At 44.4% G+C, this 144179-nt stretch overlaps 1 protein-coding gene across 3 annotated transcripts; it reads right to left on the reverse strand.

Annotated features, from left to right (window-relative positions):
* Positions 1-10087: 10087 nt before the first annotated feature.
* On the reverse strand, positions 10088-106486 carry BCL11A (BAF chromatin remodeling complex subunit BCL11A). 3 transcript variants are annotated; one of them, XM_045549666.1, is made up of 5 exons: positions 106054-106486; positions 98839-99168; positions 25617-25718; positions 20169-20311; positions 10088-10606 (listed from the first exon to the last, which is right to left on the reverse strand). In XM_045549666.1, the coding sequence occupies exons 1-5, from the start codon at positions 106106-106108 to the stop codon at positions 10505-10507; spliced, it is 732 nt and encodes a 243-aa protein (XP_045405622.1). In that variant the 5' UTR covers positions 106109-106486; the 3' UTR covers positions 10088-10504. The 3 variants fall into 3 exon arrangements, with proteins under 3 accessions (XP_045405622.1, XP_045405621.1, XP_045405620.1); XM_045549665.1 differs by having other exon boundaries at positions 18569-20311; XM_045549664.1 differs by lacking the exon at positions 10088-10606 and having other exon boundaries at positions 18260-20311.
* Positions 106487-144179: the final 37693 nt, after the last annotated feature.

Below are 144179 nucleotides of genomic sequence, written 5' to 3' on the forward strand. Positions count from 1 at the left end.
CATTTTTAAAGTAATTATAATGATAGCAGAAGGAGCACTTTCAACCCACCCTCCATCCTTTCCATGGTCACTGGGCAAGTTGGCCACCCTGTTCTTCTGTCACACCATCAAGAATGCTGGTAGAATAACCAGTGCTTTTTAGAACCGGAGTTAATTTTTAAATGTGCTTTCTATTTATCTGTGCCACCTAATGCCCGTGCACCCACACCTGCCATCTTGTTTCTATTGTCTTCAAGACTTCCTATGTCCCTCTGACCTCCGGCCACTGCTCTTCAGAAATACACAAGAAGTGAAAAGCTCTCTCATCCCCAAAGGCTCAGAGTCTGGCGGTTTAATTACCTCTCCATTTGTGACACGGAGGCCCCTTGGGTCAGAATTCAATGTGATTTCCAGTAGGAGAGGGGATAGGTTTACTTGGCTTCAACCCACCCCACATCTGTTCTGTAGACACAAGGACTCCTCAGGCCAGAGAGGATATGCCAACCTTCCCTAGCTGGGCTTTCTATGAATACCTTAAGCTTTTTACTTTAACCCTTGGAAAAGAAAGGGGGGACTCCAGAGTGAATACAGTTTCTAAGCATAAGACTCTAGAAACTAGAGGATGATGACTACCAATGCCAAGGCCAATAGTGTCATAGAGATCATCATAGTCGTTACATAGTCATGAAGCATGTGTTTCCATCTTGACGTGCATACACGAGCGGCACAACAGGACATGAATATGCATATGCTATAAATAGGTGTATACATAAGTAATTACATGTGTAACTGTGCATATAGACACACTTTCTGTACATATACCATAATTCTGACTCATGGGGAAATTGGAAAGGGGTATGATATGCAAACAGGCCCTTGGAATGCACACTTGCGTTTCCCAACCCAAGTGGAGCATATATGACTTTTAGTGATTATGCTTGTGCTGAGGCACGGACCTTCCTGTGCTGACATGGAAGAAGGCGTGCGTCGCTGGCGAAGGGAGCTTTGTCTTCTGCTCACAGACGCCATCTCACAGAGGCCTCTCTTTCCTCCCTGTCCCCTAAATATCCTGCCTTATGACACTGGGCAGTCATAGACCAGTCCTGCTTCCAGGAGAAACAGGACAGTAGGCATGGGAATGGGAAGGATGGAAGGACATCAGATGATATGACTTATTACTGCAATACAAAAATACAAGGTCTCTATTTTTTAAATGCAAGCTCCCAGAGAGTGAAGCCCTCCAGGGGTGGAGAACTTGCCGCCTTGGGGCCACTTGTGGCCTTCTGGTTACTTGGGTGTGGCCTTTTGACCGAATCCAAATTTTACAAAACAAATCCTTTTATTAAAAGGGGTGCAGCAGAGAAAGATGAAGCTTTTCTTGCCTCCTTTGGTGCTTAATAAAGAAAAATCTTGAAATCAGAAAGCTGCAGGTTCCCTACCCTTGCTTGAAATGACAGTAAAATAATATTATTACAGGACATGACCTGTATCAACAAGCATATTGTAATACAATATAACTTTTACAAATAGGAGAATCAAAAATGTCTCATATCTTCCCCCCAAAAGAGAAAGTCCTTGGCACTCCCTGACCTACAAAACTCTTTTGTAGCTTTCTGTTCTCTTTCAGGTTGGGTTTATCGTTTTGTTTTGAGACATGATGGTAAAATGCTAAATGCTGATGAGACATGATGTTTTCCTTTGTACTGTAAAAATAGTCAATCTCCAGGAACTAACTGACCTGTTTGGCCCTCAAGGTCTTTAGGCTCTTCCTTGTGTGGGCTTTTAACAACAGTCAACCCATAAGGAAGACCTTTTTATTGGCTTCTATAGAGAGTCTGGAATGGATCTCCACCAGCACAAATGGGGAATTTAGGTATCTTGGAACAATGGTATTGCCGTCTATTTGACTGTGGTGAGGACGACTACCTAGTTTGACCCAAGCGCTATGCTTGTAGCAGAGTCCTTCCTCTACGAGATGGCCGGCACCTTTAAGGATTAGCCTTCCTCTGAGTTCCCTTTCAATCCATTCCATGCCCTGTTATGCTCTTCCTAAAATTTGTCTATGGACATGATTTTGAGAAACTATTTACTGACTATAAGATTTTAAAATATTTTATTGACCATAGGACAACATACAAGCCCCTTAGCTTATCATCAAAGGCCCTCCATAATACGGCCCCAAACTGGTTTCCAACCTTATCTTCCATTATTTTTATAGACAAACCTCATCCTGCCAAATTGGTCTATTCCGTGCCCTCCAGGCACCATGGTACTGCTTTGAACTGGTTTGCCCTCAACCTTTTTCTTTTTCTTCTTCTTTTTTTTTTTTTTTTTTGTCTTTTAGAGACAGGGTCTCATCCTGTCACCAAGGCTGGAGTGTGATGGCCCAATCATAGCCCACTGCAGGCTTGAACTCCTGGGCTCAAGCAATCCTCTTGCCTCAGCCTCCAGAGTACAGGCATGAACCACCATGACTGGCTAATTTTTTGTAGAAATAGGGTCTTGTTATGTTCCCCAGGCTGGTCTTGAACTCCTGGCCTCAAGCGATCCTCCTGCCTCAGCCTCCCAAAGTGTTGGGATTACAGGCGTGAGCCACCATACCCAGCCCTTTTTTCTTTATCATCTAAATACTACCCTGTATTTGATGACTAAAAGCCCAACATCTCTGTGGAGTTCAGAGAAATCATTTTCCTCCACATTCCTCTGGTTTGTGTCAGTCCTTTATGAATTAATCATATTGCATTCTTCCATTGTTACTTGCTTTCATGCTTATAATCTTATCCCCCAAGTAGGACTTACTATAATCCCTTTGAGGACAGGGCTTGGGTCTTATAATTCTCCACAGTGCCTAGAACACCACCTTGCACAATGTAGGGTGAGGGAAAAATTTTGCTTATGCTGATGCTCTGAGAGAGGTTATAATGTTGCAGAGGGGATAAATAAAGATTTCTTTGTTATGTCCTGTTTAGAATAAATTAGCGACCAATAATCAGTTGCGGGTCCTCTCAGAAGGTTAAAATATTACACATGGATTTATCCGCTGTATGGGTCTGTTATGTTTGATCACATGACAAACAAAGACTGTGTTCCTATTACTACCCTCTTTTCTAAATTATCTGGTGTTACTATTTACAAGAAAGACTGAGCCAGGCCACTCGCGGTGGCTCATGCCTGTAATCCTACCTCTTTGGGAGGCTGAGGCAGGAGGATTGCTTAAGGTCAGGAATTCAAGACCAGCCTGAGCAAGAGTGAGACCCCTTTGCTTTGAACTGCTTTAAACTGGTTTGCTCTTGCCTTTTTCTTTTCTTTTTTTTTTTTTTAATTTATTTTTTGTTTTTTAGAGACAGGATCTCATCCTGTCACCAAGGCTCTCTACAAAAAATAGAAAAATTAGCTGGGTGCAATGCTGCATGCCTGTAGTCCCAACTACTTGGGAAGCTGAGGCAGGAGGATCGCCCGAGCTCAGGACTGTGAGGGTGCAATGAGCTGTGATTGCATCACTGCACTCTATTCTGGGCAACAGGATAGAGTCTCGAAAAAAAAAAAAGACTGAGCCAATACATGAGGAAACATCAATGTATAGTCATCCCCACCATTTGAGAAACAACGTTTAAGTGTACATCCTACTAATGAAGTATAAAGAATAACATTTCCATTCATTCCAGAGCACTGAGGCCCCTTACCTGGGACTGCTGTCTACACTGACAAAGTGAATTATATATTAGCATTTTAAAAGGCCCACTGTTCTCACCACATCAGCTTAACTGAGACCAGTTATTTAGTAGGATTCTAATTAATTTAATTCTCCACTGGTGGCAATTTGTGATGCGCAATGACTGTGCCTTTTACCTCTTTGCATCCCTTCCCCAGCACTTAATTCAGTAGGTTGCGTATAGCAGGGACCTAATAAATATTTGTTGATTGAACAAATGAATGAGCCTTACTGCAGATGGGGAAGATTCATGAGTGGATTCCTCAGATACGCCTCCCAAAACCAAACTGGTCCTCCCAGCACTGAGGATGGGCAGAAATGCAAGCACCACTGGAAATAATGATGCCAGCCTCGCTGGAGAGTCAACAGGACTAGAACCCTCGAAGCAAAGCCACTCTCACAGGCTTCCCAATCAGTTTAATTAGCACTGCTGTTAATTTTTCAGTATAGTACACTTAGCCTTGGTGTTCCAAATGGTGACAAAATTCCAGAATGAGATAGATACCAGAGTCAATATGTGGAGGTCAGGAGTGAGGGTTCTGGAGTCATGTCGTAGTAGTGGCACTAGTTGGAGAACCTTGAACATGTCATTTAGTCTCTCTAAGCTTCAGTAGAATGAGAATAGTAATAGTATCTATCCCACAAGATGGTTATGAAAAAGGAATAAGAACATGCATGGGAAACACTTATCACTGTGCCTAGAATGTAGTAAATTCTCAATAAACATTAGCTGATACTATTATTTCTACTTTAACCTGTATTTTCCTCTTTATCAAGCTTTGAGCAGTCTGCCAGCCCAGGATGAGAAGGCTTAGGTTCTCAGTCAGAGATCATATTTTGAACACATCTGGGCCTCAATCTCCAGGCAGCTGAACGAGTGTGGTCCTTTGCCACCCTGCATGAGCTGCCAAGGTGTCCTTCAGTGCTACCCTCCAGCAGGGCATGGGGTAGAGCGGGACCTGCAACCTCAAGGTCTAACCGAAGTGATAAAATGCACCCTGAACACTGCACATGCAACTGTTTAAAAAATGTGATCGTGATGACAGCTTTAGTTTCCAAACAAAAATCATGGACACTTTTTTCTGTTACATACACTTATAAAGAAAATGGCTCTACTAGCCAAAAGCAAAGGAAAGCCCACGCTTAAGATGGACCACAACCCCACTTCTCCACGGTCGTCAAGACTGGATGTCAACACCCCCAATCCCAAGAAGAGCCCAGAACAATTGAACATCTCACACTGTGGTGACGGTTGTGCGCTGCTGGGAGGCAGTAGGTAGGAAGCAGAGTGTCCCTCCTCTTCAGAGGGAGGAATGGGCCTTGAATGGGTCACGTACCAAGCGAGGGGACGTCAGGTGGGTCAGTATGGCAATGACAAAGCCAGGATCACAGCCTGGAGCTGCAGGCTCAGAGACCAGCCCCGGTCACCAGTCAGGACCAAAAAGCACAGGACCCCCACCCCCCACACACCAGCCTGTGTCAGAGGGAAAAGAAAATGTGCTCTCCGAAAAGCTGAAAAATAAAGAGTTCCACCAGTAAGGCATGGTGGCCACAGGCAAATCCATACAAAGGGGACCGCTTTAAAGGGAAATCTCTTCTCTTCCTGAGTTATGAGCTTTGGGTGAGTTTCTGAAGAGGAATATTTGCATTGGGGTTTTCCCCCTTTCTCTGGTGAAGGAAGCAACAGGTAAAATCAGTCATTCAGAAATAAGGGTGTGAGCAACTCTCTGCAAATCTCAGAGCCGAAAGGAGGATCATCGGTGAGCACCTATGGCAGCTCTGGGTTGGCTTTCTACGCATGGGAAGAGAGGGACAAATCAGCAGGGAGAGAGGAGCAGGAGGTTCAGAATGGGCAGCAGGAGCCGCCTGTTTGCATTACCATCTAAGGAAATGCAGGGAACTATCACTGGGGGGAAAATCAGGCAAATTACTTCCTCTCAGACCATCCTCAACAGAGATACTTGATTTGCTGCTGCTCAGTGAGGCTTCCCGCTGTCTCACTCCTATTTCAGTGAGGGCTTCGCCTGTGCGGGCTCCAAACAGCTGCTGCACACAGAACGGCAGCCCTGTCGGGCCGAGACATTCAAAGTCAACCCATGTCCACTCGAAGAAGTAAATGCAAATCAAAGGGTGAGTGGCAAGACAAGAAATGGCAGCAGAAGAGCTGAACGCAGCAGATCTCGTACAGGGTGAGGCAGGATTTGTACATCTCTAAACAGAGCCAGGGACCCTGATCCAAAGGGAAAATGAATATGGTTTCATCTGGCACAGAAAAGGAACGTGATGCATAAATAGCATATTAAGTGGAATCATCCTCACAACCCAGAGTTGTATACCATTTCTATCAACTCTCCCTTTGATTCATTGCTATTTCACCACCTTTGAACTCAAAATTAAATATTCCCAGTAACAAGATTCAGGTCATGCTATTGGCTATTTGGATTCCCTAACAGGATGTGATGTGGCCTCGAAATTCAAATTAAGTGGGTGTTTCTCTTAAATCTTGTCTAGAGAATGGAACAGATTGTAAGATCTATTTAAGTCATTTGAGATGAATTTGGTTTGATGAATAGCTCTTTTTTATGCCCTTTTAACTTTAAAAGCCATTTCTCAGCAATCTTGGTCCCTAGGTTTATTTCTACTATTGGAAGGGGTGAATTAAAGATAATCCATCCAGGTTGTGACCTAAATGTTCTCTGTCTTAGGAATACTATTTTAGAAACCCATATTCCATAGGGGACAGGCTTACACGTTCCCTATGAGGACTGGCACCACCAAAACAAGCTTTTGATTTCATTCTTAAATCCTTCTGAAATGCACAATTTTCTGCCATTCCTGTTTCTGAATTTAGTGGGTCACAAGGGAGAGATTTGTCACCTGAATTCCTTTGCACGGGAACTGGGAGACTTGGGTTTCAATTCTGACTTAACCATTAACTGTGCGGTTTCAAGCTTGGCTCTGACTTTTTTTCCCCCACATTGTGATCTTAGGTGTTTCACTTAATCTTGGGGTCTCTGTTGTTCCTGAATGAATGCTATGGTTCCTTTCAGCTTTAGTCTATGCTTTTTCTACCTAATTTATAGAATCACGGGGAAAACTGATTCTATCATGTATATAAAAGTGCTCTATAAGCCTTATGTATTTCCTGGGAGCATTTTTAAAAATATAAAGCAAGGGGAAAGGTAATGTGATTAGGAATAAGGTATCTTAACTTATACTAAGAAAGGAAAACAATTATTGCTTCTGGATTTTGCTGAAAGTGAGAAGTTCTTTGGCTTAATGTAACTCCAGGGGATGCAAAATGGAGAGTGCTGTCTCTATCAGGGAGTCAGAGGAAAGAAATATGATGTTATTGTTTCCCTGCTGGTTAAGAACTTAGGCAGGATGAATTCTTGAAGAAGGAAGAGGTGCTTGCAACATTGGTTGTTTCTGAACTTCCACCAGACTCAAAATTCCTCAAATCTGTTTCCCACACACTCTACCCAAAATGGAGCCAAAGCTATGCAGCTTTGTAAGGAGAGAACCAACAGCCTACAAAACACTTTAATTCTAATCCTTTCTATCACTACTTCCAGGGACACAGATTGGTAAATTAAAATTTTTTATAGGAATAAACATTAACACTAAGGTTAAAAAAAACCTATATTAATATTAATAATTGTCTTCTTCAACATTAACCTCACTATCTAGCTCTCAAAAAAAAAATATCATGTCAATGCATACAAAACCTAAAAGATACATTCCTGACCATTTGAAGGGCTAGGCTCTAATTAAAATGCTCTTGAAAGCTCCAAACAAAAATGTCCAAGAAATATTCTGCCAAGGTTTGGGGAACTCAGTTAGACCTCAGTAGAATCTAAGTTTGCTCCCCTTTCTTATGAGTGTTCTTTAAACCATCACTGGATTTTGATCCAATTATTTCTCAGCAGCGCCAAAATTCAGCAGACTAGGTGCTAGGTGCTGCAGAAGTTCAGAGTCTCTCTGTTGTCATGGACACCAAAGTCTTACAGAACTTTTTGTATAGTGTGACAATCTGGACAGACTACAGAATTAATGCTCATAGACCAAGCTTGGGAAGTTAAAATCAATGCCCTGGTTTTTGGTCCCCACTCTTCAAGTAGCCACGACCGTGTCTTCAAATCCATGCTCAGTGCATGTTAGCAACCAATTAATCTCTGCAACTTGAAGTTCCACTCTGTAGAGATGGCACAATGAGGACCCCAGTCAGATTTGTCACTCCCTTCCCCTGCTTCCACCATTCACAGGTAACCATGACCTTGATGTATCGCACAATGTCTTTCCAAATCATCAATCCTATGTGGAGTTTCCAAAGTTCTAGCCCTAGCATAATACCATTTCATAATAAATTCCATAAATGAATTTTTATTTTTTTGTCAACTAAAAAAGGTATGGGGGAAGACATGGGTCTTTTGTTTGTTTGGTTGGTTGGTTGGTTTGGTTTGGTTTGGTTTTAGTGAGGTATTTTTCTTCTCCAAAGGGAGGAGAGAAAAAAGATATCCTTTATCCACTTCCGTTCTCCTCTTTCCCCGCAAAAAACCACTTCTGGAGATACCCATTTATTTACAAACTGACTCTGAGAAGTAAGAAGTGCCGGGTGGAAACACAGACCAGGAACGAAAGTGTCATGATCCCCAAGTGCAATTACCTAAGCTGAAGTTGTCTCAAAGCCCAGGGCAGTTTGTTCTGTGTCCGTTCTAGCCTCCCTTTGGAAGTGGCATCGCTCTTTCTAAGCATCGGTAAGGAGCTTAGCACATTTAGGGAGGATGCTGTCCCAGAATCCCTAACAGTCTTAGGTTTCAACAACACAGAAGGAGAGCATGGGGCAGGGAGAGGGTTTCTCCATGAAATTACTTCTTGTCTGGAAGTCCCACCTCACGCAGAGCTGAGAAGAACTCTCGAAAGCCTTTCAAGGCCACCTGTGCCATCAGGGTTATTTATTACAGAAAGGCCACAGGAGAAAGGAGATGGCAAGGTGGGACCCTTGCTCCAAGCTCCCTTCTGCAGTGCACACAGCTGCTGGTGGAAGAGGCCACTCTGCATGCCTTTACCAAAGGACAGCCTGGGCCTGTGCATGTAAGCCACATGCATGTGTCTGTGAACATTTATGGCTTGTGTGCTAACACAGGGAGAGACATTCCCTTTGATCAGTTGGACAGACTTCAGGGGAATTAGCTCTGGACTAGAAACCAGAAAACCTGGCTTCTCTGCTTTCCCTCTTACTGATGTGCCTTCCAGCAAACCCTGAACCTTCGTGAGTGCCTCAGTCCCCCATCCATAAAGTGGAAGTCGTGAGATCTGTCCCGACCAGGATCAGATGAAATAATACACACGAAAGCACTGCATAGTGTATAACGTAGTACACTACTGTGGGGAATCATTAGTTATGATGAATAAGCAGAAAAGCAGGCCGATGCCAATTATTTTGCTATCTTTTCACTAGGAGAGGTAATCTAGCCAGAGGGTGAGTGGGTAAGATTTTCCCCACTTAGGTTCACAGCCAACATGTAAATCTATAACACACAGGTGTCTGAGCTCTATTATTTATAAACCTACTTTAATATGCTATATTGTTTCTAATTCTCTTCTGAATCTCCAGGCAATAGAAAACGTCAAATTGAGAAAAGTTCTTTGCAAATTAACTGGGCTGGAGGGAATTGTTATCACCTGTTTGTGGACCTAACTTATTTGTGGCACTCATTTCTAAGGAATGAGGCACTACTATGATTACAATGTTCTATTCTGATGTGAACTTCTTTCCTCCTATAATTTTCCCCCTATAAAATCTGCCCCAAATTTCCTGATGTAAGTACTAGAGAAGTTTTGTATTTTTTTGTTTGTTTGTCTACGTTAAGATCTATTTGCTAAAGGTTTGGGAACCTAAAATTAGAATATTTAATAAGCAACTACTGACATTTATCACCTTCTTTAGGATTTACCACTCACCCAGTGACGTTATCTTTCTTGAGCTAAATTAAAAGACAAATTCAAATCCTACATGGTAGCCACCAAAAGCATATATTTGACAAACAGGATTCAGCATGCCATATTATGCATTATTTAATGGTATGCAAATTATAAGCCAGACAGTTAGGAAAACCACACTTCAGCATTAATAAACAGCAACACTACTACTACATTAATTATGATATTGCTATGATTTATTCCCAAGTTTTGCATTTTGATTCTCCTTGAAAATTTATGTCATCCGATAAGCAGTAACCTATTTCCCCTCCTACATCTCCTACCCATTCCTCAAATCTGTTCCTCCTACCCACCCAATGAGTGTTTGCAGGAAACGGGTACAGGAAATACAAAGTCATAAGCAGCTGCCTTGTCCTACAAGCATTAAAAATTAAAAAACAAGCAAACACCACCTAAAGCTCCAACATTTATTGTGTCAATGTTAAGCACACTTTTTAAAAGACAACATAGAATGTATAGAAACAAGGGGTCGGGGACTCATGCTCATTTCCACAATACGGGTAATTAGGTTGGCTGGTTTCAAAAGGGCCAGGACATCACTGGGGACAGCGATGGTCCACAGGCCCTCTATATGGGACTGAATCACTGTTCCAATATGGGTCTGTTTTTTTGTTTTTACTTTTTATTAAAAAATATAAATAAAATGGCACTGCAGGCCCAGGCTGGAAGGACTCTGCAGGACTCTGCAGGACTCTGTCTTCGCACAACGGCTTCTTGGAGGCTACTGTCAGAAAACATCACAAACTAGCAGGATGACAGACCACGCTGACGTCGGCTGGGCGGCACGCGTCCACCCCGCCCCTGGGGGCTTCAAATTTTCTCAGAACTTAAGGGCTCTCGAGCTTCCATCCGAAAACTGCCACACATCTTGAGCTCTCTGGGTACTACGCCGAATGGGGGTGTGTGAAGAACCTAGAAAGAGGTTGGAGACAGAGGAGGGGAAAAAAAAAAGTACAGGTGTGACTTGGCCCAGTGATTTTTCTGTTCTCTAACTAGCTTTTAAAAATTATAACTTAAATCAACCACAAGTTGAGCCACTGGCATCTTAAGCATGATTTCAAACTTTTCTCCCCTCCCCAGATATCTCTGACCTCTGAGTGGCTTTCCCACTCCTCCCTCCCGCCCCCCAAAGGACCCAGACTGCCCCCCACCCAGTCATAGGATAGTCCTAATAAACTCGGGACACACCTGGAAGGAAACACTTTCCCTTATGACTGAGAAAACTTAGTAAGAAACAGTCCTTTGGTTGAGGAGAGCGGGGAAGGGAGGAGGGAAGAGGGACATCTTCTCAAAATAATAATGAAATTATAAAGAAACAAAAAATCAAAATTGATGTAAAAGCAGCACAACGAAAACATGAAATGTCATCAAGTTCAACGTCAAAGCAGCCAACGATTTACAAGAGGCGAACAAATCTCTGAAGATAAAACCAGAACCCAAAATAGTTGCTCTCAAATTGCACCAAAAACTGCCTGTAGTTTCTTTCAAACATGCAGTTTTCTTTTTCCTTTTTTTTTTTTTTTTTTGGAAGGGGGAAGGCAGTAGTGAAGGGAAGAAGGGAATGGTTATTTTCCTCCGAGTTCCTCCCTTGCTGTGGACATTGACTTGAAGCAGCAGAACTGGGAGTCCGGATGTGCCGAGGAAGAGGGCCACCACTGTGGCATTCCAGCCTCGTTGCCATGGCGACCCGAAGCAGGGGCCGGGGGGCCTCCTCTCCCCTGACTTGGCGCCGCAGGAGGCCCGGGGTCTGGAGCTCAGCTGCTCTCAGGCATCCCCTCTGAGCAGAGCAGCGCAGACCTGGGCTGAGGGGCCTGCTGTGTCCAGGTGGCCTCTGGGGAATCCCATTCCCAGTCCAGCGCTAAGTCACTGTTGTTGAGGCCCCTTTAGCTGAGACCCCAATCAAACCCCTTTGTCCGACCTGCTACCAATATTTAAAGCCCTAACAGACAAGGTATAGCATGGGCATGTACCGCATTCACGGTTATTTAAAAGCACAGTCCCCTACGGGTTTGGGGGTTCTTGCTTTAGAGGATATTTTGGGGAGATTGCTTAATTTGCCCTTTCTGCTTCTCTATGAAAAACCTGAGACATGTGCTCCCTTTAAAGAGTTTTTGCCACTTTACAGAAAGGAAAAACAGTATTTGGATCAACCATTGAGCTGTGTTCAACCAAGCTTAGGTTCTGTAGTACAGTGACTCGTGTGAACTGTATTGGTCGCCTTTCCCATTTGGAAGGGAGGAATTAATTGTATCCCATGACTGTAGGTGACACTGGGAAATAGAGAGAGAGAGAGAAACAGGCCCGTTCCCCTGAAGGCCGAGGCTCTGGCCATGTGTGGGAGCAAATGGGACAACGAGATGCCCGCAAGCCAAGGTGCACACACAACACCCCACGCCCTCAGCGCGTAGCCACAGCAGCCCTGGACCAAATGCGCACAATCCCAATTCCGTCTGTGCCCTCATGCCCACTTCTCTAAAACTGGGAAAGTTGCAGAGCCTTAGGAGACACTTAGGAGAATTTGCTAAGTGGCTTATGCCTTTTAAAAGTTAGCAGTCTTAAAAAACATTTTTTTCACGCAGGTTGAAAGAACACTGCCAATCCCATCCTCATAACGGCAAAATCCCACAATTTTTTTTTTTAAATGGGAAATTGTCTGAAAAAAGAGAATGGGATGGGTACATTCCTGAACACACCAGGCCCAGGGACAATGGCGTAACAGAATCATGACGAAGAACACACAGTTACAACACAGTCATAGGAAATCATGTTTGTGTGTGTATGGAGGGAGAAAAGAGGTTTAAAAAAAGAAAACACTGTATTTTCCTCCCTCACTGTCTGTGTGTAAAGCGCTACAGCAGGAGAGGATGGGCCTGAGGCTTCTCAACTCCTTTTCAGAAAGGCCCAAAATAATCCCAGCACCTTTCAGCAAACTTTTAGTGTCTGTGAATAAACCAGTTCATTCCCTTATTTCTCCAGTTGAAATTATATCTACTCCAACCCCCCCACCACCACTTCCTTTCAAATTCTCACTTCGAGCATTATGAATATATACAATATGTACTTATTGCATATACAAAAATGGTATTTAAATAAACAGTTCTATATTCACAGAATGCCCTGGGAAAAACTCAACTACTTCACACTTCCTGCCATGGCTGGTACAAATGAAGACCTGTGTTCACCTTACTTCTTAGCAACCTTTAAAATGTGTTGGTTTCAGCCCTTTTGTAGGTCCTAATCAAAGCATGGATAAGCAAATGGTCTCAGGAAGAGAAGGCTGTATATATACTGGAAGAGTTTCTGGGTTAAAATCTGTGAGAGATAGTATTGGCTGTATTCCTGTTTATTAAGTTTTCTCAAAATGAAGATAAAAAGGAACATTTTGAGCATCAGGAGTACAGGTACATAGAGAACAGTCCATCAGCATGTCAAAAGTGTTACAAAACTTGGGAATTTTGGGAGATATTAATGTTCTTAGTATTTCCTCATTTAAAAAATGTATCATGAATTCATCTTACTATTGGAGATGTTTTTTGTTATTTTATATTAAGATTTAAAATTTTAGAGTTCCTGATACAAAATGTCATTTATAAGTTATATTTATGTTGGCTATATTTATGTTGTTCTATTGTTCACTCAACTTCAGAAATCATATTTTATCAGAAGGATTCAATAAGTCAGGAGACTAAGTAACCTGAAGAACCTGTCTCCCAACAAATTTATTTAACTTTGGGACCATGTAAATCAAACATAATCTGTGATTTATCACCAGATGTTTGCACTCCTCCCCGTTCCCCATTTGATTTAAGAAATTTAAACAGACAAGTATGCAGTATCCACCATTAATTCTGTCTGTCAGGATGCAAAACCTAATTACACTAAGAGCATCATATACTGAGAAATTAAAATGACTACTGTATATAAAACCTACACAGCTGCCCTCATAGCTCCTAATAAAAGGGTAATAGGGACACACAGAGGTTTTATGGACATTTAATACGGTGGTACAGCACTCACCACGTCTGAAACTGGCATAGCATTAAGGAATATTTCTATCTGCCTTGAGCAGCGTTTTGGATTCAGTTTTGGAGTAACCTAATCTGAAACACATACAGTATCTCTGTTCTCAGCTCACTGACAAACATCAAGTTCTCCAAGGCACCCCACCCCCACCCCACCCCAGCTCCTGTGCAATGTTCTCCAAAATCCTCTCTCAGTGGATTCCTCTCTGCCCCACTCTCTGCTTCCCATCCAAACTGGCTTTTAAAAAAATATATCTACTTTCTCTATACTTTAGAAAGATAAAAAGCTATTCTTGCCTGAGATAAAAGGCATTACATGAAAAGGCCACCTCACAGGCACCAGGGCATAAGAACTGAGCAACAAAAAATGCTACAAGAAGACAACAGAACAGCTTTTGTTTTGGTTTTAACAAAAATAAGAACAATGTCATGTCCATTCATCTACACTGGGAACAGGGAGACAGTCTCACAGAGGTATGTGTTTTAATAAAGCAAATAGATGCTGCAACATGCAGTATTTGGGAAACTGACAACACGAATTTCTAAGGAGAGGTTTTTAAAATAGACCTAACTTGCTTTTCAAAGATGTTTTCTAAATCTGTTGATTGGTCAAAAGATAATTGAAGGGTATTCCCACCTTCATTTGCTGTCAGCAACACCTAAAACACTCTGTAGCATCTAGGGTACCTGAGATCTCAAAATCACAAGGCAAACCATCATACATCTTAGGAAATCAGTAGCTGATTTCAAAGATTTGGCCATGTCTGGATAAACCCCTGTTGCCACTTTCTTTTCTTTCTCTCCCTTTTAATTTTTTTAACATAATGCCTTTGTTTCTAGATTTTTAGATTGAGATGTGGGGTTATTTTTGTTATGTGGAAAGATTCTTACGTGAAAATTAAACAGCTGACTTTTAAAAAACAAAAGCCCTTTTTTATATTACATTCTAAGATAGGGGAAGAATGGGAGAATAGAAAAGAACTTTTAGACAACAAGAACAGCAAAAAATCCAAAGGAAATAAAAGTTTAAGATGCTATTACCAGCAAGTTTTTCACTTATATGTGAATGGATTTCTGCAAAGAGATGAAGCAAAAGTTTTTAACATCAGACTGAAAACACCTTCCATTTCTTGAAAATTATTCTAGAACTGTAAAGCCTAAAAACTATTTCCATAGTTTGAGATATGTCTATTTTAATATAGTAAGTACTGTATGTTCCTTTAGAATATAATACACACATCAAAATGCCCATAGAAATAATCCTGAAAAAGACTGACTGGCCTTCTCTTAAAACCTGTTATTTTCTTGAAAGTAATTTACAGAGTGTGTCAAATGAGGACACAAGAAGCTTACATTGTGTACTTTAATTTTTTTTATTTTTTTCAATAAAGGGACAAAATGGGTGTATGAACAGGTTAATGCAGACAACTGCCAAAAAAACACAGACAGTGGTTTTTCCAATAGAACTTAACAAAGACCAGAAACAAATACAATAAAAAGCCAGGTTGTAATGACCTTTGGTCATCCAAATAAAAAAAAATAAAAACAAAGAAAAATAAAAGATCAAATTAAGTGCCTCTGTTTTGAACAGGGCACATAAGCAATAATAAATAGTGACTCCCATAGTAAAAGATAAAATTTCAAGTTACGACAAACAGCTTTCATTACAGGAATAGAAAAGGCCAATAACAAAATATTCTGCATTGCCATTTACAAAAAAGTATTGACTAAAGCGGGCTTTCTCTTTAATATGCTTTGCATATGAAATTCTTTCCAATCTAAATATAAAGCACCATTTAGTTTTTGGCAATGAAAAAAACTGCAAAACATTGGTTTTTTTTTTCCTTTTTTTTTTGTTTCTTTCTTTTACTGCATATGAAGGTAAGATGCTGGAATGTAGGGTGATAGAAGGAAAGGGACAAAAAGCACACTACATAACAAACCAACGTTATTAGTTGCAGTACTGCATACAGTATGGCAGCAGGAAAAAGGAACAAAAAAGGATATGTACAACCCCTATGACAGCCATCCATGTGACATTCTAGCAGGCTCCCCCAAACCGCCATTATATGGCTTCTCATCTGTAATGTCACACTTTTTTGTTTCTCTCTTTTTTTTTTTTTGAAGCATACAAATAATTTGCACTATATTATCCTGCCAAATTAAAAAAATATACTGTGGCAGCCTGTCTTTTTTTTTTCCACTACCAAAAAAGGTACATTGATACCTTTTAAGAGAACAAGCAACAGTTAAAAATACAAGCTTCAATATAAATACTATAGTGCCTAACACTAGATGAACATTTAATTCAAATACCATTCTAGAAATACAGAAAAAAGACCATAAATGTGTTTTAGCATAGGAATCAACATGAGTGTGCATTTTCCTATATTTAAGTACTATATAATCTTAAACCTTTCCCCAATGTATGTTTTTTTTACAACCTGAAGAGCGGTGTGTATCCAAGGCATAGAATTTCCACTACCATTTTTAAATGGATAACAAGTCTTGTAACACCACCAAGACAATGGAACCCTAAAATGCAGTTCCCCCCTAAACATAATGAAGTGTTTTTTAAAAAAATTTTTTTCTTAACATTTATATTTAAAAAAGTTTTGTACAAAAAATCCTTGCACTGTAGAAGCGAAAGCAATCATTCATTTCTATGTTAAGTGTATTCTGTTTCCATTCACAGCGCTTGCAATGTTGCGTCCAAGTAAGTAAGCTCAATAGTCAAGTAAATGGCTGGCAAAGTTTTTTTTTTTTAGTTTTTTTTTTTTAAAAATGCTCATCAATGAGATTGTGTTCAATTTTTTTTTCAGCATTCTTGCAACTTTTCCCTTAAGTATAGACCTGTAAACTGGGAAAATTGTACAGTGCACTTAATTGTCCTATCTGAGCAGGTTTATTTTATACTCAACCTCTGTATCTCTGATTAGAGAAAAGATACAGATATCACAGGCAGAGTCAAGTGCTATTTGAACACCAACTGGGGCAGATGCCAGCTTAATAAAAAAGAAAAAATTAAAAAAATAAAATAAAAACAATGAATCCTCTTCCATGTCAACACAAATAGCACACAGTGTATGGAAAAGAAATGAAGTACAACTTTTAGGGAGCACAGACATATATACTGCTACTCTTAAATTTTTTCTCTTCTTTTTTTAAGAATGTCACATTTAAACGCAAGTCTTAAAAATTCATAGTTAATCATCATTGTATCAATATTAGCTTATACACCTGTTCTAGTTTAAAATGGCAAATAGTACCACGTTGTGCTAATAAATCACTTATTTTTTTTTCCTCTGTTCCCCTCTGTCAAACCTTATTGTCAGCCTCTTGTTTTTAATATAGTATGCAAGGTCTTAAAGTTTATCATTTGATTGTCCATTTGACAACCAAGTGGATCTGGATCTATTTCTTTTGGTGCCAGAATTTTTTTAAAAGACATTATTTAAAACAAGTATCTTCATAAAATGAACTCCTCACTAATGTATTTAATCATGTTCCAGGGTTTTTGCACATTACACATTCAATTTAATCATTGTTTAAAAAAAATAAAACTTTGGGCAAAACAGCCCATTTCTTTTAAGCTCTTACCAGGAGCAAACTAGCTTTTATACTGGTATATATCAGTTTTGTTCACAAAATTAAACTAAAGGAAAAATGATGATTAACTAGGACATAATGGGTCATATTTTTAGGTAGCCATTGTTGTGAGAAATACAATATAGAATTATATGCTACGTCCTAAGGTTTATTACCTCACCCAATGCTGAAATAAGCTACAAGTTTATAACAAGTAGAAAGAACCAGCAATGTGGTTTTAATAGATCCAAGGCACTCATATTTTAAAACCAAATGATAGAATAAACTTGTTCTGTTTTTCTGTTAATTTGTCAATTCAAGGCCTTTTTTTCCTCTCCAATTGATACATTTAACCCTTTAGAGACAGACACTTAGCTCATAGATTTTTTTTTTCAGTGCTATCTATTCTGTCTATAGAGGGTTAATCCAAAGACTGTTTTTCCTCCTCACGTTATAAAATAAAACTGTACATGATATGTATTACAGAATGTATGCAGCATGGTCTTTTTCTCTCTCTCTCTCTTTTTCTCTCAGAACGGAACTGGAAACAGCAACATGTTTGCTCAGCAACGAATTAGGGACAATTTAAAATAGCCATAACATACCATACATGCTGTCTAAGTTTAAAAAAAAAAAACATACACAACATGTAAATTATTGCACAAGAGAAAGGCTCAAAGTTTGCGTAAAATGCAATAGTATTGCCCCATACAGATCATGCATTCAAACGGTGAGAACATAAAGGAAAAAAAGAAAAAGAAAAAAAGAAAAAGAAAACCAAAAAAAAATAAAAACAGGTGTGCTGGTGACAAGCACTCTCATATTCTTAGCTTCCATTACTTCTGTTTGTTTGTTTGTTTGTTTGTTTGTTTAAATCACATGGGACTAGAAAAAAATCCTACAGGGAGTGGGGCTGGAGGGCCATGGGGAAGGGGGGTGGTGAAAAGGGGGTGTCAGGTGGGAGTGAGGGGGGTATTAATATACCTCTATTCAGTTTTTATATCATTATTCAACACTCGATCACTGTGCCATTTTTTCATGTGTTTCTCCAGGGTACTGTACACGCTAAAAGGCATCTTACAAATTTCACATTTGTAAACGTCCTTCCCCACCTGGCCATGCGTTTTCATGTGCCTGGTGAGCTTGCTACTCTGGGCACAGGCATAGTTGCACAGCTCGCATTTATAAGGCCTTTCGCCCGTGTGGCTTCTCCTGTGGACAGTGAGATTGCTACAGTTCTTGAAGACTTTCCCACAGTACTCACAAGTGTCGCTGCGTCTGCCCTCTTTTGAGCTGGGCCTGCCCGGGCCCGGACCACTAATATGGGGCGTGCTCCCTCCACTTCCCGTGCCGCTGCGCCCCGAGATCCCTCCGTCCAGCTCCCCGGGCGGCGTGGAGAAGCGCAAGCTCCCGTTCTCAGAGGAGTGCTCCGACGAGGAGGCAAAAGGCGATTGTCTGGAGTCTCCGAAGCTAAGGAAGGGATCTTTGAGCTGCCTGGAGGCCGCGTAGCCGGCGAGCCACTGAGAGTACACGTTCTCCGTGTTGGGCATGGCGGCCGGGGGCAGGTCGAACTCCTTCTCCAGCTTGATGCGCTTAGAGAAGGGGCTCAGCGAGCTGGGGCTGCCCAGCAGCAGCTTTTTGGACAGGCCCCCTGAGGCCGACTCGCCCGGGGAGCAGCCGCGGCCGTTAACAGTGCCATCATCTATGCGGTCCGACTCACCGGCCACCGAGTCTTCGTCGCAAGTGTCCCTGTGGCCCTCGGCCTCAGCCAGGTGGCTGCGCTTATGCTTCTCGCCCAGGACCTGGTGGAAGGCCTCGCTGAAGTGCTGCATGGAGCTGAGCACCATGCCCTGCATGACGTCGGGCAGGGCGCGGCCCTCGTCGCCCACGCCCACCACCGCGCCCCGCGAGCTGTTCTCGTGGTGGCGCGCCGCCTCCAGGCTCAGCCCGAAGCCGTAGTCCACCCTCTCGCTCTCCGTCAGCTCCTCCTCCTCCTCTTCCTCCTCTTCTTCCTCTTCCTCGTCGTCCTCCTCTTCCTCCTCGTCCCCGTTCTCCGGGATCAGGTTGGGGTCGTTCTCGCTCTTGAACTTGGCCACCACGGACTTGAGCGCGCTGCTGGCGCTGCCCACCAGGTCGCTGGTGCCAGGTTCCGGGGAGCTGGCGGTGGAGAGCCCGTCGTCGGACTTGACCGTCATGGGGGACGATTTGTGCATGTGTGTCTTCATGTGGCGCTTCAGCTTGCTGGCCTGGGTGCACGCGTGGTCGCACAGGTTGCACTTGTAGGGCTTCTCGCCCGTGTGGCTGCGCCGGTGCACCACCAGGTTGCTCTGAAATTTGAACGTCTTGCCGCAGAACTCGCATGACTTGGACTTGACCGGGGGCTGGGAGGGAGGAGGGGCGGACTGCAGAGGAGGGAGGGGGGGCGTCGCCAGGAAGGGCGGCTTGCTACCTGGCTGGAATGGTTGCAGTAACCTTTGCATAGGGCTGGGCCGGCCTGGGGACAGCGGTGGGCTAGACGTGTTCCCTGCCAGCTCTCTAAGTCTCCTAGAGAAATCCATGGCGGGAGGCTCCATAGCCATTGGATTCAACCGCAGCACCCTGTCAAAGGCACTCGGGTGATGGGTGGCCAGGGCCATCTCTTCCGCCCCCAGGCGCTCTATGCGGTGGGGGTCCAAGTGATGTCTCGGTGGTGGACTAAACAGGGGGGGAGTGGGTGGAAAGCGCCCTTCTGCCAGGCCGGAAGCCTCTCTCGATACTGATCCTGGTATTCTTAGCAGGTTAAAGGGGTTATTGTCTGCAATATGAATCCCATGGAGAGGTGGCTGGGAAGGACATTCTGCACCTAGTCCTGAAGGGATACCAACCCGCGGGGTCAGGGGACTTCCGTGTTCGCTTTCTAAGTAGATTCTTAATCCATGAGTGTTCTGTGCGTGTTGCAAGAGAAACCATGCACTGGTGAATGGCTGTTTGCAAGTTGTACATGTGTAGCTGCTGGGCTCATCTTTACCTGCAAAATAATACAACACCGACATCAATGTTTAATCACCGAGGCGGGCATCAGCAATTGCTTATTAATGTCCCACCTCCAGCTTTCCCTGCCCCCACCCCTTAACCCCAACGGGGGCCTAAGCCCTCACTGACTACCCTTGTGTCTAAATGGTGCCTAGCACATCTGAAAGTTGGTGCCCAAGAAATATTTGTCAAGTCAGTCTCTCTGCTGTTAAACTCAGTTCTAAGAATTTTATATCCAATTCCCAAAGCAGAAAAATCGTGACCAAGTCAAGCTTGAGGATGAGGAGCCCTGCATTCTAGGAAACCCAGCAAATGTCTTTTAAACTTTCCAATCTCATCAGCTATAGTTTGGGGCAAGCCATCTCATCTCTGGGGGCCACCACTTCCTTCTGTGTTAAGTGAGGGACTTGGACAAGGTGACCCAAGGGAAACTTTTCTGCTTCCTAAATCCTATCATTCTAGTCCCTACCGGGTGGCAGGTGAACTCTACCAATAGGTAAGCATTTCATAGAGATATCCAAAAAGAGGAGAAGGATAACTCACTACAACTCTCTATGACTTTTAGAGATGCTGTTAATCTTAGCCTTAAACACACTAATTGTCGGTATTGTTAAAATGAAAAGGTACTCATAAAATACTTCCATGGAAAAGAGACCAGCAACATTTTCACATCCCAGCCTGTGTGAGGGTCAGTGAGTCACAATTTTGATTCTACAACACCCCTCAGGGACACCCATTTTTATTTCAAGGAATGTTGTAAAAATCTCAAAAGAACAACTTAATTCAGATTTAACTGACTTTGGGAGTTGTCCCCCAGTCAAACAAATGCACGTCTAGGGAAGTTAGGAGGAGTGGCTGGTGCCGACTTAAGCAGACACAGCATCCTAGTTTAAGGAACAGTTAAAGCAGCCAGCACCGTGACAGGCAGCAGGCTGAGAAATGCTACACTATCCTCCTCCTCATTATTTTGAGAGGCTAACAACGTGAACCAAATTATACAACATCCTGCGCCCTCGGCTGAGACTCAGCTCCAGTTGAGAAAGAAACAGAAAGATACAGTTCAGCTAGTCAACTCTTTGGCCAGTAGCCAAGCCGTCTGGAGAGGGGCCCTGCTTAAGTCACATTATTTCTCTCTTGCTGAAAAGAACCCAAGAGTGGTAAATGCCACTTTGGCAAAGAGCGACCAGCTTGACTTCACAAAATCTTTCATTTTTGGAGATAGCTAAATTAAAAAATATATAGATTATATGTATATGTATACATATCAAAGGAATAACAAACCAACAGTTTACCAGTCAACTGCAGCATTAAAAAGGGCACAAGTGATGGTGGCCAAAGGACAACGATGAGAAAAATAGACAATTTCCCAGGGATTCCAAAAAAGACAGGGCTTAAAACTTTTCTCCTTCTTTTAAAAGAGGGGCTTACAAGAATTCCTTAAGCCCACAGCTAGTATTTGCCAGTAACTTTTTAAAAAGGACAAAATTCACCATGGAGCTAAAGAGTGGGAACAAGGAATTAATCAATTATATGATTCCTCCATTTAGCAAGTCAGAAAGAAAAGCTGGCAGGGTCTTCTCAGGAGCCCCCAAACACTCGTATTCCAAAACAAGCCAGCCTCGCTCAAGCACTTGTCTAAATAATGGACTCCTGCCCTGACCTTGTAATTTACTTTACAATGCATTTATAATCTCACTCAATATATCCCACTCCTGGGTAAATCTCTTTAACAAGATTAGATGGTAAGATACCAAAATTAGGTTTCAAACATTTGTCTAATGTGAAGGGGGGGAAAAAAGCCAGAAAGATTTTGAAAGAAAACGCTGACATTAGTATCACATTATCTGCCTATTTTTGTTTGCCTCCTCTCTTCAAAGGGAAATAAAAAGCTTCATTCAGAGTATTTTCATAAATTTTTTGTTGTTGTTGAACAATGATTTGGGTCCCAAATAGGCTGGAAAGAAGCGATCTGGTTCCAACCACGACCTTCTGTGGCTTTCTCCTTTGCCTCTCTAGGATTCTGGGCTATCATCATACCCATTTAGTCCGACAATCTGAATTGGGTAAGTAAAAAGGAAATTTGTCATATGAGGCAAGTCCTTAACACTTTCATCCCTCCAAATGCCTTAAAATCATATTTTACCTTATCATGTTTTACTGAAGCCCAGGCCTGGACTTATTATTAGTAATGCTGGTTTGGCATGCACCATGAATGTGCCCATTGATAAATGCCGAAATCTGTGGCACATGGCACTACATCAAGGATCTCATTTGTATCCTTTTGAAAAGGCTTAAATGAGGAAAGTCCATTTTATTTTTGCTGCCCTTAGCTACCTAAATTTTTTTTCAGAGCCAGTATGTGATCATGCTACAATATGTGATCATGCTACAGTATGTTAACACTGTGATGTTATCCTCCCCTCGTGCTCATACGTCAGGTCAGAGAAAATGGCATTTTATCTTATAATGAGCATACAACATACAGTTTTCACTATCACATTTTAGTATTCCCATCAACTAGATATTCTAGATCATGAGGGCAGCTAGTGTAATCATAATGTCAATGAGAAGGGCTGTTACGATTGAGACTAAAGATTACATGGAAAGAGCTGCTTTGAAACTGGTAATTATTACCAGTCCACTAATAGCAAATGATGCATTACAATTTCACCATATAATCTGTATTTCACTCAGCTCATGCCGGTGTACCATATTATATTACAGTGCTCACAGATTCTAAATTCCTAAACTGCAGTCATCAATAAATGTGTTACTCGCCATAATTTGTGAAATTACTTTGTTCATAACATCTTGGATGGTTTAGAAAGACCAGAATTGATTTCCTGCGTGGCAAAATTAGGGCTACGTTGATTTATTGACTTGTAAAATATAATAATATTCTTCATTTACTCTGATGAAAATCAACTTCTCAATTTGAGAGCCTCATTGGGCATTCACAAGGATTGTTTTGATTTAGAGCAATAAACTGAGACCTGGCCCCTAAGCAGAGGAACTCGAGGTATCAAAAGGGTTAAAATTAGCTATTAGCCCACCTACTGGCTTTTATTTTATTTTATTTCATTTCATTTCATTTCATTTTATGGGAAGGAATGACCCTCATTTCTAGTGTGTCACCCATGCTGAAAAGCCATGTGATCTAAGCCTCAAGATTTAGAAGAACAAGGAGGTCTGAGGCTGGGATCCCTGGCTCTGTGTTTTCTAAGCTTGTGACTCTGGGACGGTTTATTTGTCTGAGCTGTAGGATTCCTATCTGTAAAATGAGCATAAAAACAGAGACTTTAAAGAATTGCTGTGAGGTTCAAATGACATAAGTATAAAAAAGCCCTCTGGAAGCTATCACGTCCACCATGAACGTGAGTTTTCATTACTACCAGGCGTGATTAATTACCGAGGGTAATGACTAGTGACACTACATCCCCAGCACGGCTTCCAGAGGAAGGTCCGACTCCAGGCCTTACCCCAGAGGCTGAAAGGAGGCTCTGGTGAGGGAGGCAGGAGTGACTGGTCCACCAACAGGGAGGCCACAGGTAAGTGCTAAGTGCTCTGAAAGCGAGGGCAGCTGGTTAATGCAGCTGAGTGGGGTGGGTGTCAGCTTTGTTCTAGAGCTCTCTGGAACCCCACAGCCCATTTCCACATACCTTGTTCTGGTCACTCCTAAACTGGTCCTGCCGGCATGGGCACCAGCAAACTACGTACCCTCCCTTTGTGGGAAGGGGGGAGAGGACAGGGGATCCATATCAGGCTCCGACTTTCCTACATGTCAAATCAAACTCCCTGCCCTCGGGAAGACCAAGAGAGAGCTAATCTGTTTCCCAGGCCAGCACACCTTGGCCTCTCAACTCTATCCTCCTCTCTCTACTGCCCACTCCCTCCTTTCCCTTCCCTCCAAGGGTGGCTCTGTTCCCACAGCCAAGTGCAGGCCCCAGGCACCCCCAGCAAAATGAGGAGAACTCTCCCCACCCAGCCAGCATGTAGGGACTTGAAACCCTGAGTCCAATCCCCTAAACTCTCTGCAATCTGTGACCTAACCCAGGCTTAGGCCCAGCTTGGGGGAGTGGGGGGGGGCAGGTGAGGTGCTTTTAACCCCTGCACCACCCAGCCCTCAGGACCCAAGGGCTTGTGAAATTCACACAATAATTCTTTGTTACCTAGGATTACCTATGAGTTCAGAAAAATAAACAACTAGCTTTGAATCTGGTCTCAGGGTGCATGCCCTGCTCTTCAGATACCATTCACAAGATGGGTAAGTCTAGTTTCCCTCCCGTCTAACAAACAGTCCCCTTTAGAGCCTTAACTCTTGCATCTTGACCCTTTCCATGACCCTTTCCCTTTTCTTTTTTCCTTTCCACAGCAGGTTCTTTTTCCTTTATTTTCAAAATAAAAATTAGATGTCACACGTCTTTTCTTCTTGAGCCTGCTTTTTTGTGTTTAGGGTGGAACCACCTCTCTCCCCCGGCCCCCAGGCCCGCCCCCTGCGACATTTTAGCCATGCATGATTCATATCATGTGTTCCTACACAGAGAAGCAAACTGTATTACTTTCTAGAACAGCACCTTTCAGAAAACATTTGCATAAACATACAAAGCTAAATTTCATTAAAAGGTCCCTACTCTAAAAGCTGGCTTGAACAAGTAAATCTATGATTGTGGTGGTGGTGGTATGGTGGTGGTCACAGTGCAACACTTTAACTTTTTAACGACAGTGTTGTGCAGTTTTCTCTAAAACTAGGAGAAAAATAAGTAGAAATGATGTGTGTGAGTATATATGCACACATATAATGTACATGTATCTATAAAATATACCATGTTCAAATACACATGTAAATGCATATAAAATATGCATCAGAATAACACTGGAGTAAATCTGACTCCTTTTAGATCTGGCCTCGGCTAGAGATGCATGCCATGGACTAAACCCAAAGTCCTAAATGAGACCATGGGAGTCAATGTCCAGCAGTAAAATGGGCTCTGAAGGCACAGACGTATCCAGTCACCAGCCAAGGAGCCAGACAAGACCCTGGGGAGAAGACTCCCCCTCCCCAGGGAGGAGCTGCTGTCAGCTCCCTGCCTTCGGTGAAGAAAGAAAGAAAAAGGGGAGGAAAGATGTCCCCTGGGGCTCAGTGGAGTGGGGGAGCGGGTGCCAAGTGAGTAATGGAATAATATATATGCCAATCTATTTTGGAAGTAGCTCCCTTTAGTACTTAAAAAGTAAGGGTAATTTCCAGAAACTCTCATCTCTATCCACATGGACATTTGTAGAAGAAATAATGCTCAACTTACAAATACCCTGCGGGGCGTATTCTGCACTCATCCCGGGCGTGGGGATTAGAGCTCCATGTGCAGAACGAGGGGAGGAGAGGCCCCTCCAATGCAGAAGTTTATCTGTGAAAGAAACCCAAAATCAAACACTAAAGCATCATAAACCACAGGATATCACATTTCAATTCCATTAAAATAGATTAACATCATTACAACAGCCTTGCAGATAGTTAACAGGCCCAACGCCTGAAACAAAAGAACAGTGGTGACTTACATCCCACAGTTTTTTTTGGTTTGTTTTTAATTTTGGTCTTTTTTGACAAAAGGGATGGGGATTGTTTTAGGTATGGAGCAGTTTGTTTGGTTCATTTGCTTGCTTATTTGTTGTTATTAATATTTGATTATTATCTTATGAGAGGTGTATAAGCAGTGAGGGAAGAATCAATAATATTATGGACAGGCTAGAAAAATGGGGGCGGGGTTATCTGCAAGGCTGGTTTACATGCATACATTGACTTGACTTTATAGACACACCCCAGCAAAAAACAATATGCTGATAGGAAATAAGTGGATTTGTGAATCATTTTTTATGGGACAGAGTCCCACCCTCCCTTTTCCATCCCATTGCCCCCCACCCTGCCTTCCCCATCCCACTGACCCCCTCTTTCCATGCTACATTCGTGACAGGACCTTCAATGATAGGGAGACCTTGGGCATTTCGGAACTTGGCTGGGCCACACTCTTGAATTCTGTCAATGGAGTACCCTATATAGGCATGACTTCTCACAATACAAAGCAGAGAAGGATAAAAATTAGACTTGTGGGGCTAAAATAACTTCAGTCAAGTCTCCACCTTGAGAGTGAGAAATCATAGCATTAAATGACAAGGAAAGAACCAGCATTCCAATAGCAGCACCCAGCAACGGTGGCCAACCTTCACCATTCTACTGCACTTTGTTGCACTGGAGTGAAGAAGACTAACTTCTCACACTAATAAACAGGAATCTAGCAGTCAATTAAGCATTTCTAGCACTGAAATGTGTGGGGAAAGGAAATATTTGGTTTGTGCCACCTGGGGGTTTTTTGGTTTATGTGGTAAGTTCCTAGATGTTCCAAGTCCACCTTCAGCTAACTAACCACGTAGCTGTCCACCTTGAGGCAGAGCAAAGGATAGATGGAGCAGGAGGTGCTCCGTGTAGTCAGAGGTTTGGAGTTTGTGATGATAGGGGAAGACAAGGAGAGAAGAAAAACAGACTTTGATGTGAGTAAACAGTATGTTTCCCGTTAGCTTAATATTAAGAGCACTTAGAAGTGTTGTTATACTCTAGGATAGCAGGTCTCAAGTGTAAAATATGTCCTGTTCTCCTTATATAGACCACATTGCCAAGTGCAGCCAGGGCAGATGGGACAAGGTTTCCTTGCACGGAGCCCGGTGGATAACAATGGTGTGTTGCTGGAGAAAGCTCTTATGCAGATGGCATAAATCTGTTGTTACCAGGCCTGGAGGGGAGGCCCTGGTGGAGGCACGACCTAGCCTGAGACCATCTATGGAGGCATTTCCTCCTCTCTGACCCCAAACAAAATAAACACCACAAAATGAACCAACAGAAGCAGGAAGATCAGACTTAACAAGCAAGTGTGTCTACATTTGACTGTTTATGTTAAGTGAATTGAGAGTATGGGGTAAAATTAACTACAGATTTAGTCCTAGTACTTTTCAACAAGAAATGTGAGAATCCATTTTTGCACTTGTTCTTGCCTCAGCTGTTTCCTAAGTTTGTTTGTTGCCAAAACTAAAATCCTTTTTTTAGGAAACTCACACAACCCAGGTATCTCTGTGACCCTGGCATAAAAGCAACAACATACTTGAATCCTTGCATGAGGGTGAGTCTAATTTCAAATCCCCTGCCACTTACTCTGGGAAGAGACCCTGAAGTGTTTCAATTAAGTCTCCAGCAAGGTAACAGGAGGACTGTCAACCTGACCTAGGTTTAGCCCCTGGAATACAGCTCTGGTTGGCAAAGTTTATCTACCAACCTGCTAGCCCTAACCAAGCTGAGCTGCAGGAGCAGCAGCTAGACCAGTTCTCTAGGGTGGCAGTGCCCAATCCCAGCTAGCGCAGGAGCCTGCTGGGGGCCTAGCCCTGTGGTGGGAGGTGGGCGGAGGGTGAGTGAGGCTTCATCTGTATTTACAGCTGCTCCCCATCGCTTGCATCTCTGCATAAGCCCCGCCTCCTGTCAGATCAGCAGTGACAATGGATTCTCATAGGAGCTGGAACCCTACTGTGGACTTCATAGCATCTAGATTGCACACTCCATATAAGAATCTAATGCCTGATGATCTGGGGTGGAGCTGGGGCAGTGGTGCTGGTGCTAGTGCTGGGGAGTTGCTGCAAGTGCAGATTGTCCTTGGCAGAGAGGTTTAACTGCATAATGAATGTGGTGCAGTTGGGTCATGCCGGGACCATTTCCTCTCCCCCATCCGTGGAAGGATTGTCTTCCAAGAAGCAGACGGCTGCTCTGTGGTGCTAGGCCACATGGCAAGGAGAGGTCTCAACAGCAAGCTGGCATTGTGGTTTTTGTTTTTGTTTTTTAAGTTGTAAAAAACCTTAGCAATCATCAAGTCTATGGCTTCATTTATACAGATGGAAAAACTGGGGCCTTGAGAAATTAAGTGACTTTCCCATAACTATACTGATGGTGAACCACAAAACGAAGATTAGAATTAGTCTCCTGACTCCTGGTCCAGTGGTCCTTCCTGGGGCATCTACCTTCTCCCCTCTGCTCCTTCTGCCTTGGTCTTCACTGCCCAAGAAATACCGATAAAGAGGGTTCTCTTTCTACTGACCCATTAGCAGCACTTAACAACCTCTTGTGGGAGAGTCCAGCCCAGCAGTGTTGAGTTGGGGTTTCAAACGGTCCAATTGATCTGACTTGGTTTCACAATTGGAAAACAAGGCCTGCTCTGCTACCTGAGCCTCACCCCCACTATTTTTACCCTCTACCTCTGCTTCCCCTGCAGTATTAACCATTTCTATCAGCCTGCCAAGCTATTTACTTTAGAAAAAAGCATTGTCTTTGTGAGAGAGATTCAGATTTGCATTTATCCTCCTCCAGGAAGAGGGTCAAAGCAAAGCCAATTGGGGACCCCAGCTGATTCTGCTGTTGCTTCCACTAAACACGTCCACAATATTCTCCTCTGTAAGTAGAATCGACATTCCCACATGAACTGGAAATGCTAAATTGTTAATAGCCTCCCTAGGGTTTAACTTCTTGCTATGATGCCTTCAATTATTTCATCACGCTTAGGCAAAGTAAAGTATCACAATTAATGCATCTGAGCATCAAACTCCGGAGCAGCTCTGCCTTTCCAGGCTGAGGGAGAATAAGAGGTGCCCCTGGCTGGGGGCCTCTTCTCTTGCCACCCTCACTTTCATTCTCCCAGGGAGAGAGGGGCTCTGGTTGCTAGTTATGTTCTCTTTATTTCTTTGTTGGTGCTCTCAGGGAAGTGCTTCTCAAAGTGCAGTTCAGGCCCACCCACCATAAGCATCACCTGGGAGCTTGTTGGAAATGCAAATTCTTGGGCATCATCTCAGACTTACTGAATCAGGAACTGGGGTGGGGGTAGCAGAAATCTGTGTTGAATAAGCACTCCAGGTGATTCTGATGCAAGATTGAGTTTGATAAGTGCTGCTGGCTTAGGGTAAGAGAAGGTATGAAAGCTGCAAGTGTTGATGAGGCTGTCCTCCCTTCTGTCCCGGACCCACCTCCTTTAGGACTGGAACGGTCAACAACAGATTAAGCTTGGGGAGTCCCTAAGGGCCCTCCATCAGGAATTTGAGGTTCTACCTCTGTCTGTCATTGGCCAGGAGAAGGTCCCGGCCCAGCCTTTCCATCTCGGGAGCCCTCTTAGCATAGGACATCACTCAAACCAGCTTCTGCAGGCAAATGGTGTCATTCCCTCCATCAGAGCTGAAAAGTTTGAGAATGCAGCTGTGGCATGCTGCACAGATACAGCAACAACTGCACCCTTGTTCCCCATTCTAGACTCTCAAATGTGACATGTTTCCTTCTTCTGAAACAACCTCTTTTCAAATGCCTTGCACTCCTCTAGTCGAAGATGTTTCAACCTGTTCTATTTCATAAAAGTCTCTCTACCAGCATTTCTACCTAGGGCCTCAGAAATGCTTTATGCATTATTAGGTTGCAAAGTTTCCTGTGCCTGAATAAAAAATAATGAATCTTATTTTTCAGGTCTCATTAAAAATCTGCAGCAAGTTGGGAATGGTTTTGATTCAACGTGACACATTTGGTCACTTCATGTTTCTGTATACATTGGGTACAACCTTTCAACACAGAGCTCTAGAAGCCCAATTGGGACAGCCCTGGAATGTAAGGTCATTAAATCAAGTTTTCAGTTTCCCCAAGAACATCTCAAAGATTCCTTACTTTTAACATGCTGTTTGTTTCTGAAACCAATGACCAGGCATGTGATACAGCCACATTGCTGTCTACTAATCAACAGGTAATATTGCTGATTTCCAAATGTGCCAAAACAGCTAAGCACAAAGCATCGTTTCCAACATACTTATAACTGCTTTGGGAGCCTAACTTTTATCAAGTACTATTAATAAAACTCAGGCCTCTCTATACGAGTACAAAGATCTGTGCTTTCACTAAAATATATATGTGTGTGTGTGTATATATTCATAAACATGTTTTTAGATAATTTCCCTCTTTTTTTTTCAATGAGATAGGCACAAAAGCAGTAGAGTTGTCCCGACTGGAACAGGCCATCTTGTGAAGCTGTGACCTCCCTCCCTTTCACCTTGGATATTCAAGAAGAGGGATGACAACCCACCATAATGGGGCGGGATCTCTATATTGGTGACAAGCCAAGATAAAGGACTCCTACAGTCCCCTCCAGGTCCACGACTCTCAGGCACCCCCCAGCCCCGCCCCACCATATAGCCGCCTTCCAGACTGCGCTTAAAATGCATCCTGAACGTTCGTTCATAAAGTTCCCTGAAGGAACCAATTCCAGTTCTGAATCCAATTACTAGATCCGAGCCACACAAATAACAACGGTGCAGCCAGTGAGGCAGAGGCTTCTTTATCTAACGGCAAAGCAAATGTCCTTTCTATTCAGCTGCTTCTAGCTCTTGACCCCACGTTTACCATGGACACCATCTCTTCTAGCATCGTAGAGCAAACATTAGCTATGCCTGTGTCTTGAGTTGGGTCGATCTGAACTGAAAATGTGCCAGCTTTATCATCGCTAACAGCCTTCTTAATTAACCTTCTGATATTGTCAAAATCGCATCCCCTTTTTTTCTAGAAATGAGCATTTATATGAGCATTTTTTTCTTCATTGCTTTTTTACTGGCTAAGGTTTTACCAAATCATGATGCTCTTTAAAAAGTGTATTCTGCAAAACATGAAAGCAAGCAAGAATTCTAGATGCCACACTGCAGAATTTCTCCGCTGAAACTCAGTCACCGTCCTTATGGTCCTTGATACTTCACCAGTCACTTTAATTACGTCAATCACTCATTTTAAAAGTTTTTTTCCCTTTTTTGACGAATTCTGTCCTTTCAGAGCCTTGATTATCCAAACAACAGGTTACTAATTTCACCTTTTAAGAGCTCTCCTCCTAGGCCTTTTCTCAATAAGAGAGGAAGCAGAGGTGACATCTCGTATGCCCCTTTATCTATAAAAATGCAAGCCACCAATCTGTCAAGCCTAAACAAAATTTTTCTGCAATCTGTGTCTTTAACATAAGCAAAGCATATAATTTAAAGAAAAAAAAAACTTGCTTTTCTGAAGAGTAACTAAACCAAAGACATTGTGTTCCATCTTTGTGTTGAAATGCAGATTTCCTACTAAAAGGCAAATCCTTCATTTCAAAAGGTTGAATAGGATGGTACTTAAAAAAAGAATTCCAGCTAGTTAAATTTAGGGTGTTGAAAAAAGTTCACTCCAATAATATTCGTTGGCTCTGGGCCCAAAGTATTTCCACTTGATCGTGAATTAGATAAATTTTTATTACACTTTAAGCTTTTGCCTTAGAATGGTGGAGTTTAACTAGGAGACTGGGAGGGCAGCTGCATAAAAAGACAAATTGTTTTAGGACAATTTTTTTTGTTTGTTTAACCATGTACCTCACTATGCAAAATGTGTTGTTTCCCAGAATAAATTCCATTCATTCATTCTTTCATGCATTCATTCAACAAATACTTACTGAGTACCCACAATGCCCAAGGCAAAAGACTGGCCTCTGTGGGTAGGACAAAGACTAGGACACAGACTTTCCACAGCAGCCTTGCCTCTAGTAGAGAAGTGAAGGCCGCACAGAAATTGCTCTGCCCCAGCGTAGAGAGTGAGATGCAGATGAGCTGCTAAGGAAATTCAAAGGCAGAGAAAGTACTTCCGTTTGGAAGGGAGAAGAGAGGCTTTGGGGAAGAGGTAACTTATAAGCTGGTCCTAGAGAGCTAAGAGGAAGGCCTTTCTAGACAAAAAGCAAAAGCAGGTAGGGATGCTCAGAGAGAAGCAAAGCACAAGGTATGCACGGAATAAATGGAGTCCAACAGGTAGTGACAGTCAAATCCAAATATTGCACACCGATTCATCTGGCTGACAACAGAGGATCCGGTCATCGAAACAAATTCTCTGCGGACTTCTGCGAAGTCTTCAGTTTTCACAAGTTCTTATTTTCAAATTTCACATTGTCTTAAAATAAGAAAATGTAGACTATTGTGAAACTCCATGAAGGTTCATGTGTCCTGCTTTTTTCCCCCAGCCTCAACTTTTTCCTCCTGATGAATGGTAGGTGGTCTGCTTAGGCAGAATTCTCTATTCCTCTGAGTCAGACAAACAAGTGTTGATAGCCCTGTTCTTCTTTGCAGTACTGCCTCCCTGGCTTAAATAATCTATTTCAGATGTATCATTGCCAGTTTAAGATGGGCTTGTACTTGCTGACACATTTTCAACAAATGACTGTGCAAGAAATGTTGAGATTTTCCTATATTACTTTGTCTCTTCAATCATCAACTTGACCTTCCCTCCAAATTTCCCCTCTTGCTTCTCTTCAAAGTCATGGGGACAGAAGGGGTAACCTTACTCCTGCTCTGAGTCCTTATTTGAGGATTTTGTTTGTGTTTGTGTGTGTGTGTGTGTGTGTATGTGTGTGTGTGTATTGGGGGTGGAGGGGAGAGGTAGGCTTGTCTCTACCTAAGGCATTTATCCAGCTATTTGGGAATTACTTTTAGAGAGCCCTTGCCCAGTGCAGTCCCACAGCCAGCACTCCCCAGATCTTCTCTTCCTTTAGGAAGCTGGGACTTATTCCTCTGAGATTGCTGGAGCAGTCAGGAATCTAGGTCCTGCTGCCTGGACTCTGCCACACTCCAGCTGTTCCGTGACTTTGGAGAAATCGTGCCCCTTTCTGGCTCTAGGTTATCTTTAAAAAGAGAAGACTGGATTAGATGGGTGACTTCTTTCTTGCCTCCCCTGCCAGTCCAAGCCTCCCTGGGACCTGCCAAGAGACCTATGATGGGCTTGTACCCTCGTGACCTTGCCAGGGATCAGAAGGCACCCACTGGAGAGTGTGGGCTGGGCCGGGCCAGGTCACCAACCTCCCCGGGCACAGTCTTGCAAAGTTCAGGTGAACTGTACTTCAAGGAGGAAACCTAGGTGAGTCCTAAGCCAATAAGACTGAAGGTCAGAGAAGCAGGAAGAAACTTCCCACAAACCCAGGCTAAATGTCAAGGGAAAAGGTCTCTGCAGCTCGTGCCAGAAGGCCAGTAGCAAAGCTCGGCCTCATGCCAGAGCCTGGCACCCACTGCTCCCAAAGGCACACGCAGGACTCTAAGAAAGGTGAGTCCTCTCCCCCCAGCCACCTCACACTGGGGCAGCAAGGCCCCCACACCCTGTGGTCCCTGCCCCCAATCCGCACGGAAGGTTCCTGGAAAGCCATGTGTAAAATGAATTTTTGTAAACAGAATCACATTTGCTAACTGACATAATTTCAGAGATGTTTCGTCACCCTTCCAGGCTCACTGAAAATTGGCAGGGCTTCTAACATTTTACCTTTTAAGCCCGTCTTCCAACCCCCCCTAACCCCCCAATATCCTCTCGGTCAAGTAGTTAATGATCTGTAAACAAACACTTTAAATTCAGTGGGGGAGCTCACTATTTAAAGGAACCCTGTGGTGAAACCTTTAGAAAAGTTAACAATCTTTCTGTAATGTGAAAAATCACCCTCTAATTTATCAGTTTCCATTAATGAGATTTCTGTGTGTATTGGGCCTTCTGAAAGTAGGGCTCAACTGCAGTCAACGCCTTTGTAGTCAGAAGAAGGGGTACACAATAAAAGAAGTTGCCCTGAACATGTTTCTGCCACCCAAATTGTCCAGCTTCACACAAATATATTCGCAAACACCCTCCTGCTTTTCTACCCAACCAGAGAAATGAAGAAAAGGATGGAAAATCATAATCTGAGACACCTGGAAAGCCTTGTGAACCACACTTGAGTTTCTCCCGAGTTGGCTGACAGGTGCCTGAGGAGGGTGAAGAGCATTTTCAACTCAGGGAGGAAAAGGCACTGCGGCTGTGACGATGGATCCGATGAGAGTGACCACTTGCTTAGCAAACGTCTGATTCTGATGACACGTGCCAGGGCACAGAAGGGCTGGTCTATCAAAGCCAGCAGAACGCACAACTCCCAAATTACTCTGAAGAGGCCACCCCTAGCCTTCTTATCTGTGTCAACTCACAACAAATGTAATTTATGCCTCTATATCACCATGTTGATCAGTCCTGAAAAAATACCAGAATAAGCTAAAGAATACCAAGCTTATAAGAAGCCCCCTTGATGTTCTGCTCACAGGCACTGTGGAGGCAGAGGGCGGTGGTGCTGGAGGGACAAGGGAGGGGACACATGGTCAGTAGGGGTGAGCAGGTCCAGGTGACACTGCAGCCCTGTTAGCTGCAGGGTTTTCTGGTCTTCTAGGACTGATCTCTGCAACCCTTCAATGCAGAAGGAGCTGACAGAATGGGCAGCCCCAGGAAGGCTCCGTCAGGCCAGAGAATCCTGCCTCCAAGCCTGGCCCTTCTTAAGGAAGCAGGTCCCAGCCTCTGTGGAAGCCTTTTTATTCTTCTCACATCCTGCCCCCACGGGCATCCTGCGGAATGAGGGAAGATAACACAAGTGCCCTGCTGCAAGCCGTGAGGACAGGGCTGGACCTCCAAATCCTGCCCCCTTCTTGGGGACCACCACAGAATGTGTTGTCTGGGCACTAGTCTCACAGCCACTCTCAGGTAATCTCTTGCCTTTGTGGGACTACAAAGTGGTGTGTACTTCAGGGGAGGGGAGGAAGGTCCACTCCACAAGCCTGACACTCTGTGACAGTCTTGGCCAAGAGATTCTTAGAACCAGAACTGGCCATTCTCCAGAATGAAAACCTATTATGTCCTATGGTTAACACAGAGCTGCTCGGAAATTATGAGAACTAATTTAAGGCTTCAAATCTCTACAAATAAAAAAAAAATGGTCTAGCAGGTCAGGCTCTGACATTTCTTCAGGAACAAAACTAGGCTGCCCTCTCGCCTGAGGTGAGGCTGGATGAAGGCGGGCTCCCGCGCCGTGAGGCCGGGCCTCCTCCCAGGACAGCCAGTCTCTTTCCAAAGCAGGCCTCTGCCCGGGCAGGTGGGGCAGGTGGCAACTGCTGCATCTCCTCTGTCCCTCAGCACCTTCCCGCCTCCCGGGCACAGAGCAGCCCAGCTCCGGCCTCAGCCCTAATCTCGGACAGAGTCCCACAGACAGGCCGGTTTTCTTGGCTTCATAATTATTTCCTGGCTTACGACCCAATCTCTAATCCTTCATTTATACTGCTGACCAACGTGGAAAGAATTCCCTGAACAAAAAGGAGATGCCCACAGGTACAATCTGCAACCATCCGAGCAGCCCCCGTCTGGTCATGGGGCGGGGAGCTGCTGGCCGCTCAGCAGCTGCCTAATTCCGCTGATCCTAAGGGGCTACATCCAAGGGGCTACCCAGACACCCCCCACGCTCCTCACACCAAGAATGCACCATCCTCGCCTCCTTTCTACCCACTGGGCAGGTCCACTTGGGGACTCAGTTTGTGGAGACCTGGCCTTTCTGGGCAAAGGGGCCACACACGACGAGGGAGACCCCGAGATCACTTTTTATTTTGAGTCTCTCTAAGGTTGCCTGAGAAATGAGGTCTCCCAGGTCTAGCGTTCCCACGTAGCCGCAACGGTGAGGCCAACCCAAGGCCACCAACGTCAAGATCTCAGGTCTACTTGGAACGTGCAAGACTAACTCTCCCTTGACGAGCCCCTCAGGCTGAAATCCTTTTGCTTCCAGAGCCGCCCCCTCCGACTGCTGGGTAGAAGCCCCTCTGCCACAGGCCCACAGATCTCTGCCGCCATCGCGCTCAAGCCCCGTCAGGCGGCGGGGAGTGTGGACGGCAGGCTGACGGTTTCAAAGAGGCCGACCAGGCAAGAACCGTCCTGTACTCCTGCCCCGGCTCTCACGCAATAAAATGTCTTTTATCAATGTAATTCAAGGCAGAGAGTCAAGGGTCTGTCACCATTTTAAAGAGGCTTATTACATGGCCACAAAAATTTGCCTCGGGCTCAAACCTGGCATGTAAGGTATCAGCGTGGGACAGTTTCTTTTGATTTGATTTTATTTTCTTACAAAATCTGAAAATGAAACGCTTCTGTCCCTCCCTTCCACCAACCGTTTTTTGATTTATGGCGAGGAGGAAAGAAATCTGAAGTTGACAGGTTGGGACAACTCCACTCAGCTTTCTCACTCAAAAGCAGCTTTTGTTAAATCATACTTTGCATTTATGGCCTGCAGCTCTTGGCTGACTCTGGCGGCTCCTCCTGCGTGGGGCAGGCGGTGGACTTTCCCGGGAGGAGGCCCGCGGAGATGACTGCCCCTCTGCACCCAGGGCGGCGGCCGCTGGAGGTCAGTGGTCAGGCAGTGCCAGGGGCCTGTCAGGGATATGCCTCCTCCTGGCCCTGGCTGTCCACGACACTCCTCTTGGATCCAGGGGTCCCTGTAACCGGCATGCACCCACCACGGGTTCCCCAGCCGAAATTGGAGGCTTATGAGAACCAAGACTGCATCATCTACCTCCGACTGCCCAGCACCAAGCTGGACAGACAAGATTCGCTCTGTAAGTGCTGTGCAGTGGACTCTCCTTCCCGTTGGAGAGTTATTCTAAATAAATGACCTGGCCGGAAGGACCAGGCCAGAGAGCCAGCAGTGGCCAAGGGAAACCTTCCCCTCTCTAAGTCATCGAGGTCTCCCTGGTAAATGATTCACTAACCAAGGAGCCTCTGGGTCAGCCTTGACTCAGGAGATGATTACGGCCCCTTGAAAGTGGCCGCTGGCCCGTGGGTCCACTGTACTATTTTGGCAATCTGTAACTGTATATTTACTCAATGGTTGTTATGGACAATCAGGTTAATAATTCACTTTCCAAATGCTGTGTAATTACACAGTTAGAAGAGCTACAATGGATGTCAAATTTCCTTAAGTCTTCTGATGAATTGGTCCCAGTGACTAGTCTGGGTCCCTTTCTTCCTCCCCTCTCAATTTTGTTACCGGTCTTTCACACTTTCCTCTGTTCTCACCCGCCACCTGCACCCCTATCTTTCTGCCCCAAGAGAAAGAACAGTGTGAAGTACATCCATTCGAATAATCCTGTTTAGAACCCATAGCTCTAGTGTTGCTCCACCAAACTAAGGCTAGGAAGCTGGCCACGGGAGGCGCACTAGCAGCCGGTGGAAGCCCCCAGCTGCCTCCTGCCTCGGGTGCAGGGCGAACACCCACAGCCACCCACACCTTATCCCCCAAGTTGTGCCAGACCCTGGCACAGCCCAGCGGCAGCCGCAGCCCAGAAAAGAAAGAATGCAAAGCCCTGTGATCTGGGAAGTTGGGGCTTCCCAGGCCAACAACTGGCAAGGGCCCTGGGATGGGAGGCCATTGCATGGGCTTAGGAGGCAGTCCTGGCAGGGGACCCCACCCCACGCAGCACCCTGTGCCCAAGCCCAGCCACCCGCCTCCTGCTGGGGACATGCTGGGAGGTGGGCAATGAGAATCAAGTACATCCCGAAAACAAAAAAGCACTCCCTTCCTGGGAGCAGGGATCCCAACAAAAGTACAAACATTCAGAACCCAGGGCCTCCTCTCTGTCTCTCAGGCCCTTCACACCTCTTTTATGTGGTTCTAACACATACACCTCACTCACCACAAGCAAATAAACGTGCTCTTAATAGTCAAAGCAATTTCTGCCTCCCCAATAGGACAGTCAGGTCAACTGACCCAGGTCACCCTGGGCTGGAACGAGGGCCACCCAGGCCACAAGCTGGCCAGTGAAGGAGAGGGATCAAGGGTGACAGTGCGGTCCACTGCTTGCCCCTGAGAGTGACTGCAGCAGGCAGTGTTTCTTCTCCATTTGGAGGGCTCATGGCTCATGATTTTTTAAAGTCTTTTTTTTTTTTTTTTTTTTTTGGCGCTCCACCTCCTACGTCTTTCCCTCTCCCACACCCTCCAGCACATACAACCCAGGGCTCCAGTGTTTTAAAAGGCTTTTTTTTTTCCACAGATAAGATTCATTTTCTAACAGACCCCAGTACATTTTATGTTACAGTGAGGGAGCCTTTGACCACCACAGTGTCCCGGAATTGATAACAGCTCAGCGTGCCCTCTGGGAAGTATACTGGGAGAAGCCTTTACAGACAGACAACCCCACGGAAAATTCTCAAACTCAGGAAACCCACCTAGATACAGAGCTCTTCTCTGGAACCTCTGGTCAGTTCTAGTCTCAATGTCAAAAGAAGGGGGTGGTCTGGTGTTTCCCAGCGGAGGGCTTGGCTATCACTTTCAGATCTAGTATCCAGCTCATGAGGGGCACTCCTAACTCCTAACTCCCAGGGAGAGAGGCAGACCTGTTACTGGGCAAGGGAGCAGGGAGACTCTACGTTTAGGACATTTTGGACCATTCTATCTAGAGAGTTTAGTTTGGTTGGAGTGTTGGGGGTTGTTTGTTCAGGTTGTGGTTTCTTTCTCCTCCACTTAAAAAAAAAAAATTGGAGCTGTATTTCTGTTTCCTGCTCATGGAGCGGGCAGAAGGAGGGTGTGCAGTGGAGGAGGTGTGTGGGGAGGAGGCTGAGAGATGGAGCAGGGCCGAGAATATCCGGAACTGGAGAAAAGTGAGAAATGGAGCTTTTTTCTTGGCTTCCAAACAGTTGTAATTTCCACTGCCACTGCTTAGTTCCTGGGCACCAGGCAGAGAGAGTGGGAAAGGGGCATGTGACAACTTTGCCACAAATCAGGATTTGGCATTTAAATCCACAGGAAGCAAGAAGAGTAGAGGGACTGCTTATTTATAGATTTGCAGATGAATTGAATGAGATAACCAAAATGCACTTCTTGTGTATGTGAAGGAGCAATCCCATTTTCAGATTTGGAAAGTTCTCCATAATTAAGTATCTCGTGATCCCGACATCACACAGCATCCCAGGTTAAGATCAGCTTCCTAAAAACAGGGCAGAAGGCTGCTGCCTCGGTGGTAGCTCAAGAATTCTGCTTTGAAGGACAGGTTGGTACCACACTACATTTAACTGGATTCAGTTCATCTGATTATACAGTGCCTTGCTTTCTGGAATATGTAATCATCTCTTTCTGATGACATTTTAAATATCCAACTAGACAAATAATTGCAGCAATAATTGATAGCAGAGTCAAGCTGGAAGATCATTGATTGGCAGAGTCCCCACTGAAACAAATCTTTCTTTCAAACATTACAGAAATGATGCTTAAATCTAACTTTTGCTGATAAATGCTCAAAATCTGATTTACTGATAAAGGCACTGCAAGAAAACCTACACTTCAGCTTGTGATTACTTTGCGAGGTATTTGAGAAGGATCAGGCGGTGTGATTTATATTATTTTATTTCCCATGAATAATTGCAAGGAGAGTGTGGGCTGTGTGAGCAGAATCAACATAGGCAAGGGAAGTATTGCTCCTTAATGCCACACTTCCTGAATAATGTGGGCCAGCAATCAGGGTTTACAGCCCTTTACCCTACTGATATATATCCGTCCCGTGGTAGAGAAATGGTCTTGACAGGGGGATAACCCAGAAAAGAAGACAAAAATGGTCAGCTCCACAGGCCTTTGAAAGCTGATTTAAATCAATGCCTCAGACTGGGACTCAAATTCCCCTGCCCGGTGCTCAGAGCCCTGGCCAGGGTCAGGAGGCCAGCCAGGCAAGTCCCCAAACATAGCTGCAGTTCCCTTCACCCCCAATCTGTTTCTCCATCCACGGTAGAAACCAGATCAGTTGCTGTCTATATTGTGTGTCTTGATTGTAATATTTAAGTTGGGGCACTGCATTCAAAAATTCAGACCCTGTGGAATGCTGCAATGTTCAGAAATAACTCACGGAGGATGCTTGTCTCCAGGAAACATCAAATGAATGAGCTGCCATATTAGCAGACGTAGATTACAGTAAGGAAAATCTAAAACAGAAGATGTATCTGAATGCGTCAGCCAGCAACAAAGGAAGAATTCGGGGATGGGATCTGAGCATTCTCCCGAAGCATTGGAATGAGGATTTCTTTTTACTCTTCTTTCCTACTTTTTTTTTCTTCTTATTGGTCTTGATTACTCTCTTCCCTTCCTTCTTTCCTTTCTTTCTTGGTTGCTTTTTCCCCCTTGAAACTGAACCATTATAAGCAAGTCGGTCTCGTAGCTTCTGTTAAAAATCAGAAGCTTGTTAGATGTAATGATTATCTGCACCGTGACACTTGCTGCGTATGAGGGGGCTTGTCGAGCAGCTTTACTCTAATTTAGAGCTCCTCCGTTAATTAGAAAGCCCTCAGATTTTCTGCAAATGCAGGTCACTATCGACAGCTCATGCTTTTGATGCTTCGCCTGTGACAGTTGTCGGGCTGCCCTTCCAGGAGCTGGCAGGGTTGTCCAGACTCTGACAGTGTCAGAAAATGCAGTCACCACGGCCGCTTCACAGGAAGTTACACGGAAGGTCCGCACACAGTCTGTTTCCCCTCTTTCCCCGCAGCCCAGAAGCCTGATGAAATCTGCACTCACATTCAGCTGAAAATAGTTCAAATTCCAAGCCTCTCTCCGGGCTCTGCCTTCTCCCTTCCCCCTTTTCTTCCCTGGTCCACTTCTCACCTCTCTCTTTCTCCATCTTCTCTTTCTGGCATCTCCCTTTTCTCACCTTCCCTCCCTTTAGTCCCCAACAATCGAGGTCCTCTGCTGTCAAAAACAGCCACATGCACCAGAAAGGGAAGTAGATTTTACAGATAAGCCAGGTTGCTTTTTATCGAAACAGCAGAGATTGTGGAACAGAAACTCTCCCCGGACCACTCCCCACCCCCTGGCCTTTTAAAAAAATATTTCCTATTTTTCTGCACTGGTCAGCAGCTGCACCTGGTGAGGTTGAGGTCAAGTCTATACTTCCAGCATGGCTCACATGTTTTTTCTTAAGAGAAGGGGGACTTTGGGTGGGGGGCGGGAGGAAGGGAGGGAAGGTTAACAACTCAAGCAAAAACGCACATGGGGCTGAGGTTTCCTGCCCCTCTTACCATTCCAACGTTAAGACCTCAAAATTATAGGAATTCTCACTTAGGAATAGCTCATTATGGGAGATGTGTGCTGGGGATCTGGGGGGGTGGGGAGAGGGGGTACGTGTCCATGACCACGTGTGTATAAACTTGTGCGCTCTAAATTTTATCATGTTCATGCCAAAAAGAAATCCTCTGTGGCACTTGCTTAGGACTTGGCCAAAAAAAGAAACCAGTATTTAAATCAAACTAGGAAATATAAAAACGATTTGCCCCCCTTCCTCCCCACCATCACCAACAAGGCATAGTCCTGGAAGAAAAACCTATCCCTAGCAGCTATAGTTCCCAAGGTGACTCTCTTACCAGGCCAAAGCCCAGTTCCCTAAACAGACCCCCTTCTTCCTTGCAGTCCCTGCAAACAAACGCGGGCATCTGGAAGGTAATGGGAGTCTGGCCTTGCAGTTGCTAGCTTAGGAAATGCAATGGGATGGGGCAGGGTGAGATGCCATAGGCAAGCACATGTGTTCACGCAAACCCAGAATTTGTACAGCACAGCGACCAGGCAAGGTGGAGCAAGGCCACCCAGCAAGAATGCCAAGGACAGCAGCAGTTGCTGCCGCAGCGGGCCACTAATCCTGGCAAGACCCATGCCTCTACCGACATCTTGCTGCTGTCAGCATGGTTATCGGCTTCCAGACACCAGTCCTAGGAAGGCCCTCCATGCCTTTAAGCTCGCTGAAAAAACAGGATTGTGTGAGCCAGAGAAGACCCCCTAATCTTCTAGGTCCTGCCTGTAAGGAGAAAATAAACCTAGACCCAGAAAAAAAAAACGTGGAAAGTGGCAAAAAACCAATCAACTCATTTAAAAAGAAAAACCCTCCATCCAACGTCACCAAGCTGCTGAATATTAGGTTCCTGGGAAGCTGTCCCAGCAACCTAGATATGAGAAACAACGCTTGCTATTCTGGGGTGAGAAGTGCCTTTCACTCGGGACTATCAAACATAGTCTATAAATACCAGCAATGCCCCTTATGAACAATGGGCTGAGCCCAACCCAGAGAAGGCGAGTGTTTCCCTAAGGCCACACAGTAATTCCAGGTCCCCCAGGATGTATCCCTTCACTCTCATCTTCATTCTGAAATGGATTTGACTGAACAGCTGCTGAAGGCCAAGACATCCTGGGGAGACTGGAACTAGGGACTTCAGAGTCCTTGCTCTGTGGGTGGACCGTGGCTCATTTCCAGAGAATGACGTGTGATTTGTTCTCCCCCCACACATCAAATCAAGACAGAGGGGCAGGCACGGTGGCTCACACCTGTAATCCTAGCACTCTGGGAGGCCAAGATGGGTGGACTACTTGAAGCCAGGAGTTTGAGACCAGCCTGAGCAAGAGCAGGACCCCATCTTTACAAAAAGTGGAAAAAATTAGCTGGGCATGGTGGCATGCACCTGTAGTCCCAGCTACTCAGGAGGCTGAGGCAGGAGGATTGCTCGAGCCCGGGAGTTGGAGGCTGCAGTGAAGCTATAATGATGCCACTGCACTGTAGCCTGGGTGACAAAGCAAGACCCTGTCTCAAAAAAAAAAGAAAATCAAGACACCAATCACAGCTCTACTGGCCCACCTTGCCCCACCTCCAGTTTGGCAAATTTGCCTTCTTCTCACACAATGAGAGAGGACAGGTAGCCAAATTTTAAGAGTTCATTTTATGCCCATGAGTCGTTAAGTATTGAAGTGAGGAATTCAAGAAAACTATACTTAGACACACATGCACCTCAAAAGGTCATTTCTAAAGACGTACCCATCTCCGATATTGAAAGAAAATGGCTACATCAGGCCCAGAAAAGCCTTGAAATTGTCCCTTTCCACAAACCACAGTCATGTGGTGGACATGAGGACCTCTAACTTTGAAATAAATAATTCACAGAAACGAGCAACATCGGGGATTAGCTGGTAGATTATTATCAGATATATGGAAGCTCCAGTTCAGCGTCAGGGTGGGCATGGAACTTCTTTCAGGAAGACTTTGGTAGGATTTGATGGTTGACCAAGGCATTATAGTGGGACAGAGAAGCAGTCCACAGTCTTAGAATGACCACATCCCTTCCCTACCCAACGTTCCTAATCAACACCCTCTGAACGCCACTCGCGGGCAGCCTGAGACGAGTCACCAGGCCTCTCAAACCTGGCCGTGGCTCTGCCCGCTGCCCACGCCCCCTTTCATGTATTCACCCTTTCCCTTGCTAACAGAAATGGAATCAGAACAAATTAATATTTAATTTTAAGATTACTATTCTATCAGAATCTAAAAGGCTTGGGAAATTCAAAGCTGAGGCAGACACCCCTCTTGTAAGTCTAACTTCACTACTCAGACGTTTCAGAGCTCTGTGAACAGGGAGTTTTCCTGCCTTCAATCCATTATTTGGCACATGGCAGGAGGGGGAAAGACAGCACGACACCCCTAAGTGTATGAAGTTCTAACCTTTTACCCATGTAATGATCTACTTAATATAATATTTTGTCTCTCATCAGAGAAAGAGTAAGATAATTTGATATCCCATAAAACTCCCTAACCTATATTTTGCAAGTCAATTAGCCAAGCTCTTTGTGCTAATGTCAGCAGAGCCCATGTTGCATCTCCAGTCAGGCTTTCGGGTGTCTGCGCCCCACAACGCCCCACACAGAGAGTGTAAGAAAAAAATTCAGCAGGGGGAGCAGTGCAGTGGGGAGCTACTTTTTCGTCATCTGTAAGGAAACTGGGAAATCGTCTTCTCAAATGGAGATGATCTTCTCTTGGGACCCTTCTGGAGGGCTATAAATAATAGAACATACTAATCAACATTAGATATTAAAAAATGAATACAGAATCAGATTAAAGGAAAACTAAATGATATCCTTATAAAACTCAAAACAAAGCAAAAAAAGGCATGAAAAAGAAGACTTAGCAGGTCCCCCTTAAGTTATCCCTATTCTCTGGCAACCAAAAGGGTCTTTAATGAGGGCGTTCAAAGTAACCATTTCCTACTCCCTTATTTATGAACAGTGAAATATAAAAAGCAAGAGGCTTTATTTTAATACAGTGATTTTCCCATCAACCATTCTATCTAAGGAAGCTGCCGAAAGGTGAAGATTGGAAATTTATGAAACTTTTATGGGAAATCTCAATCAGGTTTTGATCTAAATATATGATAAGGAACACTAACAGGTGGCACAAACACAAAATACAAGTATTCCAACTCCAGCTGCCTGATAACATCCGCCTTTAAAGGTCTTCTGACTCAGTTTCTCGTATCTAGAATGGAGTCTCCTGTGTGAATCTGGGAAAGCATAAGAAGAACAATTCGATGTTAAACTCTTAGATGGATCTCTCTCTTTGCTATTACTTTTGACCTTGGTTTTAAAAACACAATAATAATACTTACAATCCACTCTCCTTATGCAGAAGCATTAAAATTATACTGGAAGAGTTTGTCTCATTGGCTGTTAAAAGAGCGTGTTTCTTTCTTTCCTTCTAGGAACATGAGAAGGGAATCTGACTATTTCATCAAAGCCTGTACAAGCTCCCTGAGTCATGATTTTAAGTGAACGATTTCTCCAGGAATTCCACCTATGAGATGGGGAAGAAGACTGTCTCTGCGGTGCATTTTGAAACGCCATTGTGTTCTCCCTGATTCCTCTCCTCTGTCCTTGGCAATCCAGTTACAATTTGACAGCATTTAAAGATGACAGTACTTGAGGTAATAGGACAATGCCATAACAGGATTACAGCAAATGTGAAAGAAAGGACACACGTATGTACTGTCATTTAGGTAATGTCATCTATGATCAGTTTTTGTTTCATTTTTTGCTGACACAGAAGTCAGTATCGTTTATACAATTCATTGTAAACCCTGTTATGGCTGTAAATAGTTTGCTTCCCCGATGAAAGGAAACACTTATTATACTGCAGGGAGATTTGGTGAAACTTTCTAGCTTTGGTTGATGTGAAAATAATAATAAAAAGATTTCAAACCGATAGCCAGATTCAAAAATAGCCGGAAGTCACTACTACCCAAAATAAATTTATCTTCAAAGAAAAAAATTGCTATTGGTCCTAAACAATAGGTAGCCAAGAGGTTTCTGAAGGATATCTTAGACGCCAAATGGAACTGTTGCTTTGGAGAGTTTTGGGAAGATAAAGTGGAAACACCTAACTAAATTCACACTGGGGGAGCTGGCTGACACTAGCCCACTCACCAATGTGGTCCTTGTCACTCACTCACACTATTTCTCATTCCATTTCCTTTCTGTCATTTTGCCCACATCGCATCCAAATCCATTTAACATAAGTCTTTGGAACCCACTTGCATCATTGCCTGAGCTCCACCTTACCCGCACCACCCCATGAAAAAAGCGTCTTCCACGAAACCAGTCCCTGGTGCCAAAAAGGTTGGGGACTGCTGCTCTAGAACGTATACGTCAACAGAGGAGAACTCAGCATGAAGGATATTACAGAGAATTTCAACAACCTGCTCCATCCCCTGGACAGAGTCCTAAGTTTAAGTCCCCTAGAATGCTGCCTTTGTCCTCTGCTTAGAGCATTTTAACAGCCCCCCATAATCTATAGGTTGTGGTCCAACTCCTTAAGCCGTGATTCCAGAGCTCCACAATCCAGCTCCAAATTTCTATTCTGGTCTTAGCTCCCTCTACCCACCAATGAAAATATTCTGCCCAAGTAAAGATCCCTTTGGTTCTCATTTCCTCTCTGGCTTCTCTTCTTCCTCTCTTACCTCCTAGAATCCTGTTCATACTCCAAGGCCTCACTGAAGATCAACTGACTCACCTTAGCAAGAAGAATCAATCTCGTCCTTCTCTAACCTTACAGATCACTCATTGCATTCACCACCCTTTACTCCTATCTAGGGCACACACTGCTGGTTACCTCTCCATGCCTCTAATTAATCCCATGTGCTTCTTAAGGGCAGGGACTCCGTCTTCTACGTGCTTTTATTTTATTTCAAAGTACCTGTACAACATATGACACGATATTCATATCTCCTAGAAATTCAACAAATGGTGGTTAAATGACTGGTTTAACTTCCTAGAAGGGAAGTTACTTTTTCAAATATCATTTCTGTTCAAAGTGGTAATTTTAACCTTCTTGGCACCCACAAACAGTTCCCTTCCGATATCTGCTTGAACTTCCAGATAAAAAAGGCAAGTGGCAGTAACACGTTATGCTACACAAAGATTAGCATTAATATCCACCCTCTTTAAACAGCCACTCCACGCCCTGGATAAGACCAAACGTGAGGTCCATGTACCAACCAGACCACGTGCACAGCTGATCAAGTCTGACTGTCAGAGTTACCAAAAAATAACATCTTCCGTATATGAAACCCAACTTTATGGTTGTGCAACGCCATGGCTATATTTCAACCACAGTCATCTGCAAAGAAGTTAGGCTCAGCAAGAGCGTATCCTGAATGCAAAAAGCTAAGTTCTAAAAATGTATTTTTAATACTCTTTTAAATCTAGCACCACTAAAAAAGACTTCATTTTGATTCCAGAGAGCAGCAAACATGGACATTCTTGGCCCCCTTTAGCTATTGGGTGTTGTAAAGGGAAGTCCTAGTAAAAACCAAGGCTGCAACTAATTTAACTATTATTTGAAATGTTTGCTGCAATTCTCCAGGCTGGGTTGACTGTCCGCATCAAGGCACCTGGGCATCCGCACTGCACCTGAGAGCCAGTGCCTGGCCCGTGACCAGGCAGGACCCAACGCTACTCATGCATGGAGGCCTTCCATGTTCAGGACCCAAATCTACACAGCCCTTAGTACCCAGCTGGGTTCAGGAAAGGCACTCCACACAAGTCTGCCAAAAAATGAATAAGGTTCAGATATCACATTTATGCTGACTACCTTGGAAACTGAGAGATAATTTGGAGGGGAAGGTGGATATTAAAAACAAACAAACAAAATCTCACTTTACGGGAATTCACCAGGCAGTTACACAGTTGGGCTTTCCACCCAAGGAGAAGAAATAGCGATGAATGAGACTGAGTTTTCTGAAGCCCACTGGAATTCTATGAAATAAATTCCCTCTTCCTCCCTTTCCCTCACACGCTAGAGAGTGTTCATGCATTTCTCAGACACACCCGCTCTGCTCGTGGTGGACAAGCCCATCTCAGCTGGCCTCTGTCTCTCTCTCAGTTGTTACCAACTTCTGTGTAATCTCAGAACTCCAAGAGCATTCTCGTTTCCCTGAAATGTACTCTGGTGCCCCTCAGAGACAGAGGGAGTCTGCAGAAACCCAAGCAGTTAAAGGCTACAGACAGCCTTGCACGCTGGTCCAATTCAAGTGCTTGGTGTTTGGTTTGGTTTTAGCTTTATTCAGGCATAACTTACATACAATAAAAGTTACTCATTGTAAGCGTACAATGTGATGAATTTTGCTAATTGCATACAGTTGTGTAACCTCCACCAAAATCAAGGCATAGAACACTTGAGTCAGTCTAAAAACTTTCCTCGTGCCCCTTTGCTATCGGTCCCCTCCCCCAACCCCCGACCCCTTATAATCACGGAGCTGCTTCCTGCCGCTGCAGTTTTGAGCCTTCTAGAATTTTACATAAGCAGAATGATTCCGAGATGCATCCATGTTGTGTCACTATTTCATTCTTTTGCTGTGAGCTGCATTCCACACTATGGCTGTCACCCACTCACTCACTGATGACACTTGGGTTATTTAGCACTTTTTGACCATTATGAACAATGCTACAATGAACACTGCATATATGTGTTTACAGGAACCTATGGCTACATTTCTTTTGGTAAATGTCTAAGGCATTCTGAGGACACAGAGAAGGTTTTGAGTTTGAGAGTCCAGCAGCCCTGTTTAGTCATCCTCCAGCCTGCCCCACTTCCACCCCATTCCCCAGTGAGTTCAACTCCAAATCCTGTATCTCAGCCATCTGTTTGGCTCCACGACCAAATGTCACCTTATTCCAAGCAGAAGCCTCTTCACTACTCTAAGGAAATGATGGGAAGAAACCCCAGAACATTCTTACAGTGGACATTGGTTTGGACTGAGGCCGTTTCTCATAATGACTCAATGTGGTGACCCACCAGAGCCCCCAACAGGTCGAAGAGTGGGGAAGCTGACCTCCCCCAGCAGCGGTATGGCCAAACAGCAGCAGTAGTCAGGAGATAACCTCTACCTCGCCAAAAGGCCTTGGGAAGAAAGACATCAAGGCCTCAGACACTACCCCGGGGGGACAGCTGCTGCCCAGTGCTGTGGACAGCAAAGAATCCTTGCAGGAAATTAAGATTCACCCTTCTCCCCCCACCCACCCCCATCAGCTGTGACAGGGCAGGGCTGGGGACCAGAGGGATGAGCAGATGAAGAAGCTAGAGCCTTGAGACTAGAGCTGCAGTGGCAGAAACTGATGAAGGGACAGCACTAGGGAGAGGAGAGGATGTGGACAAAAGAAGGGGTGTCCTTCTTAAATAGACAACACCCCAAGGAGAAGAAGCTGAGGAAAACAGGAGTCGGCCACTGGATATATATAAACTGAGAAAGAGAAAGTAAAGCCCCACGGGTGAGGCACACCTACATTACTTAAGACCTGAGCAGACTCTTCCTCCCAGGGCAAGAGATCCTTGAGCTAAACAGACTGAGGAAGCGGGAGGCAGAGAGGATGGTGCTGCCAGAGTGGTGTCAAGGGTGGGAAGACAGGGGCTGGGAGTCTGGCTTCTCACCTGTGCATTGCTGCTAAACTGGCCAGTGACCACAGCCAGGTGTCCCCACCGCTCTGGACCTCAGCTGCCCCACTGTAAACAAGGAAATTGGAATAAATTATCTCTAATACCCAATGTCCTATACCTCTCGTGCCATTGCTGCAGAGATGGGAATATGGGGACAGCAGGGTGGAAATGGCAGAGGCAGCTGAGATGAGATACGGAAAGGGAGGGAAAGTGTTCATTCCATCTGCCTAATCTCCAGCTGGCAAAGCCAGACTTGAAGCCATACAGACTGGTTCTGTGACGACAAATAACTCCTGGCTCGCTCCTAATGATTCACCTCCAAACTTTATTTCTTCAGCTGGAATAATAAAATTGACTCATCTGTAAAATGGGAATAATAATAGTATCTGCTTCATAGGGTTGGTATGAAAATACACTGAGTTCCTATCAGTAAAGTGTTCAGAGCGGAGTGCTCCGAGCTTGTGAATTGGAACACATGCTGCCTGGCGTGCATTAGCTACACCTGAGCAGAAATGAGGCGATCAGCCCCTTTCCCAGGTTTCCCAGTTTGGGTAAGTAGAAAAGGGAAGAAGGAGAGGAAAAAGGAAAAGGATATGATGTGAGGTGGAGGCAAGTCAGTGGGGGACGCAGATTCTAGCACAGCCATTGGTACCGGAGAGGTGCCTGTAAGTGATGGGTGGATGGACAGACTGACAGATGAAAATGGATGGCTGGCGATGAGGAGGGGAGAGCACAGAGAGGGGAAGCTTCACCTCCCTTACGGTTTGGGGAGGGATGATCCAGTCTACCCAGCCTGGCATACAAATCATTTTATTTCATTGAGAAATAAAATCCAGTTCCCCCCCAACAAGAGAGACTTCCAAAAGAGGCCTCCTGTGCAAACAGCCACCAGCTCAGAGGTCTGCTAGTCCTCTTCCACCCTGCCCGCGCCCCCACCCCAGTCGGAGGCCAAACCCTTCCTGGCGCCTGTGATAAAGCCAACTGTTAGCTTGCACTAGCCCAACTTCAAAGTTGCATCGACCCTGGTGTGGTATGTCTAAGAGCGGATGCCACGTCTCTTTTCTGGCCAGTGTTACCACCTGCTGAGACTTTGCACTGGAATCAGCTGCCTGCTCTCACTTATGCACACTGGGCACAGACCCAGCCCCGTGCCTCCTTGCACCAGCTCACTGTAGAGAACTCCAGGCCCTGCCCAGCCTCCTTCCTTACCACAGGGATGGCACCCACGGTCCCTGGGTGCCTCAGTGCAGAACCCCCTAGAAACAAGTCCAGTTTGGCCAGTGGGGACAGTCTGGCGGTTTTCTGGGTTGGGTGTATCATTATGTGATGTTTACATATAATGTCACAACAGACACATATATTTGTTTTGTGGGCCTTGTGGTTTGAGAGTTTGGGGCTTCCCTGAAAGTCAAAATATTTGAAAGGGGCCCTCAAACTGTACATATACTAAAAGGTGCCCTGCAAACCCCAATTCTCTTTCTGCTCAGAGATAGGCAAGGCAATACTCCTCCCCCAAGCCAAACCCCCTGCCACCCGGGGAGCCTGGGGCCAATTATAATTCCAGGCTCTGAATTATAAGGATATTTTCATTCCTGGAATTTTTAAAAACACCTAAGAAACATACAGATCTGGAAAAGATTGTTAGAAAGAGGGGAAAAAACCAGAGAGAAGGGGTCCAGAGGTCACCCTGGTATGTGGAAACTCAATCAATGATGAAGGCTTTCAGGGTGGCAAGAGGGGAGAGGATGGAAAGCTATGCACATGAAAGAAATGGATTAGGGGAACACGGACTTGTGCATGAGATCCCAGAATACCAGGACCAGGGAGGTCCCTGGAAACTGGAAAAACAAACCATGACCTCTACAATCGAAGTCCAGTAAACATTTCCAGAATGCCTTGTCCGGCGACACAAGGCAGGCTGCCGCAGACCAGGGACAGGGTGAGAGTGGACCGTCCCCACGGTGTTGCTAAAGGGGCAAGTGGCTGGCCCAACAAGGCAGGTGTTCAAGGTGAAACCATTTCCCAGGCAGAAACAGAGCACTAGGCTGGTGCTGACAGTCTGACGATAGATCTGCCACTGTCCTCCGGTCAGCTCTGGACACATGGCAAAAGCGAGCTCAGACGATGGCAGGAGAGAGGCAAGGGAGGAGGATGACATCCCTCTCCCACTTTGCCACAGGTTTGAGACACGGGTTTGAGCCAGTTACCCCTTCTGGAAGAGCCGGGTGAGTACATCTCTCTCGTTTTGTACAATCCTCTCTCCCCACTGTCTTCGCTCTCCCTGCAGCCAGCAGGGGCTGGGACCATTTCGGGAGCGCAAGCCCTGACCGCACAGGATCACGTGCCAGGACAGCCGACTGGCAGCTTCTCACCCTGTGGGTTCCACAGTGAGTTCTCTCTACGCCCCCAAGAGGAGTCTTAGGTCAACCCCTTCCTCAAACCTCCCTCGCTGCATGCAGCAGTAGTATTTCTGAAAAGCAGTGTGCAAACTGAATTTTTGTAAAGCAGGACCCATTTTCCCATCGACAGTCATAAGAGATGAGTGAACACAACTTAGCACCTAATTTCTGTCTTCACAATTACTTCATGATAAATCTGGATTCCAAAGGGACTGTAAGTTCTCAGATGGAAGGAAGCAGGCTCTCTCCTTCTTTCCCTGTGCGCAGTACACTGGGCGTACTCAGACGCCTGCTGGCCCACCAATTCTAATGCTCTGTAACCAGCATCCCCTAAATAGAGCTGTGAGTCTACTTTCTTGCAGCCTCCTCTTCCCTACCAAAGTCCTTCCATGGAGTAGTTAATGACCTGTAAACACTTAACGAGCTAGAGAAACATTCCATCAAAAAGGAATACCACCATGGATCCTTTTGTAAAGTGGAGGGAAAAAGCTGTGTAATATGAAGTATCACCTTTATCTGTTCTGTTTGATAAGTTCATATTTTCCAGAATATGAATAACTAGTATTCAAGTACACGTATGTTGTCTTCAAGTCAATGCTTCAAAAACAGCCCTCAACTTAGCAGGCCAGGGATATATCAAAGAGTTTGAAGTCTAGGCTTAAACTCCAGCTCTTGGATAGAATTGGAATGTTCCAGGTAGACAAATTCATGGCTGCTAACATCAGGAACCAGCTGGAAACTCGATCAGCACTCACCAGTCACTACCTCCAGCATTGCCATATCCTATAATGGTGATGACAATAACCATTATGATGATAATAATAATAATAGCTTCCACTGGATGGCACTTTGCAGCTTACAGAGCAATTTAACAACCTTGACTTCCTTTGAAGGCCCTCAGGACCAGTCTTCTACTCTCTCCTTTGTCTGTGCTACCACCTTACCATCAGCACACACTTCCCCCAAAGGACTCTGTGTGGTCTCTTTCGTCCCATTTTTCCCATTGCTGATGATAGGACAATGACCTAGCAGAGAAATATCAAAAGGGTGCTGTGCATTGTCCTAAATGAAGCCGAACTTCCTCTGCAGGACAGGAGTGACCCAGGGGATGGAAGAGGGAGCCTGGACCCAACACTTTACAGCCAAGGGCCTCCATAAGAGCCCACGAAGGTCCAGGTGTTGCAGAGATTGCTCTGCTCAAAACCCAGGAGGCCCATGGAGGTAGGGGACTGGAGGACCCACATGACTGCCCCTGGAGAGCAGAGGATCTGGTCCTTTGGGGAAGGACATTGCCCTGAGCAGGGCTGGGGTGAGTCAAAAGTCTGAGAGAAGCGGGGTGTGGAGGGGGAGCTGGGTCAGACTCTAAGCAAGAAGGGCCTCTGGGCAGATGGGTGTGTGGCTCCTCAAAGGGACACCACAGCCCTGGGCACAGAGGTGGTGAGTGGAGATAATGCCCACAGTGATAACCAGCAGGGCCCTAGCAGGAGAGGCCCTGGACATTGCAGGCTGGGCACAGCCTCGGGGACAGCTCATAGCACATGCAGCAGTGTGCTCCAAGAACTCCTCCCCACCAGTAACCCCTATCAGTGCCGACCAAGTGCACCAGATGCACACCCAGGCTGGGCTGCACACAGGGGTCCCTGAAAGGTTGTGGGGTGTGCCCTGAGGAGGAGGGGAGGTCACAGCCTCCAAGCATTGCATCACCTTGGTACCAGGAAGGCAATGGGCTGCCCCATACCCACTTCCCTTCCTAGAAGGAGCCCAGGACATTCACAATCTAGCCACCTCTGACACCTGCATTTGTTTTTCAAATTTTAATAGCAAATAGGTTTAGTGTGCTGAACAGAACTGAGCAGGAGCGATTCAATCCCTCCATCTACTCACCAACACTTAATGTCAGTAAAGAAGGGGAAGCAGGAAGATGAGGTGAAGAGGTCAGAGGCCAGTGAGGTCATCTGCAAGTCCAAGGTCATCCAGACCCATCCCACTGTTGGCCACACTGCTGATTTTCTGAAGAGCCTGTAGACTGTTGGTTAGGAAAGCCTCTTTGACTGACATACTGATACGTATGTACCTTACACATACATTTGAATCACCTGTAAACCTTGATCAAACTCAAATGACCGTCTAACTCGTCCAGGATCTATGTTTCTCCAACAGAATAGGAAGTAGGTGGGTGGGGGGCTGAGAGGAAGGGGCAGTGTCTCTTCCCCAACTTCCCTTCCTCTGACTGGCCACACAGGCATCTGAAGGGAAGAATGCTACCACTACTGCCCGTTCCTCTTTGCCTTTCTAGGAGATGACCCATGACATGTCCCCCAGTACTCAGGTTTCTAGGACCATCACCTTCTCCAGTCCTGGGGCCCAAGCCGGAGAGCTGGAGAACAGTGTCTGGCCACACAGCCTGGAAAGACCTGGGGAACACAGTCAGCCACATGCAGGGTGCGTGGACAGTGCCCTTCAGGGGCCACTAGGGGCCAGGCACACCTCTTTCCCAGCCACACACTTGTGGCCCACAGTGCTTGCTGGGCCAGAAGGACTTGGTCCTTCAGAAGCAACACCCCTGGGAGAAGCCACACATTCTGTACCAACACTGAGTGAGAGTCGGGAGGAACATTCCTTACCAAGAGCAAGAAAGGTAATCGCCCCATTTTACAGATAAGGAGCCTGAGGCCCAATGGGGTCAACTGCCTTGTCCAAGGCCACCTGGCCAGCTGGTGAAAAGACTCAGGTGTCCTGGCTTTAGAGCCCAAGCTCCTTCAAAGTCCTGCCTTCTCAAGACGGTGTGTGCCACAGGCCAGGACTGGCAGAGACCCCTCCAACTGGCTGGGACCTCCTCATCAGCCCCACGCAGGCGTCAGTGAGGCCCAGGGAACATGGGTCCCCTAGGTCCAAAGAGGGGGACGGCACTGAAGAAAACCGCTCAGCTTTGAGCAGGGCAGCACGGGGGCCGCAGTGTGTGGTGGTGTGGGGGGGAAGGGGACGTGCTCCTGAAGCTGTTCCGTCTCAGTTCTCTCCCTTCTCGCCCTCCTCTCCCTCCCAACCCATCAGCACCAGGCTTGAGGCCCCACATGCAGCTCCAGCAGCTGCAGGCCTCGAGCAGGACTAAGACTCCGAAAGAGCAGGCGCCAACCCGACTCCGCCCAGGGCAGGCCAGCCCGGGCGAGCCCCTCCAGCAAGGCACCCACCCCAACGCCAGGCTGTTTACTCTCGAGCTGGCTTTTGTCTCCTGTCTGCTCTGCTGCAGCTCCCTTCCCTCCTTGCCTCCTTTCAGTCCTCCTGCCCAGGCCTGCCTGAGGCTGCCTGCCAGAGAGATTGCACGTCAGGGCTATGCCTTGGGCACTGAGGGCCACGGTGCCTGTGACCTGCTGCTCTGCCCTGCATGGAAAGCCAGGAGGCCTGCAGAGGTCAGGGGCAGCACCTGGGCGGCGCAGGGGCTGTGTGTGACAGAGGTGGTCCTGAGAGTGAAACTCCCCAAGTCCAGCCCAGGTGGAGAGGGGCAGGGGCAGGTGAGGTTCCCTGGGACCAGTTCCCCTAGGTCACACTGCCTCCGACTCCTCCGCCCCCGTGAGCCGCGCCTTGTGGGCTGACAGACATGCCTGCAGAGCTGGGCGGGAGCGGCCGGTGGCCTGGCCAGAGCAATCATCCCGGCAGGAATGTGCACCGGAGCAGGCACCATACGCAAGAGCTGGGGAAGGAAGGAGAGGCCCTAGGGAAGCGGGGGAAGAATGGAAGGGACTAGGTGTACGGGGGGGATGAACCAACATGTCCCAACCCTCAGGACAAAGTCCAGAGCCAGGCTGGCGGCTGCAACATATAGACAGCACCTGCCAGCGGTCAAGATGTAAGGCTGACAGGCTGTGAGCATCAAACCTGCAGCTCAGAGTTGGGGCGTGTGGCTTCAAGCCTTGGCGGGTCAGGAGGGTGAACACTCAGGCTCCCAGGTGAGGTGGATGGGCTGGAATCTTCATCTACTGCCCCTTCCTGCCCATGGCCCCAGAGCGGCTCTTTAACCTCTGCAGTTTCTTCAACAGTAAAATACCCACAACTATACCAAATGGCCAGCCTCTTGGGGTTGCCGCAGGAACTGGTTAAAACAGCATCCGTCAGCCCAGAGCAGGAGCTCAGGAACCCAGCTGGGCGGACTTGCCAGCACTGCATCCTCCTCTGGAATGTGGGAAAAACCTGAACTGTTTGGCCCAACTCACGTTAACAGAGGTCCCCACACAAGCCCCTCCCAAAGGAGATGCCTCCAGCATGTCTTCCAAAACAACACTTGTTTCTGGAAAGTTGTCAGTAAATATCCAGTTCTGCACTTATTTACATCATCATTTCAGGAACGCTGCCTGATATGCAGCCAATGTCATTCATTTGTTCCAAACACATATTGTTAATTGCCAGGAGAACGAAATGGAAGGAGCCTCATTTCTTGCCCTCAAGGAGCTCACAATCTTCAGTGGCCCTGTCTTTAATGATCTGTAAATACACATGTAAGCGTCACAGGAAGCCATGGGACCTTTAGGGAAATGAAGGACACTTTTGTAATGTAATTAATCACTTCCAAATAGTTTCCCTCGTTTATGAGTTCTCTTTTAGGTGCTCACCTGAGTGGCAAGAGATAAAGGCCTTTCGCAAGTACTACGCTGCTTTCTTAATTACAGCGATGTGCTCATCTCACATAAAAGTTTAAGAAGGGGGGGAGCTGGAAGACACGTTCTGAGAAGTTACGCTGGCCCTCTGCCTCTCTGCATTCCAGAATGGGCTCTTATTCTCACTATTTTACTAGTGAATGATGGAACACAATAATAGCATGTTTCTTTCTACACAACTTGCATTGCATTAGGTGAAATCTCAGGCTACCAGAGCTTTAGGGAGGAAAGGCCAGACTGAAAATATCCCTCGCTCCACAGAGAAGCTGTCCCAGCAGAAGTCCTGGAAACGTGACAGCTTTGCAAGTTGTAACAATGCAACTCAAGACCATCAGAATCATGTAAATATTTGTACAGACACTTATCAAAGCAAAAATCAGAGATCAGGTCCCTCCAAATGAGCTTACAGTTTATTGTCCTGGTTTGTAAAAGTCGGCAAAACAAAACGGCACAGCACATTTGCTGGGCTCCAAAGTCAGAGAGTAAAGTAGGTAAATAGTGCAAACATGTCGGCTCCCTCCCCGGCTCTCCTCGACAGGCTGTGAGCAAACGGAAAAATAAACCATTGGAAAAAGTCTCAGCCTCATAAAATCACAGACAGAATAACTTCATCGTGGATTCAGAAGAGTTACACAGAGGGCTCCTGCTAGCACATACTTGAGTGCTGCCATCACACATTTTGTACATACAACTCCTGGATCTCAGGGATTGCTCCCCTTCCTTTATCTTCCTCCTACATCAAAACGTAGTGTTCACACCCAATTCCATGCTTCATTAAAATATGAATTTAAGAAATACCAATAAAAAAGAGTTTTCTAAACAAGGAACTCTTTTGTGTTCTAATGTTCTTGATATATTATTAAAACTTCGTTTTCAGTCATCATCAGCAGAGAACAAATTTAGCACTGATCATGGTAACTAATATAGGAGAGTGGAAAGAGCATTCAACTGGTAATCAAAAGATACAAATTCTAGTCCTATCACTAAGAAACTATGTGACCAGGAGGAGGCACTTAATCTCTAAGAGTCAAGTTTCCCATGGGTAAAATGAGATGTGGAAGCGGTGGGCAAGCGGGAAAGAACACTGGTCCATCTGGGGCTCCCAGAAGGCACAGTGGGACTTCCTGCTTACCCCCGTTCAAACCCCTCCCTGTCTTCTAGGGCCCTGGCCCATCTAGGGGGATGGCCACCGGCTTGGAGCATAACCAAGGCATCTGTCATCTTATACACAGGGAAATGTATTCAAACTAAGGACCAAGACCAGTCATGAAGGTATCTGTGGGAAGGGGACAGACCCAGAGCCACTCACTGCAATTGCCTTGGTGGTGAGAGCACATGGGGAGGCCACCTCCTCCAAAGCTGGTCACCCCCAGCCCCAGGAGGAAGAGGCCACAGGTCACCACTGATCACACTGGTCCATTCTGAAGCCTCAGCAGGCCAAGCAGGTCAGACTGAGGTCTCCAACCAGGAGACCCAAGAGAGAAAAGCAGGGCAGCTGCAGAGGAACTCCACTTCTCCAGGGAGTCTGGCTTCTTGTTAAAGCCTCACGCATGCCACCCACCCCAGCCCAGGCAGGCGTCCGAGGAAGCAGACTTCTCTGTGGAAGACAATAGGCGCTGGCTCTTTCTGAGGACTCTGCCAATTATCTCTGTACCCTCCCCTCCACCCATTCCCAGGGTGGGCATAACCCTCCTACCAGTTAGGCTGCTCACGTGTGGCACAAATCTGGGAAAAGAATTTGTGGAGCTCAGGTCTGAGTGCTGTCCAAGCTCCCAACACCAGTGGCTGTCTCAGGTTTACAAAACCTTGGTGGTTACCACACCCGACAGTTCCTACTGCAAAGCCTTCCTCAAACACCCAGATCACCCTCCTGGAAACGTATAGCTGCCAGGAAAATGTGACACTTGGTGAGGACAAACTGAACCCACCTAGAATATGTGGGGGACAACAAACCTACAGCCCATTGCATGGGACAATATTCTGGATCTTTTGTTGGAGTTTAATAATTTGTATAAAATCTTTGTAATTTAAATTCATCTAAATTTCCTGAAATGCAATTATCAGCTGCTTTATTGATTCTAGAAAAAAAGAAAGAAAGAAAGGGAGAGAAAGAAAGAGGGAGAGAGGAAGAGAGGTAGGGAGGAAGGGAGGGAATGAAAGACACTGCATGTTAAGGCCCGGCTAAATCAAAACCCCACATTCTCCCAGTGCCTGCTGGAAGCATTCACGGCTCTGGGTGGCACATTTGGAGAACTCTGAGAAGTATCACTGGGCCTACACTGCCCTGTGCCACGGGGCCCGGGTCTCCGTCTGCACTCACACTCGCCTGGCAGGACTCTCCGCACAAAGCGGAGGTGCCCAGCCGAGCATGGAGAACGGGCCCAGGGCTCACACTGCACGCGGCTTCCTCGGCAGTCCCCCAGCTGCTGCCTGCTGGCTCGTGCGGAGCGATGATGAAGATGCTGTGTCTTCCAGAGGCCTGCCTGGCTCCACCCTTCCCTTCCTAAGTCACTGCGGGCCTTCACCGGGCCCAGCCAGCCCTGCAGGGGCAGAGGGGGCCACCCACCCGAACGCTAGAATGTGACACACACCTGAACCTGCCAGCCTGCTGGCCTGCTCTCCTAAAGAGAAAGGGACAATAAAACAAAAAAGTCAACCTCTGACTACCCGTCGCTGTTACATTTATACTAATGATCTTCTTGAAGAGGGAGCTCAGCATCCTGGAACCTAGGAAAAGAAAAGTTGCCGGCAAAAAGCAAACGGGAGAATGAGTCTGCTGAAACAGCCGGCTCCATGTCTGTCTCCCCCAACCCTCCCTCGTCAGAGCCCTCCCTGGGCATTTCAGCAGGTACTGCTGCCCACCTGGAAATACAGCCGATGTGCTTACCGAGAGGCTTCTTCAAGTTAACCTTTCCACTGGGGCTTAGGGACTATGGCAAGAAAGTCTTGACATCATACAGAGAGGATGAATATCAGACACATTTCTGTCCCCCAAAACCCGAAAAATACCAAATTAATTCCCATCACCTGTCTCCCCTACCAGTGAGCACCCCTGCCGGCTTCCCTGCCCAAACTGTTAAAACAGATCTTCCACCAAAACCAGCCTGCTGCACCGCTCAACTTCTTCCCCCGTGGCTGGGCCGCGGCATGGGCACAGGTCCAGGAGTGAGGCATCCTAGGCTGGGGTCCCAAGTCCTTTCCCCTGGAGCTGTGTGAGACCGGACATGCCGCTGAACCTCTCTGAGCCTCGGATACCACTTTCTCCTGTCTCACAAGGTTACTCATGAGGTGAGGCTCAAATGTGACAATACTTACCAAAGGGCTTACTAAAAAAAAAGTGATTTTTTTTTAATCTCTATCCTCATTATTAACAGCACAATGGATGCTTGAAATGGATGGGCCCCATTTTTCATAAACCAACGAAGCTAGAGGGTTGGAGAGAAGGGAGAGCAGGTACTTAGAAATTGCTTTAAGGCTGTCCTTTGGAGCCCCATTCTTCCAGATTTTTCCAAATGCCGGCTGCAGTAATAACAGCCCCAAAAGAACACACCACTTTGTCAGGACTTGCAGGTGAAATGCGTCGGAGCAGCTGTCAGCTCACGGAAAATCACTCATCAGGTAGTCGGCCGAGTGGGGCCGCTTTCAGCTGGACAAACACGGCATCCGCACTGGGAGCCAGAGCTATCCTGCCTTTCCCTTGGAGGCCAAACCAACCCGCTCCGAACTTCTTGTCCACCCCAGTGGGCCCCCTTTCCCTCAAACGCACACCTCTCGCCCTTCCTTCTGGCTAAGTTCTCACTCAGGGGACAGGCAGCCCTTCAGGCTGCCAAGGCAAGAGTGTTATGAGATAACGACCCCTCCTCGCCCACACCCACCTCCCAGAGGCAGGGGACACAGCTGGCCACTCTGTGATGAGAATGGGTGACCCCTCTACCTGGCTCTCTAATTTCAGACTAAGGCATTCACGGCTGACTCTTCAATGCAAAGGGCCAGTTACAGGCATCGCTGAGGACAACTCCACGTGAGGGAGAGGGGCAGGGCCCCCACACAGTGGTGGGTGGGAAAATCTGCATCCGGTGAACACCCAGGAGCCATAGCAGACCCACCTGATTGATCCACCAGGCGCTGTGGAGGTGGCATGGTGGCATTTGGTAAATAACCCAAATAGTGTTTGCAGGGTCTGAGACACCACACTAGGCTTTGCAGCCTGGGTGAAACCAGATGGCGTGAGAAGACAGCGAATTACTCATAGGCAAGGGATGTTGCTGGCACACCTAAAAAATCTCTTTTCCTAGCCATCCTTTGACACCCACCACACGAAATCACAGAAAGGGGAGAAAGAACACCTGGGCCTCAAGCAGCTTGTCATATTAGCCCAGTGCTAATGCTCCCACTTTGTCTGGAGGCATCGAGGGGAAGCAACTGACTAGCAGCTGGGGCTCTGGTCCCCTTACTCAGTTCCCTCTGCATCGAGGAAAAGTCACCTCTACAGCCAGCTGTGGTCTGACTTGACACATCTAATGCCACAAGGCTCTGCCAGCAGCTTCCATTGTGGTCTGTCAAATCCCTTGGACGGCGGTCCCCAGATCCAGGGCAGAGCTTGCTTGGAGCACCACAGGGTCAACCCAAGTGTGCCAACCCTCAGGCTCTCCAAGGTGACAAAAACCACACTAGACTCATCTTTTCAGCCTCAGTGAGCTGGCCCAAGCTGGCACTCTGCCTCCCAGGAAAGCCCTGGCTACACAAAACACGGCACCCAAGTGCCTTTGTGTGTGGCTGTTAGAGGGCTAATGACAAAGGCAGCTCACTAAGGAAATGGCCATGCCCAGCAGTCTCCTAAATTGCAAAGGCAGCATTCGCCACTGATGAGAGAACCCCCTGCATGTTTCCTTCTAAACGCCTGATATATATCCATTTTTCTGTCAGCAACCTCAAATAATGTCTATAATGCCGAGATTTATACATGTGTCCTTATAAATGTTATTTCATTATAGCCTCTGCAAAACTGCCTTTCCACCTAAACATTCAATTAATGTAATTAAATTGCTACCTGATGGCATTATCTAATTTAACTTGGGATCCAAAGTATTGAAAAGCATGTGCCTTTTAACACCCTGACTGGTAAGGCATGTGATGAACAGAGCTATAAACATGTTGGCGTAACTGAGCTGTTTAAAAATAAATTAGCAAACTATAAAAATAAACAGTAACATACATATGTACTCAATTATGAACTAACTCTAATTTTTGTTCTGAAATACTGTCTTTGACCTTAGTCATAAACAAGCACTATTAAAAAAACATAATATCCCAACAGACAGGAGGCCAAGGATTAAATGCTCTTCCAGTTCAGCAGAATGCAAAACAATACACGGAAGGAAGGAGGGAAGGGGGAAAGGCAGGGAGGGAGGGAGGGAGGAAGGAAGGAAGGAAGGAAAGAAGGAAGGAAGGAAGGAAGGAAGGAAGGAAGGAAGGAAGGAAGGAAGGAAGGAAGGAAGGAAGGAAGGAAAGGAAAGGAAAGAGGGAGGAAGGAAGGAAAGAAGGAAGGAAAGAAAGCCCTTGTCTTTCTTGAAAAGCTAGAAAAATGTGTACAAAAACCTACAAAGACTGCTGTGCTCTTGTTGACTTGAAGCTGCTTCTGTTCCAGCCAGAAAAGTTAAAACCTGGTGAAGTGCTTTTGCATTTTCAGGTGTTTTGGAATCTCTCAAGAAAAGAGGGCAGGCAAGGGGAAGAACTATTTCCAAATGCCGCTGTTGCAACAGCTCACTGTCTGCATAACAGAGGCTCTGTTACACAGGGCACCTCCCCACCTGAACTAAGCTCACTGTCCTGGGTCTGCTCCTGCCTCTAAGTCCCAAGCTTTTCTAAGACATATGGCAGAAATGTGGAAATTGTCTTCCAAACAGCACAAGACAGAGAGGGGCGGGGGGGCAGGGAGAAGGGAAGAAGTAAAATCAAGCTGTTGAAACTGTATACAGGACACGTTTTCACACTAATCCAATGCTCCTGTAACAAAGGACAGCATACTATGGGATAATTACTATGGATTATTATTACAGTTTCTAAAGCTAAAGAACAAAAAAAAAAAAATTCACAAAAGACATATTACACACGCAGATTTCTAAAGCTTTAAAATCATATGGTCTTCGGTGTTGGTTCCTATGGGGTTAGGGATAATGCCCTAACTGAGCACGACAGATGCAAACACAAAAAAGAAATCACAATAAACCTGAAATTCTCTCATGTCATGGTGCTTGCTGCCCTTTATTTCACAAACAAAAGTAGTTGAGCAACAGCTAAGTAGTTATTCATCTCAAAGAACCAACCTAAAATGCTGACAGCCCGAGGGTTGTCTCCCCCCCACCAATAACAACAAGAAATTACACAAATAAAAACTAGGAGGAAACTCAGACTCATCCAGGCTCGGTTCAGGATGCGGAGAAGGATGCGGAGAAGGTTTCTGTGAAAGCGGATCCAGAGAGGAGCTTCTTGGGCGGTGGTAGGAATAGGCACCAAAGCCCACTCCCCGAGCATGACTTTTACACAAACAGGGAGGTTGCCAGTTGCTGCGTGGAGACAGACAACCCCAACACACCTTTTGAAAGGAACAGCACAGTGTGGCACCGTGTTGGACTTCTCCCTTTCTGAAGAAGACTTTGCCTCCCTCCAGGACGTGAAGCACGCGATGGGCGGGCAACGCACAAAAGTCATCTCAGACCCTACGGCAGACTGGTCAGAGAGAGGCGTAGCTGCGGGAAGGAGGATGGCAGGAGACAGTCTGTGCGTGGCTCAGGAAGAGGCTGGCACTTACCTATGTGGGGTCAGGGGAATGGCAGGGGCCTGAGAATTTCCCTGAAGGTCTCCTTGACAACAGGGCTGGACCTTTGAGAGCGCAGTACGGACTTTTCTATGGGCTCTCTCCCTTGGGTCACCTACAATTCCTGAATGATTTGTTCTACGTATGATAAAGCCAGCACCATAGAGGGGACAGAGAAAACAAAGGCCTAATTTGAGGGAGTTAACCTAAAGCTCTGAATGTGGTTATTCAGGGTCTCTTTTGAGTCCTGAGGACAAAGGGGGTCTCCGATTAGGAACCTGTCACTGGTTCCTCTATGAGCCCTAAAGCCTAGAGACCTCCTCAAAAGAAAGGTGGCTCAGACAGAAACGCTGACTCCTGTTTCTCATCCGACTCCTGAAATCACGGGCTTCTGGTCTAAAGATTCAAGCTGAGAACCAAGAAAGCAATTTGTTTGATTCAGGCCCTTGCAGATTACCCCCAAATCATTCACTTGGTCTCAGCTTTGGCTGCTTTGGATGTTATGAGGATTCCAAGAATTATTTTACTTTTCCATTAAAGGGTTCTCCCCTGTCCTTTCAAGGAAAAAGGCTCTATGTGCCAGCCCACTTCTTTCCAGGAATGGGGAAAGGGAGGAGGAGGAGCTGTGGAAAAGAGGACAACGGATTTCCATAAGAAATTCCAACCCCCGGCCGACCTGAGCACAGCAGAGCCACAGAGACATCTCCAGAAAAGGGTGCCTTGGAGGCACAAGACACATGGCAGTCAGATCCCGGAGAAGTCCAGGAAAAGATGCAGCTTACATACTTATTTCCAAATCCCACGGACAGCCAGCAGCCCCTGATGGTTTCCCTGAGCCCTGAGAAAACAAGCGAAGGAAAAGAAATGCAAGAAACAAAGCACACATTTCTGAGTCAAAAGATCAAGCTGTCTTTGGTAGCTAAAGAACAATAGGGAAAGAAACTGAACAAAAAGATCAAGGGGAGAAAAAAAAAAACCCTGGCCTTCCCTAAAGATCTACAGTTGGAGTTTGACTTAAATCATCTGAGCTGTGAGCCGTGGGCTGGGGCTCTCCTAACAGCCCCGTCTGAGGGCCACTCGCTTTTCCCTCACCATCCCTCCCCAAGGGGGGCCACAGTCTAGCACCCAAGGAAGAACTTAGGTGGAGGAGGAGGCAAGAGGTGCCTGGACACACCCATCCTCTGGAGCATCACCCAGGGCTGTTCCTGCCCGTCCCCACAAGCAGCATTCTATCCCTCCAGTCACCAAGCCAGACACCTCGCTTCGGGTCACCCTTTCGTACCCCACATCCAGTCTGTTGGCAAGCCCTATTGGTTTTTCCTTCAAGGTATGCCCAGAATCCCACCCCTTCTCACATCCAGATCACCTCAGCCCAAACCACCATCACCTTGCCTGGATTGTGGCAACAGCCTCCTGACTTCTGCCTCACCTTCCCACACTCAGAAGGCAGCCAAGTGGCCCTCTAGAAATCTAAGTCATGGGACATCACTCCTCCAGTGGCTTCCATGTCCCTTGGAGTCAAAGCCTAAGTCCTTCAAGGAGCTAGTCTCCCCTTTCTGACTTCAGCTCCCAGCACCTCTTGCACTCATTTCACTCTGACCTCAAGGGCTCCTCGTCCTCCTCCAACAACCAGACGTACTGTGCTCAAGATCTCTGCATTTGCTCTTCACTCTGCCTGGAACCCTCTTCCCCCAGAAATCCACATGGCCGACTTCCTCACTTCCTTGGACGCTTTGCTTCCCTGGGGGAGCCTTCCCTAGCCATCCCATTTAAAAGTATGTCCACCACACAACCTCTGTCCTTCCTCCCCACCTTATTTTTTCCAAGGCAGTTGGATCATCTAATTCACATATTTACTGTCTCTCCCAGCTAGAAGGGGAGTGCCACAAGAGCAGGGCGGTTTTATTAATTTGACCACTGCTATATGCCCAACACAACGAACAGCTCCCAGCATGTGGCAGGTGTTCAAAATATTTGTTAAAAAATGAATGAGTGAACCTTCACAATTCCAAACTGCCAGGAGGCCTCTCGATACCGTATCTGTAAAACTGTCAGGCGGCCCAACCTGGGGGCACTCTGGCTTTGGAGCCTGGGTTTGAGCCAAATTCCATTTTCCCCCCTAGGCCCTGAGGCCCAGAGGGAAGAACATTTTGCATGATAATATAAATAGAGGGGGTCAACTTGTTTGGGGAAAGGAAAAAGAAGGGGGAACCCTTGACTGGGGCCAGCAAAGATCAAACTAGAGTCTTTTTCCTAAGGCTTAATTACGCCAGCTCTAGAAGGAGAAGAGGCTAGAAGCCTGGGGAAGAGCCAACCGCCAGCAGCTCCTCAGAGCGCTGCCCCCTGGGGTCCCCACCACCCCGCCATGCAGCCCAACACATTTCCAAGGACACTGAGATGCCCCCACTCAAACCCACACTGCACAGGGGCCCTGGCCAGGTGCAATCCCCTGAGATGCCAGCTGCCTCGATGGCATTACTCCTCCATTTGTGCTTTCAGACTTTCCCTCCTCGTGCCAGTGGGGTGGGGTGGTGGGGACAGAAGGGGGCCATGGTGAGGGGACAAACCCCCTACACCTGAGAGCCCAGGATGCAGCCAGAAAAGCTAAGTACCTTTCCCACCCTGGCATACATTTTGACAGGTGAATAAGTGCTCCCCAGTAGGCAATAACAAGGAGAAGTCTGAATTAAAAGAACTTGCCAATTTGGAAAGTAATGCCATTCTATGTGACTGCACTCTATTCTGTTACCAATAAAACACTTAAAGATGCTATTCATGCAGACATAAAGTGCTAATGGCCACTTGTTAACATGTTTCATAATGCTAATATTTCCCTCTGATTTCTGACAGTTCTTTTTTTTTTTTTCTTTCTTCTTTTTTGGGGCTATTTTAAGTTAACAGAGCACTAATCTGATTCAAAACTGAAGGCTTAAAGAGCAACACTCTACATAACTGCACTATTAATGACAACCATTGCTTTACATGTTGCACCATTTCATGAAAACAATCATCACTCAGTCAACGTATTTTCCAAGCCATAGAAAAATAAGTTGAAAATGCAGTAGGCAAAGAAGCAACTAGTAATATAAGGGTGGGGGGGGTTGCCATTAATTCTTCTCCAAGCTCTGAGCACTCTGTTTCCTCCATGAAGGCAAGAAGAAAGCAAGTGGGGGGAAAAAGGCGTTTTTCTTTCAAATAAATAAATCAATAAGATTATGAGGTGCTTCTTCTGCTACACCCAGCAGCCCAGGCACACCTGCCAAGTTGTTCTTCCAGCAACTGGGAAAGGTAGGTGTCCAAAGGCAAAATGAAAGGGAATTGGCTCAGGGCTTAGCACTAACTAGGCCAAAGATACAGTAACTCTTCCAAGGAAATACAAATGTTACAGTAACTCCAAAATGAAAGTGTGTGCAGCCACCTGGGCTTGCAACTTTATTCAAACAACTTGGAAGGCTAAGAAACACCAAAGGTGGGCAGCTGCAAAGGAACCTTTGTGCTCACCATCCCTGGAGAGCTGGCAAAAAGGAAGCCTGCTTCCCTAGGATGTTGTAAAGGAGAGCTACCTAGAGCCCCACCTGTAACTGTGGAGTTGCTAAAGGTGGCTGCCTGAAGTGCTGTATGTGGGCCTCAGAGCAACTTCTTTGGGTTTGTGGCCGAGCTCTGCCGGTAGCTGGGTGGCCTGGGCAAGCCACTTCACGTTCTTTGGCCTGTGCACTTGAGCTTTTCTGGCTGCACACCTTACCCTCAGCATAAAGGATTTGCCCCTTTCTACCCACCTCTGCCTGCACATACCCATCTCTCAAACGAGAAAGTCAGCTTCGAGAGAGGGAGCTGACCTGGCCCTGCTCACCTCCCAATCCAGCACCCATCACAGTGCTTGGCGTAGAGTAAGTGCTCAACAAACACATGCTAAATTTTTAAAAATGGGATTAGAGAGTATCTGTCTCTCCTCTCACCTCTAAATTCTTTGGTCTAAAGAAACCTAAGCCCCCAGTAACCTCATTTTGCTTATCCAATTTCATATGGTTTCAATAATATAATTATTGGGGCAACCCTATGTTACTTGAAGTTGGTTCACAGTCTGGTGATGTCCACAGCCTAATGAAAATGGTTTATTCTCTTTCAGTTTCTCCACTATGAGTCACCTTTAATGAGGGATAGGTGAATAAGGAGGTTTTATTACAACACGCAACTAAAGTAAACGAATAAATCTGACCACACTGCCCACCCACATGGCATCCATTTGGATGATACAAGGTGACATCTCAGAGATTAATCTTTACCCAAAAATGAACATCCAGGACCACAGCTAACAAGTTGCAATGGACCACAGCCCCACCTATGCTTATTCCTGAGAAAGGCAGAGAAAGAACCCACAGAACAGTCATCATTTGGGGTTCACGTGCTAATTAGGTTTCAGGTACACCCCTGCCATCCCCTAGGCTCCAGTCTACGCAGCTGACATTGCTCCAAGAGGGTAAATGCAGGACAAGGAAGGGACAAGGGACTGAGCTCTAGGGGTGGCACTAGACTGAGGCCCTGCGCCCAGGGCTCTGCTCCCCCAGGGCCGTCACTGCCAAGTGCTGAGAGAGGTGCACCTCCACGCCCCTCTTGAGGCCGTCTGCAGCACAACCCAGCACCCAGATGCCCTCAAGCCAACCACCCCGTCAAGCCCTTCACCAGGTGTGGACGCGGGGTCAGCCTCTAGCCAGAACTCCTGCTTCTTCTCTCTTCTGGGAGCGTATCTTCACGTCCTGTCAGGATCTTCCCTGTCCTGCACTCTCCCTTCTGGATCCTCCCACCCTTCCAAGGGCCAGCTGCCTAATCCGTCTCCCCACTCACACCCACAGCAGAACAGATGCATCCCTGGCCAGGATTGAAAAAAGAAAAAGAAAAAGCCTCCCATCACGACACTCTCCGGGGAACTAGAACTGCGACCAAGCTCTAGAACTCAACACAGCTGGCTCGACACCTACAGAGGGGTCCTAGGCTGTGAATACCTTGGAGTCTTAAGGGCCAGGTGTCCCTCTTCTCAACAAGACAGGAATGTGCTGCCTTCCACAGACAGGCCCCTCCCCAGAAGAGAAGCTGTTCCCTGGCTTGTGATGGGCAAAATACGCCGTGGGACTGAGTCCAGAGAACTGGATTCTCGTCCCACTATCTGGAGTTCTCTAGGTCCCTGTTCCTACATTCCCAAAGGAGGCGTGCAGGCCTGAGGCAAGGCAGTGCCAGGCGGGCAGGCCTGGACGGGGAAGCCCAGCCACACCGGCCATTTTCTCCCGTGCCTCCCTGAGAGCACTTACAGCCAGCAGTGCTCCGAGGGCTCTCCAAGAAGGCTTCCATGTCGGGCCACCTCCAGCTGTGCAGGTGCAAACAGGTAGAAAAGGAACCCCAGCAGGGCCGCAGCTGAACTAGAAGGCTGTGGGCTGCCCTGGCTACCGGTGGGATCGCAGTCTTGAGCCGCTGGCCCTGCCAAGCAACCCACTTCTGGGCAGTCCTGGGACGTGGAGAACAAGCCATCTAAAAATAGAATTAAATGTGGGGATTTTTTTCTTAGAAAAGGAATCAGAGTTGTGCAAATAAATCTAGTTGGTCTGGCGGACTCTCTTTACAACACACTGAAAAGGGTAACGCACTGTAAGAGTCGGTGAATTCCATTGATAAGAGAGGATTTCCCTACTCAAATATCAAAGGTCTTGCATACACATACAGAGAGAGAGAGAGCGAAGACAGAAAGAATTGCGTTTAAACCCAACCCAGAGCCAGTCGGAGCCACCCAAAGAAAAGCACTGCTCCGTGCCTTCGGCACTCAGCCTTCCTCCCTCGCAGGTTCTAGGCTATCCACAGGGTGCTGCTTCCAGGTTCCCACACCCGGGGGATAGATACCCTGGATCCACAGTGTTTGCCCAGCCCTGAGCAGCCTCCCGCACGTGCATCTGCCCCACGCCAACTCCAGGTGAGGGGGCAGAAGCCACAAGCAGAGCTCACTGCTTGGCCACACAGACACCGTCCATCTGCTGTCCCAGCCCCAAGCCTTTCACTTTGTCCACAGGGACACAGTCCAGCCTCCCACCTTCCCAGGACAGGGAGCCAGGGACCCAGTCCAAAGCCCGGCCTTTCCACTTTCAATCAAGCCGCCTAAGTGAAGTACCAATTAAATACTCTATATGAACCAGCATTATGTGAGGCACCATGAAAATACAAAATATAAAACATGATTCTTGCCCTCAAAAAGGTGATAATTTTAGGAGGAAAAAAATACTAACACCCACGAGGCAGTGTGGATATCACGGATCCCCTTCCACTAACCCGAGAGCCACACTTCTTCCAAAGGAAGCAAAGTTGTTGACAGAGTCAGGCCTTCTTAGCCACCTAGAACAATGGCCCGTGGAGATGTGGCCCACTGGAAGGAGATGACAGGAACATGCATTCGCTGAGCGTATACGACACCAGGCCACCTCTCTGCAGCACAGGCTGTCGGGCAGGGACAAAGCGGCGGTGGACGGAGGGCGGAGGTGAGAGCGGGGTCTGCGCAGGCGCAGGGATTTCCTAGCAGCCCGGGATCACCCCAGCTTCCCAGCTTCCCCATTTCTGCTCCTGACTTGAGACTGGAGGCAGAAGTTCCCAGGCCACTCAGCCCAGGTGAGGTCACACTGTGGGGATTACCGAGTGGCCGCGGGGCTGGGCAGAACGGGAAGCGAGCAAGTCCACCCTAGAAAGAGCCAGTCAGGGGATGTTCTCTGGGCACCGCGGGGCCCGTGCCCACGAGGGAATCCCGGAGTACAAATACCCCGGAGTCCGAGGGGCAGGTGGCCCCGCTCCTCACCACTTTAATTACATCTCCACTGAACTGGGGTACAAGAAAGGGAAGCGGGGATGAAAATCTAGCCCTGTGGCCATAAGCCTATGATTACCCACACCACCGCTGTGTGCTCCAAGATGCTTTCCCATGTCTGTAATGCTTTTCATATCATCCTACACACTCACGGTCACCTCTCCTCACCCCAGCACACAGAAAAGATGTGCTTATTATGTGCACTTAGGTTTTGTTGTACTATTAAACACAATGACCAACTCCTGTTATTATAACACAGGTTTTGCTGGAAACTCAAAAAAGACTTGGCTCTGTTGGCGTGCAGGGAATCTGGGCTCTGCTCCTCCAAAACCTTTGTTCTCCAGATGTCAGCGGAAAGTTATGAACAGCTCTCCCCCTGAGCTAAGTTGCTGAGCAGTAAGTGAGGCAAGAAAGGCCACTCACTGTATTTCTCAGCCTCCATGAAGTTGTCACTGGGAGAAGAGCCAAGAGGGAGGAGGCACCTTCGGAGTCAAGATCGTAACTCTCTGTCATCCGGCGAAGTGGAGAGGTAGTCCAGGAACTTGTGTCAGGAGTGGAGAACTAAGTTCAGTATGGACAAGGACAGAGAGGAGCATCTGGGAAGGGAGAAATGCAGCATCAATACAGTCAGGAGTGAAAATTTAACTGCACTCAATGAAGGCCAAAAAAGATCTAGGATTCCTAGTGGACATCAAGCTGAGCATGAGTCATCAACGAAGCACTGGTTTCTAAAACAAGCAAGCAGGATATAAGAGTGCAGATATAAGAGTACGGAATGTGGAAAACACAAAGACATCTTGCCATTGTACTCTGCAGTAATCAGACTAGTGCTTGAGTAAATGATCTGGGAAACTAGAATGTTCCAGAGAGAGGTACAAAAACTATAAATGGGTTAAAAGATAACAGATCTATGAGTTTAAGTTCAGGAAAGAGATTATTCAGGAAGAAGCAGTGGCAGAGAGTGGAGCAAAGAATCAAAATATGGGGGCTTCAGCCCAAAGCTGGTGATGAGATACTTTGTCTTATCTGGAGTGAAGAGGAAATGGGTTAAAACTGAAGACAAGGGATTGAAGGTAGACAAAAGGAAGGATTTCCTGCTACTGAGAGATGTCTTTAAAAATAGAACCAGTGTGGTGGGGAAGAGGTGAGGCTGGCCAATTCTCAAGGCCCATCTGCCCCTGAGAGGGCACATGTTCCGCCACCACCCCTACTACGTCTACCCCATATGTCCAACGATCTGGATTAAAAAAAAAAAAAAAAGCCAAGCCACACTGTGCCAACATCAGAACCGCCACACTATGGGAGCCCTATCAGGATGGGTGGTGGGAAGGCAGAGGAAACAGGGAAAGGAACAAGGCAAGACGAGAACACAGGAACATGACCATTCTCTGCAGCAGCAAGGGGGGTTGGGTGGGTTTTGTTGTCTGGGTTTTACCATGGGATCCCTGGGTCTGCAATGCCACGAGAGCTCCAGGCTCTTCATCAGCAAAGCTCCGGCTAAGAAAAGTATCCCAGTCGTCACACACAAAAGTGTTGGCACAAGTTCCTTGGCCAAGTGCGTGAGGGCCACCCCGGCTTCCTGCTGGGCATGGAGAGGCTGTGTGAGTTGGCACAGCCAGCCAAGAACAAAGTGTGACGCCCCGGGCTCTGGGCCAAGTCTATCATTCCCATCTCAGCCTCAGCCTTCCTCATCTGTAAAATGAGAGGGTAAACAATATGACTCCATGATTCTAAGTCTACATACAAGCTGCCCAGTGAATATTGACCCCACCCTCCCGTGAAGGAAAACATCTGTGCTCAAAGAGCTGGACTTCACTCTGTGATTCTTCAGATACTCCTGTCAGTTGGGGGAAACAAGATCCTTGCCCTAAAAGTCAATTTTAGGGGAAGAGAGAAATTTTTCAAAACACTTTAAAATAATTACTGAGATTTACCTAATGTAAGAAAATATAAAATTAGGCCCAGTTTTTTTTTCAATCCAGACTCCCTCCAACAAGCCTAGGCCTGAAATCATCTCATCCTGTTCCCTCCATGAATGTCTCTTGAGCTCCCCCATGGTGTAAAACATAGTAAAGGAGGGAGGCTCCAGATTAGGCCTCCACTTCCACACCAGTGTGTTCCAGCCTGTCATGAAGCAGACCCAAAGAATTTTGTTATGACTTAGTACTAACGTTTAACAATTTGAAAATTATTTATTTTTTAAATGCCTCTTGTTGGAGCAGATTAAAGATTATGCCTGTAAAACGGCTTTCCAACTCACCTGAATTTCCATCCACTTACTCGAGTGGAGTGTGAGCAGTGGGGACCAGGCAAAAATGGCACGTGGGAAGGTGTCACACACGCGAATGTCAGCTTCTCACACGCACAGGCATGGGGGGACAACGCCAGCAGCATCGCACTGGATCTGAGCATCACCACACCCCAGAGAGGGGGTGAGAGAGAATACACAAACCCAGCAGAGAATGTTGAGGAAGTTGGAGTTTTAAGAGCCTACTCATCATTACAGAGTTCGCTTAAAAGCCCATCCGGAATCAGAATGGAAGAGGGGGTGCCACAAGGCATTTGGGAGGAGGGGAGAGGATTCTGAGGACTCAGCAATTACTTTTCAAGTTCGAGTCAAGCTGGACAGACCCCATCAACACGCTGCTGTTCAATGGGCAGAGATCAAGAGGCAGTCGTTCACAGCCGTATTTCCTGGGGCTGCTTGTTACTGACATTCTGTCATTCAAGTTGGGACCTGAAGCCACAGTAGGCACAAAATCTGTCTCCCTACAACCCACAGCAAAATGAGAGTTCATTTTTTTTTTTTTAAAGAGCTATGGCACACATTTCTCAGCCCTTGAGAGAAAATGAAGAGAAGTGGGATTTTTCAATCCTGACACTAGCAGGAAACAGGGAGTCTCTGGTAGGTAGTACCAAGCCAAGAAGTAAGTGTCTTTTCTCCCAAGTATACCAAGGGCCCCTTTCAGGTGCTACAAAAAAAAAAGAAGAAGTAGTGTGAAAGTGAGGCAAGAAAGGGAACCTAAGGACCATGCATGCTCTGTCTATGGGTATCAACATCTTTAAGGCATTTTGAGGTCTTTTTGATTCTATAACCTCCATATTGAGAGACATAAAACACAAAACATTACACCTGTCAGGTGCCGGGCCCTGAACTATCTCCAGGCAGCTGAAAGTCAGTACATCAGACTTTTAATGATGTGAAAGTTAAAGATTAAAAACATGTTGGAACGCTTACTTTATGTGGTGCCAAAAATGTGTCTATAACCTGTAAAGAGAGATGGGTGTGGAGCATCGTATGAGAAAGATGACTGCACTCATGCTGCACAGAAAAAGTAAGGTCCTCACTTGCCTCCCTTTCCTTCCTTCCTTCCTTCCTTCCAGGGGAAATCGCTCCTGAAATCTCACATGCTTTGCAACAGTAGTAAGTTAACTGCTGGAACCATGAAGTCCTGTGCAAATCTGAGGCCAACTCTGTTCTGATACAAGAGGTTGAGAGCCACTGGTTTAGGAATTCATGTGGGTACAGGTATGCGCTAATTCAGACAAGGGCTCCAGGTCACATCCTGTATTCTCCTGAATTACTCCAATGACAATAAAAACCCACTGAAAACAAAGAGACACTTTTCACAGTGCATTGCCATTTGCCAATCCATAACTTAGGAATTCATGGCTACGTTTGGCTAACTCTCTCTTGACGTGGAATGTTAAAAGTTTGCTTCTACTTACTCTCCCCTCTCTCTGGCAGGAGAATCATGTCACTCACTGGTAAGCAATTATTGTACCTTCTTCAAATAACTCAGCCTAAATTTTCATTTATGGCTGTACATATATATATATATATGCAAAACTTGTGTGTGTGATGTAGTGTTAAGGCTTCTTTTTTCCAAAAATTGAAAAATTCAAAAAGCCAAAGATAACACAATATACCTTGAATGGCACATCCTATGGGTAGTAGCTGGAAAAAAAAAAACTTGCAAAAATTATTTATGCAGGAGTATTAAAATTTTCCTCAAAAGTTCCCAGGCAAATGGATGCCTCTTTAATTTTCACCCTTACAATAAACTCTTCTGCAGGTTTTGTTTATTTTCAGGAAACATTTCACTTTTTTTTTTCAAGACATGAGGTGTGAATGATGCAAAACAGTATTTGGATATGTAAACTGAATTATTTGCATAATGCATCACTAATCAGTGAGTATAAATTCTGGAGTCTGAGGAACTGAAATCAAGTGCCATGGAATTTTTAAAAATCTAGATTATAAAATTAAAGAGCATCGCCCTTCAGTGGAATAATGTCCACATTTGCATTCCGTTTATAAGAAGGAGAAATTATCCCTACAGAGTTTTCTGAAGAATATTAAATAAGTGGCCTTTGATGTATACTGCTTTGCTCTGCCTCAACACTATGGAGGCATAAAGGTCCGAAATTCACAGGCACAACCATAGAAGCACCAAGAAGAGTGAAGATATTTCCATCAAAAAGAGCAGACACCCTCCAACCCCACGCTGGTCTCCCAGTTGGTTCTTAGCCCCCTTCTTTGGGGAAAAACACTGACAGGGATGTGCAAACAGTAGAAAGAAGAATTATTCCAGCTTTGTGCACTTCCTTTGTCAACCAAGCATGATAAAACCAAGTTTAGGAAACTATTTGTCTAAACAAACACTTTTTCGGAAAGGGATGAAATGGGGAGAAGAGGAAAAGGAGGTGTAGCCTAGTGGTCAACCCCCGACAATGGCACCTTCCCTATTCCCACCACAGTGGCCTGTCAAGCCCCTAATCTCCCAAGAGTCACCTGCACACTCAGAACTCCCCAATGTGCACGTGAGAGTGCACACACACGCACACACACACAGTCCTTGAGGGTGCCAGGTTACATTTCTACAACAGCTGCTCCTATTGTCTACTGCCAGCGAAGCCAAACCAGCCTAAAATTTAATTTAATCTGCTGTAAACCCAAGTGTCAGGCACTTAGATGGCAGTTAAATGCGCCACTCTCAGATAACTGAGTGACACTTGCTAATAATAGCCTCTGCGAGCAGCGAGTGGGAGCGGACATTTTGTGAAACCAGAGGTCCCTGGGCCTGGGAACGGCTCGAAGAGGCTGGTCTCAGCTTCCAGGCAGCGCATACGGCAGGCCCACCATGGCCCCCATGTGACTGACTGCATGAAGCCCATCGGTGACCTGGCTTTTGCTAAACAGGAGAACACAATGTCCCTTTTCCTGCTCTGCAATCACACGCTGCTCCCTTTCCTCTTTCACCTTGTGCCTCAGTCCTCCCTCAGAGGGAAGCTGGCTTAACCCCTGACTGCATTCTTTGTCCCCTTCTTTCTTAGAGTGTTGTCAGCCACCTCTAGGGGGAATCATCTTTCTCTAATAGCCAGGGTGCAAACGGCCAAAGCAAAGCCCAAGAGCCTTGTCCTCCAGCCAAGTGGACACTTCCCAACTGCTTCTTCCCAGTATCACAATGAAAAGAGGGACCTGTGCTGAAACGTCACCAAACTCCACCTCCAACTCTTCCTCATGCACAGAAACAGACATGGGCTCTCTTTTCTTCCAGGAGAAGTACAGACCGTAAGATGACCCCCTTAATAATGAACTTTCCAGATACACAGGTTCCTTCTTCCCCACCTGCCCCCTTGCTAACTCTGAGCCAAACCCTTGGTGAAGAAATAACACACACTGAGCAAGGCCATTCTGCCCTCTACCAGTCACCCATCATTACCTTTATTTTCTGGAAAAGTCTCAAATATACACAAAAGTAGAGAGAATGGTATAAACCAATCCCCAAGTACACATCTTCCAGCTTCAACCACTACAACTCACGGCCATTCTTATCTATAACCCTATCACCTCCCTAGCCCACTGCATTATTTAAGTTGATCCCAGACATTATATCATTTCATCAGTAAATACTTCAGTATGTATTTTAAAAGATAAGGACTCTTATTTTTTTTTATGCACAACCACAAGACCATTATCACACCTACAAAAAAGAATAAGTGACAACAATTCCTTATCATCAAATAGAGGAGTTAACTTTAAACTCAGAAATACTTCTTCCCATCTGGTTCATGCTTTGGAGGATCCCTTCCAGCGAGGTTCAAGACTGAAGCTGCCAAGCAAAGCCTCAGAGAATCACACTCTCTAAAAAGGGCCCTGTTTAAAGCCACCCTGCATGTCAGCCCACACTCCAACCTTTGCAGTTCTTTGCCCTATTTAGGGCCAAAGGCATCCTCCAAGAGCCCTCTGCCACAGTCCTCATCCCTCGACTGCTCCCCACCATGTAGTCCATCACCGCATCGAGAAGCAGGTGACTCCCAGTGTTCAGAACTGGAATTTATTTTTCTGTGAAGAAAGTGTCCTCCTGGACAGTTGTACACAGAATTCATTCACAGAGCATGTCTTGGATATACAGCTGACTAGATATGTCAGTTATGTTCCAAATGGGTTTTCACAGGTCAAGGTTCTGCAGGCAAGAGCAAATACTATTTTTAGACAGGATAAGGTCACAATGCTTTTAGAGACAGTGAGGTCTACAATAAAACCTATTGATCAGCCTCTGGAACTAGTGCTCCAGAGAGACATAGAGATTGAAACAAAAATTGCCTGGCTGTTTTCTCTGTAGACTCAGCGGGTAAAAGCTTGTTGGACTTAATATCTTTCAGGATATAAAATAAGTAAGAAGTAACTGTGTACAGATTACTGAAGTCCACTTAACCAGATGCAGAGGCAGGTCACAGAAAATATACTCATGGCGGAACTCTAAAGGGAGATTTCAAGGCAACAAGTGTTGCAACCACGGGGAGAAAGAATAAAAGAATAAACACAAGCCTTCTCAACTCAGTGAAGGCAAAAAGGACAGGCTACAGCCAGGATTTCTGCTTGGACTGTTGTCCCTAAATTTGCAACTGTGACCCTCAATCCAGGGCTATGCGGATAACAGACTCTCAGACAAACAACATAAAGATGAACTTGCCTATGTCAGAATTTGACAAAAAGTGTTACCTACTCTCACAATTTTTGAAACTTTTATGCTGACTTAATGGAATCATGGTAAATTCTAAAGACCTTCCTCCTCTCTCTCTGTGTATATACATATATACACACACTATATGTATATATTTACATGTATATATGTAGTATATACATATATGGATATACATCTAAGTGTGTGTACGTGTGCATATGTGCATTCTATATCTTATGATGATAGTGTTGAAATGTTTGGGGACTTTTTTTCCAAAAATGAGATAATAAGCCTTTTATAGTTATACCACACAAGACTCTAGGAAGAAAAATCATTTATTTCAAGGTGAGACTTGAGAAATAAATTTAGAAATCATACAAACACATAGGAGCCCAAGTAAATGAATTGTTAAGGCACAGAAAGCCACTGGAAAGTTATTTAACTGGCCCAAAGTTTCATGAACTGACTGAGGTTTTAGCAGCAAAAGCTAAATAATTTATTTAAGTCAAATAGGAGCTTTAAGCAAAGACATTAATGTAATGAACTATCACATCCTAAACTTCAGCCAAAGAGCTAAAACTTTCAAGTCAATTATGTTCCCATGAATACCTCTTCCTCATCAGGTGCTCTGTTATTTTGGAGACTCGGGACCACAAGAACTAGTGTGAAAACTGTAGGATATCTTCATTTATCATCTGCTCCCATCTTACAGCCCAGCTCACAAACAAAATATGCCATGGTAAACATAATCCATATATCACATGGTGACACGACTGACCCCATTAGTGAGCCAAGCCTGTCCTAGCCACAGCTTCCTATCATACATTAACAATACTACGGCTGATACGTTTGCACAGTACGATACAGGGTGGGGGGAGAAGACAGAACGTCGGGCAGGAAATCCCAAACTTCACATCTGAATACATAATTCTGTCGCCTATCTCTGGCATGAATGTTATCATGCTTTTATTTCAGGTAATAACCAAAGGGGAAAGTAGAACCTCTGAGTTGCTGCCATTCATCCAGCCTGTCCATTATCTTCTTTTGGATTGGGTTAGGACTAAACTTTCTTTGCCTTGTTTTTTCCTTCCCTTTTTTCTTGTTTTTTAAGATTTTATTTTTTTGCCAGACACAGAAGAACATGCAAAATCTGAAACAGTTGATTGTCAGTGCCCTTATAGAGCACTGCTATTAAAAATCCCCAAAACATTATAAATTAAAGAGGCAGTAATTTAAATAAATTACTTTTTTATTGAAGCTATAGATCTCAAGAGTGCCTATGTCCTACAAGGAACACACATTTCACAACTGATTCATTCTCCCCTTATTCTGAGCACATGGGATAATAAAAGAAAGTTTTAGATAATCATTATCCAAAGGACAACTTTGAATGCTCTTTTCAGCATGCTTCTTAAAACATCTTTTTACATCTAATTTAATGCCACATATAAATGGTACTTGCTGGACAGTGTGGAAAACAGAAACATCCATGCTAAAAGTCAATGGTAAACACCAAGTTTAGAAAATGGATTGCAAAGATCACATGTCCCAGAACAGGCCATATGCTTTTACCTACACGATGAACAAAAAAAGAACATTTTCCCTCAATTTATGCTGTCTTCAACACTAACAGAGGGAGAGTTCTTCTAAACATGTTGCATCGGATGCCTTTAACAAGCAAGAATTCATAACTCCAAGGACTCAGCATATGTAGACTATGTCCATACAGGGAAACCAGCTTTGGGGAGGAGGAAGGAGGAAAATATCACTGAATTCAGTCAGTTAATTGAATTTAAAATACCTGGTTGTTTGAATTCAACTATTTCTTTTTCAAAAACGTATTTCTATTTTGATGTAGTTACAGTTGCCAAAAAAAGCAAACTTGGAGAAAATACACATTACATTCTTTGGAGTTTTTCAAAAAACAGCTTGCAACAATTAAAAGATGAAGAAATCTTTTAAGGCTGGAAACTTCTGTGAATTATCACCATTCCATTATACTGTGCTTCAATCTTGCTTCCAGCAATTTGAAAGATGCCCTTAAGCTTTCTGCTGGAGGATCAGGAGTCCAAGCCTTAATCTCCACCATAGCTTCCATCTTTCAGGCAAATCAAGAAAATATCCTGCCCTCTCTGCAGGGGAGCCCCATTCAGCAACTAGGTTCCAAAAAGAGCTGGGAGGAAATTGGCCAGTGGTGGTCATAGTAAGCTAGTACCAGATGGGAGCTTAGAGACCCACCCAGTCCAAACTACCTGTTTTACCCACTTTACAAGATGAGGAAACACATGCCAAGAGGTGGCGGGAACTCAAAGTCTCTCAGCATGACACAGTCAGGGTCAGAACCCAAGTGTCTTTGTTCTCAGATCAGTGTCTTTCCACTAACATTAAAAGTCAAAGTTTGGTTTTAGAAAAATCTGTAATGCCCAGAAGACCTGATTTCCCCACCAAACCAGTCTTGGTAATTTTTCCATTGTTTTCAGGGAAGGGTAAATTTCTAATTGTAAGGCCTTTACTAATTTGTATATTATCTTCTTTCTATTTTATTGTTTGGTATTCAAAAATAGTTTTATCATAATGCTCTCTATTGGAGTGTCTTCATATTACAGGCAGATACTGTTATTTGCTAGTAGAGGGTGACAGCAGGGCTGGAAAAAAGAATGCATTTTTTTTTTTAAACACTGTAGTTTTTTTCTATAACAATGATTTCACATTCCAAGTACAAAACAGGTATGGTTTCTCTCACCCTGAACTTCTGCAAAACCTAGGTTTGATCAAATTCAGAAACTGGTGATTTGATCAAATTCAGAATCCCGTATTTTAGGATGATGTGCTCTAGCAGAAAGCTATTGGTTGGCTATATTTTGCTCTTTCTTCCCCAAAAGATTTTTAAATAGTTTTCATTTCTAAGAGGATTTCAACTTCGGATTGTGTCGATGATGCCAAAGTCTCTATACATCTAATCAATCAATAAATAAGACAGACAAAGCAGCATATGTTTATCCTTTACCATTTGGGAAGTGTACATTAATTACCGCAGATTGTCTCCTATGCATCCTCTCCCCAGTCGCAGACAGCAGTGCTCAAAAGGGTCCGCAAAATAAAAATGTATGGGGTAATTAAATGGATATTTATAATTAGAACTTAATAATTTGCATCAGGGACAAATGAGCTCTGATTTTAATCTGCAGCACATTTAGATTAGCCCAAAGATAGTGTAATTTGATGGTTTATAGGCCTCCTCTTGGATTATGAAACAATACCAAGCCTTCAAGTGCAGTGTGTCTGTGTCAGGAGTGTGTTAAAGAAGAAGATGCAATGAAAATGTTTGACAATGTGAAAGCAGCCATAAATTACATGACAACTGTGTAAAAGTCATGATGAAACAAATAAAGGGCTGACCTATAATGCGTCTGATTCATTGTGACACACACAACTCCCTGCACTAATCTCTGCCCAGCCAACGCATTCTTAAGCGGGGAACTACTTAGCACCAGGAACGTTGTAAATTATCACTAGTCAACAGCATTGATTTTTAGTCGACATTTCAATCAGGTGGAAGTAGAAATACTACCCCACTCATCCAACAGCCTCTTAACCAGTCTGCTTGCTGCCCCTCCGAGGTCTCTCAGTTATGGCTTTGTTAAATTTCCATTGCTCTCACCATTCGATATTTATTGTAGCTTTGCCACATCCAGGCACTTGGCCTGAAGGGTCACCGGCCTGCCTCTTGGGACATTAAATTTGCGCTTACCTAACAAAGCTAGAACCAAATAAAGAAAAGAAACAAAAGGCTACCATCAGAGATCTGGCCTGATTTTCAAAGGACTAGAAGGAAAACTGGGGGGGTAGGGGGGCGGCAAGAGTAATAAGGGTTCTACAGCAGTGATATTCCTCTTATCATTTCAGCTCTCTCAGTCTAGGAGTCCCAGCAAATGAAACTAAGAGCTTCTCTTCCGGGGCGATCAGGGAGATTCCTTATGTTCTTGAACAAGGGGCAAGTAGAGGCAACAAAGAGAGCCAAGCAAAGAGGTGAGAAAGACCTGCACAGACCCCATGGAGCACAGCCAGGCCAGGCCCAGGGCGGAGTGAGAATTGAACCTGAAGGTCTGGAGCTCCTGACCCACAGGAATTCTCAGCAGTTACGGCCATCCCCACCTCCAACCCAGAAGACCACCTGGATCCATGTCGACGGCAACCTCTTGGTAACGGATCTGAACAGCCCCCCTGGGTTCGAGCAGAAGCACTTACCAAGTGAGCAGAGTTCCCGTCCAACACCCGCCAGTGCTGAGGCCAACCCTTCCACCCCCCCGTGGGCTCTGCACACAGTAGGCACTTCCTAACTACCAAATGATTCTGGAATCGTATAAATGGAGGTCTGTGGTGGCCCCGTCAATTTGAAAGGATGGGGAATATGAGGAAAACACTGACATTTAGTTTGGGAATACGTTACGTAATCCCTCTGCAACAAACCTCAGGTCTTGCTTCAGCAAATATTAATGGTGTCAGAGCAGCCTGTGGAGTGATTGGGAGAGGCCACCACGCAGCTGAATACTTGCCTCGGGAAAAGCCACATGTGGATCATATGGAGTTGTTGACGGTAGTTTCCATTCAAAACTTCCCTCAAGTCTCCAGCATGTCTTCCGGACTCGCCTTACCACAGCACTCATTGGGCCAGAAATGAAAACCTCCTTGAAGCAGACTGTTCTCCCCCAGCACCCGCTGTCCCCGACCCCCTGCACACATTCTCACACAGTCACAGAGCCTGTCCTCACAGGGTGATGCGGATCTCCCCACCCTGTGAAGGTGTGATCAGAGACAATATACGGAACTGCTGAAAGCCTGACTTGACCAGCGTTTAGAAGTCACAGCGGGTTTCTTAGACACACACAGGCAGTAAAGCCTCCTCCCTCTTCTTCTAGGGATCCTCGCCGGGCTTTCTGGCTCATTCTGGGCAGATGGGGAAGTGACTACTTGCAAAGCAGAATTCCTTACACTGCAACTTTTCCCAACAGTCCCAAGGCTCCTCCAATATGTCCAGGACAACCGCCCAAGGGCTGCAGGGCAACATTCTTCTCTTTCCCAGAAGACTGAAAAACTTGACCACAGAACCCATGGGAGGGGCAACAGTCCAGCACCAGAGCTTCCTGCCCAGTTGGTGCCCAGCCCCAGGGCAGAAAGCTGCAAACCTATAGAGGAGGTAGCAGAGGGTAACAACTGAAGCCAAAGGACTAAGTGTGGACCCTCAGGGAAGTTATTTAACCCCTTCATGAGCCCCGATTTCCTCCCTTACCAAATGGGGTGAATAGGAGTATTTCTCTCCCAGAGTTGCTGTGCGCTGGAGCAACAGTGTGTCAGACACATAGTATTGACAATAGTGACTCTCAAAGTGCATCCTGTGTGGCAAGTAATTTATGGGCTTCGTCTCATTTACTCCCCCCCATGGACCCTATAAGGTAAGGACTTTGGGTTGTCTCCATCTCACAAACAGGTTAAATGATTTGCCCAAACTCTCCCAACCGGCTAGTGGTGAAGCAGAGACCTGAACACAGAGGAACTATGCCACACACCTGGGAACAAGCCCCTCGAGGACAGCACCAGGAGAGCTGCCTATGGCAGGAACCACCTCCCCTATCCCCCCACCTCCTCAGATCTGCAAAGGCCACCCAGCTGTCTCCACCCAAAGACCCTACCCCACAGGCTCAGGCAGGAAGGGGCCCACCCAGAGGCATAAAGAGACCCTGAGGTCTTTAAGACCCCTACCTGCCCTGCTCAGCTCTCAACCCAACATGCTCACCCCACACAGGGGAAATTCTAGGAGACCCCAGTTTTTATGGGAGGGGAAAGTTCCAAGCTATGAATAATAATCATCGTAGTAACTGGGTTTTGTTAAGTGCTTTACCCTGTGCCCAGCACTGAGCCAAAAGCCCCCAGGTGTTCTCATGTGATGTTCCAAGATCCTGTCATGCGGGCCTTACAATTCCCCCAACTTCACAGATGAGGAAACTGAGGCTTAGAGAGATGAAATCTGCCCAAGGTCACACAGCTAGAACTGGCAGTACTCCTTCACCCACGACATAAACCATTTTATTTCATACAATCAAAGGCTGAAGAGGAAAAGAAAAGAGATAAAACATATTTTTAAGGGCTTATTTCCCCTCTTCCAGCCTGTCTTTCCTTCCTTACCAGCTCAGGTTACAAAGACACCTAGGTGGCGGGGAAGACTGCATCTAAGGGTGTGGCTCAGTTTTGTGGGTTATCTGTGGGATGAGCCCAGAGACCCCACACTTTCTCATTTTCTATTTGCTACTAGGTAAGGAAAAGGAAATCCCACCTCCCCAGGCCTCAGCCTGGGGAAGTAAACGTGATTTTAGCACATTTTATATGGATGTTCACAATGATGACTTTTCAAGTCTATGGTGGGAAAAAATATTTTATATTGTGTGAGTTGCAGTTCAGACAGGTCCCCAAACCACACTTGGAAGCCCTGGTGTTCTCTAGGTGGAAGTCTATGACGGTGGCTTTAGCCCCAGACCTGGTGAGAACCAGAACATGCCTCCCACCAGTAAGTAACAGGGAAATTCAATTACCTTGCCACTGGTGGCAGGAGGGCAAAGACTATACGTTGAAACAGCTAAAAATGTCAGGAAGGTATTGGGCTGATGACTCTTGCTTGCCAACACTCATATATGAATGCATAATGTCACAGTAAACTAAGAAACACAGAAACAGACAGAAGAAGATAAGATAATCGAGAACAAAACAAGCCCAAACACATGGGCTTGCCACCAGCCCTGCCCGGGAAAGGCTGCGCTTCTAACAAGGGCACCTTTTCCCCACCGCTGGCCTTTGCTGGGCCTTTCTTGCACATTATTCTTCTCGGCCACAAACAGATTAATTTACAGGTCCTTTCCGACAAGTTAAACTTCAGCTATTTAAAAGAAATTAGTTTCCACCAACTTCCTACCTACGCATGCAGGCCCACTGGCCACGCCACGCCCGCCTGTCCCACGGGCCTCACACACCTGGTCGCCAGAACACAAGCAAACCCTTCCCATTCTGGCCCATGGGTTACCGGTGTTATCACAACTCTTTTTTTCCCCCAAGCCAGGAAAGATGATAAAACCCGTGTATGTAGCCAAAAGACTGGCCTCAACTGGTTCAGAGGGGGAAAAAATTGAGCTGTCTTTTTTTTTTTTGCCTGTAGCCAAAAGACCTGGGAGTATTTGATGTACAGTCAGCAGGTATTTAAAAAAGAAAGAAAGAAAGAAAAAGGAAAAAAAAAAAAAACACTGAAAAGGCTTGGCTGCACTGGGGCCCTGACACACTCTCATCTAAAGCCTGGCCCTCGGCCAAGTTCATCTGTTAATGGACAGCCACAACCAGGGCCTGCACCTCCCCCACCTCCCTCCACCCCTCCTGGAGTCTTCTCTGTTCTCCTACCTCTTTCGAGCTCCTAAAAACTAGACATCGATTATGTCTGCGCTTTTCCCTTTCTATTCAAGATAAACAAAGTGCTTCAAGTTCAGGGCGCACCCTGGGACCCTTGACAAAACAATCTATCATTCTGTCTGCTAAACCAGTCTGGCTACACCACGGCCAGGGAGAGGAACGCTCCCAATGTACAATTTTCCCTTTGTGCTCCTTCCCTCTTGCCACTAACCTCTTTTCTTTTCCCACCTTCTCCAGAGCAGATGGACTTGACCACTTTGCTTAAGCCCCTCCTGGCAACCCCAGAAATTAAAGAAAAGGAGCGAGCTCCTGGCTACCCCTCCTCCTGCCCAGGTTTTCCTCCTCCCTCTCTGTGGCCCCCATGGGCCTGCATACACATGCATGAATCCCGTTAGACCCACACAATCCTTTCGACCCTCTTGCCATTGACACTCACCCAGCAAATAAATTAAACGTTAGGACTGCCCCTTCCTCTGCTCCCTGCAAGAATATTTTAAGTGAGTTTTGTTTTAAATCATATCCATTAATTTATCCTGACTTGCAATTAAATGCAAGCACACTTTTTACAACCAGTACGGAATGTATTAATTATAACTACAATTGGTCAAATGAGAGCACAGTCCCTCCGAAAAATATTAATAAAATACATAATAAATAATATTAATGAAACAAAAATAGATTCATATGCCTTGGCCAGGGCTTTTATTATTTCACTCAACGGGAAATCCAGCCAACGAAACTTGCTACACACACTTTGGCAGGACTCTGACCAACGGCCACCAGTAAACTCCGAAGAGTGTGTTTTGATGGTGCCCTGGACTTGGGCAGGGCCTCTGTGCAGAGACCGCCATGAGAAGCCAATGGCCCTTGCACCCAAAGCAGGGTCCAAAACGTCTTACCCAGCTCTCCCATCTGGTCAGGAAAAGTTACCCACAGGCTGCTTCCTCTTCCTCAGCCAGCCCCGGCTGTTTTGTTAATGTCCACCCCACCCCTCAAAGGACAAATGAAATCCCACAGACTCAGGGGGAAATGAGCCCGGCTGAATTAAGGGCTCAGGATTCCGGCACCATCAGCATCTGTGTTAAGGCACCGCATGCTGCACCCAGCGCTGGAAGCTGCCTTTGTTCCTGCCACACCGCCAGGCCCCTGCTAACCTGTCTCCACATCACTCAGCCTCATGCCTCACCCCAGCACTCCCTGCCCCCTCCCCTCCCCCCAAATCCAACACACCCACCGCACAATCGAATCTAATTAAGATCAGGAAGAAATTTGCATTTTCTTTTCACTGTACCCCCAGTAATCACAGAAGTTCTTCAAATTTTGAGAATTTTGTTCCTCTGCTAATTATTTCCCTCATTTTGCATTTCAAGGCACAAAGACAGTCTATCTCACTGGTGGTCTATTAATAGTTTGAAGTTTTGAGCATCAGAAGGTGGGGTTTTTTTTCCTTTTAAAACTATTCTGTCATTTCCAGTTTTGTAAAAAGGTCTTTTTTTTTTTTCTTTTTTGGTGATAGTGGTGGTGATGGTGTTAATGTTTCTTCAAAAAGACAGTTTCTGTGCCATTCTGTGCATTATGATTTGGTTTTCCCCCTTCTAATAGCTACTCTCTGCCTGGTTTACTGATTTACAGAACCTTGGTATATGAATGGCCAAAAAAAAAAAAAAGGAAAGAAAGAAAATTCCTTGGCATAAGTATATGTTTGCTGATCAAATTTCAGATCATGTGTTGTTCATTATTATGACTTTACTTGAAAAACAGTTTGCCACAGTGAGATGGATTCACTTTATATGCTTTCTACCCCTTTACTCCCTTTAAGTACTTTGAAAAACAGTACAATTTTTTTAAGGTACATTTAAAGCATGAACTGGTTTGGATTAAAACAATGTTTCAACGTCCGTAAATTCCCTCAAAATACATTTTCAAAAGACTTATGCAAAAGCCACACGTGATTTTGAGGGAGCTAATGAGATTGTCCCACCAACAAAATCTAATGGTGATTTAAGAAATTCTAATACTTTTCATTTACTTCCTGTAGAATTATTTGTATACTTGACATTTATACAGTTTCTCCATTATGTAACAATCTACCCTGGGTATACTAGGTTATGCCAATCTATTAGAATGAAATTTGTACCCCATATAAGCAGAAGTTTCCAGTGGTTTTGACTTACCATTATGTTTCAATGTAAAGTGTTACTATAGCAGAATATAAAGCACAGCTACTCTATGCTCACGTTTTTAACTCTAATACTGTAATCTTTCTTGCTGCTTCTAGGGCTGTGTCAGTGTTTACATTCCTGCAAGTTAAATAAACCTACATGGCAAAACTCCTGGATAGACTGAATAATAAGGCTTGTGATGACTAAATTGTTTACTTTTTACCTTGTTAGGATCCCTTTCTTATAAAGTTTGGTGGAGAGACACAGAGAGAAGGAATGAAGGGGGATGATGCGAGATAGAAAGAGAGAGATTTATACACTGGCTTCCATATGTCACAAAGACCTTCCTATCCACAGCCAACACGACCGAAGCAGCATGCATAAGTTAGTTTTGCCTGTTTTGTTTTGTTTTCTTAAATACCAGGTCATCTGAATACCCCTCTCTCCACTACCACCCCCCCCCCATATAAAGATTTTTTTTGCCCATTTTCAAATAGCAAATTATCCATTAGATTTCATCATATCTTAGTAAAGCAATTACATCAAGAAAATGATAGTGCGTGTGGAATCAATTATGCATGCAGTTGGCCGGAGACCAAAGGCTGTGAAGTCGGAGAGGGCAGAATCGCTCGACACACACAAATAAAAAGCCCCTGGATCTCACAGATGGACCCCATCAGTTCATCTTACTGCCTAAAAAGTTCATGCACTTAATAATTTATTTGTGTTCTGGATACTGTTTCCCAGCTGAATATTAACAACTTTGAACTGAAGCATGCTTTTAGCATGGTATGGATGGAAGTCACGGTAGGGCAAAGCCAGGTCCCTCTGAGGTTAAAATTATAGTTATGTTTCTTACACACTGTTCATTTTCCATCACAATTTATTTTCTTTCATTAAACATTCCTTTTAATCAGAATATCAGTTTCAGTGTTCTGATTCTGCTTGTTAACCAGTGATAAACTCATAAACCAAAGATGAACATCAATAATACAGCACAGGCTATTCAACAGCAAAGGCAAACACCAAAATCACAGGCTCTCAAAAATCGGAAACCGTTAGTTAGTACCTTGTTTTCACAACTGGAACACTCGTGTACCTTGAGGGAGGCACCGGGAGCCGGAGACCAAGATTTACTTCAGTGAAGAGGGAAGGACACACTGCAGCTCAGAGCAGCAGTGGAACAGGAAAACTTACTTGATCTAAAAGATAAAGGAATCGGCCAAACCCAGGCCCAAGATGTCTAGGTGCTAGCCATATATTTAAGGAAGAAACCCAAAGCATCATTAGAAAGGTTTGTAGACGTGTAGCCTTCTCTCTTCCAAAGGAGGAGCCTGATGTCTTAATACACTGGAATAGCCAAGTCTCTCTAACAATAAAAATGCCCAACAATGTCTGTGGGGGAACAGAGACAGGCAATACATATTTCTGCACATATCTGGATGTGCCTCAATCATATACTTAAATTTTACAGTCTTCTCCCCAAATGAGAACGATTTCCAGCCAACACATCCACAAACTGTACTTAACGTTAAAAGAAAACGGATAAAACATATGTAATTACTCAAGGTTAGACTTTTAATTCCTCAATTCACTAAAGGAAACTTGGCAAGAAGATGCATCATTTTGCTCCTTTCTACTGGGGCATCTGAGGAGAGCCACTGAGGCAGCTAATACACAAAACATGATCAAAAGTGATTAACAACAGCTTCATATGCAAATTGCATTAATGAAGGAGTGCAAAGTCATCATGTAAATTAAATATGTCAAATCTCTTGGTGAACTTTCAATCTCGAGAAGAAAAAACACTGCTTTAATTTTTTTACATCATCAATTTTGCAAGATTGAAAATCTAAGAATCTTGGTGCTATAAACAATTTTCACCTTTTTTTTCTCCTTCAGCAGGCTGACAGGCCAGCCTGATGTGCACCGAATGTACATGTTAATAGGCCAATCAAAAATGCAAAACAATTCGCAATTACTGGAAGGACCTAATGGTCATTAGAATTTACAACTAGGTAATGAACTGAAGTCTGCCCACACCATGCATATTCATAAAGCAATTTAGCCTTTGAAGATTAAAGAAGTGCTTAAAATTCAAATGAGCTTTAGCAAATTATCAGTAAGATTCATCCAAAAAGCAAAGGGTTTTTCTTCCTATGATTTCCTCATTTTTTTAATGCAAAATTGTTATATCTTCCAGACTGAGCTTAAACTAAACATAGAGCTTCTAGTCAAGCCAAAGGGGCTAAGAGACAAACAGAGGCTGCAAACATCGTTACGGACTTTGTTCATAAAACTAAGCCCTTAAGAGCCAAACCTATCTCTAAACATGGTAATTTATCAAAAGCAGCCCAGAGTTGCTCATAGGCAACACTGCACAGTCCTCCAACAGAACAGATTAACACGAGTCCCTCCACCCTCCCAAAAAGCCTTTTTCCCCTCAAGTTGTCTCTCCTGTGTAAACATCCACTGTGGTATAAAAACAGCTTTTTCATCAGCTTGGAGTGGCATTAATTTTAGAAGTTTCTGCTTCCAAAGGGAAAAGAGCAAGAAAGGAGAAGAAGGAAGATGAGGGAGAGGAGCGAGGTCTGGCTGACTTCTGGGGACTGAAAATCCTGTCGTTTGGTATCTGTCTTTCTGATTCCGCCAGTGCTGCACTGGCAGCATTTGATCCAAGACGAATGGGTCACGCAGACATCAGCTGACACTCAGAAAGTTGTGGTGTCCACCCACCACCAGCAGCGCACCCCCGTTATTAGAGAGCCTTGAGGGAATTTGGATTTTCATGCTTCCCAATTACCAGTCTGGGGGAGGATCTTTTCCTCGAATGCTAACTCACACCTTCCTAACCTCCTGACATTTTTAAAAATTCCAGTGACAGAATTCCCAGTGAAGCCCTCCTCTGCCTCCCACCCCAAAGACCCCAACCCAGGTGGAAGCAGGAAAGTATACGGAAATCCTGTCCCAGCTGGCCTGCGAGTCAGACTGAGAATAACAGCTTCGAAAGGGCCACGTGTCCCAGCTCCCTGCTCCACTGCTAGACCCAAAAGCTCTCTGCTGTGGGGATTTCGTTTGAACTGCTATTCAAAAACATTCCAGCAACTTCTCTCAGCCATCCTTGTGCCCCTTCAGCCCCCAGTCTGACTTTTTCCTAGAGTGGATCTTACTGGAAACGTGGATGTATCAAGGAAATGAGAAAGAGCAGGAAAGAAAGAGTAAGGAGAAAACCTCAAGTGCTACCCGTGATCTCTTAACTCTCTCATCCTTGGGCCCTGCTCAGAAACGCGCCACATTTTAACATTTATTAGAAGGGATGGGATGCAGAGCTGCATGGAACCCGCATCCACAACCATCTGTACGAGCCACAGGTCCACAGTCCTGACCAATTCCATTTGACACTAATGTTACTCTACATGAGTAGAGTTCAATGAGGGCTGATATGGGATGTGACAAGGTAAATCAGAATTAGATTAAAAACAAAAGTTTAGAAACCGATGCTACACTGCAGAGCAAATGGGACTTGAAGGCCAAATTTCCCCTAACTGCCGTCAAGTGATTTTCCCTGTTAGAGCATTTGCCTGCCACCCTCCTGCTGGCAATGCCGCAATCACATCAGAAGGTAAAGTGGAATGCATATAGGAAGACTTGAGATATTCCTCTTTAAATACAATACCTATACATTTAATATATAGCGATTAACTTCTGGTCAGGAGTCTGCAGGCAGCAGGCTGCCCCAAGCAGATAGGAGGGAAGGGGGGCCCAGAGCTGGGACAAGCACAAAAGACAGGTCCAACAACAATGCCTGCTGTCAGCAGCTGAATTATTTTTATACAGGAATTTTTATCTCTATTGTACAAACAAGTACGTGTCTGTGCTGACTTGTTAAGCAATCCACTTGTATGTAGAATAAGATTTTTTTTTCTTTCTTGCTACCAGTCACACAGCTCCAAGATCAGAAGAAATACGTAGTCTTTGAAGCTGCTCAAATGTTTTAGTTAAAAGGACAGCAGTTGTTTTCAAAGATCCAAGAGTATCTTTATCAGAATTAAATTTTTCCTTATTGATTTTTTCCCCTTAACATAACAAAAACATAACATGAGAAGGTTACGATTTATTATTAAAATTTTTTTCAGCCTTTAAATCATTCTTCAGTAGCCAATGTTCACTTTTAAATGTAAAGGAATAATTTTTTTTTTTTTTGAAATCTTAGGGTGGGATGGAGTAGGGGAGAGAAACTCATGGGATTCAAGATTTAACATTAGTTGATGCATTGTTTTAACTGGGAACTCAAAGGATTTTGGGTGGGGGAGTTAAAATAGGCGGTAAATGGTTCATTGTGGGCTTCCCCCTAAATGTAAATAAATCATGAAATCAAGGTATACCTTGAGTTGGTGAAGGAAAATGCTTTAGGTTTGGTTCTTGGGGGTTTTTAAGGTTTTTCTGTTTTGGGGGGTTTTACTGGCCAAAGAGAAACTTCATACTTAAAGTCTCAGATCCGACTCGGCACCTAGTGCTGCTTTATGCTCCAACTAACATCAGAATCCAAGCTACACCTTATTTCCCTAAAAATTAACAGATGTGATTTTTTTTGCCGCTTTATTTATGCATCATTACATAACAAGAAAATGAACAACTGATGACTATAAATTTAAAAGCCCTGATGCTTAGCAGGAAGCTTACTTGTGTTTTTTCAGAAAGTTCAAAAAGAAAATAGAAAGGGGAGGTGGGTACACAGCGGCACCGGTGTTCTTTTTGAAAACACCTTTGCAGGTTTCACAATAATTCCATTCTTTATTTTAATGGGAGTTTTTAATCAGTGGATTGGCCTCTATCTAAAACTAAGATCAAATTGTAGGTGTAATTGTTCAGTGCCAATGCTAACAATAGTAAGGATACAAACAAAAACTCATTGTGAGTGACCAAAGGTCCCCAGGTATCCCCTTCATCAACATACCTGCTCCAGGTTCCCACTGGGAATTCCCTGGCGGAGACGGAGAAAGATTCAGTTCTGAATAACATGCTGCCAACCCTATCTGGAAAAGGGTGTGTGCAAGTCGCCTTCTCGCCTCTTTTACAGGAAGTTTAAACCCGATCATCTCACCTTCAGTGGGCTATAATTTGTTGTTTAGCACTCTAAGAACTTGGTATTTTATCTATCTAAAGAGATCCAAAAGAAAAAAGGAGGGCAGAAAAGGAGCAAGCTGGGGCGCAGGCTACTCTGGTGCACTTGTCCACCGTGCACCGCTCATCGCCTTAGAGCAGCAACCTGCTCAGGTAAGCCTCCCAGCAGCATTGCATCAGACCTGCCCAGAGCCGTCTCCAGGGTGAACCAAGAGATGAAACACTTCAGTTTCCCGTCTGCAAACCTAATTTGCCAGTTCTTGGCAGCTTATTTTTCCAAGTGTTTTGTTTCAGGAAACGTGTATTTTTCTTTATGCGTTGTGTGGATCTACCACAACTGGTTCTGACAGCTGTTGATTCTGTTAAATGAACACATTATAAAAATCTTCTTTAAAACTCAAGCAACATGGGCTCAAAAATATAATGGTGAAATATTTAATGGAGTTCCAGTTGAGAGTTGGTTTTAAAAAAAAGTACAAATGAAGGTAAAGAAGTGCATTAAGTCAGCATCAGATTTAAGCTGAATGTCTGTGTGTATGTGTGTGTGTGTTTAATGGGGAAAGAGGGGTGTTGCAAATCACCACAAATATTTACACTGTACTCCCTTTGTTCAAATCACATACTTTTAACAGGGAAAGCTGGAACTGTGGCTATTTAAAATTTTAAATATTCAAACGCCTGTAATTAACCATATGAAACAAATTATGTTGCATTTCTCCATACCAGCACATGCAAAAAATTCTGGTGGTGGGGATTGGGAGGTGGCAGAGTTGGGGAGACAACTCCAAGAGAAGGAAAGGATGATGTTTTCATTTTGCTATAGATCAAAGGAGAACAAGAATGGAAACTGTGGCATATCGAGCATTTTTCCATTGCTGTCTTTCACACTGGGCTATCTAAGTTTATACAATTCCCCAGACTAGCTGCATATTAAGCTTGCTGTGTACAGCTTTATTATGGTGCAGTGGTGGAAGAAGCATTAATATTCCGGCTCCGCATCTGACAGGGCATTTACATGCGCCCATCTGAGCAGCACCTGAGAGCTCCTCCAAGGTGCAGTAACTGTGCGCCTATTGTAAAGGCAAATGAAGCTCACCTATTCCCTGCTGGGATCAGAAGTGACCTCACCACCCCCCATGCCTCAAATCCTTCCCTTGCCAACCTAACTCAATGCCATCGCAGAATGACGAATGAGCTCAGAAATAGACCCCAAGTTACTAACCCTGCTAAGAACAGCAAAAGCCTTTGCTGAAATGTTTTAAAAATGCATAGGGAGTGCAGCTGGCCAGTAAAAAGCAGGGAGACAAATTCCAGTGAACCCAATATGGAATACGTTACATTCTAAAACTGATTAGAAATACAGTCTGATGTTTACTGGCTTCAAATTGAGTTTGGCATGGAGCATACTGGCTTTAATAATGCTGGCATTTTTTTATTATTATTATTTTAAATCTGTCTTTGGTCTCTAGGAGCACATGTAGAGAACTAAAGAATTCTTATTTGTCGGGTTACATTTCCTGGAAATTAAGTTTGTGACAGAAAATGACTCCAGTAGCAATAATATGGTTCATGCTCAAATTAATTAGGTCATGTTGTAAAAACTACGTGGCAAATTACAAAGGTAAATTTACTGATATTGGCCAGTGCTCTACACCCTGGTAGTAAAGGGGAGAAGCTGTTTAAGGATGTTTATTTACCTGGGTTCAGGTAAAGAAGGAGGGAGGGATATAATGGTCAATTTCCTCTTTGTATTACAAATAAAAATATCCATCATTATCCATTAAATTATATAGTCTGAACATATTTTATGAACTTTATTCATGTCCTCCAAATACACACATGACATAAAAACCTGCTTGATTTGAAATAATGTTAAAAGTGGGCTCTAAGTTAGAATCTTTTTTTTTTAATCCTTGAAATAACAACACTGCTGACATAGCCATGACCCAAATGAAATCTGAACAAGCAGAAAGGTACTAGAGATCCTTGGTGATTAAATCTCATGCTAAAAAAGTGGCAAGGTGCCAGGCTGGGTCCAGCTTGATGCTAAGTGTTTTTTATTGCACTAAGCTGGTACTACTGTATGTAAAAACAGACTTGGGCTTGGGGTAAATTTTGTCAAATGATTTCTTTGTGCAATAAAGAGTGTGAACAGACCAAGTAAAGTAGATTAAATTAACAGCGAGTGATGCAATCTCGGTGCATCTCCCTGGCAGTGCTTTCTACTTCAGTTAAATTTAATATTTTCCCCCAAAGGGAAGCCACAAACTTTCTTCCTTTTTCATTGACTAGTGTGTGAAGCCACCATCTATCTACCTCTTCTTGATTAAATACTTTCATTAAGAAATCATGAAAATCTGAAAAATGTTTCCCTAAGATTTGCGTGTTTGTTATGTACCCCAATTTAGTACTCCCACATTAGCCAAACTACATGGAGGCTACAGTGTGAAATTAATGATTTTCCAGGACTCTAGAATGTGCCATTAATATGCATCCAACTCGCCTCTTCCCTGAGCTGAAGGTTGCCTGTCCTGACCCTGCCTGCCCGTTTCTACACCCAGTTGCATTTTCCAGCCCATGTGCAGCTCCACAATTAAATGCCATTCACTAGAAAGGTGTGCAAAACATATTTCAGATTCTTTATAGTAAAAGGCACAACTTGCAACACAACAAGGAATGGGGTGATTTAAGAAATTACAGCACTGTTTTTATAAGCATTCACAGAATAAACACAGAGAATGGGAGGAAACTTTGTCCCCCTCTGCTCCTGTTCTTGAAGTGAATACATATTTGTGTTTCCAATAAAAGGCCATTTTTACATTAACTGTCTGTAACAGCAGGAGACAGAAAAACTAACACAATCTCCACATCACACACAGGATGATCTTCATATCACGTGGACCTATTCTCAAAACTATTATTTACAAAAGACGACCAGGAAAATGCACAATGCATCTTTTCTGTGTCACCAAAAGGGTAATGTCTGAAGAACTTTAGGGTCTTTGGGATCTGCTACGTTTTAGATATTTTTTTTTTCCTTTTGGCTTTCTGAAGTAAATTTAGCAGCCATGCGGGCCACTGTGTTTAATTAAGCTTTCAAAAGTCCTCTGACAATGCCAACAATTGTAGGACTTCTGTGGCTCAATCATGCAATCACTGTGACAGTTCTATTTACAATTTGTCTTAGAAAGAGTTTCTCTGACATTGTACTTTGACAAAACATCCAAGCTGCCAGTTCACAACCTTTCTCTGTCTTATTTACAAATACAGCTTATGTACAGGACTCCCAGTTTCATGAACATGAGTCTTTGGGTAATAGCCTCACATAGGCTCCCTATGAAAATCTTAGGTATTTATTAGGAAACAATATTCTCTACTCTCTGGATTCTGAAGGTAAATAAAATGTTCGCCAGAATATTGCTTTTTTGGTGGTGGTATTTTTTTGCTTTCGCTGCCATGCTGAAAATTCACTTCAGAGGTCAGTAGTTTTTATTCAGAATCACACAAATAAAGAGAAATGAAAAATAAGTAGTCATAATAGGATACTATAATTTATAGTCTCATTTACAATTACACCGTAAAGTACACAAATACATCCTCCAGTTCAGTCTGAGCTAGGAAAGAATTAGAATGGGTACAAAAAGAAAAGGCAAGTTGATTTTCTAAATTCTGAAAGGCATAAGTATGTTGTACTTGATTTACCTTTAAGTAACATGCTAACATATTTACATTTTGAATTAGTATTTCCCCCTTTTTAGAGTATCCGTCTTACATAATCTAAATATTAGCTAGATTGTCTAGGCAAATAATTTTAAACACCCTGATAAAAATGTCTATGTTCATGATTTTAAGGAGAAAAAATGTTATATCTCAATAGCAGCAGACTTCACTACATTTTATAGGACTTGTCATATTTTTTCCCCATTCTCTAAAAAAGCTAACTTTATGATAGTCCAACCCTAATTTAAATGTTCCTATGTGCAGTAAGCCAAAACCTCAAATTTGACACTATAGGATAATATTTTTGGCCTTTTCTATAAGGGAACAGCAGCTTTACATTCACTCATCTTCGATGAATATTTCCCCCATCACAAAATATGAAACAAAACAAAACCCCTATTGAAAGCTCTGACTGCCAGTCAAAGGCTGCTGATATCTGATGGTATCAGATATTTGACACACATAATGATGAACTGGGCCCACACAATATAAGCTGTTAATTTCCAGTTAAGTTAATACTATTTGAATGGTCTCAATGGATCACAGTCACACAACATTTTGAATACTTGAATAAAATGCAAAAAGCAACCTGGTCAATGTCTATGTGTATAGTTAACATGTGTACACAGATGAAGGTGGGGAGGACATCCATGTATACATGTTAACTATACACATAGACACCACCAGGTAAAATGCATCCTCTCTAAAAAATACTCAGCTTTGAGCCTATGTACAGTCAAAATGCACACCATTTTACTGAAGATTTAAAGAACTCTACCTTATTCTCCTATCTGAAAGCCCCAAATTTTAAGCCTTATTTATCTAAGGAAGAATATCTGTCATTGTTTTATTCTTGCTTCCTGCCTATGAAATGGCACAGGCACACAGTGAACTCAAATCCAACTTACGTCTCTTTAATAAAGCCTTTCCTACCCAGCACGCTTAAATGACTACCTTTTATGTGGTTGCCAAACATATTCTTCTAGAGATTCATCAATATATCTTTCCTAATACAAAGCATTGCTTCTCCTTTCTTTTTGTGACACAATTCAAATATCTACTGAATGATTACTGTTATTGTTTCCTTCCTCATCATAAAAAGAAAAGCAGACTTGGAATTGTGGAGACGGGCTTTAGAGAAAGGGGCTGGGGGGTACACAGCCGTCTTCCAGAACTTTGCTTCAGGGGCACCTGAGGGCCAGAGCATCAGAATTTATGTGCAATGGTAGAATGTTAATTTCACCATGGGAAACTCTTAATTCATTACTGTAAATTATGAGAAGTCGTGATTCTAGTTACTGACATCTCGCTTTGAGATGTGACCACACTATTTATGTTCACCCAATTCCAGGGTGAGAACAGGTGATTAAACACAATGAAAGGAATCAAGACTTGGTAATTATTCGTGCATGAAAGGTTTACCTCACCTGGGTCACAGCACTTGTGCACCCATTGAATATCTCAGACACCTTAGACAGCTTTTCATCTCAATGAAATTATTTAGTATTAGCCCTATAAAATATATTTTAAATTTTGGGGGGCTTTTTTATTGGTTTCTCTAGGCTCTTTTATTGTAATAGTTCTTTAAAAAAATAATAGAACCTTTATGACAACCTGGGAAGTAAAGCAAGTATCTTTTCCTTCCCTATGCAGATCCACAACTGCAACAGCAAAAAGCCTGAACTATATATAAGGCATTCCCCCCAGCGTTTAGATTCCTCCTCTAAGCACAGAGGCACAGAGTTTTTGAGCTGGTTAATCTAAGACTGAATAACCTATTTGGGACCTCAGTAAGAAGTGTGGTTTTAATTCTTGCTTGACAGACACTGTGTTTTGTCTTTTAAACGAGCAGCTCGATATGTAAATACGATGTTACATCACGCAAGTGTTACTCCATATTTGGTGATTTAGCAAGGCTTTGGATCTCCGAAGACGACAAATCCCCTTCCGCCTGCTCTTGCTTCATTAATCATGCCTCACACTTCTGTTCATTTTCCTTCCAGTCACAAGACAGCACATGGAAATGGTCATTGCCATATCCTACTGTGGGCTGGGGGAGATAAAATCTTAACCTACATGTCACATAAGCTAAATGTGGTAGATTCAAGAAAAATACTTTGTAAATGCAGCTTCCCTGGTAGCAGATTTCTCATTTCACTAAAGGGAAAGTATCTGAATGTTATTACAGAAAGCATTAGAAAGAAAGAAAGAAAAAGAAAGATAAAAAGAAAGAATGGAAGGAAGAAAGAGAAAGAGAGAGAGAAAAGAGAAAGAAAAAGAAGAAAGAAAGAAAAAGAAAGAAAGGAAGGAAGGAAGGAGGGAAGGAAGGAAGGGAGAGAAAGAAAGAAAATGCCACATTTGATTTTAATGATCAAATTCCAGAGGGGGAGAGGAGAAATAATATGACATTTAATCCCCTCCGGAGCACTGACCTATTATGGTTCAACTTTGTGGTCAAACTAGGTCACAGAGACAAGTTCCAGTGAATCAATTGACTCTATGCATTACCTTTCCTAAAACTGAACAAACCTTCTGGAGGGTGGGGGGCAGACAGAAGAAAGTGATCTACTGATAAGCATGGTGTTTTGATCATCACAGAACCTGCATTTACTTTGTTTAAGATGCTAAATCAAAAAATGTTTTGAGGGTCACTATATAGTGTTGCTGTTTATCACCTAGAATAGGGAATTTAAGTCCCTCAGTTAGACTTTAATTCCTCTTCCCTTGAGCTGCCGAGAAACCCACATACCTAGCTACCTCCCTGCTAAAATTAGCTGAACAAGAGAAAGCTGTTGAATATGTGTATGCATTTTTCCAAGAAAAATTTTACATTGTGTTTTAACAGAAACAGTGGAGTCTGGACTGGACATTTGTAAGGGTGACATGTGGCTGTGTAAACCACAAACAAAATCAAGATACATCTGTCAAAACCACATCAGAGACAAGAGAGAGCACAGAGAAGCATTTATCATTTAGCTGAGGAGGCAGGCTGCAGGGAGCAGCCGTTCCTGTCAAACCAACCTTTTGAAATTTCCAACATGCCCTTAAACTTTTCGAGTAAGCATGTCTGTGCGCTTCAGCAACTGCCCTCTCTACTCTGGCCTGGCCAGTCGAAAATGGCATCTTAAAGTCAAGGTCATGGTGTCATCCCACCACAGGGCTGTGTTTAATTACAGCCCCATACGGGCTGACAGCCAATATGGATCCAAGGCTAGCCCTGAAGCTCAGTTAACTCTTTCCACCTCCTCCAAATTGTCCTGCCAGCCCACCCTACCCAGGGAAGCCTTGAGAACTAACTGTACCCCTAGGGAGGCCTGACCAGTTATTCTGAGTCAAGCAGCTCATTGGCTGAACTACAAATGTCTATATGGCCACAGTGCCCCTGACATGTCACCAGTGCTGGAAATGGACATTGGAAACTGGACTAGGTATAGTAAGGTTCAACACTTTAAAATGAGAAGGTGAGGAAGGGGAAGAAAAGAAATTCAGAATCAACAGCTCCAGAGAGAGGGTGTCCGGTGTGTGTACCTATTCTGCCTACATCTGACTCAGTGAGGTGGAAAATACTTATTTTTCTGTGTTCTGGACATAAGCAATAGGAATGATTATTTTAACATTACAAGCTGTCATGGACAGCCACATGGAGAGAAATACAGAAAGCACTTCACCACTCCTTACTGCTTGGCTACAGCACCTCTGAAAATGAAAAGAAAACATGCAAACAGCTTTTCTCCTTGCTTCTCATTTACCTGCTATGTGTTCCTGTTTGGGGCAAATTCCTCTAGATGACGTTGATAAACAATCGTCATCCTCTGGCGTGACCTGGATGCCAACCTCCACGGGATTGGATGCTTTTTTCATCTCGATTGGTGAAGGGGAAGGTGGCTTATCCACAGCTTTTTCTAAGCAAAGGCTGCCATTGCATTGTTTCCGTTTGTGCTCGATAAAAATAAGAATGTCCCCCAATGGGAAGTTCATCTGGCACTGCCCACAGGTGAGGAGGTCATGGTCCCCTTCTGGAGCTCCCAACGGGCCGTGGTCTGGTTCATCATCTGTAAGAATGGCTTCAAGAGGTTCGGCTGTGGTTGGAGAAACAAAAGCACAATTATTAGAGTGTCAGAGAGGAGAGAAAAGGGAAAAACACTTTCTCAACCCCATCCCATCCCACCACATTATGTATAGTGTTTCTAGGCTTCTCTATATAACACCCAGAAAATGTGAACATACAAAAATGTGCAAGGATGTGGAGGTTATCAACAAGAAAGCAAATTTATCAATGAGGCAAATCATCACATATTTAAAGAAAACAGTCTGCATAACTCCAAAAAAAGCACACACTACACACACACATACATGTGTATGGTTTGTAAGTTTAGAAAGAATATAACTTAAATAAATAGTTAACACAAGGGACATAAAGAAAGCTTAAATAATAACTACAAGAAAAGCTGGTAAAAACATTGAAACCAAATTTGCTTCTTTTTCCCTATACGCTAAGTTGTCTATTGTGCCAAAAGGAAAAAGGTGAATAAACACACACCCCCTTTTGTGTGTGAATGTATATCCTCCTAAATATACAGACATGGCTTCATAAATTAGAAAGCTACTACATCACACAAAAAAAGTGCCATATTTACACTGCCGTAATAAGAAAACTACTACATTCACCTATGAAACGATCTAAATAATAATCATAACGCAGCATAATTCACACTGCCAAAAACCCTTCTGATCTCACTCTCAGCACTGCCACAAAATCAAAGAAATATCAAATTCACTGGCAATTCTTCTCACACATTAGCTAAATAGGATACTTTTGAGTACTTAAGAAAATAAGCCAATTAGTCATTTTTTTATTCGGAAAAAAAGGAATGCCTAATATATTCTAAACATGCTTGCACTTGGTAGCATCCATGACATAAAAATCAGAATGGTCAAGCACAGACCACATTTCAGAACAAGGCTGAGAAGTCCTTTCTTCAGACTTGAAATACTTTGCCTAATGTTGTCAAAGTTGACTAATTTTCTGAATGAGCTCCAAAATGCTTCATTATGAGACTATTTCTGCACACATAATCACCAGCGGATGCTATAACAAGGTAGACATGTCTTTCTTTCCTGTTTGCTTTTTTTTTTTTTCAACTTTGTACCAAAATACTCCAGCATCTATTTGAGTAGTTTCTATCATTTTTTAACCTTCCAAAGGGGAAAAGAGAGTTGATAAGTCTCTGCTCGTGAAATCTTATGCTTGCTCTATCAAAAAGAAAAAAAAAATCACAAAATACAAAACACATCCAGGATGCTGCCAGTTAATAAAACTGAAGCAGAAAATGTACAAGTCTTAAACAGTTAATCAGTCTGACCTTCTTTAGCAAGCTGCCAATTTCACATTTAATGAACTTAAAGCCACAGAGAATCAAAAAATAGATTTTAATTTGAGTGTAGAATATTGGAACAGATTTTGATAAAGTGCAAAAATCCAGTGAACTCAGGTTAAATTTATTTCAACCCTACCCAGGCTGAATATTGAGGGGGAAGATCTAGAGTAACTCCCAGATGTGCTAGGTGAAATAATATTGAGAGAGCCCTGCCTAGCTGCACCTGTGCTCAAGTAGGACATGTCATAATTTCTAGCCTCTGGTACTCCTCCTAATTTAACATAAGGTCACCACAGGAATATGAAGGTTATATTCCTACTAATAAAGACTGTAAAGGAAGCATTTATGTTTCTTTGCCCAACATACTGACCAAAAGATAAATACAGACTATACATGCACACTTCTTAAATAAAAGGAGAGAAACGGAAGTGCTTCTGCATTGTGCCTTTATGTCATTTTTCTCCTACATTTGCTTTCATTTTGACCAAGTGAGAAACTGAATAGGGAAGTCATTCTCCAATATCTCTGCTATTTGAAATAAGGATTTTAAGTACACACTGACAAATGCGGCTTTTTTGTTTAGCATTAACTACAAGTTCTGAGGTTTCCAGATTGCAGGAACACTCAGGAAACATTTTATTTTAATAAAGTTAGTAGTACGTGGAAGCTTTGCAAAAAAAAACATTTTTTAAAATTCCACCGTTAAGATTCATTTTTTTATTCCCAAGGCTTGACACATTTCTGAAAGTGGGAATATTATTTAGGAGCAAAAGGAAATATTCTCCTAGGTATCAAATAGTTAAAGGTAATGCGGTTCAAAACAGACTTGGTTAAAGTCTTCTAAATGTAGTGACTGAACTGATTTACAATCAAAACCAGGAAATGAAGTGGTAATTCAGAGGTTGCTGATTACACCTCCACATTTCACCTAATTAATTTTATAGGAGGCAAAGTTCTTGAAAATAACAAGATGATCAAATGTACAGATATAAAACCTGTAACCTCAACATTTTCTATGCTCTTAACGTAAATTATTGCTAATTAACAAGAATTATATCCTAATGTATGAAATACATTTAACATCATCTCCCTGCAAAACATTTGGCTAGTGATGTTCAGAGAAATGCCAAAACGTGTTTTTATTATTGCTGCTATATTATTAAAAATCAGACAAAGTGGGACACAAAGAAAATATGAAAATACAATTCTCTTGGTGTAGTCTACTGATTTGCATTGACATCTTTTCTCAGTGGCAATCAACATTTCCTTTCCGGGCATCTGATAATTTCTCTGCATTTTAATGCAAATTCCTCTTTCCTAAAAACCTTCCTAACCTCAGTCATTTACTACCACCACCCCCCAATTCAACTCCATCTTCCTTCTTCCCCACAATACCATCGTTTCTAAGCTCGGGCCTAAACTCCGGCTACAAAGCAGGGAGTCCTCGATTGAAGTGGAAGGGAGTGGGCAAATAATCATAATAATTAGCCGTGAATTCTCTCTACAAGGGGAGGAAGAGAAATAGAAAATAAAATGCTTCTGCGTTCAAACAGCAAGACAGCCCGGAACGTCTCAACGTCCCAGCGGCAGACTGAGATCTCTTTCCTCTCTCTGTAGTTGCAAAAGAATAAATTTAAGGAAAAAAGAATCCTTAGAAGAAATGTTGGGAAGAAGCAGGGGAAACGAGGGCTGCTAGGGAAGGCGGAGGGGGAGGGGTGAAGGGAGATGTGTCTTCAAGTTTGCTTTCCAAGTCCTTCCCCTTGATTGTCTTAACAGGGTAAAGAAGCAAATGAAGGCTCAAACGCATAGAGGAAAAGCAAAGAAACAAAAGCGAAGCCGGGGGCTACAGGCCCAGGGCAGGGGGCCCGGCAGGGGTGGGCCGTGCAGAAAGTGAAGTTGGGCGCGGGGACTCTAAGGCACAAAGCGAGCAGCGCGCTGGCTGCAGGCTCCCGCCGCGCTTGCTGCGAACACGTGCAGGAGCGGCCGCGGGGCCTTGGGGCTGGGGGCCCAGAAGCAGTGAGCAGCCAGGGGCCCGACTGCTGCCTCCCACGCCCGTCCAGCCCGGTCGCGCGGCGACGGTTCTCTGGGCCCTGCCGTTGGTGAAAAAGGAAGTGAGGTCTGGAAAACCCGGCTGGTTAACCCGGTGCAGTCTCGTTATCCCCGCACACACCCCAAACGCGGGTCCTGAAATTCATTCCGTGTCCACACGCTTATACTTTTTACTTTGGGGGATCTCCGCAAATGCGTTTTCCCCGCAATTCTGGGCACTCGGTGTGCGCACAGCGGCGGCTGCGGTTATTCATTATTAATGACGCTGCTTGCCCGCATCATTATGATGATAACTATTACTATTGTTGTGATTCCGGGCTCGGAGGCGAGAGCCGCGGGAGGCGGGGAAGGGGTGTCGGTCTGCAGAGCCACCCGGCAAGCTCGCCGCAGCCACCAATGTCTGTGCTTTGCGTGGGGATGGTAGGGTAGAAGAAGTGAACCTAGAGACCAAGGGCAAACTTGCCATATCCCTCCCTTCGGCCATGCCCTGTAGCCCAAGAGCGCGCACTCCTCGTTCCTCCCTACCAAAAATGCCCGCCCGGAAAGAAAGCGAAAACTGCACCCCGCTCCTCGCCCAGCGCGCGCTGGTCTCCTCAGCTCGCGCACCGGGGTGTCGGCCGCGCGCCCGGGCGCTTCTCCGCGGCCCTGGCCAGAAGCATTTTTAAAGTCAAAATGAAGAACAAAGACATAAGAAGAGATGGGGGGAGAGAAAGGAAATTCTGCCTAACCGTCCGTTCCCCCCCACCCCCACCCTCGAAAAGCTCGTCCCTCTCCGGACGAGAATCGCCGGGCAGGAGGTGGGGGAGGCTCTGGTACAGGTTCAAGTTCGCTGAGCTTTCTTGATCTTGTTCTGCCTCCTAGCGACCGAATAGCTTATTCAGCCCACGCAGGGGGAGGGGGGGTCTTGAGGACTGGGATGGCTCCCGCCCCCTCTGCGCACCCAGAAAAAGAGAAGAGAAAGGAGTGACCCACGCACCCCCTCCCAAACTGGCCCTTTAACCCAGTGCCCGCACCGGGACAGGAGGAGAGGGGACTAACCCTCCCAGCTTGGAGTGTCCTGAGATGGACCCAAGAGGGAGAGGGGTACGAGGGAGCAGCCCGGACTGCGCGCCCCAGTCTGTCCTTTGAGCCCCCACTGCATCCTTTGGACGAAGGACCCGGCTTTCCCGAGTCCTGCGAACACTGCCCTTCCTTCCCGCCGGTACCTGGCCGGGCTGTAACTTCACACCGCCGCGCGCAGCGTCTGATCCGCATCCGGCGCGGCCGGGGGAGTGGGGGGCGGGGGAGAGCGGTGAGGGAGGGATGCGCGGGGGTGGGGAGAGGGAGGGCCCCGCAACGTGCCAGGGCGGGGGAGCTTCCGAAGTGTGTGACAAGTTCCAGGGCCCAGTGAAAAATTCAATTCCCTGTGCGCACCCCCAACACCCCTTTAAAAAAAGAGAACCAAGTATAGGTGGTCCTTTAAAATTGCATCAAAAATTAAAATAAGAATCATAAATGAGGTTGAGGGGGATGCGGGCCCTCTTAGGCCTTTCTTTCCCTCGCTGCCAAACTTTCCAAAGTGCCTACCGCCCGCCTTTCCCGGCGCACTCAGCCGGAGACAGCCACCACAATCACCACCACCTTCTGATAGACTCACAAGGACCCCTGACCGAGCCAGGCCCGGGGTAGAGAGCAAGAACCCAAGGGTGGGGTGCGCGGGGTCCCGGGATCCAACACCCCTGAAATGCATACTCGAACACACTTCTCCCCTGCACCGCCCCCCCACCCCCCCACTCCTGGCCTGGCTGCGCTCGGGTGCACGGGGCTGCTGGCCAGACCCGGTGAGAGGGGGCAGGGAAAGCACGTGGTGACCTCCCCGCTGTCCCAAGCACTGGACAAGAGACGTCTGAGAGTACTTGGGGCGGAGGGGAGGGGGCGCGCAGAATACGTTTTTCCTGTAGCTTTACAAAATAAAAATGCTTTGCAAAGCTGAGTTTCACCCAGCAGATTTCTCAGTCTAGGAGGTCGGGAGGAGGTCTGGGCATTGTGCTGGGGGCGGATGGGGACCGCGGGCCAGGCTAGCGCGGAGTCACTGCGTGGCCTGCCGCGGTGCCCGGCGGGTGGGCGGCGGGCGCCGGGTGGGCGATCTCGGGCTTGGCTAGGGCGCGGCGAGGTCGGGCGAGGCCCGGGCGAGGCCGGGCCGCCGCCGCCGCCTGCTCCCGGGCTGCCGCGCCGAGCTCGGTCCTCAGTCTGTTTGTTGGCAGGAGGCTCCCGCACACGCGGTGCTTGTAAACATTCAGACACGAGATTTTTCCCAATCAAAATCCACTTCCACTTTTTTTGAAAATCTTCCAAAAAATAGTAAGAGGAGGGAGTTCCTCTCTCCCTCTCTGTGCCGCCGGCGCCCTAAGTTTGCAACTGAAGGGGTTTTTGAGGAAGGGGGTGACTGTAAATTTTTTTTTTCTCCATGAGAGATTGTGAGATTTTTTGCAAGGGGGGGTGGGGGAGTCAAAGAAGACCGTTGCAGAAAAGGGCTGGCAGAGCGTTTGGCTTCTGTTTTGGGGCAAGAAATTGTACGTTCTCTTGCCTTGTTTTATTTTATTTTTATTTATTTATTTATTTAATTTTTTGCACGTCTCCTCCTCGCCACCTCTGAGGCTCGGCCGGGAGGGGCGAGCAGCAGCAACCCGAGCGGTAGCGGTCCCGGCTCCCTCCCTCTCTCTCCCGCGTGCCCACCGCCACCTCCTCCCCCGGCCCTCGCTCCTACCCTTCGGCGGCGGCGGCGGCGCGGAAGGGCCAGCGCCAGGAGCCGGCACAAAAGGCAGCGGGACAAACACCCACCTCGGGCCGGAACAAAAGGCGGCAGCGCCGGCCGCGTCTCCCGTCCTTCCCGGCCACCCGGTTCTCCCCGCCGCCCCGGCCCCTCTCCCGACTCGGCAGACTCGGGAGCGCCAGGGGCACCCTTCCACAGTCCCACTTTCTCACTATTGTGGGATGACTACTTTCCTCCCGGTGCACACTTGACCGTGAGCGCGCTGGTGTCCAAAGGCCAGTCTCACCTCTTTTCTCCCCGGGATTTTTTTTTTTTTTTAGACTTGGACTCACTCTCCCCCATCCCCCTTATTCTACGGTGAGTGGAAGCAAACCCCCTTTCCCCACCAGCTCCCACCCCCAGGTTTGCCCGAGTTGTCCGCATCCTTAGCATTGTTCATTATTTTGCAAAACGGGGGGCGCGAGGGGGGGAGGAATCATCGCATTCCTTTTCCAAAAGAGAAATAAAGCGGCGGAAAGGAGGAAAGAGGAGGAGTCAAATTTTTGTAAAATTAAATAAAATTAAAAGGTGCGTGCTATCTCAAAAGTGCACACGGCTGTGGTTTGAGATGGGATGAGGGGTTTTTTCCCCCCTTTTAATCTCTTTTACCTCGACTCTCGGAGGTTTTTCTTGTGAAAAATTTAAAAATGCATGCACACACCCCTCTCTCCCCCTCGCTCTTGCTTCTCGTCCTGCGCGCTCTCGTGATTATTAATAATTATTATTACTATTATTGGGTTACTTACGCGAGAATTCCCGTTTGCTTAAGTGCTGGGGTTTGCCTTGCTTGCGACGAGACATGGTGGGCTGCGGGGCGGGCGGCGGCGGCGGCGGCGGCGGCGGCGGCGGGCGGACGACGGCTCGGTTCACATCGGGAGAGCCGGGTTAGAAAGAAGGAGACTCCAGAGAAAATATCTTCATCAGTGCCTTTTGACATCCAAAATAAATTAGAAATAATACAAAGATGGCGCAGGGAAGATGAATTGTGGGAGAGCCGTCATGGCTTTTTTTTTAAGCAAAAAAAAAAAGAGAGAGAGAGAGAGAGAGAGAAGAGAGATAGAGGGAGAGAGAGAGAGAGAGAGATGAAAAAAATGGCAAAAGCCCCCCTGAGCTGCAAGTTCAAGTGCGGACGTGACGTCCCTGCGAACTTGAACGTCAGGAGTCTGGATGGACAGAGACACACAAAACATGGGCAGGGCGAGCAGGAGAGAAGGGGAGGAGGGAAGGGGAAGCTCACACCAATGGACACACATCAGGGGCTGGACATGAAAAAGAGACCAGGACAAGCCAATGGCCAGTGCGGGGCGGGAGAGGTGCGGGGCGGGGGGCTCCGCGGACGCCAGACGCGGCCCCCGGGGGAGGGGCGGGCGGAGGGGAGGGGGCTCTGGGGCCGCGGGCTCACCAGTGGCCGCAGCGAGCGCCGTGGCGGTGGCGTGGCCGGGAGAGAAGAAAAGGGCGGCGGGGGTGAAAGGAGAGGGTGGGGGGGAGCAAGACGTGAGCCCTGCTCCCCCCCACACGCAGACCCTAAAATGAAAGATTATCTAAAAAAAAAAAAAAAAGCTAGAGTGCACCGGGAGGCTGCAGCCCAGGGCCGGGGACGCGCGGGCGGAGGGAAGCCAGGTAGAGTTGCTCCCGGACACCCTCCTCCGTGCGCACACCCACTTCACCTCCCCGCCGCCGCCGCGCTCGCTCCCCGCGTGCGGACGCCAGGGGCCGAAGTGAAAGCCCCGAGCCTGCGGCTGCGCTCAGGAAACTTTGCCCGAGGAGAGGATAGCAAAGAAAAATCACCCGAAGTTGAGAGCTGAGCCTCCAAGTTACAGCTCCGCAGCGGGCGAGGGGAGGCGGGAGGGAGCGCGCGGCGAAGCGGAATCTAGCCCAAGTTTGGAGGGTTTCGGGTCCGGAAGGGCAGCGCCCCGTCCTCCGGAGCCCGGGCGGCCTGGGAAAGGGCTGGGGCGAGGGAGGCGGCGCAGGCCGGGGCCCGAAGGCCAGGAGGGCACTCCCAAGGCCGAGCCAGGGACAGGGGACCTGAGCGCCCCGAAAAGCGACTGGGTCTGAATGTAACTGGAAGCACCGACTCCCTGGTTCCCAAGGGTCGCGGAAAGAGAGGCCAGGCCGAGGAATAAAGAACGGAGAGCCAGAACCCGAGCCCGTTCCAGCCCCAGGAGGGGATCGCCGGGGGCCGGGGCGAGGGAGGCGCCGAGGCGTCCACCTCTCCGAGCGGCTGAGGGCCGGAGGACAAAGCGCGGGCAGTCCCGGGAGTCCCAGTCCCTGGGAACGTGCTCCCGGCGCCGCGGGAGGTCCCCGAGCCGGGTCCCAGGGAGGGACACACCCCCTCCCACTCCAAAGCAACTGCAAAAGCGCAGAAGAGTGGAAAGAAAATGTTTCTTACGGGCCGAGCACAACTGTTCCTGTGCTGTTACCCGGGGAAAGAGAAAATGGGCAATGGAGAGAGAGCGACAGGCTCGCAGGAGCAGCTGGGAGGCCACGGCGGGGAGATGACCGCCCCGGGTCAGCGCCGCGCTCTCCGGGCGCCCCGGGCCGAGGCGCAAGCCCAGCAGCCCGCTGCTCCCTGTCGCCTTTCTGCAGACGTTCCCTGGAAATTAGGGAAGACCTGTTGGAAATAAACCCCTGTCTCTTTAATGCGCACACGCACACACACACGCGCTGCCGCTGTCAAAAAGCGGGCTTCACTCTGGCGTGGGATACTTTCAGTTTTACGTAAAATGTACAGCAACAGCACCCCCTGCGATTGGAAAGTTTATTCAGAAACGTGCCTGTAAAGTCCCCCGGCGTCTCCCGCCTCCCAGCCTCCCGCCTGCCTGCACCACCCTGCAGCCGCCGCCGCCGGGGAGATCGCGCTCCTATTCCAAATCGGGAAGAGCCCGGGGTGGGGGGGAGGAAAATGGACTCAAGTCCAAGGGAGGTGCGGAGGGTGCAGGGAGGAAACGGGTCGCCGCGGTCCGCGAGACCCCGAGCTGCAGGTGGATGTGTGTGAGTGTGTGTGCAGAGCGAGGAGCCTTCCTTCCCTCTCTAAGCGGCTCCACAACCCCTGCCTTCTCATCCCCCTCCTCAGCCAAAGGGGTGTCGTTTCCGTAAATTCACCCACCCGGTGGGGAGCTTTGTTTTAAGCGAGGGCCCTGGGCTTGCACGCGCTCACCCATCTCGCAGCCTCGCCGGCAAGCGGCTGTTTATTCCTGTGTCATCTTAGCAAAGTTTCAAACCTACTATATTAGAAAATGACTGGCTTGCCTAGCACGGCGAAGCTTCGGACCCCTCTGAGGAAGAGGAGATTTTGACGGTTAACATTAGGAGAGATGTTGGCTGGACTGGGTTTGTGTTAATGTGTTTTGTTGTTGTTTTTATTGTTTCCCTCCAGTTTAAAGGCGGGGGCGGGGGGGCACCTCAAATTCTGTTTAAGAAGCAGGAAGATTCACTTGCAGTAAAGCTCTGAGCGAGTATGTGACACCATTTCCCCTTTTCATTGAGTTTTTCAGAGCAGGTCAGCATCTCTCTTCCACTACAGTCTGTTTTTTGTCTCGTTAAAGCAGCCTTGGAGCCACCAAAAGAATGTCTTCGCGGAGGGGGAGGAGGCAGGACAGGGAGGAGGTCGGTTGGAGGGTTGGAGGGAAGGTGAAGGAGGGAAGAAGGAAGTGCACCTGGAAGGCCTTTGAAAAATAAAAAAATAAAAGCCCCTTCAGGTAACAATAGTGAGCCGGATTCTTTCGGAACCGGGCTTTTCAGATTTGAATATTGTTACCATCCATCTATAAAAGTCCATCTATAGAGAAGATATATAAGTGGGTGAATGTGTGTTGTGGAAATATATATATGTATGATTTATATATAATGGTGCGTGTAAAGCTTTTCAGGGTTGGCTGTAGTGTAAAAAGTAATGACTTTATTACCTCTGAAAGGTTCTGTGGTTCACATTTAACAGTCTTCTGAATTACAATTCATTACACAATTGTGTGCTCTCTAAAACCGGCACCCTATCAGGGCCGCTATCTGTGGTTATTTCCAATAAATAACTGGCAACATTTTATTGATTTTCTTTTTTAAAAAATCATAGGAAATTAAGCACTTAGTTACAAGTAGGTCTGCTATGTTATTGCACTTGTTTCATATTCCAGGGGGTTCCTTCCGAAACCACATCTTAAAACATACAGTAAAAAGCCAGTGTTGCAGCTGCTTTCCCTGGGTGCCAATGGAGAGGTAAGCAGCGACGTTTCCCCCGTTAACATATATTTAATTTCACCATCATAAAATGCTCAGGGTGAAATGGGAACTGCCCTCCGCTCCCGCCCCTCCCCCAGCCAGATTTCACCGGGTCCAGAAAACCAGGGCTGTGTATGGGCATTTGATCCCTCCTCGTCGTCCACCCTCCTCCCGGGTCCCTGCTGCTCTCCCCTACGGGTGACGCCCCCTCCTTCTTTGCCGCTGGATGCTCGCTAAAGCGCCCAAAAGTGGGGGAGGGGAGGGTTTGTATGTGTGTTTAAAGAAATAAAAATGTGTTGTTTTAAGAGACTTAAAAATATTATGTAAGTATTGATTAATGATGCAGGTGGTTTTGTAGAGGGGGTGAAAGGTCACTTTAAATGCGCACACTTGGATACACAATAAGTATATTTACCTTTCCAGAAGTGGCTTTTAGAAAGTAATAAATTATGACAACGTTAAAATTATTTTCTGGCCGTTCAGTTAACTTCGTTTGGGGCCGTAGAACCTTTGCTGCTTCCATCGAGAGGGTAATTACGCTCCGTGGGCTCCTTTCCCAAACCTTTGGTGACGACACTGCATGTAAACTCCAGGCCAACAGAGGACCCCTCCCCTCCCTCCTCCCCCTTTTTATCCTGCCCGCGGAGGAGTCTCCCCAGGACTTCCTGCAGTATATATTCTGCCTCTGATCTCCGTACTTAATAGCCAAGTCCTGGTTTATGCTTTATAATGTGTTGACAAGTTTTCTAACAGACTTTCTGAAATAATGCACATATATTCACGTCGGTTAGAAACCCACCGTATTTTTAGTATTTTTAGAGTCGAGTAGATCTATACCCTAATGCAGTGAGAGAGTGTAAATCATAGAAGATTTCATAGTCCTTTCAGTAGTTTTCGGTATGAAGTATGAGCCGCGTGGCCTCCAGACGTAACCTTTTAGAAAAAAAGACAGTGCTTTTATTTTATGGTGTAAAGTGCTTTTAGCTCCAGGGCTCTGAACGTGAATGTGGTCAACAAACAGCTCGAAGAGAGAGACTTAATACACTCCCAGCCCTCGTGCCGAGGATCGCCTGGCGCGGGGGACTCGGGCTGAGCTGGAGAATGAAGGGTTAAAGGGTCTGTCTGGATGGAAACTACAAGATTAAAATAAAATATTCACTGTCTGCCTTTAGGGGGAAACACCTTTATAGACTTAAAGATAAATAAATGAATCAATGACTGAATGATTAAAAACACAATCAGTCCCACCTTGCTTTTTAACTTCATCCTTTTTCTTTCTTTCTCTTTCTTTTTTATTTTTCCTAATCAATCGGCAGATCATAAAATAGAGTCATCTTCATAAAAATAAAACCTAGGTTTTGGATTCTGCACTTGGCATAGGTTTTGCATTTGGGGTTCTTGACAATGGGAGTGCTAGGGTGTTAAGACAAAGGAAAAATGAATTTAAAATATTGGGGGCTGTACTTGAGGAAAGGGGTGGACTTCCTTTCCCTCCTCTACTCAGACCTCTACTCAGACCTCCTGACCCAGAGCCTGGAAGCCCCCTGGAGGGCAGTATCTACTCCTCTGCAAAGGCACAGACTTCCCCAAGGAGATTCCTGGGAGAACCATTAGTCTGGCATCTTCTCCAGAAGCTTCCTGGGCCTTTAGCTGACTGGCAGTCTGCTTCAGATACCTGGATGGACTCATCCAAAGAAAAAGGAAAGAAAGGAAGGAAGGAAGGAAAAAGCTGCATCTGTGCTAAGTAAGTCTGTACTGGCCTCTAGACTGGGCTGCTGTTGTGCTGAGTCGATAATGTATGAGTTGGGGGGAGCAGTAGTCTCACCACTTAGTAAGGGGCCACTTTGAAAAGACAAGGAATTCTGGTTAGAACACTGCTGGGTGAAATCCTCAATTTAGCTTCTTAACATTGACACCAAAGACACATAGGTGCTGGGCAACGCTGCCAGTCCAATGAATGCTGCATTAGAGACTTCTAGTGCAATAGTCAGCACACATAGATGCTCAATAAATGGTCTTTAAGAGAATAAATTAATAAATTTTATCACCACATACATGAAACCAACATAACCATCCAAATTCTATTCATTTTCCCCCAGAAACCAATAAGGCTTTGATCAGGCAATCCTATTGTAAGAGTGCATTTAAGCCTAAAAGTGATTCCCACCAAGGATGGTGAGCTCAGAAAAGATTATCTCAAATATCAGAGCAGCTGAACAATTAACAACACAATGCAAGATATTTCCATCATCTCCAGCAGCTTACATTAACAAAAATCTCCCAAATAAACCAGTATCAAGAACCCAGCATCAGATGATTCCTTTTTTTAACATTGCTTTTTGGATATGTACAAATCTGCTTTCCCAAATGAGAGCACTTTTAAAGGAAAAAATACAATCAAATAACCAAAAATAAAAGACATTTCAAACTTTATTCCCTGTGGCCCCACCACCACCATGAATCTTTTACTTTTATCATGGGAATAATTTTTTCAATACACATTTTTCACACCCGTTCTTAAAAACAATCTTCACCTATTTGCCTCTTTTTTTTTTTTTTTTGGTAAATAAAAGGAAAAGCAACACATACACACACACACACACACACACACACACACACATGTGGTCTGACATTTTGTACGGCCAGTTTCAGCCCAATGTGATTTAAAACAATGTGAGTTAAAAACCTCTTAAAATTTGGGTTTATAATGGAAACGCTGACAGACTCTTAATTATAGCAGCCCTGCCAGACACTGCTATAATGAAATAGTTGTGCTTTCATTACTATAGAGGCACTATAGTTAAGGGTCTGTCAGTGTTTCTATTACAAACCCCAAGTTTAAGAGGTTTATAACTTGGGCTATTTAAATGGCACTGGGTGGAATTCAAGTTATCAGTCCAGATGTGAAGTTGTTTTATAAAAGGCAGAATAACTCAGCTGAGGAAGCTTTTGGATATCTCTCTTTCTCTCTCTCTCTTTCTCTCTCTCTCTTTCTCCCCTCCCCCCTCCCACTTCTCCCCTTATAGAACATTGCAGAAATGATTTTTAGTGGTTTCAGATGGTCTTATTGCCAACTTCTAGCTATGACTTCACTGTCTAAAAGGAAATTTTATAGGCAGTTGGTCCTTTATTTGGACAAGTACTCTTTGCTATTTTATAAGTTTTTATTATTTTTTATGCTGGAGTATGTATGTGTGGGGTGTGTGTGTGTATATATATATATATAGGCACACACACACACAGAAATAAACAACTTAAAAATCAAGACTATATGCCAAGGAATATTGCAACCTCATACATATACACAGAGATATACATTTTGTGTTACATTCTGATGGAAAAGTATGAATTTACCAAAGAGGAGAAATAAAGTACCTCAGATCTTCTTTATCTCATCTGTCAACTGTGTGGTAAAAATAAAAGAGTTAGTATTAACATTTTATTTCATAGAAGGTGCAGCTTTCCTAGTATCACTTGGTTTGCTCTGAAAGCAACAGCTAGCATGGTGCAGTCAGCCCTGAACTACCCAGAGACTGTACACAAACACTCCATATTTCTCTAGTTGATTTCGATCATAGACAGACTGATCAAGAATTTATCTTGGATTATCTAGTGGACCAGAGTTTTGACATGTGCTATTAACCATAATATGTATTTAATGTTCATTGATGATGATGTGGCTGATGCTGGTTTTGTGCATAAAGAAAACAAGGATGGTGGTGGTAACAGGGAGGATGGCAGTGATGATGGTGGTGATGGTGATGGTGGTGGTGTTAATGATGTTGGTGGTGGTGATGGCAGTGGAGGAGATAGTGATGATGACATAGGGGGGAAGTGGTGGCTTCTCTAATTAACATGTCCACCAGAGGGCAGTAGGAATAGAATGAGAGTTGGAGCTCAAACACATTGCTTCTCCAACTCTTGTTGCTTTAGAAAAGCCAGTTCCACAAAGATCAGGTAGCAGAGGAGTTAAAGTGAAGTTTTCAAATGCATGCAGCTCTGTGGCTCCCCCACCAAGATGTGGCCTTGGCTGGGTGTTGTTGGCAGTCCCTCAGGTCACTGACTTCATACGGAAAGACCCACCAAGAGCTGCACAGCCACCACGTCTGCATTTAGAAATCTTTTCACTTTCAGAAGAAGAGCAGTTAGTTCCTTTTCTCTGTTCTCCCTGACTGGGATCAGACCACCAAATCAGGCCACCAAGTACCATAAGGCTTTGATAATTCTCACTTCACAATAGCTTTAGTTGGTCTCCTCTGGAATTTGCTGGGTGACAAAAGAGAAGCAGTCATCAAAACATGTCACCAAGCTCAAGTTCCTCTCTGCCAGTTTCTCATAAACCCCACAAATGCCTAGCCCCACAACCGCTCCAGATGGATGCCAGTCATCCCCAGAGAGCACTGAATAGCTGAGGCTATTCTGTCCCTTTTCTAGAAATTAAGACACCTTTTTCTTTCCTGATAGTCAATAGTCCTTTTTTTTTTTTCCTGCCAAATTTAGCAAAGGGAAGTTTTCTGGTAGAAAATGCCTATCCCTTTCTCACCTTTCTTTGGCAGCTTAGTAGAGAATAAACAAATCTCTCTGTTCTCCCATTCCTGGTTGTATACAATTTGCTTATTTTCTCTCTTTCTCTTAAAAAAAAAAATTCCTTGCACAAGGTCAGTTATCTAAACCTCTAGTTTCCTATAAAATGAAGAATCTGGTCCTAAAAATTGTTATTCTTTCTTTCTTTATGGAGCACTGCACTGAGCAGACTTGAGACGTGGTCCCTGCTTTTGGAATTTTTTTTTTTTTTTTAAGGCACCAAGACACACATACACAGGCACAAGTATGTCACATAAAGTTCACAAGTCACACTTGCAAAAGACATACAAATGCAAACTATTATCCTCATTTTGTATAGCCCTCGCTCCTCATTGCTGATTTGAACAGTTCTAAGCCTACAGCAAGGATCTGTATGAAACAACACAGCTCTGGTCACTCTGACACCAGATTTTTACTTTCTGGAGAAAGAACTTGATTTCCCAGAAATAAGAATGGTAAATAATGAGGTTCAGTTATGGATATCTGAGATAATCTATTGTTTTCACAGTTTTTATAATGTTTTCAAATAGCTTAACTAGTTACTTTTGAGAAATGAGCTTTCTATACTACCATTTGTTTTGTAGGCAATATTATCGACTATTCGTAACATGCATTTGTGAATGTATCATTTTTTAAATGACATTGTTTTGGTTCCCCAACACATAGTAGGCATTTAATACATTTGCTGAATCAAGGAATGAATTCCACGAATGAATTTTCAGTTGCTTTTGCCAGTGGAAAAGACATAGGTATTTGTATCTGCTCACTATTAAATACTCACATAGTAGAAAATTATATTATTTCACTTTTTAAATAGTTAAGAACTATGGGCCATTTGCACAGCTATCTAACCTACATATTATAAACTGTATGCCCATTTGCATCAGGTGGAAACAATTACATGTCTCTCTGTGTATATTTCATATAATAACTTACGTCATAAATGCCACCGCATTACCCAAGTCCTGAGTTGTTAGTGCTTATGAGGCACAGCCTCTGTCATTTTCATCTTTTTTCCCCCTCAGCGCAGAGTAGTACTTTTGAAAAATGTCTGATACACAAATAAAAAGACTTACAAAGTAAACCACTTAGATTCCTAGGAATTTCAAAATCCTATCTACCATAGATAAAATGTCCTTTTTATTGTTCTCAATTCTCAAATTTTGAAATGCAATAAAATATTCAAACAGCCAAATTCCAAGTGCATTGTAATGCAGAGTAACTATGGGAGATTAATTCTGGAGGCTGATTCTCCAGATACTACGTTCTTTAAATATCAAGACCTATTCTAGCCGGTCCTCATTTGAAAAAGGCAAAGCTCACAGAGCTTTATATTGGCAACCATCTTCCCATACATCCCAAAACAGTGATTTTTGTGGCCTGGCTCAAAGAGCAAGGGAAATATCAATCAGTGTGTGCTCTTCAAATATGATGAAAAGGAATCATGACCCTCTCTTCTCAAAATATTGAATCTTGAACTCAGAGCTTAATTAGCAGGAGGAAACACAAAATCAGTAGATTTTCAAAATAAACTTGGCTTCTGACTGTAAATGTATTGGGGGAAAAGTGTATACATTATTTGAATATTAAGCACATAAAGGGGTTTTACTAAAGATTGTAGATCTTTTGCTGGTGTTGATTTAAAGGGTCTAGAAAATTAAAAAATATGCTCATTTTAAAACATATTTTACAAGAAGTCAACTGTCCTTAATGGGAACTTGCAACTCTCAATTTTTTTTCTTTTATTTTAGCATAAATAAATCAAACAGAGAAGCAGCCTCAACCAAAAAAGGAACTACTTTTTTTTAAATTCATATGACTTTTGCTTTAGCAATGTCTTTAGAATTCCAAGATTGTTTATTCCACTCAAATCTTCATATTCAAGGGTCTCGATCTCTTAAAATTAATGTAGCGAAGAGATAAATTTAAATGCTGAGTCCAGGCTTGTGTTTTCAGCTATTTCACCCTCAGTAAGATTGACATGATACGTGGTTTGTAGAAACATCCAAAATTAATACATTTATGACAATGCTAAAAAGTTGTGATTCATTGCTTCTAATTTTTAAACATTCTAGAAGGAAGATTTTTACTATGGAAGCTGAAGGGGGCAAAAGAGCCCCTGATTTCAGCTGGTATCTTTTCTTGATTTTTTAGGGATGAGAGTTGACCAGCAGCAAGGAAATAAATCTTAATCCCGAAGCAGATATTTCTTCAACATAATACCAAATGCCTAAACATTGTGGGTAAACTTGCACTGAAATAAGAAGATGATGGCAGTAATTATTTTAATGAAAATTTCCCCAGCCAGAAATAACAACCCGATATATCACCTAATGTTACTCTAAAAGGTAGAATACAAGTACACATACTGCTGTGGTGACTAATGTGTGACAAGAGAATCCTTCTGCTAGCGTTTTGGGCATTTATGTCACCACATATTATTGATAGCACATATTATTTTTACTACATGGTGTCTTTATTACGTAAAGCCTAATTGCGGGAAAAATTATTTTTATCCTCTTGGTTTTGATAGGCATTTACATAGAAAGAGTGAGACACAGTGAAGACCGTGTATTGTGGAATTCCACGATCACGAAGGATGTTTGCTGATGATTGTTGATACCAGCTCTATGAGCACTGTGCACTGGTCTTTTAAGAGAGAAGGAAATTAAGTACAATAGACTTATGATAAAATAAGGAAGAGGTTTTGATGAAGACACACGGAGGAAGCAGGATGACTCAGAATTAAAACATCAGCCCCCATCTTCCCTGAATATTCCTGTATTCAGGTACGGCCAACTAAAGAGTGTATGAAATCTCTTGCTCAACTAAAACCCCTGATAAAACAGCACGTTAACTGCACCTTGGTCCCGAGGCGGAGATAAGATTAGATTTTTCTGGGTGGGATTTCAATCAGGATGCTTACTTTGGTGGAATGCTTTTCAAGAAAACAAGCAGAGGAAGAAAAATCTGGCATCCAGAACCAAACAGGCCTTGAATGTCTGGACCATGTACAGTTTTCACAAAGAAGGTCAAAAAGGGCTGAAAGAAAAGGTGTATCAAAGGTATCCTTGGAACTCAGAACCAATAAAAATGAAACTATTCTTTTCTGAGACCTAATTAACTGTTATATCCAAAGGTACACTGCACATTTGTTCATTGCTTATAACGAAGACCAAAAAATATATATGTGCTATGGAACTAGGCTTTTAAAGGATCTGTTGGGTGGCTTTTCCTTGCCTGTAAGGAATTTTCTGTTCTTTAGAGGTAGTCATTCAATGAATAAATTTTTTTCCCTCAAAACGTTAAGTATTTTCCTATATCTATTTTCAAGGAATCAGGGACTTAGTCCTGTAACTTCCAAAATATTCCCTTCAAATCCTAAAACAAAACCCAAACAAAAATGTTGAGGAAACAAATTTCATGCTACGAGCTCTGCAAGGATTAGTCTCCTATTAGAGTCACTGTTCCTATATGATCCTTTTTCATGTTTTAAAGGAGGATATATATTTTTCTGTTACCTTTCTTGACTGTAAAGCAATCACAGGAACCTGCAGGAGGCACCATAAATATGCAAATTTCTGAGAGATAACTGTTTTCAGTGGTTATGCCTCCAAGTAGTAAGGGAAACAGGAAAGCCAGAGCTTCCACTTTCAAGTAATTCGTATGTTGGTGGTGCCCCCTGCTGCAATCACAGGGTGTCCAAGAAAGGGAGAATAAAATTCGGAAGCATTTAGATCTGGTTAATGTGTGAAATAAATGCCCACTCCCTCTGCTCCAGAAGTAGCCATACTCAAGTCCAGAGTTCTTCTGCCAGCCACAATCCCACCTTAAACACTTTCTTCAGCCTAAAACTTGGAAGATTCAATTTTATCTCAAAATTTTTAAATATGCCAGCTACATAGAGGTAGTGTTTTTTTGTTTGTTTGTTTGTTTGTTTGTTTTTAAGGAAACACACTTCACCAAGATCCCAAACAGCATTTTCAAAGAATGAAATGTTGAAGAATTTCCTAGAGGTAAACTAATGATAACAAATTCTGAATTAGAAGAACATCCTGCCACCCATTAGGACATTAAGGCAGAAAGGGAAAAGTTAGTGTTAACAACGTGTAGAGCTATTACACAGTTTTAAATGGTCTTATTTATTAAAGGAAAAATTTGTGGGCCATTAGCTCATAGTGTGGACTGGACATCTTGATATTCAAAATAAAATAAAATGAAATGAAATAAATAAATGAAACAACCAAGTTAGGCACATTGGAAAACCGATTGCCGTGGCTCTACAGTCACTCTATTATGGATATTCATATTAAGACTGAGGAGGGGGTGCTGATAGAACAGAATAACATGATACAATTCAGACCTGTGATGGTCTATTGAATACGTAATATGCATTTTTAAATTGCCTGAATATATATTCACATGACAGAGCCTAATGGGTTTAGGAGGAGTCCTTGCTCTTGATCAAATCATAAAAACTGTTGAAACTTGTCTATCACATCAAATCACATACACTTCTATCAAAATTGTTTTTTGCTTTTTTGTTTAAATTCTAGAGTTGGAATGGATAAAAGGAAATTAAACCTACAAAAAAAAAAAAACTCAGGTAAGCATTAGAAACTCTCAGTTCAGAGCTACCAAGGCAAACTCTGATGACAGACACTCAACTTTTTCTGTTGGACTCACCTCAATCTTCCCCAATGCTCCAAGCTCCCCGATTTTGCTATTTTTTTAAACATCAGTTTTAGAACTGTAAGCCCTCCTAGTATAAACATTTCACAGTGGCTATGTACTGGAGTCTGAATTTCAACTTAGCTCTGCACCTCGTTTCCATATTCAGATCTTCACAGCTAGAGCAAAGTAGAGGACTGAGGAAATTACCTATGTAATTTCAGCAATGAGCCTGCCTTTATCTGCATCATCCAGGAGTGCCGTATCCTGTCTGTTGAGCTCTGACCTGAGGGCCCGTGAGGAGAGAGAGGGAGAGGAACTGGTGGGTACTATTTACCAGGCAGAACTAATTAGAAATAGATCTTGATATTAAAGGTATCCATCTTTTCCTTACTCAAAACTTAAACAAGCACCCATTACTCTATATGATGAGGAGAATTTTCAAATCCCCACTCTGGATTTTATTGCCACAGAAGGTTAACTGTTAGAAAAAGAAAACCAGTGTGCACAAAACAGCAGCTGGGAATGGAAGCTCCTCCTTCCCAGAGCCCTGGCCATATATGCTCTGTCGCTCACCTTCTAGACACTCAGTACAACCATTCAATCTATTGAATCAAGAGACTGTTTGATCTTATCTGCATCTGTGAGCTGACTGTCAACCTGCTTAGGCTGCATATTAAATCATCTATAGTAGCTGTATCAAGCTGGGATGATCTGTTAATTCTAAATTTATTAACCCTTGGAGTGCAGTCATCATGTTTAATCTAGTGTAGCCCGCATTTATTTTACAAGACTAAATCCTTCTTTAAGATATGGCTGTGCTGTAGGTTAAAAACAGCTAATGTGGGTTTCATTATGATAATTGGGGGGAGAGAGACTGTCAGAAAAATGCTAGTGTGGCTACCCTCACAGGCTATGTATGTCTGATTCCACGCACTCTCCTAGGCTGAGGTTTGCCTGTGAAAGGGAATTTTCTCTGGAAACAGTTCTGTCTCTAAAAAGAATGCAAAAGGAAAATGAGGCTGGGAAGAAGAAGAAAAGGAGGAAGGCCTCTGATGGATTTCCAGGGGTCCAAAGCCCGGAAGAGTGATTTCCATGGCAGTGTCAACCCCTAAAGTAATACCTGAGGAATATATTTCCAAAGGTACATACCTGGCAAAAAAACACCAACAAAATTCCTTGAGTGAGTCAAACTTCTGGATCACCTATTGCTGGATTGAATGATTTTTTCATCCTCCCTACCCCAAAGAAGAATTCTGAGCAATTCAAATTATAGATAGTCCTGCTTTAAAAATGGAAAAATAAATGTTCGTTTAATATGTTAATCTGGTCTTTAGACCAAAAAAAAAAAAAAAGATATCCATCTCTTCTACTTGCCCATTACTGATGTTATCAACATATTCATAGCTTTTCTTTCAGACACAAACTGCTAGGCATGCTCCCTTTTTTGGTAACCACGTGCCTGATATCTCTCTAATGTAGCCTAATAACAATTTTAGCATTCAGATGAAGCGATTTCATTCTGTGACTGCCTTTTCTATTAGATTTGATTTTGAGAAGCCCCAGTGGGTGCCTTCGAGGCAGAGATCTATCTGTGAGGCTGCTACCGACTCAATAGCAGCCTGGGCTAACCTTGACCTTTCCCGAGACCCCGCTCCATCTGGTGCCAGCCTGCTTTCCACTCCCCCCCCCCTTCTTGCTTCATAGTCAACATTGATCAAGGCAGAACGGAACGCCTCGTCTCCTGGAAGGGCTGGGCAGACTCAGGAGGACAGCACATTTCAGTATATGGAAATGATCAAGCCTCTTATGCAATCATAAATCTACATAGGAGTCTTCTGATTTGATATTTCATTCACCTCCAAAGATTTTTTTTCTCCCTCCCAACAGGGATTTATAAGCTCTGTAAGAGCTCCCGGACAACGGCTTTCCCCAACACCTGGAAATTATCAAGCTTGCTGCTTGCTGAATGATGCTAACAGCTCTAACGCTGCAAATTCATTTTTAACAACTCACTGGCTTTTATCTAGGATTTGTGTGTGTGTGTGTGTGTGTGCACGTGCCTTTCTTTAAGAAAAATCTACCAAAGCAACGGATGGTATCGAAGATACCAAAATCAAATCTGACTTGAACATCCCACATATCCACACCCATCCCCATTATGTATTTGTAAATAAATGGGTTTTTCTGTCTCTGTATTCCGTCCCCTTTCTTAACCATTAAGAGGGGAGAGATAAAGAGGAAAGAGGAGAGTCAGGGAAAAGAGATAGAGATAAAAAGATGCCAAACAGAGAGAGGTAACACTTGAATGGCGCTTGAAAGCCACCTCTCCCCTCCCTAGGCCACATTCCTCCTTTCCCAAAGACCTACACAAATGTCTCCGTTTCCAGATCACCCACTAGAGTATACAGATGCCTCTCTGCCTCACACTCTTTCTTTCCTCCCCTTCTCTCTGTATCAGGGGCTGGGTGGTAAAGAGGCTGACTGAGGGGGAGTCACGTGGGCAGCCCGTGGGCAGCGGCGGCAGCAGCTCAAAAGAAATTGACTGACTGGCCGCTTGGGCGCATTTCAATATATGGAAATGACCAGAGGCTTCTGCAATAAATCAGCACTCAACACTTTGTCATTTTTCTAGTTCTGCTTCATTTTCCTATTTTCCTCTTCTCCTCACAGAAGCCTCATTTCTTGCATTTTGCCCTGCTGCGTCTCTTCCCACCTCCAACCTACACGCTCTCCAAATCTTGCCCCATCCTCTCCATCCGCCTCCCCCCGCCGCCCCCACCGCGCCACGCGCGCGCACAGACGCGCGCACACACACACTTTATGTTCCCTGGCTCCCCTGTAATTGGAAACATCCGGTCCACGACGATTTTTTTCTTTTCTTTCCCTTTCAAAAATTTTTCTAACAAAATCGGGCAGTATTTGCTGTCGTGACTCAGATTCTCTACGAGAAAAGGCGCCCAGGATGCACTCACGTAATCCCCAGGATGGGAACCTCGAGCCCCTTAGGATAGAAGAAAAAAGAAAAAAGACCACCGTCCTCATTTCGCCTTTCCCTACCTCAGACCCCACTCCCACCCTTGAGGAGTTCCCTTAGCAAACTTGAAAGACTATCAGAAGCAACTTGTGCCATAAAACGCCCTGAATAGCGCTGGGTGGGTAGCCAGAAGAAAAGGGAGGGATGTAGTGGGAATCTGTGTGGGTTTGCAGGTTCCTGCTTTTCTTTTGCAGATCATCTGGTGCCCTCCCCCTAACCCTGCCCCAGAGCCTTGGGTCTTTTTTTGAACTAAAGCTGTGCGTCTCCGCAGTCTGCAATTACTCTGGATGTTTCTCAGGAGCTCAACGCAGCCTGAATTTCGTGTTGCGTGCAAAAAGCGAAATTAACAAAACCCCACCACCGCGCTGTTGGTTTTTTTGGTTTTTTGGGTTTTTTTTCAGTTCGGTGCAGAAGCAAACACTACCTAGCTTCCTCCACTGCCTCCCAGCTCTTACTTGAGATCTCTAATCTTTCAACTTGGATCTCTCTCTTGTCCACTGGGCAGCCTCTCTTTCTTTCTCTTGGATCTGGGAACAATAGGCATGTAAAGGGTCAGTGGGCATCACCCTATAAAGCTCAGAACCTAATTAATTTTATTAAAGGAGGATCTGTTTATGCAATATGACAGCCTGGGGGAATTAACCATTTGAGGACGCAGACGCTGTTCAGACACCAGAGATTCCCTCCGCACATCATAAGCTTTTACTTCCTGTCCCATTTGATCCTGGGCGGCACCGTGATCCCGGTCTGGTTTTTGTTTGACCTTGTGAAGAGTTTGTCTAAATCGCGGGGTTCTGCACAATTGAAGGGACACCCGAAAAATCCATACATTCTCATTGCCAGACGACAGTTGAAATGCTCACCCACTCACAGTTTGTGGCAGTGAAAACTCAAAAGCTCTCACTATTTAGAATGGGGGGGGTGAACCTCTGGTGGTCCTAAAAGTGGGTATTTAGTGCTTGAAAATACTCTATTTGGTAAATCACGGTGTATGAAATACAATATGCCTTCTCAAAAGCAAAGGAAAATGTAACCGTTTTTAAGTTATTATTTTTTATTTTTTTCCTGCCACTCTGGCAATTTGAAATACATTTTTAATAACCTCCTGGAAAAAAATTTAATAGTTCAGACATATTGTTCTTTGACTTAATATCTCTGTGTATTCCTTAATTGCCAAAACAAAGTTTATTTCATTTACAAGGGCTAACTTTGTATCTCCTAGGAATTCTAATGTCATAGTCTTGTGGGGTTTTTGTTGTTGTTGTTTTTTCATCATCACCTTGGATTTTGTTCAACAGGGATCTAGAAATGTATAGCATATGTATAGAAATAGATATGATAAAATATTCAAGAGCTCTCTGAAGGAAAATGTGCTTGAAAATAACCCCCTTTTTTATGGAATTTGTTTTGATTTAGATCTATAGATAGTAAAAAGAATGAAAGAAACTGTGAATTACACTGAATATAAGATGTTTATCACTTTAATATTACACTTCCTAGCTTCCATGTTGCAGAGCTTTAGAATACTCTTCAAACTTTCAGATTGAAGTGCTGCCTTGTATGGTCTGGGGTTCGTCTGGAAAGACCTGCCAGCACATGCCAGCTAAAAATGAGTGTCAATTAATAATAATAAAAAAGCTCCCTTATTTCTACACTCATGTAATTTAACAGGTTTGGAGAGGAACACAGGATGACAACAGTTGTGAGAACATTCCAATATATGCAGTTCTAACAGCTTTCATTCTAAGACGCCAAATCTTCCTAAAATAGAATGGCTTCACATTTCTTTTTTATATTAAAAGTCCAATCTACACTTCACATAAAAATGTTTTTTTGGTCACAAAAATATTTGTCTCTAACAAAATGCACTTTTTTGTTCTACCAAAAAAGCAAACATCTTGAAACAGATTCTCCCAGCTTTTTACAGATCCCCACTGCAATTTTCTGTACTATTTTCAACTGCCCCCTCCCTCATATGAGACACTTTGAACACTGGTATAAAAATAATTACTATTGAAATACTGAACTAGAATGCCTTGTTTCCCAATATTGCTAACACAATCTCTAATTCTCAAACTGCTCTTTGATGGAAGTAGGCGAATTGAGGGACTTACACTGATATTTCTAAGTGCAGTTTGTTGTTTTAAAAACATATTGTACTGATTAATAAAAATGTGAAATAATTTGAGTTACAAATTTTGAACTACGAATCGCCATCTGCTCAAATGGGGGAAAACCAAAAATTGCCGAATATATTTTCTCACCTCTTTTTTTTTATGATAACATAAACAACATTCCTGAATAATTAAAAAAAGAAACTGACTACACTTAATGGATTTTTATAGTTCAACAACTGCTTGGCAAGTCCACTTTCTCAAACGTGCAATTATTTTTTTCTTAATTACTTACATATGTTCTATCAAAAGATTCAGGTTCTAGTGCTTTTCCTATGTATTGTACAAATCTGTTTAGCTCTCTTAGGACTATAAGCCCCTGGGTTGAAATGATAAAATAGACATTTATACAGTAACCTTGATTTGGTCCTAGGTGTCAACTATATCAGCGAGCTGTGAGAACACTCAGAATATCTTCTAGGGGTAGAAAGAAAAGAGAAAAATCTCCATGAACCCAGACTTGGAGAAAAAAGCACAATGCATGAAATAGATATATAGATACAAAGAAGTATGATAAACAATTTAGTTTATCTTTTGTGGGAAACAAAGTAGGAAGGTAAGTCTGCCATCTATGGCGATTAAAAGCAGTTGTTGGTCTGTCATTCAGGACGCAGTGGAATTTACTGTTATTCCACCAGCAGAAGGAACAACAGAAGAAAAATTATCTTGGTTGTAGCAAGTTGTTAGCATTCAAGCAATGAAGATGATAAGCCAGGAGCCATCAGTGCAAAGATTCTAACAGGAGATCCTCAAGAGAATGGAATGGACTGCTTCTAAAACCATATCCCAGGCTTGGGCATGACACATAAAGCAAGTTGATGTCCAATCATCCTAAAAATAAAGAAATACAATTCTTTTAATCACAAAATAATAGGATTTTTTTTTTTTTTTTTTTTTTTTTTTTTTTTTTTTTTTGTCTGTCTGTCTGTCTTTCCTCCTTTTTCTTCTTTTTAAGCCATACTGCCCTGGGGGGTGGGAACTGGGAACTCTGTTTTGTTGTTTTGTTTTTGGTGGGGTTTTTTTTTTTCTTTTTTTTTTGGTAGATAGGAATTGGCACCATGATCAAAAAGCCAGAACTTCATGGGCTGTGTCTGCATTGTCGGGCTGTGCCAGAGGGAGGGAGAAGTGGGCCAAATCGTGCCATGCTTCCATGCTCATCACCCTCACTGCCCAGTTTCAGTTGAGGTTGGAAGTCAAGGCGTGAATCCCCAGGCCCTTGGAACAATGTGGTAGTTACTTCATCATGCTGAAGCTGGGTAGAAGGGAATGCAGAACTGGCCATTGGCTTTCACAGTCTTTCTACTCAAACTATAATTCCTTGAACATGACAGCTTCCCCTTTTGTGTTGTTTTGCTTTTCATTCGTAACCAATCTCTCTAATTTATACAATATTGAATACTGGGTATAATGTGAAATAGGCAGGCCCCTTATTTAGAGTCAATTTAATACCAAATACTTTTGAGAGTCAGGAACCTGTGTCAGATGTTGAGGGGACCGAAGACAAGTTAACAAGAAGTCCATGTCCAGGAGTGGATCAGAGTCCAGGGGAGGAGCTCACTCACTGGTCAGACTGGAAAACAGGCAATGAAGAGATCAAGAGGCAGCACAAAGCAGGAGACTGCTGAGGAGCACTGAGCACGGCTTTGCTGGATGGTAGGCTGTGAGGAGAGCACTCAGGGTGGAAGTGTGGGCCTGGGCCAAAACCAGGTAGCATAAGCAGCTCGACAAGTCTTCGGGCTGCAAGTTGCCTGGTATAGCTGAAGCAGAGTAGAGTGACAGAAGACCTCTGCAAGGGAGGCTGGGGCAAGTTTGGGGAGGGCCTGGAATGTCACGATTTACAGTCTCGACCTAATTCTGTAGGCAGTGGAAAGCCACTTGAGGTTTTTGAGTAGGGGTGGTGGGTGATATGCTCCTGAAAAAATGAAATCTGGAGGCAATCTGGGGAATGGCCAGAAGCAAGTTGTTCTCTGCCATTCACCCTACTTTTCTATTTGCCAATCTGCAGAAGAAGTAGTCCCTATGCAACTGAAGCAACTTGGACCTTACCAGGAATGAAATATTCACTGCTTTCTCCTTCATAATTGATGATGCTTCTGACAGTGACTTCTATTTACATGCATAGAATGGCTGACTTTTGGTATCTTCACATATAAAGTCAGTCTGTTCTTTGAAGGCTTCTATATTTGAAATCTTTATGTCTAAGAATCTAACTCATCCTCCCCTGTGTGAGTCCCAAAAGTTTTACCCCTACTCCTCTCCCTTCTCTTAAGCCAATTTGCCAAAAGGTAGGACCCAGATTCATGAAGGAAACCCCTCTTCTCTACCACTAAGAATAAACATTTGAAGGTAGCTAAGCCTTCTGACTACGTAATCATATTTATTCAGCATCCATTATATGTGCAGCCCTTTGCTGAATCCTCTTTTAAAAAATGAACCCAAATATATATAACCTAAAATCAAATGATTGAAGAGTAACAATTGTGATCTGTTAACTGGTTGGATGGTGAGCTGGTTTTTAGCACAACATTCCTGGTGCAATAAAGCTAAGTTTTGTAAATTAAAAAATCCTTTAAAATTAGATTCAGTCTTTACAGGGCTGGAGGGACCAACTTATAGAACTTTAACTATGAGGTTTCATGGCTTTTGTTTTACTTTGCTAGTTCTACCCAGTAGAAATTAACAGTATGAAAAATGGGACACCATGCTGCATTTCAAGTAGCCTTCCACTAATTAGAAAATTATCCTGTGTCATCATAAGGGCTGCCAGCATTGTTTTAATATGGGTCTGCTAATATTCCATTCCAAAAGCCATAATTTAAAAATCTTGTATCTTGGCTGCTAAAATCACTACAGTCTGAATCTTGTCAAACAGGAGGAGACTTTGTTTTCCAGTCCTGGATGTGGAGCATAATGGTGTCATTTTTAAATGTCTAAATGCCTAGAACGTGTTGGGGGGGCAGGTGGGGAGGAGATGAAACAATTCTCTTTAAATGCTTTCCTCTCAGCACACCTTAGCTGTGATGTCATATCAGAACCTAGTTTCCTTGAGAATGAAGACCACTTTGACATTTTTCATAAGGAAAATCTCAAGTAACTCAAATGTCACTAGGTTAGCTAAAATATATATTTATGTGAGATTTAAACAAAGTAGTTTCTATTGTAATGTTTGCAATTGGTATCTGTTTGTCTATCAAATTATTTGTTTTAGTTTTAAAAAAAAATCTCTCAATAAGGATGAGCAAAAAGTGTGGATCCCAGTTATATAAACACATATTCACCTGTGTATTAGCAAATTTTACATGATACATAGAAATATACAGTGATTCTAATTTAATATCAAAATTGAACACTTATGGTCTGACTTTAGAAAAATGCTAAGAAAAATCAGACTTAAATCCTTCTATTCGTAATTATTCCATTATGACTTAATATTATTTTTATATGTTTCCCTACTTTAAATATCAGATATGAAAAGCTTTTATTTCATTTTGCATGTCATATACACTCTAGTGTCAAGGCCAAATGCAAAAGGGTTATAGCACAAAAAAACTTTCAGCCTGACTCTGAAGCATCAGTCTTCACTTTATCTGTTTAGGGTACTATTTTAATGTAGATTGGTATATGGATATGATATTATTCAAGGGAAGTGATATTTATAAATAGATATATCCTTGGTGAAGATTTAACTCAGAAAATTAGTCTTGGTCTCTTCCTTCCTTCCTTCCTTCCTTCCTTCCTTTCTTTCTTTCTTTCTTTTTTTTCCAGTTGTACTTTCAAAAATGTTTTGTCTTTTAAGCAACTTCTAGTTAAACTAAAAAATGATTATACCCTTGAGTTATTCTTAAACTACAGACCCATAAGCGTTGCTTTTCATCCTTGGCAAAAATTAAAAAGTATCAACTTAAAGTGTAAAACCATCTCTATCTAAGAAACAAGTTTAATAGTTTACAGTATGTGGCAATTTGAGCGTGATGACTACTTCCAAGCTCTGTGAGCATTCATTAGCTTAGTTTCCTCCCGTTAGCTTGCAATAAAAATAATAATATTTGCCATTTAGTAGGGGCTATTCACCCTCAAAGTGCTTTACAGACATCAAGTGGTTTATTTATTAATAATCTATGTTTCTGCTTAATAAACTAGATTTCTATTTACAATCAAAGGGAAAATTAGAAAATGTTCTGCTTGCAATAAGTAAAAGGGGTTGCTAACAGATTATCAAATTACATATTTATTTTGCCCTGCCCATTATTTTTAAGTCACTTTCTGTAAGCCAATAAAAATTTCAAGGTCCCAACCCCCCACTGCTAAATTTGACTGGCTTGAAAAAAATATTCAAGGTCCTAGACAATGAAATACGGCAGTCTGTTTCATATCTGTTTATTTTTCTGATTTAGGAGGAAGTAGGTTATTTTCAAAGTTTTTACCCCCAAATTTATTCATGCAAAAGACAACTTGATTTCAGATACAACACATTAGACATCCAAGAGATTTCTTTTTATTTGTGTTTATAAGAACACAGAAGCTCCATGCTGGAGGTGGGGTAGACTCTGCAACCGCTAAGGTGTCAGCTCAGAGGCCCTGGGTTCTGTTCCAACCTGAGTAGGAACTACAAGCAAATATTTTAGACTCAAGGCCTCTAGGACATTTGAATTTTGCTTCTTGGAATCTGGCTTCAGGGCAGCAGGTGGGGGCTAGCCTAGCCCCAAGACAGGTGATCTCCACAGAGGAAATCTAAAACACTGGCCAGGGGTGGCAGATGTGGGGCGAGGGGACTTACATGACACCCAGAAATAATGCCACTTCTATTACATCCCCGCACTGCTTTTCAAATTGACCTTCTCATCTCAAGATATGCTGTTCCCTGAAAACTAATGTTTAGTTGGAACTATTTATGGTTCTATTTTGACTTTACCATCCAGAGTTCTCATGAGAAGCACTTGAAATGTAGCAGGTTTCTGGAGATTCCTTTGAGGCAGCACAGAATAAAAGGAAGGTAGAAACTGGTTTACACAGAAGTTTGAAATGACTCACTGTCCTGCAACTTAAACACATAAATACACGAAACATCAAAAAGCTCCAACACATTAGGAAACACTTGTACTTGCGCTATGCTATCTTTTTAGACTCAGAGATAATTATGATAATAGGAATATTACCTTATGTGTAATTATAATTTTATAGAAATTTTACAGTATTTACACATATATTCTCTTTTTCAAGTAAGCATACTTTCATCTCATTTCACATTGATTTTGGCTTGTTTGCTCTTTCATATTTTTTGTTGTGTTTCTTCTGATAAGAATGGGGTAGTGTAAACATCACCCTAGCACCTTTGCACAATACTGCCTTGTTATAATTAAGTGTATTTTTCAAAGGTCTCTAAACCAGTCATAAAAATTTGCTCAGAGCTAAGCTTGGAGTGTTAGGGTATGATCCTGCAAGCAAATTCTCTCAAACACCATAATAACCTGATTTTTGGTCATTTAAAAATATGCACACACAAAGCATAAACTCTCCATGAGGGTTTCTGTTTTACAAAATGATTTGGTGAGCCTCCCACTCTTATTTATGCAAAGAATGGATGTGTTTAAAGTTAATTTTGGTCTTTTTAATGGTTGAACAGAAGCCTTAGAGGCAGAAATAGGCCTTGTGATTCACCTTCAGTTTAAAAGCGCTAATTTCTGCCTTCTGGGTGCCTTTATAACAACGTGTCCCCGTCTTTGGCATCAAAAAGCAACTTTCGAGAGAAAGGGGAGGAGAGGATAGAGGGAGCCAGCCCCCTCATCCAGCTTCTTTCTGACTCTGTATGAGGCAGAGAGAAACAACTTGCAACATGTCCACAGGCGGGACAGAGTGGAGGTGCGCCACCATTCAGCAGCTCCTTCTGCCGAACCCCCACTGAGGTCTGTCTCCTCACACAGAGGGCCTTAGCTCACCTATCCCAGCCCCACAGAGACAGAAGACTAAGTAGGTGAGAAGACCCACCTCTCTCTCCATAAAAAGCCATTTGCTGTCTCCTTCCTCATCTCTTTCCAAAAGGCAGCATTCACATAAAACAGAATTGCAAAGTTGGGTAGGAGTGGGAACAAAATTGCAATTCAATTGCTTTTTTACATTTTGTAAAATAACGGCAATAAATTAAATAATCAAAATATTTAGCTGTATAAACTGGCTTCTGCCACTTGTGCAGTTACTTCTTTTCATGAGGAAGGTTGCTTTACATACCAATAGGTGTTTTTAAAATTATCTCAATGTCTATTTAAACATGCTGCACGAGGAAGGTCTTCTGGTTTTTTCAGTTGAAATTAATATTTGCTAATAAAAGAGCTGTCAGGACTTTGAAGTAAACATTCATTTATGTACCCAAAAGAACAGAACGTTTCCAGTTTTCATTTGTGCAGTGTCCCTCTGCCCCAGTCGGTCACTTATCCACCCAGCATGGCTGCAGCCTTGGCCACAGCTGGACATCAAACTCAAGATGACGAAGAGCCACCTCCTTGAACAAGGAACACAGAATTCTGAATTAATTCATTTCACCAGCCCTGTATGCTCCTGGCAAAAAACAAAGACAGTGTGTGGGCTGGATTTTGCATTTACTCATAAAGTTTAAGGTGTTGGCTATAAGAGTAACTGTCAAAAGGTGATTGCAGCATAACCCATGAGAATAAAGGGGGGAGACTCCAGAGGAAAAACTCAATCTCACACCTACTAAATTTTCATATCTATTTCAAGTATAAATGGATTCTAAAATTTTGTGGCTTAAAAAAAAAGTTCCGTGAACCCAGCAGCAGCTGTGATGCTGAGACATTTCATTGTTGAGATCTGGAAGCAGATCAGATTTTGGAGCTGACCAGGGCATGTTTATAATCACAGTCAAAATCAAACATCACAGACCGGATTATCAGCCAGGAGCGGCACCCCTGAAGGTCCCTCCCTTCTGCCACACGGGCATCTTTGTCTAGACCTCAAGTTCTCTTCCCAGGCTTTCTCTTCTGCCTTTGCCTTCCTACCTCAGGAAGGCCCACACAATAATTGAAAAAACTGAGATTTTGTAATACTTTTCAAGGATTACCAAGTCAATTACTGAGAGGAAGAAAAATAAAAAGAAAATAGTTGAGCATCGCATGCTAGGGCACATTCAATTCAAACAGCTCCCAGGGAGTTAAAATTCTCTCTATATGGTGAACAGTGTGTGCTTACAAGTCACTGGCAAGCCCACAGCAGTTTAAGGTAATATTTTGGTCAGCAGGTGTAGACCTCAAATGAACAGTGGTTTAAGACCTGGATTGCAAGAGGCAGGCATGTGCTGAAATTAGAAAAGCATTCTCGGGCTATTATTTAACATTCTACATATGTGAGATACAGAATGAAAGAATGAGAATTATCTTAAAATCCCTGCTAAAGCAGGGCCTGCTTTCTCAAGGCAATCTCAAGCTTTAGTAGTTCAGACAGATTCTCTAGCTGACAATTAATATTAATGGGTAGATTTCACAATGTGGCATTATCACACGGGAGATGGGTGGGCACACCATCTGGGTTTTGGCAGGTATTAGATGTAATCAAAGGGATTACTTGGCTCATGGAGAAATAGAAAACCTTGGGTTTGTTTAGTCTCTTTCCTCTTTTGTTTGGACGCAGCTCTAGGTGTGCTTAACTATTTTCCCCTGTTCCTTATCTGTGGTCGGGAACATCTCCAGGGGGTAAAAAACAAACACAAAAACAATAAGGGACTGACATCCTGCAAAGATAGCTTGGACATCAAATCATGGCCCATTTTCTCTTCTCACTTAAAATTCCCCAAATATTTATCGAATGCCTACCATGGGCAAGGAGCCCTACCAGGACACCTCGGTCAGCTTTGGTGAAAAAAAGATGTCGGCGTTCACAGGTCTATTTCTGGATATTTTAGAATCAGTAAAAGAGTATGCTGAACCTGCAAGGATAATTCAAGATCTCTTGGTCTATCTTTGCCCCTTTCCCACCACCAATTACTTCTATCACCACCACCACCACCACATACACACACACATCCCTTATTTAGAAGATCAAAAGGGAGCATACATCCCAGATTTTAGAATTGGATTGTTTATTGGAAACATTCAGTACATTAGACCAGGGAACCTAAGGAAAGTTTATTTGGAAGTTGTTGACTGGCTTACACTCTTGGAGGAGACAGGTGATTAAGCAGGCAGTCTTGAGGTACCAGAACCCTGTTGATTGCTGCTGCAGGTAACTTATGAGTTTGACACTCAACTTTTGCTCTGCTGATGTGTGAGAAGTTGGCTTGCCACCCAAGATGCTTCAATCCATGAAAAACCAACTTCTAAACCCCCAGTTTCCCTACCCAGGACTGTCTTTCATCCCACAGATACACACCCCCAACACACAACAATACTGTTTTTGTTTATGTTTATCACGCGCAGGGAAAAGAGCAGCAACATAAGCCCAGCCTGAACTGTCAAGCTGATGCAGGCACAGGTGCTCCCCCGTTCCTCCTCGTGAGCACACAAGAAGATCCCAAGTTCTCTCAAGATTGTTTCCAGGTCTGCTTATCTTGTCCCAAGAACCCAACATGTGGGATGTGTTCATGTCCACTTAATAGATGATGGTGACTGTGCCCCAAAATTTCTCTAAAGATAGATCTAAAATGGGACAGTCCCCTTTGCAAGAATAGCAAGACGTCATAAGGACCTGTTTCCTCTTCCCCTTTGTTCCCATGCTACCTTACCCCTCACGCAGGGCACCCCCTATTCATCTCCCCAAACAGCCAAAATAAACTCAGCCAAGGCCCCTTTTTCTCTCCACGCCTCCCACCTCCCTGTAACGTCCAGGCATCTTTTCAGGTGCAACAGGCACATGCTCTATGCTTTACGTGAATCTTTATAAAATTTTACTGTTGACAACGTCACTACATGTTCCATTGCCCAGATCAACTTGAGCCCTTAAAGTTTCAGGGCCCAATAGCCACTAGTCACATGTGGCTACTTAAATTCAAGTTTATTAAAATTAAGTACAATTAAAAATTCCTTTCTTCAGCCACATTTCAAGTGCTGATAGTCACACGTGGCTGGCAGCTACCATATTGGACAGTGAGGCTACAGAACATTTTCCATCATCACAAAGTTCCATCGGACTGCGGGAATACAGGGTGTGAGCACAGGAGAGCAGAGCCTTCCTGGACCCCTGCAGAGACTCGCGTGGGACAGACAGGCCCAGGTGCTCACTAGTTTCCTGTCCACCTAAATGGCGGTGTCACCTCTGCGCACGGGACACCCAGGCCCTATAGCCTTTCAGCTGGGGAGTCAGGGCAGTGGGGAAAAACCTCCACCGTGCAGAATTCCGGGGCAAAGCGTTTGCTAAGGAGTGGAAGGAAGGAAGGCTTCCTGGGCAGGCGGTCCCACCCGGGCGCTTCCAGCCTCCTGTCCCTAACCCAAGCTTGCGCCGGCCGGCCGGGCTTTGGGGTGTGAGAGCCGGACGGGAGTCGGAGGGGATGCCCGGCCGGCGCCGCCTGCGCCCGCGTCCTCTCGCTTGTCCTTTAGCACAAGGGCGGGCAGCGCAGGACAAAGGCTCGCGCGGCAGCTGCCCAGTTCGGCGCGCGGGGGCGGCCGCGGCCACCCGGGGCGCCAGACGCCTCTGCCGCCCGGCGGGGGAGGCCCGGCGCCCGCCTTTGTCTGCGCCGTCGCCGGGGCCGGGTCCGCAGGAAGCGGGCGCCATCGTGCGGCCCGAGCGAGACACTGCGCCGCCCGAGGCGCGGCGCCACGGAGCGCCACGCTGGGCTCCAATCTTCGCGGGGACGTCGTGTCATCGCCGCGGCGACTGCTTTTACTGCTGCGGTGCGTTCTATTATGTATACTGTGTGTTATGTAAACACATAACCACTTCTAGTAAAGGCAACTGAGCCAATGCCTGCAGAAAAAGTAGAAGGAAGTGGACATACTTGTCTATGTATAATGCATAAAAATATGTATAAAAATATCCATATAGCCAGGATCAAGAATATTTAATAATGTATTTGCCTGCATATGCGTGGATTATCTCTGGAATGTCACAAAAGAAAGCGGTCACAGTACTTGTCTCGGCGACCTAAGGGAACTGTAGTGCGGGTAGGATACAGGGGCAGGAGGGGGCTCAGATTCCTTTGACTTTTGTACCGTGTGCACATATTACCCGCTCAAAACTAAAGCATTTACTAATTCAGAGATATATTTAATAGAAATCTGCCTGTGGTATGTACCATGCTCAAATGTTGCTAGAGCCAAAGATCAGTAAATAAACATGCCATGTCCCCGCCCTCTGGCGACCCTAAGTACATGGACAAGCCGACAAAGTCACAGAAAGGGAATTAAACCATATTTCAAATGATGCTTGGTGAAGTAGAGGTTTTTCTAGCTTGAATGACCCTGCTCAGTGGGTGAGGTTCTGGCATTCTTAGTGAGGACGGAAAATGTGTTGTCTTCACTGTGTTTACCAAGGTCCTCTTTGGTAAGTAAACTCCTTACCATTTTTGCCTCAGAAAATGCTCACCCAGGGAAGCAGAAAAGGAGCATTTACCCTGTGGCTTATTTTAGAAGCTACGAGTAGAGTTGAAGCTCTTAGAAGTGACTCTCCATCTCCTTCCAACCCGGCCTTCTCTCCTAAATATCCAACCCCGTCTTCTAGCATTCCAACATGTTTAACCTGGAGCCATTTAACGAGTTAGAATTGGGTTACATTTAGGCTACTTCCAATCTCCAGGGTCTTGATTCTGTGACATATCTACAGAATCGGGCCTTTTGTAAGGTGGGTTGTACATGGCTTCTGGGAACGTTAAATGTGTTCAAGGAACCAAGGCCAATGCACTGGAGCAGTAGAGCCCCCCCAGGCAGGGACCACACTATCATCCTCTTGGTGACTCTCAGTGCCTGGCAGAGTGCCTGGCGCTGTATTGGACTGAACTGTAAACTTGTGATTTATTCACCCTGGAAGTGTTCTGCAGACTCATGGGAGATGAAGAGGCAGGAAGATCAGCACTCCTGCAGTTGGGTTGAAAAGAGTGTGGGCAGCAGGGTTGGCCGTGGGGGCTGAAGGAGTCTCTCCTGACCATAAAGAAGACTTCATCTGCATACTAAGTGGGAACAGCTAGAGTCTGACAGCAGGGAGAGCAAAGGGCCAGAAAATCCTCACCCAGGAGGAGAGGATTCAACTGGGCAGGGAAGGCATGGCCTTGAGCTAAGGGAATGTGTGTATACACGTGCATGTACATGCTGTATGTGAGCATGCACGTGTGTGTGTGCCTGGGTCTTGTGCGGTGAGCATTCAGGAACCCTAGGTCACCCACCTGCTTGAAGCAGACGATCTGACTTGGTTAGCAGGTGAGCAAGAGCTTCTGGAGTCACACTGTCTGTTTTTTTCTTTTTGCCATTCCCCAGACTCAAGTTCCAAAAATGCAAGACCTAACCCCAATCCCAATCCTGGATCTCTGACAAATCTCTGAAGCTTGGGTAGGAGGGGCTTGGTAAGCCAGCAAGAAAAATGACCAGCGTTTCCTTGGCAGTAGGGTAAGCAGTACAGGTGTATCCAAGAATTGCATGAGGCATGAGGTGGGTTAATTGGTTTTCCTGCATTCTCTTTGGAACTCAAGGTAGGTGCATCCTTCCATGTTCTCTGCCCCTGTCATGAGTACTTTCTTAAACCTGCCTTGATCTACCAGGGTCCTGCTTCTTATGGAGCAGACAAAAGGAATTAGTAACAGTAAGGAGCCCACTTCCTGGAAAAATCTACTCAGCCAACTGGAATGTACTTATGGTCTAAGCCACCCACTTGGGAAAAGGAATGAAGTCAACTTGCAGTGAATTCTGATGCAGCATCCATTTACTGAGTCCTGCTCTACGTTCTGCACTGTGCTGAGCACTTTCTGGCAGGGTATCACCTTCCATTTTTTGGGGGGGACGTCTGTGACCTAACGAGGGTGGCGGTGAACCCTACTCTCTCCATAACTCCAGAGAAGACAGCACGTCCACAGCACAATCAGTGTCTGGATGGACAGTGTCCTTGGCAATCACTGTCGGTCAGATCTTCAGCCTTGGTAAGTAATTAGATGCTTCTTGCCTCAATTGAGGCATACCGGCCATGTCAGGAGCCAGAGATATCCTCCGGTTCCTTAACCACCCCCACACCACCTGCCCTTCTCTCCCCTCAAAAAAGGAGATTGCTGTCATTGGCTCCTTGAGGAAGACTTTGGCCTCTGCATGTGTCTTCCCAGTGGGGAAGCCCTTTGCCCTCTCGATGGGGGATCCATGAAGCTTCTAAGTCTTGCCTTGGGCTCCCCCTGGGCTCCTGGCTCCTGGGAGGCAGAGGTTGGTGAGAATTAATTGTGAAGTGCATTGAGAGGCACAAATGAAAACCAGTCCCGCGGCGGAGAGATTATTACTGTTGGCAATTTGGGTTTTCTGAAATAGCTCTTAGGATATGACTGTGGCAGCCCAAACCCCAGAGGTGAGCTCAAGGCTGATAGATTTTCAGACTGGCCCCATTTTGCTCCAGCCTTCGGCTCCCCCTCCCTCCAGGGCGGGGGTGAGCAAGGCAGAGGGGGTCCCAGGCTGAGGAGCACTGTGCCCTCCGAAGGCTGCCGATGGGAGGGCAGCTGAAGGCTGACCCCACGTTCTTGAGAGAGGGTCCCCAGACTTCCCGGCATAATTTCCTTCTCACTTCACTGTTCCCTTCCCTGTCTGAAATGGCAGGTGACCTAAGAGGGAGCGGTGTGCAAATTGATTTGGAGGCGATCAATGGCTCGGGGCGCGGCCCCGGCTCACTGCCGTGTCACTGATCCTCTCCAAATCGATTCACACACCATTCCTCCTCAGCACACCTGCCACGTCAGATGGAGAGGGACGCGTGAAGTGAGAAGAAAATTACGTGTTCGTTAGGCCGCCGCTGCCTCCACCACCGCCGCCCCTTCTCCTCCCCACTCCCGGGCGCGTCTCAGCCCACCTCCCCTGCCTGCAGAACCTGGGAGCCCTTCGCCATGCGTGAGGACAAAGAACCCAGGAGGCGATGGAGCTGCCAGGGTCTTTGCACGGGCACCGCCACATTGAGAGCCTCTAACCCAGGTGACTGAGAAGTCTTCCCTCTCCATAACACATGGCTTCTAAGGCATTTGTCTAGAGCTTTTTATTTGTTTATCTCTTTAAAGTCCCTTGGGGACCAACTTATAAACAGCCAACTTAGTTGGTGGGCCCAGAGTCACTCAGTATTTGAGTTCAGTTCATTTGAATTAATCCACCCATCCACCCATGTACCCACCCTGTTATTCAACAAGAACTCAGCTCTGTGGACCCCCCACCCTGTGTCCAGCACTGGCCAGAGATCAGGCCTCTCCTCAACATTGGGAATTAAGATGGAGAAAATCTACTTTGAAGAAGATAGAATATGCTCACCGGGACACCTAGGAATAGCTCAAACCAACATAAATAAAGAGAGCCATTAAAATCACAGAAAGAGTATTTTAGCTACGTATGACAGAACTAATTGCAGTTCTATCAGTCCATGAGCAGTTTGTTACTAGTCCACTAGTAGCTAAGAAGCTGGCTCCAGAATGTAAACAGACCCTGTCCCCAAGTACAATTTTTTCACAGTAAGACTTTCTCAATGAAGGAAGCACTGCATTTTACATTCTGGTGCAGATAGTTTCTGGACTGGCACTTTGAGTAAGGACCAACTTATCCATTGGTCACAGTAAGCACAGTGTCTAAGGCCCATGATACTTCTAGGGATTGTGGTAGGACAAATAATCCCCACCCCCCACCAAAGAGGTCTACATTCTAATTCCCAGGAACTGTGGACATCACGTGGTTAAAGGGACTTTGCAGATGTGATTAAATTAGGGATCTTGAGATGGGGAAATAACCGTGGATTATATGAGTGGGCCCAAAATAATCACAAGGGTCCTTACAAGAGAGAGGCAGGAGGAAGCAGAGAAGGAAATGTGATGACGGAAGCAGAGTTCAGAGAGTCAGAGAGAAATTGGAAGATCTTAATCTGTTGACTTTGAAGATGGAAGAAGGGGCCACACACAAAGAAATGTGAGAATCCTCCATAAGCTCAAACAGGCAGGAGCATTCTCTCTTTGTGCCTCCAGGAGCCTGACCTGCCAATATGTTGACTCCAGCGCAGTGAGACTGATTTTGGACTTCTGCTCTCCAGAACCGTAAGACCATAAATTTATGTTCTTTGAAGCTGCAAAGTTTGTAGTCATTGGTTACAGCAGTAATAGGAAACTAACACAGGGGCCCACAAAAATGTTTTACTTTCTTTTCAGAAGAAAAAAACCAAATTTTTAGGTCAAAGTAAACCATATAATCCTAATATATTCCTTTATATAGCAATGCAGCTATAAAATAGAATTGTTAATATTTTTATGGAGGAAGAGACACATAGGGGCAAAAGTGCCAAGGGTGCACAAAAGTCACAATACAACCATGCTTGAGCAGCAGTGATCATGAGGAATTCCTTCCTTTAGCAATTCTAGAAGTACGAGAAAGCACAGCTCTGATGTGGAACTGAACACTCCGTTTGACTAACAATTTTTGAGACAGCCATTCTGTCAATCCTTCAAAAACCATTACTTTAAAACAGAAATTTAAGTGTGATGAATTCTTTTGCCAAAATACATCCAAGTGGCTTATCTACAGTAAGGGAGGCCAGGTCTACCTCCTTCAGTCTCATACAGCCTTCAGTTACGTAGGAATAGCTTCCCTCAAATTTAGTGGTGTTTCTCCATTCATAATTGAGATTCCTTTTGTTCGAAAAGCTCCCTGGGAGATCTCTGGATGACTTGGAAGTGAAATAAGCTAAAAGTTTTTTCAAAAATCTTTTAATCCTGCTTTTGCCTGCTCTCCAGCCACGCAATCGAGAATCTCCCATCAGCAGAGAAGCAAAATGATTCCTCTCAGCAAACTCCTTGACTGAATGTCCAGGTGCAACAGGTCCCTTTGTTAACAGCCAATGAGAGAGAATTCTTCCAGTACACAGTGGCATTTCCTCTCATTTGTGAAAGAGAGTGTCAGCCTGAAAACAGTGGCCAACTGTTTTAACCCCAAAAGCAAGAATTTCAGGCCAACTGCAGCCAAGTGCGTTATTCTTAGATAAGAAGAGGAGGCTGAGAGGTGTCTGCAGGTTGCTGGGAAATGGTTAGGGATTTGTGACTTTTAAGTGGCTCTTGGGAATGTTTGGAGATGAACAAGCCCCTGCAGCTCCCATTCAGCCCAGACACTCCAATTCCATCTGAGCTTTCTGGCCCTTCTCAAATTTCAACTAGTTTCTGAGGTCTTCCCAGTAACTCAGGGATCAACTCAGATTGGTCCTTCCTACTCCTGATCACCCATGATCCCTTTTAAGAATACTGGATTTATACTTCGGTGACATCCTAAATGGCACTTAGATGTTACCTTCGCAGAGCCCTATTGCCACAGTCTTCACTCTATTTGGGTTTTCAGAGGTATTTGAGGTAGGTGACCACTTCCTCTCCTTTTGTTTCTAGACCTCTGTGGCACCACATTTGCCTAGTTTTTCTCACTCCTTGCCAGCAGTTTTTCATTCCTCTTTGCTCATTCCTTCTTCTCTAACAAACCTCTAAATGTTGAAGTACCTCAGGGCTCTATCTTTTGTTTTTCTCATTCTCTGTCCACATTCTCTCCCTAGATGACCTTATATAGTTCTCTGATTTTATGAACCATGACTTTATGATAACCACCAAATGCTACCTCCAGCCTGAATCTATTCCTCAAGTTCTAGACTCACAGTTCCAATCACTCACTCAATAGCTCCATGTGGATGTTGTAGTGGATTTGTAATGTGCCGACTTAGCTAGAATACACTACATTTTCCAGAATTCCCTTTCTTACACAGATGCTCCTTGATTTACAATGGGGTTACATCCTGATAAACCTATTATAAGTTGAAAATATCATAAGCTGAAAATGTATTTAATACACCTAACCTACTGAGTATCATAGCTTAGCCTAGCCTACCTTAAACATGCTGAGAACACTTAAATTAGCCTACAGCTGTCAAAATCATCTAACACAAGCCTATTTTATAATAAAGTGTTGAATATCTCATGTAATTTATTGAATACTATACTGAAAGGGAAAAATAGAATAGTTATATGGGCTCTCTAAGTACAGTCTCTGCGGAATACATATTGCTTTCACACCATCATGAAGTTGAAAAATTGTAAGTGAAACCATCATAAGTCAGGGTCCATCTGTATATTTTCAGTTAGAATGAGCAACAAAAGAGATTTTGGATGGTAGAAGGAAAGCAGCAAGCATTTTGTAGTTCACAGGTATTATTGCTGATCTGCTGACTCACTTCACTGGTGTGAAGCAGCAGTTGAGCCTGCAGCTGCACTACCCTCCCCTGGATCTTCCTTCAGCTCCTCCAAATCCTGAGTCAGGTATGTGTGTTTAGCTCTAGGACAAAGGACCCCAGCTTCTGCAAGAGATAGGTAGGTAGATAGGTAGATAGATAGATAGATGTATAGGTATATGTATAATCTAGTGGTTCTACTTCTCTGGTTGATGCTGAGTGATATAGATGTCTAAAGGTATCATGTTACCCAAACAGAATTGTTTCATGATCCCTCCCGAATCTGTTCCCCACAGTTCTCACTATCGCAGTAAATGACAGAAGGGAAACCACAATCTAATCCCTCAATTGGTCCTGTTGGCTCTATCTCCAAACTACATTGCCAGTGTAACTGCCTCTTACCACTTCTACTGCTAAAATCCTGGTTCCAGCCACCAGCATCTCTTACCTGGATGACTGCAACAGTTTCTCAAGTACACTCGCAGTTTCCTTTCTTGCTCTATTTACATAAGCCCATCCTTCACACAGTAGCCAGAGAATCTTTCTAGAGCTCAAATCAGAACCCTTCCTTCTCCTCCTTAAAACTTTCAATACCTTCCAACTGCAATCAAAATATAAATCCAAAATTCTATAAAGTCTTATATATTTGAGTCCTGGTGCTCCCTGGACCTCATTTCTCCATACTTTACCACTTGTTCTCTGTCTCTAGGTACACAGCACTCTCAGACATGCCTGTTCACACCCTAGAGCCTTGGCACCAGCTGCTCCTTCTGCTAGGAATGGTCTTTTCCCAGAACTTCACATGGCTTCCTTCTCACTGTTCAGGCCTCAACTCAAATGTCACCTCCACAGAAAATGCCTCTTCACCCTCACTCACTAAGTTACCCTCTACTACTTCCCTCTAGCTTGTCTTTTTCATAGGACCTCTCTGCATATAAAATTATCTTATTGATGTATTACTGTTTTATGTTTCTGCAGTGTCAACCTTCTCTGGAATATAAGATCTTTGAAGGCTGGCACTCTGCCTGGTTCATTGCTACACTCTAGGAGCCAGAAGGAGCATAATAAATATCTTTGACTGACTATTGTATAGATTGTTCTCAAACTGGTTCAATCTTTTTACCTCTTCAACGATAGTTTACACACCTTGGGAATCAAAGCTATCTTCAGAAAAAGGAAACATAACAACTGAGACCACAAAAAGACAAAGAATCCTTAGAGACTATTATGAAAAACTATATACCAACAAATTATAAAACCTAGAAGAAATGGAGAAATTTCTGGACACATACAAGCTCTCAAGATTGAACCATGAAGAGATAGAAAACCTCAACAAGCTAATAATGAGTAATGAGATCAAAGCCATAATAAAAAGTCTCCCATCAGAGAAAAGTTCAGGACCTGATGGCTTCACGGCTGAATTCTACCAAACTAATACCAATTCTATTCAAACTCTTCAAAAAAATTGAAAATACTTCCAAACTCATTCTTTGAGGCCATCATTACCCTAATACCAAAACCAGGGCACAACAAAAAAAGAAAACTATAAGCCAATATCACTGATGAATATAAATGCAAAAATCCTCAACAAAATATTAGCAAACCAAATTCAACAACACATTAAAAAGATCATTCACTGTGATCAAGTAGGATTCATCCCAGGAATGCAAGGATGGTTTGGCATATACATATTGATAAACATTAATACATCACATTAACAGAACCAAGAACAAAAAGCATATGAGCATTTCAATAGATGATGAAAAGGCATTCAGTAAAATTCAACATCCCTTCATGATAAAAACTCTCAACAAATTGAGTATAGAAGGAGCACATCTCAAAATAATAAACACTATATATGACAAAACCACAGCTAACATTATACTGAATGGGGAAAAATTGAAAGCTTTCCCTCTAATATCTGGAATAAAACAAGGATTTACCACTTTTATTCAACATAATACTAGAAGTCTTGGCCAGAATAATTAGGCAAGAGAAAATTATGAAACGCATTGGAAAGGAAAAAGTCAAATTAGCCTTGCTCACAGATGACTTGATCTTATACGAAGAAAAACTAAAGAACCCCCCAAAAAAACTGATGAGTTAAAACTCACAAACAAATTCAGTAAAGTTTCAGACCACAAAATCAAGATACAAAAATCGGTAGCATTTATATATGCCAACAATGAACAATCTGGAAGACAAATCAAGAAAGCAGTCTCATCATAATAGCTACAAAAAATATAAAATGCAATACCTAAGAATCAATTTAACCAAAGAAGTGAAAGACCTATACAAGGAAAACTACAAAATGCTGATGAAAGAAATTGAAGAGGACACAAAAAAATGGAATGATATCCCATATTCATGGATCAGAAGAATTAATGTTATTAAAATATCCATACTACCCAAAGTGATCTACAGATTCAATGCAGTCACTATCAAAATATCAATGACATTATTCCCAAAAATAGGAAAAAAATCCTAAAATTTATGTGAAACCACAAAAGACCCCAAATAGCCAAAGCAATCCTGAACAAAAAGAACAAACCTGGAAGCATCATACTACCTGACTTCAAAATATACTACAAAGCTATAGTAACCAAATCAGCATGGTACTGTCCAAAAACCCAGACACAGAGAACAATAGAACAGAATAGAGAACCCAAATATAAATAAATGTATTCACAGCCAACTGATTTTTTGACAAAGGCTCTAATAACATACACTGGAAAAAGGACAGTCTTTTCAATAAATAGTGCTGGGAAAATGAATAACCATATGCAGAAACCCCTATCTTTCACCATATACAAAAAATCAAATCAAAATGCATTAAACACTTAAATCTAAGACCAGAAACTATGAAAATACTAGAAGAAAACATTGGAAAAATGCTCTAGAACACTGATCTGGGCAAAAACCTTTTGTGTAAGACCTAAAAAGCACAGGCAACCAAAGCAAAAATAGATATATGGGATCACATCAAGCTAAAAAGCTTCTGCACAGCAAAGGAAACAATCAACAAAGTGAACAGATAACCCACAGAATGGGAGAAAATATTTGCAAACTATCCATCTGACAAGAGATTAATAACCAGATTGTATAAGGAACTCAAACAACTCAATAGAAAAAAAAATCCAATTTAAAAGTGGGCAAAAGATCAGAATAGACATTTCTTAAAAGAAGACATACAAATAGCCAACAGGTACATGAAAAAATTCTTAACATCACTAATCATCAGAGAAATGCAAATCAAAACCACAATGAGAACCATTTCACCCCAGTTAAAATGGCTTTTATCAAAAAGACACGGGATGACAAATGCTTATGAGGATGTGGAGAAAGGGGAGCCCATGTACACTGTTGGTGGGAATGTAAATTAGTACAGTTACTATGGGAAACTGTACAGAGCTTACTCAAAAAACTAAAAATGGAACCATCATATGATCCAGCAATTCCACTACTTGGTATATACCCAAAAGAAAGGAAATCATTATACTGAAGAGCTATGCGCACTCCCATGTTTATTGCAGCACTATTCACAATAGCCAAAATATGGAATCAACCTAAGTGCCCATCAGTGGATGAATAGTTAAAGAAAATGTGGTATATATACATAATGGAATATTATTCAGCCATAAAAAATGAAATCCTGTCATTTGCAGTAACATGGATGGAACTGGAGGCCATTTTATTAAGTGAAATAAGCCAAACACAGAAAGACAAATATTGCATGTTCTCACTCATATATGGGAGCTAAAAAAAATGGATCTCATGAAGATAAAGAGTAGATGGGTGGTTATCAGAGGGTTGGAAGGGTGAGGGGAGGGGAGCATGAAGAGAA

Source organism: Lemur catta, chromosome 4 (assembly GCF_020740605.2).
Source record: "Lemur catta isolate mLemCat1 chromosome 4, mLemCat1.pri, whole genome shotgun sequence".
NCBI classification, from domain to species: Eukaryota; Metazoa; Chordata; class Mammalia; order Primates; family Lemuridae; genus Lemur; species Lemur catta.

Bases quoted from the DNA above. Each gene is read 5' to 3' on its own strand.
- BCL11A (XM_045549664.1), bottom strand. From the start codon at position 106,108: ATGTCTCGTCGCAAGCAAGGCAAACCCCAGCACTTAAGCAAACGGGAA. The intron at 99,169-106,053 runs GTAAGTAACCCA...CTCCAACCACAG, and splicing joins AAGCAAACGGGAATTCTCGC to CCGAACCTCTTGAAGCCATT. The intron at 20,312-25,616 runs GTAAGTTGAGCA...ATTATTTTGCAG, and splicing joins ATACGCCCCGCAGGGTATTT to GTAAAGATGAGCCCAGCAGC.